General features: G+C 50.6%; 7 protein-coding genes and 1 long non-coding RNA gene across 11 annotated transcripts; 4 read left to right on the forward strand and 4 right to left on the reverse strand.

The window, feature by feature from the left end:
- Positions 1-2,973: 2,973 nt before the first annotated feature.
- On the forward strand, positions 2,974-5,544 carry SLC35A4 (solute carrier family 35 member A4). Its single transcript, XM_050963563.1, has 3 exons — positions 2,974-3,086; positions 4,765-4,863; positions 5,192-5,544. The coding sequence occupies exons 1-3, from the start codon at positions 2,991-2,993 to the stop codon at positions 5,387-5,389; spliced, it is 393 nt and encodes a 130-aa protein (XP_050819520.1). The 5' UTR covers positions 2,974-2,990; the 3' UTR covers positions 5,390-5,544.
- A 90-nt stretch (positions 5,545-5,634) lies between these two features.
- On the forward strand, positions 5,635-9,595 carry LOC127055963 (probable UDP-sugar transporter protein SLC35A4). Its single transcript, XM_050963562.1, has one exon. The coding sequence runs from the start codon at positions 6,042-6,044 to the stop codon at positions 7,017-7,019; it is 978 nt and encodes a 325-aa protein (XP_050819519.1). The 5' UTR covers positions 5,635-6,041; the 3' UTR covers positions 7,020-9,595.
- Positions 9,596-9,649: 54 nt separating this feature from the next.
- LOC127055960 (uncharacterized) lies at positions 9,650-55,990 on the reverse strand. Its single transcript, XM_050963555.1, has 17 exons — positions 55,852-55,990; positions 32,511-32,562; positions 30,954-31,039; positions 30,232-30,279; positions 29,226-29,372; positions 27,644-27,721; positions 25,779-25,861; positions 24,258-24,395; positions 23,430-23,543; positions 22,753-22,883; positions 19,682-19,899; positions 17,374-17,457; positions 16,730-16,850; positions 16,225-16,415; positions 13,772-13,921; positions 12,435-12,638; positions 9,650-11,492 (listed from the first exon to the last, which is right to left on the reverse strand). The coding sequence occupies exons 1-17, from the start codon at positions 55,894-55,896 to the stop codon at positions 11,310-11,312; spliced, it is 2,073 nt and encodes a 690-aa protein (XP_050819512.1). The 5' UTR covers positions 55,897-55,990; the 3' UTR covers positions 9,650-11,309.
- On the reverse strand, positions 40,938-46,484 carry LOC127055962 (toll-like receptor 2). The gene is made up of 2 exons (XM_050963561.1): positions 45,742-46,484; positions 40,938-44,207 (listed from the first exon to the last, which is right to left on the reverse strand). The coding sequence occupies exon 2, from the start codon at positions 44,195-44,197 to the stop codon at positions 42,848-42,850; it is 1,350 nt and encodes a 449-aa protein (XP_050819518.1). The 5' UTR covers positions 44,198-44,207; positions 45,742-46,484; the 3' UTR covers positions 40,938-42,847.
- On the reverse strand, positions 46,784-48,710 carry LOC127055966 (uncharacterized). The gene is made up of 2 exons (XR_007775677.1): positions 48,534-48,710; positions 46,784-47,536 (listed from the first exon to the last, which is right to left on the reverse strand). It is a non-coding gene; the product is annotated as an uncharacterized LOC127055966 (long non-coding RNA).
- TMCO6 (transmembrane and coiled-coil domains 6) lies at positions 48,703-61,467 on the forward strand. 4 transcript variants are annotated; one of them, XM_050963556.1, is made up of 12 exons: positions 48,703-48,846; positions 50,413-50,537; positions 50,838-50,947; positions 52,264-52,447; positions 54,394-54,498; positions 55,137-55,222; positions 56,096-56,212; positions 57,495-57,606; positions 57,726-57,906; positions 59,172-59,266; positions 60,564-60,731; positions 61,188-61,467. In XM_050963556.1, the coding sequence occupies exons 1-12, from the start codon at positions 48,762-48,764 to the stop codon at positions 61,356-61,358; spliced, it is 1,539 nt and encodes a 512-aa protein (XP_050819513.1). In that variant the 5' UTR covers positions 48,703-48,761; the 3' UTR covers positions 61,359-61,467. The 4 variants fall into 4 exon arrangements, with proteins under 4 accessions (XP_050819513.1, XP_050819517.1, XP_050819514.1 ...); XM_050963560.1 differs by lacking the exon at positions 60,564-60,731; XM_050963557.1 differs by lacking the exon at positions 56,096-56,212.
- Positions 61,468-61,841: 374 nt separating this feature from the next.
- NDUFA2 (NADH:ubiquinone oxidoreductase subunit A2) lies at positions 61,842-74,946 on the reverse strand. The gene is made up of 3 exons (XM_050963564.1): positions 74,807-74,946; positions 70,858-70,964; positions 61,842-62,050 (listed from the first exon to the last, which is right to left on the reverse strand). The coding sequence occupies exons 1-3, from the start codon at positions 74,911-74,913 to the stop codon at positions 61,959-61,961; spliced, it is 306 nt and encodes a 101-aa protein (XP_050819521.1). The 5' UTR covers positions 74,914-74,946; the 3' UTR covers positions 61,842-61,958.
- A 151-nt stretch (positions 74,947-75,097) lies between these two features.
- IK (IK cytokine) lies at positions 75,098-90,459 on the forward strand. The gene is made up of 20 exons (XM_050962483.1): positions 75,098-75,197; positions 76,581-76,647; positions 77,174-77,266; positions 77,732-77,791; positions 78,889-79,056; positions 79,141-79,255; positions 80,207-80,277; positions 80,387-80,433; positions 80,756-80,919; positions 81,085-81,193; positions 81,943-81,982; positions 82,529-82,754; positions 83,615-83,633; positions 84,357-84,434; positions 84,875-84,956; positions 85,284-85,341; positions 86,091-86,179; positions 86,423-86,531; positions 86,942-86,976; positions 90,172-90,459. Exons 1-20 carry the CDS (start codon positions 75,182-75,184, stop codon positions 90,197-90,199), a joined length of 1,674 nt encoding a protein of 557 aa, XP_050818440.1. The 5' UTR covers positions 75,098-75,181; the 3' UTR covers positions 90,200-90,459.
- Positions 90,460-107,640: the final 17,181 nt, after the last annotated feature.

Consider the following 107,640-nt stretch of genomic DNA (forward strand, 5'->3'; position numbering starts at 1 on the left):
TGGATGGATTATTGTGGGCAAAATGCTGTTGTCTCTAGCTTTCCCTGGTAGAAACACCTCCCCCATGGAGCAGAGCTCGCTCTACGGTGGTACAGGGATTGGGCTTCTTGGAAGAGGAACACTTGGTATTTAAGTGAAATATAAAGGGCTCCAATCAGCCCCACTCAGCCGCAAGCTCCTTCCTGTAAAAGCAGCAAAGAGTCCTGTGGCACCTTATAGACTAACAGACGTTAGTCTATAAGGTACAATAATCCATCCACCTACAGCTTTGTGTGGGAAGCTACTCCTCACCTTACGTTAGTCTATAAGGTGCCACAGGACTCTTTGCTGCTTTTACAGATCCTGACTAACACAGCTACCCCTCTGAAGCTCCTTCCTGTGCCCTAGGGGACAAAGTTCAAGGCTGGCTTTGATCATCACACAGTACCTCCTCATTCAACACAGCCCCCCTGTGCCTCACATTGAAGAGGGCTTCTAGCCTTAGAAGGGTCTCTCTGTCTAGCTAACTCTAAGGAGTCATCCCATTCCCAACCCCACTAAGAGGAAACATGGGCTTGTAGGTAAACCAGAGGGCAAGGAGTCAGGAGACCAGGGCTCTGTTCCAAGCAGTGCTGCCACCGACAATGAATCACTTTCTACTCTGTTTCCTTGGTTTACACATCTGTTGGGAGGCTTAATTGCTCAGTGCTGGTAAAGTGCTTGGAGATTCTCAGCTAGAAAGTGCTAGAAACAGGTAGAGGACTATTATTCAACATTTACAAAATGCCTGAGCTAGAGAGATGCCAATGGGATATTCTCCAGTGCTGTCTGGTGTTTCATACTGACCTCAGATTCCAAGGCCAGAAGGAACCATTGTGATAATCTAGTCTGACCTCCTGTGTAACACAGGCCAGAGAACTGTTCCCAAATAATTCCTAGAGCAGATCTTTTAGAAAATCATCCAAACATGATTTGAAATTTGTTACTGATGGAGAATCCCCCATGACTCGTGGTAAATTGTTCCAATGGTTAACTACCCTCACTGTCAAAATTTTACACCTTATTTCCAGTCAGAATTTGTCTAGTTTCAACTTCCAGCCACATTCCAGCAGGGGTACATGAGGTTGCCTCGTCCTTATAATGTTGAGGGTCTCAATGTTGTTCTCAAACATTCCCAGAAGGAAACAGCATTACCCTCATTTTACAGCTGGGTTGTGAGGCACAGAACAAGGACACACAGTCAGTCAGAAGCAAACTGTGAATAGAACCCAAAACTACTGACCCTCAGTGTCCTGCTTTAGCCATTGGATTACACTGCCTTCCTAATGCTATCAGAAGGTGCTGGAAACCCTTAGGATGGGATTATCAAAGGCATATTGAAGTGAGAGGTGTATTAAAATGGCCCCAGGTTAGAATCTAATCATAGAATTTAATCATAGACTATCAGGGTTAGAAGGGACCTCAGGAGGTCATCTCATCCAACCCCCTGCTCAAAGCAGGACCAATCCCCAAACAGTTTTTTACCCCAGTTCCCTAAATGGCCGCCTCAAGGATTGAACTCACAACCCTGGGTTTAGCAGGCCAAAAATGGAATGCGTAAATGAATATAAAGGAAGAGGTTTACTGTATTAGATTGGATACCAACTGAATTAACTGGTCAGTGTTAGTAAGCGCTTAGCAGATCTGCCTGGAGGATATCTGTGAGCACGCTAGTAGCCATAGGCACATGGGATCGCTATGTCCACTCTGCAGCTGTCAGTGTGCCTATGGTTTATCGTTGCATACTGGGCAGGTAGCCATGTTCATGTGAACAATCTGGTATCTGTGTGCATGGTGAGTCCAATATACACGTGCAATATTTCTGGAAATGTGTGATATCATTTGTACATGGCCTATGTGTGCATGCCCAGTGGCTGTGTATTTGAAGTATTAATGTGGACACAGGCTATGTGAATGTGGGATACTGATGGGTTAGGGTATGGGTGTGCCCATGCAGTATTTGTGAAAATTTGAGGTGCACATGTGTGAACCTAAAAAAAACAAGGAGTACTTGTGGCACCTTATAGACTAACAAACTTATTCGGGCATAAGGTTTTGTGGGCTAAAACCCACTTCATCAGATGAATGGAGTGGAAAACACAGGAGGAAGATATATATAGCAGTACATGAAAAGATGGGAGTTGCCTTACCAAGTGGGGGGGGGGGCAAGACAATTAAATTAAAGTGGGCTATTATCAACAGAATGAAATATCACTTTTGTACTGGTAATCAGGGTGGCTCATTTCATACAGTTAACAAGAAGGTGTGAGTAACAGTAGGGGCAAATTAGCATGGGGTAATTAGTTTTTTTTAGTTCTTGTAGTGACCTATCCAGTACAAGAAGGTATGTTTTGTGTGCACATGGTTGTGCTTGTGCAAGTAGGGCACGTTCCATGTGCAGGTGGGTATCCAAGTGCCTGCGAATAAGGAAAGGGGGCACATGAACATGGATCACCTATGTGTAGAGCCCTGTGCTTTTTGCAAATATGACATTAGAAATAAAACATAATGTATTAAACGACAAACCCACTCGTAATGGCAGTGCCTGCGTGCTCTTCACCACACACCGGACCCCCCCCGCCCCCCGCCACGTAGGTAAAACAAACTAACACGGACTCCCCCCATCCCCAAAGAACTGAGCTACAGTATTAGGCAGGCAGGACTCCGCCCACGGGCCGGGAGGGGACAGGCACGGAGCGGAATGATGCTGGCAGCAGGTGATGTGGCGATTGCGGGTCGGTGACGGGTGCGAGGGACGTGCCGGCCGGAACCTCTCCACGCAGCCTCTAGTGCCCACGCGCCACCCAGCGGTTGGGGGATGGGGTAGCGGCTCTGGTCTGTGGTTTCCGTCTGGGACAAGAAGCGTTTCCGCCCTGTTTAAAGATGGCGACTACTTTGCCTTCGTTCTTTTCCCTTGAGCTGGCAGCGTCACGTGATGCTTTGTGCCCAATACGCCTTTCCCGGCTGTCAATATGCGTGCTTGGGCTATACAGCGCCCGGGCTGGGGCTACTGTGTGGAGTGCGCATGTGCGAACGGAGGGCCAGGCCTGAAGATGGCGGATGATAAGGTGAGAGGGGCGCTGGGAGGCGTCGTGCCCGGCGGGCGCCCCTCGAGCCGGACAGGAGGCAGTGGTGCTGGTCCCGGTCCCGGCAGGAGCCAAGGGCTCGCTGCTGTAACCCAGGCCGGGCCCCGCCGCCTGCCCAGCCCCAGCCCGCGCGGGGGGAACGGGCCTCGCTGCGCCCCTGGCAGGCGCGTCGCCACCCCCGGCCGCTCTTCCCCCGCTGGGCCCGAGTTCTCCGGGGGGCGGAGAAAGCTGCCGGTGCCATAAAGCCTCCGGCTTGGAGAGCCCCGAGCCGCCGCGCCCCCTGCCGCGGCCGCGTGTTCGGCCTGGGCTGCAAACGGCGGGGGAACGTCGGGCCGAGGAGCCGGCCCGTGCTGAGCGTGCCCGGTGGCCGTAGCAGCGAGGGCAGTGCTCGGTAACTGCGTAACTGTACCTGAGCCTGCTGCGACTTATAAATCGGCTAACTCCACTGTTGGGCCGGATTCTTCCTAACTTCCCGCTACTGCCTCGGGGCGGGGTTAACCGGCCTCCCTCCAGCTCTCCCAGCCACGGGTCCGTTTCTGGCGTTGTATTTTGTAATGCGCTTTCCGCAGAGTGACACGATCTGGTTTTATGGGGGGCCTGACCTGTAGTGCATACACCCTATGAAGGTATTTTGTAGGTGACACAGATCAAGCCCTACCGTCTTTCTCTCGAAATTGCACTGCTGGAGGCTTGAAATTGAACATTTTTGTAGATTTCATTAGGCATATGATTGTAGAATGTCTGTCTGAAGTTGAAAATAATGGGCTTTTGACACTGGTTAAGCCCCTTCAGAATTGAAATGACTGAACTAAACTTCAATAACCATGGGATATTTTTAGGCAGTCTTAATTCCTTTCTGTACAGGCCTGGGAAGCCTTAGCTTCCTACCTCTAGTGTAAAAGATAGATCTACTTAAAATATGACTTTGTCAACATTAGTGCAGTCTGTTACACCAGTCTAGTCCGGGGATTGGCAACCTTTGGCTCACGGCTTGCTAGGGTAAGCCCCCAGGCGGGCCGATTTGTTTACCTGCCGCGTCCACAGGTTTGGCTGATTGTGGCTCCCACTGGCTGCAATTCTCTGCTCCAGGCCAATGGGGTCTGCGGGAAGGATGTGCTGGCAGCTGCTTCCCACTGCCCCCATTGTCCTGGAGCAGCAAACCGCAGCCAGTGAGAGCTGCGATCGGCCAAACCTGTGGATGCGGCAGGTAAACAAACCAGCCTGGCCTGTCAGGGGGCTTGGCCTGGCGAGCCGCATGTTAAAGGTTGCCAATTGCTGGTCTACTCACTTCCTGCTCCCTCTGTAGCATGGCCTAAACCAGTAGGTCTCAAACTTTTTTACTGGTGACCCCTTTCACACAGCAAGCCTCTGAGTGCGATGACCCCCTCCCCCAATAAATTAAACACACTTAAATATATTTAACACTATTAGAAATGCTGGAGGAAAAGTGGGGTTTGGGGTGGAGGTTGATAGCTTGTGGCCCCCCCCCATGTAATAACCTCATGACCCCCTGAGGGGTCCTGACCCCCAGTTTGAGAACCTCTGGCCTAAACGCTGTGCCAGAATAGTAGTTCCCTGAACAAAAATAATTTGACTTTTTGTCATGCGTTTACTGAACTGCATGTTTACAAGCAGTTGACTCTTTGTTTTAATTGTATAGGACTCGCGGCCAAAGCTGAAGGATCTTGCTTTTTTGAAGTCTCAGTTGGAAAACTTACAACAGCGAGTGGAAGACGAGGTGCAGGCTGGAGTGGGCCAGGTAAAGCTGAAGTTCTTTAACACTTTAGCCCTAGATTCATCTCCCAAGAAGTTGTGCGGTTCTGTGATCTTCCAGTAGAATGAGTGTATCCTGTTCCACTTAGAGTGCACACTGGTATCTCCAAGGAGTGCTCAGTTTCACTTGCTTACCTTGGCAAAATACTGAGGTTATATTTATTTCTTCTGTGTGATAACATTATGCAAGCCTGGCAACAGCAGTCTAGGGAAATCAGTGGAAGAAGATGATGTGTTCCAACTAAGTTTTATGCATCAGAGTACATTTTTGTCCAAGAGACTATTTCATCCCCTTCTCTCCTTTTTCTCTGCAGGATGGTTCTTTGCTGGCATCTCCATTTCTCAAAGGGTTTCTGGCAGGTTACATTGTAGCCAAACTCCGATCTTCTGCAGTCCTAGGATTTGTGTTTGGGACCTGCACTGGAATATATGCAGCTCAGACCTATGCAGTTCCCAATGTTGAAAAGACAATCCGAGACTATGTCAGCTCGCTGAGGAAAGGACCAGACTAGAGGAGAATCCTTTGGACAACAGTGCACTCCGGAAACAGCTCTTCTCATCTTAGACATCGTTGACATGATCTTAAGGGGCTCCCAGGACTGTGGCTACATATGTCATTCTGACCCATTGTAAAACATGTGTAATACCAGATCAGTGTGAAACATCAGCAGGTCTGATTACAAAATATTATTAATCAGAATACCCGGAAGGTAGCAACTGCTGCTTTCAGCTATCCAATGCTTGTCAACATTCAGATTTTGAAGCTCGCAACTGCCTTTCTCACTTTAACTTCTTACCCTGCATTTCCCCCCAGTAGACTGGAAGGGCGGCTGTGTCAGATCATCTCATGTGCTATTATTACACGGCTTCACGTATCGATTACCTTGCCCAGGAAATGTGCTTTGTCTGATTTCTAGGGAGACCTCCATTTCTTTCCCTGATGAAGAGCAAACATGTTCCTCTCCTTGCATTGAGCACATAATGAATAGTTCAGTGTCTTCCTAATTAGACTGTCTTTAAATATATGGTATTTGTTATCTCTCTCCAAGGTGACTTGATTTTTAGAAACATATCTACATACTGGAATGATCTTGCCTCTACTGAGGCTCTGACCGTGAAAGGACCAGGTGCTACCCTTTACCCTTTGCTGGAATCCACTACCTCATGGCAATAATTATTGCAAATGGTAGTGCTGCTGGCTCACTGCTCAGCTCTCCCACCAGGGGGCTCAAGAGAGTACTGTGGGCACTGATGCTAGTCATATCCGTTGCTATCTATGGCTCTCATGCTCCCCTTCTGACTCTGTGTAAAGTGGATGGAAAGATCCCATTCAGCGCCTCATCTGTTGTGGTTCTTACTGAACTGACCAAGCTGGTGCTCTCCTTCGTTTCCCTGCTGATCTGGGACCGGAGGCAGCTGGGAGTCTCCCTGTCATGGCGTCATGCTGCTCCCTTTGCCCTATCTGCGCTGCTCTATGCTGCCAACAATAACCTGGTGGTTCACATGCAGTTGTTCATGGATCCTAGCACCTACCAGGTCCTGAGTAACCTGAAGATTGGCAGTACTGCTCTCTTGTACAGCATGTTCCTGCACCAAAGACTCTCTCTGCACAAGTGGCTGGCCCTCTTCCTGCTAACAGCTGCTGGGGTGAGCTACACCTATGGAGGCCTCCAGGACCTGCAGCACTCCTCCAGCTCCCCTGAGATGCAGCTGCACGTCACCCTGATTGGCTTGCTGCTCATCTCTGTGTACTGCCTGATATCAGGCCTGTCTGCTGTCTATACTGAAGTCATCCTGAAAACCCAAGATCTGCCACTTACCCTCCAGAACCTGTTTCTTTACTTCTTTGGAGTCCTGCTGAACTTGATTGTCCATCTGTTGAGCAGCAATGGGGCTGGATTCCTGGACGGCTTCTCTTTTTGGGTGCTGGTAATCATGGTCAGCCAGGCCCTGAATGGCTTGATAATGTCTGTGGTCATGAAGCACAGCAGTAACATCACCAGACTCTTTGTTATCTCCTGCTCCATGCTTGTTAACGCCCTTCTATCCGTACTGCTCTTCAGCCTGCAGCTCACTGCCTTTTTCTTCCTCGCTGTCCTGCTGATCGGCTTGGCTGTTCACTTGTATTATGGAGTCAAATAGACTCCACCTTGCAGCTCTGTTGGAGACATCTGGTTTTGAGGCTATAGCTGGCATGTTCTGGGCTATTATGTGCGGGTAGTAACTGCTTGGTTTTTATCTCATTTTTATGTAACACATGCATTTAATCTGGCCTGGCTGCCCTCTTAGAAGGCAGATTCCCTTCAGAACCCATCACCTGAGGTCAGGGACAAGCATGTGTGAGGCAGCAGGACTGCAGCTGAAAGCTACTGGCTATCACAAGCAGACCTTGCCTGTAGCTAACGTGCGCTGTAAGGAATTGCACTATTGTTGTGCAGTGCAAAGAAGCGGGAGGGGATACATTCGTTGCATGGGCTCTGTATTCCGCATACAGGGACTTTGGCCTGCAAGGCGCTGACTCAGCAGCCCTTATTGGTGTCTGCAGCATCAGGCCCAGAGTATCCCTTTTGGGGGGAAGGGTCAGAGGGCTTCCTGGTGAAGACTAAGCCAGTGACAATAACAGCAGTTTAACGGCATCCTCTGTGGCAGTTCCCCATTTTCCCTTTTTGCTTGAGCGCCCGTCCTCAGGCCCTTTCTGGGAGGGCTCTGAGGGACTCTCATTACAGCTGAGCAGCACCATTTCCAGCTCTATTCAGGGACCACTTGTGTGATGTGAGCTGCTTTCTTCTCTCTCTGGCTGTGCCTGGTGCCTCCACAATGCTCTGAGCCCTGATCCAGCTGTTACAGATTCAAAGTGCCTTTTGGAAGGGGGATAGTCCCGGTTTTGTGCACATCCTGTGCAGTGAGCTGCATGCTGACTTCAAGGCAGAGCCTTGTTCTCATGCAGCGTGTGGCGCGTGTATTTCCCAGACCCCTTCCTACCTGCTGTTCTCATCTGTGTAACAAAGCACCAAAGAGCTGTCGACTCTTCTGTCAGAGGAAACGATACATGTAACTATTTCCCTGGAAAGTTCCAGTAATATGACCAGCTGCTGTTCAGCTGGGGGCCTGCGTGTGCATGGTTATCACTCTCAGTCCTTGCGCACGCACACTGGTACATGTGTGTCTCAAAATCTGGCTCTTCACCTGTAGTAGACTCCTAGTCCTAGATCCTCAAAGGCACCTAACTCCCATTGATTCCAGTGGGAGCTAGGTGCCTAAATACCTTTTGCAGAGCTAAGCCCTGGTCACCGAGGCCCCAGCTAGAGCCCATCAGGTGAATCTGTCATTAGCATGTACCCAATGCCCACAGCTAACTCCTGCTTTCCCTCTTTCAACTTTGGATTGAAGCAGAGATCTGTATCTTCAGCATGAAAGCAGCTACTGTTGAGTGTTAGCTGAGCTGTCAGCTGTGATGCGCTGCAGGAGTTGGGGTGGTGGCTTCAAGGCTAGAGGAGTTCTGTGTTGATTGGGAAAGAGGAAGAGGAAACTTCCAAAATAAAATGGTTGGAATCATTAAGATGCCCAGAATTGAAGACGGGGATGACTGCAGTGCTGGGGCAGGGCCTGGTTTGGCAGCCCTGCAGACTGACCCCTCTCTCTAGCCACAGAACAGTTGCAGGCCTGGCAGTCCCAGCTTCCCCAACACGTGCCAGTGACCCACCTTGAGGAACTCCATCTCTGTTCAGTCTCAATGGTCCAGTCTGTTTTTGGCATCTGCTCAAGCAGGTAGCCCAGCTGCCAGTTGTCAGCCTAGTGGTGGAGACCTGCCCCCTTGAAAATTGTCCCTGCCAAGCTCTGAGTTTTTCTATAAATGACTAAACCCTTTACAAGTGACTGACGGGATGGGAGGAAGGCAGCTCTCTGCTTTGTGCCAGCCAGTGCAGGAGCCTGAGCAATCGGCTTGGCAGGGGAGAGCTTTTTGCTCTGCCATTCCTGGTAGCAAACCTCAGTAGGGGTCTGCCTGTATTGGGCAAGGGGTTCAGCTGTGTCTAGAGTAGCATGTCTGAACAGGTGCTAATGCTTCCTCCCTAGCCTAGAAATGCAATAAAAGTGCACTCTGAGCGGCAGGGCTGACCCATGTGGTCTTGCACTGCTTTCCCCCTACACCTTTGTGCTGACCGTGATTTCCTCTCTAATGCATCTGCCCTTCAACATGCAGAAGCCACCATATGCACCTGCTGCCTCCCAGGACAGGGGTCTAACTACATTCCACACCCCTGCCAGCTCCAACTTGTCTGCCCTGGAGTGTTGTGCTTCCCAGCATGCAGTTGGGCAGATCCTGTGCTGGGCAGCCCAAACTCCCTACCTCAGGGAAGCTGTGCCTCATCTCATGAATTGAATTGTCCATTTCCCACTGTGTCAGTCCCAGGCTTGCAGTGCCAGGCTGGGGCAGGGCAGGAGGCAGCCATTCCTCCTACAGGCCTCTGATTGCCACTTGACCTGGAGTCCTCATGGGAGCAGTGCAGCTGCATGGGCCTGTTGCCCTGCTTGTCAGCTGAGGGAGCAGTGCATGTTTCTGAGAGCATAGTGACTATTTAGCCAGTATAAATTATGGGTTTGTATTTGGATTTGTACCAACTTAGGTTTGACAAGGTTCAATTCCTGTCACCCCCAGTGCGCCTAACAGCAGCGCCTACCCTGGTGCTGACTGTAGTATTAAAACCTGCACTTTCCCAGCCTTTGTGATTGTCTCATTCCTATCCTCTTGCTGGCTGGGAGACTGGTCGGACCAAACAGACCAATGCCCAGTCCCTAGTCTGACATCATTTTAATGTGAGTGTCTCTCTGGATTGGAGCAAAGGGCCCTTCCTTAGTGGAGCACAGCATCCTATTGGAACCTTTGAATACACTGTTTATTGAGAATCTCATTGGTTTATTTCCACTGGCAGCAGCCCGAGGGAATGAGAGACCTGCCCTGAGTTCCTGGTCCAGTTGTCTCATGCAGTTCATTTCCCACAGTATTTCAGTAGTGCTTGCCAGCCCTATGGGAGCACAATTCCACACACTGCTGACAGCCCCAGCCCCCTGGAAAGAGGCACTTGGGGCTTTGTTCAGCCTTTCTGCAGGGGTGCAGAGAGAACCCTTGCTCTGGACAGTTGGGGGATTCATTTACACTGCAGTTAAAACCTGTAGTGTGGTTGGGACCTGACGGGGGCAGAGCCTGGGGTGGTCGAGGCTTCAACCCACTTAGCTGTTGTCTACACGGCAGCCTTTCCCCAGGCTGTAACAGGGGCTCCTGCCTGAGGCTTGGCCCAGGCCAGCAGGGACTGGCTGGGCTGTGGTGGGTGCTCAGGCTAGGTCTGTTCCAGGGGAGTGGGTACACCTTTTGCAGCATCTTCAATGAACAGGATGGATGGCTGCTCTCAGGGCCTAGGCCAGGCAGGCTGTACATGCGTCAGGATCAGCAAGGGTAATGGGGCTAGTTTTCACACATGGGGGTGGGGGAGGTTGAGGCTCTATTAGAGCGTGGTGGCCTAAATGGTCTACTTTGGGAGCCTTCAGCTAGTCCCTTAACTCCTGATTGGAACACTTCCTGGAGTGGCTGGGTATGCGGCAGTGCTGAGGCCCCTGCTCTGATGAAAGGCTGCGGGAGCTGGGGGCTTAACAGCCCTGCATGCCAGCTCCTCCCTCAGATGCCTCATGCCAGGTCCCATGGGGGCGTATTGGCCTTATCTTCTGGCCCCTGCTGCAGGGAGACATTCCTCAGGTCGGGAGGAACAGGCCTGTGGCTGGACTCTGAGCATTGCACTGTGTGCGTTAATAGCTCCGGACAGCCCTTGGGCTGGAGCCAGGGCCAGGTTCCTTGCTGACATGTGCAGCTGCTTCCACTGCTGTGAGTGATTTCTGGGCATGTGAAGCTGGACCTCAGTGGTATCATCCCTAGCAATTGAGAGCAGCTGCCAAGTTCTGCACTGGGCTCCAAGCCCCTGTTACGCTTTGTCCCATTGCTGTGGAAGGGAGCTGGGGCCAGGGTTACAGTGCGCTTCCCACTGAGAGTCTACAAGCTGATGGGAGTTGTAGCTTTATAAACCTACATTTGCTGAAGCTCTGCACTCTCCCAGCCCTGTTGGGGGAGTAGGGGGAAGGTGCTGTATTGAGCTAGCCATGTGCTCACATATTGCCTGCTCAGTCCCCCATAACCTCCCAGGGCCAGTCTGCCATTGCACACAGACAATCCCCAATTCAGCAGGTGCTGGTAAAGAGCTCCCCAGCTGCTCAGAGACCTGCTAAAACACCAGAACACCTGCCTGGTGCTGTAAGAAAGGCTGGCCCAGGGGCTGCTCAAACTGCACCTTTTCCCTGGAATGACTGACAGGCATCGCCCCCTCTCCCTTCCCCCCAAAAATCTCCAGTGTTCACCACCCCCCTAGGCATGGCAGAGCTCACTGCTCAGGAGTGTGGGTCTGTCTGCGTGGCATGATCAGTGCAGCCCAGCTGGCTGTGTGCCCGGAGCTGCTGGTTCTGCGCAGACAGGGAGATGGCATCCTGGAGGGCCTCCTGCAACAGCTTCCGGTACCGTCGATCCAGTGCATCAGTCTGCTCCTCTGAGAGACCTCGATAGGCCCGAAACACCTGCAGAGACCAGTGTTTCCTTTTACCATGCAGTGCCCCAGCCCTGCCTCTCAACCAGAAACCAGTAAAGGTCAACAAGTGAGCTGTGCCAGGCCAGAGCCGTGGCTTGTGTGGGGCTGGGGGCAGGATCTGGGGTTGCAAACCTCTTCTTATTCCAATTTGGAGTAGCATTCAGTAGCTCAGCTTGGCCAGTGGATCACAATGACTCAGCCAGGGCAGGGGACTAACCCAACTGGGCAGGGCAGGCTCAGTGACTGGGGGAGGCTTTGCCTGTGTCCTTCCCTGTCGCTTTTGTGCTGTAGGGAACAGCACCAAGGGGGAGAAGATGTCACCCTTCTTCAGAAGAGCAAGTGTCACAGGAAGCACCCCCTGCTCCCCTGCATGGTAGCACTGCCAGCTGCCTTACCCTGCTCTGGCACTGAAGCTTTTGTGAGAGCGAGATGGGCAGGAAGAGAGAACTGTAAAGCTGGGGAATTTATTAGCAATGACAGCTCCTCAGTGCACAAACACTGGCTCCTGAGCCTCCTGTGAGGAAGGCCCGCAGGCACCTAGCTAGCTTATCAGCTTCCTCAGCAGGCTGCAAGAGAGTGTCAAGGTACATCCCAGGGCCATGTGAGATCTCCCTGCAGAGAGGGAATGCCTTGCTGTGGGGGAAAGGGAGCCAGCAGCCTGATGTCCACTGCTCCCATCACCCTGCCTCAACCCTGACCATGAAGGGCTACTCAGCAGAGCTCCATCACCCCTCAGCCCTTGGTGTGCTCTGCTGAGCCTGTCAACAAAGGGGCAGCTGGTGCCAACTTATTCTGTGATGGGAATGTATGTCCATTGGGAAACAGGTCGACCAACTCATTGTCCATGGAGCCTCAAACAGCCAGTGTGGGGACTGGCTTCCACTGGGCTGTCCTGGGCCATGCCTTGATCCCTCCCCAACACCCTTATTACCGGACACATGGAGAATGGCAGCTTAGCCCCGGTGACCTGTAGCACATGTTGTTTCTGAGCCTCCGCTTCCAGTCTGTGCTGCTGGTACAGTGCCTCCAGGTCCTTCTCCGCCTCGGCCCATTCCCTCTGCAGTGCTTCCAGCTGCAGGGCCAGCACTGCCTTCTCCTTGGGCCAGCACCACGCGTCTCGCTGGGCAGGAGGGAGCTGGGAGCGAGAGCTTTCAGGCAGGCTGTGGGGAGTCACCTTTGTCCCAGCAGAGGGGATGGGGGCCCTGACCAAACCATCAGGCTCAGTCAGAGCTGGCTTTGCTAGCTGGGCTCACACAGAGGGCTAAGAAGGGGCTGTCCTGCTGCCTGGCCATCCATCTCAGCATGCATAGCACCTGTGCACTGGACCTCTCTTCACAGAGCAGCCATGGGGAAGGCTCCTTCCCTGACATGCTTTTGCTTTGGTATCTTCCTGAGTCCAGTCCTGCCCACTCAGGAATGGACGGCACTGCCCTGTGCCCCAAGAGTCACCGCTGCCATCCAATTTGAACAGCCTGAGGAAGCAGGACGGGGAGGGTCTGGGCAGCTGTAAACCACCTCAGTGGCTCACCTGGACTAGCACCGCCTTTCAGCTGCCTGTTGGGACAGGACGGGATGGTCCAAACCTCAAGGGCGGTTCCCCACCAATTTCATCCTTCCTGGAAGCACTGCAAGGTCCCTTTTGCCCCATCTGCCCTCCCCAGTGCCTCATCCAATCTGCATGTTACCTCCCATGCCTAAAGCCCCCCATTTGCTCCCAGTGCCATAGGCCCAGCTGTCCCCCAGGTGCCTTCTTCCTGCCTCAGGGGCAAGGAGCCTGTGGGTTTTGTCTTGTAGTTTCCTTGTCTCAGAGCTGGCTGGAGGTTGCCCCCAAAGATGCCGCTAGAGCTGAGGGCATGAGCAAGGGCCAGGACCATCCCTGGGGTCGCTGCCACCACAGCCTCTCAGATAGGGCTTGATGTGCAGTGGGAGTACCCATATAAGATACTGCAGACTGGGGCAGCATTACCCTACCCTAGGGATCCCTGTCCTCAGCTGCCCCACCACTCTGTGGTGACCAGTCCCTGGCGGGCAGAGCCTCCCTGTGTCTGCAGCCTTGGAGCTTCTGATGTCACTGCAAAGTGCCCATTTTCCTCACTCTGCTTTGGCCCTGGATCCTGGCCTTGGCTGGCTGCAGCTCTGTGCCTTGCCATGGACACCTGCACCCAGCTTGCCATCTGGGACCATCGCTCTTGGGTCCCCTTATTGCCTCATCACCCTGTGTTCTGCTCTCAGCCTCGGCTCCCAGGTGAGGGTCCATTCCTCACTCACCTCCTGGTTCCCTGCTAGCTCCTCCTCCAGCTTCAGCTGTTCTTGCTGGATGAGCTGCTGGTGCTGCTCCCGCAGACGCTGCCTCCTGGCCTTGGCCACTGCAAACTGCAGCTCCAGGGCTGGGTGCTGCTGGGAGGCCCAGCTCCCCACCTGGCAGAGAGCAGACATGAGAAGGCACCCAGGAAGTGACTCTCCTACGCAGGCCATTCCCAGCCGCAGCGCTGGGGTGCAGAGAGGGAGCCAGGCGGGCAGCCTGGGGTCCCTTTGCATTGGCATTTGCATGCTTGGGAGCACGGGGAGGTTGCACCGAGTGTTATGCCTGAAGGGCCCTGTCCTAACACCAGGGAGAGACAAAGCAGGGAAGAAAGAGGAGCGAGGATGAGCCTGCATATCCTCCCCAATGAAACACCCTGGGGGTTTCTTGAATGGGTGACAGGGTGGGGACGAGGTGGGTGTAGGGTGGCTGAGCGAGGGCAGAGGGCTGCAGTATAGGGTACAGGACCTGCTATGGTCCTCTTCACTCCTGCACATGTGCACCATGGGGCAGACCATGCATAGCACAGGGCAGACACGATGTGGGATAGATGCAGCACAGGCTGGACACTCTGAGCCCTATATACCTCTCCAAGGCACAGCCCCCAGGAGCTTGCACCATCACCAGCCTGGGCTGAGGTAGGAAGCTCAGCTGGACTCAGGGCTGAGGAACAAGTTGTGACTCACCAGCTTTCACCCCCAACCCCATTCCCTCCTTGACTTCCTCTGTTCTCCAGTCATGGAGTAGAGATTTCCAAAGGCTTCTCCACCCTGCTCCAGCTCTCAGCCTCCCTGTGAGGAGCCATGCTGCCCTGGGGCTCCCCCAGCACAATAATGCGCCATCTGTGGGGAAGAGCTCAGCTCCCTGCCTGCCTGAAATGGTGTGAACTCATTGCCTGTAGAAGGGCTGCAGCCCAATTGCTCTCAGCAGAAGGTGCTGTAGGGACCAAGATAACTAGTGGGAGAAAAGGCTCTCAGCGTTACTGCAATCCCTGCCTCTCCCAGAAGGAGGTGTAAGAGCACTGGCTTTGCATATAGCTTCTCCTAGCTGGAGTGGCTGTGGGACACACGGAGAGTGGGGCCCAGCTGGGAAATCACAGTGTCCCAGCCCAGTATGGTAGTGCTGGCTGGGCTGGAGATGCAGTGCACTGAGAGCCCTCGTGGCACCAGAGGCTGGACTATGTGAAATGTAGTGAGAGCAGCTCTTGTAGAAAGGTCAATCCAAGCAGAACACCAGGGGGGTCGATTCCCTTCCAAGTCAGACAGAGAACAGTCCGCAATTCTGTGCCCAGCTGGGGCTCCCGGCAGTCTGGCTGAGGGCTGAGCAGGGAGCCAGGATGGCTATGCCTGCAGCCTGGACAGGCTCCAGCTCAGAACTACACAGTATTGGGGCTTTCGGATGATGCGGGAATCCTTCTGTTAGGGCCCTGATCTTGCTTGGGTGATTAAACACCACCTCCCTGAAATCTCCAGACATTTCCTTTGGCTATGTTGGTCCTTTTCGCTTTAGGTCAAAAGTAACACCATGGAAATCAGCAGTCTAACAGTGAGGTAAGTGAGAGGAAAATTGAACCCCTTGTGTCTAAATTGTTGTGTAGCATTTCTGTGTGCAGACAGACAGCTGCCACATTCCACCCCAGAGGTGGCTGCATTGCAGCAATGGTATATGTATTGTTTGTGAAATGCTTTGAGTTCCTGCTGGATGAAATCCAGTCTATAACAGAGGATAGTAGAGGGGCTGATATCAGTCAGGAAGAAGAATGGCTTCAGATAAACAATTTCTCCGCAAACACTTATAGGCTGTGAAGAGACAATGGCAGGATGGGAAAAAGCATTGGAGCCAGAAGATCTAAAGGACTGTGGCATGTTTGAAAAGCCAGCCCACCTCCTCCCCACTCTCTCTCAAGAGAGGGGCTGGCTGTAGGGGAATTGTTTAGGGGGCCAGACTGACCCCCAGGGCCCACACAGGAGTTCAGCTTGCCCAGTGATCATAGGGATGGGAGGGCTTTCGGTGAGAGACATGTGCAGACTGCCTGTTGTTTTTAAATCTTCTTTCTCTAGCACTTTGTTCCTGCTGTTAAAATCAATAATGTTTGGTTTTAAGCAGGCTGTCTGATTCCCATGTGCCCTGGCCACAGCCTCCTGGAGGGAAGAACTGCAGGTGCCTGAACCCCATTGGACCTGAAGGGTAAGCACAGTTATTACACAGGCTGCTGTAGCCCAGGGCCTACCCTGAGAGTAGAATTGCAGGATCCCACCCAGGAGAGGGGAAGGCCCAAGAGGGAGGTGCAGCTGCCCTGTGACCATGACATAAGTCACGTCTAGGGAAATCAAATCAGTGCAGACAGGGAGACCTTCTACTCCAGGCTGCCCTACGGTATCCGTGGACCTCTCTCCTAGCCCCAGTGCATCGCACTCACCGTGCCGGTCACACTAGCAGTGCCGGTTGGTTCCTGTGTTCTGCTGGCTCCACTTTGCAAAGGCTTCTCCCCTGTCACTGCTCCCATGCTCGGGGGGATTCGGCCAAACCACCTGAAGCTACTTGTGGCAGCTTCGCCTCCTTTGTCATTACAGAGGGGAACAAACTCTGCAGGAAAAGAGGGAGGGGGATCTGCAGGGGAGGGAATGCTGGGGAAAAAGAAGCAGAACCCCCAACACAGCCACACAGGCCCCTCTCCCAGCCCCCCTTTCTCTTATAAGGAGGCCCCAACCCAGAAGTTTCTCCACTGTGGGTCCCCTTAACAGCAAGCTGGACTTCAAGCAGTCTTGCTGATGCCCTCTCAGCTGGTGTGGGCTGAGGCTGACCTCGAGGAGGGGCCATTCTCTGGATATTTAACAACTTATCTGAGCCGTCAGATCATGTTAGCAACCAATGCACCCCCAGGTTAGGCAAGAACAGATCCAGCCCTGAAATTGCTCCCACACCTGGTACGTCTCCATCTGGCTTGGGGTTGCCTCTGTCCAGGAACTCTTGGCTTCTCAGCATATCTGTCAGCACCTGGTTTGTAAGCTGATCGTCCCTGCCCGGCCACAATGGAATTTGACCCTGTAGTGTGGGACACATCAGACAGGGCCCTGTTAAAACTAAATGAGGCCAGGATCCACTGTAACACTGGGGACCTCTGACAGAGCATTCTCCCTCACTTGCAGCCCCTCCAACACAGACTCTGCTTCCCAGCCCCAATCCTCAGTCCCCTGCAGCGATGAAGCACAGCCATCTCAAGCTCAGCCCAACCAGCAGCTGGCCAGCTGTGCAGGGCCCCAGCTGCCCAACCTCTGACTCAGTGCTGAGTGTGGGTTTCCCTTGACTGTGTGGCCCAGATTCTGAAGATGGTGCATAAAGTGCTGGGATGAGACCCAGAGCTGGCCCAGTAGGGAGCTGCACTGTTACTGTGTAAGCTAGCTCTCTGCTTGGCTTGGGGATGGATTCTGACTTTATCTGTATCACTTATGCCTGCTCCTATGACTCTGTGCTAGGGGGAGGGGATGTTCCTTGCCCTGTGTCACGTCCCTATGCCACTGCTCTGCACCTGGAGGGCAGTGATCAGCAGCTGGAATCCCAGATTCACCTTGGTTTCAGGATGATGGCTCCCGCTTCCTTCAAATGCCTCCGACATCTCTTTCTTTTTCTCCCAGCTCTGGTTCTTCAGCACCTGCAAAACAGGCCCGGGAGACCTAACTGTGCTGTGTGTTACAACCACAGGTACCATGCTGTCCATGGAGGGGGCAGCAAGCCAAGTCCTAGGTAAGGCCACCATCCACAGGGCCTCCAGTGTCTGCTGACTGCACAGCCCTGGAGCATTGGAGATCCTAACCCCTTCCGGGCGACAAACTCTCCCCAGTCTCTGGCTAACTCCTTCTGCCCTGAGGAAAAGCAAGGGACACCTGCAGACGCTTACACTCAGGTTTACAAGACAAGAGCTTTATTTCTGTTCAGACTTAGGCCCAGAGTGTTACAGCCATGTAACCCATGCCAACCCATCTGCATCCAGCACTGTGCATGCATACAGCTATGTAGCACACACACATAGCTAGGCATACACTGTGCTATCGGCAGAATGGTGCATCTACCTACGCTGCATCCATCCTTAGAACCTAGTAACCTAGACAGCCCAGAGTCCCACGCCCCTGGCCTGGCACATGGCTGTCTTCCCAGAAGTAGATCAGAACATTATTATGTTGCTGGCTGGATGGGTGATGTTCCTCCATCCCAGAATGCATTGCGTGCTGGTGCCCCTGCTGAAGCACTGCGGGACAGCTGCCCAGATTTTCCCTGTATGCACTGGTACAAGCCGGCGCAGTAGCTGAGGATCATAGAATCATAGAACTGGAAGGGACCTCGAGAGGTCGTCTCGTCCAGTCCCCTGCACACATGGCAGGACTAAGGATTATCTAGACCATCCCTGACAGGTGTTTAACCTGCTCTTTAAAATGTCCAGTGATGGAGATTCCACAACCTACCTAGGCAATTTATTCCAGTGCTTAACCACCCTGACAGTTAGGATGTTTTTCCTAATATCCAACCTAAACCTCCCTTGCTTCTTTATTTTAAGACCATTACTTCTTGCCCTATCCTCAGAAGTTAAGGAGAACAGTTGTTCTCCCTCCTTGTAACAACCTTTTATGTACTGGAAAACTGTTATCATGTCCCCTCTCAGTTTTCTCTTTTCCAGACTAAACAAACCCAATTTTTTCAATCTTCCCACATAGGTCACATTTTCCGGACCTTTAATCATTTTTGTTGCTCTCCTCTGGACTTTCCCAAATTTGTCCACATCTTTCCTGAAATGTGGTGCCCAGAACTGGACACAGTACTCCAGTTGGGGCCTAATCAGTGCAGAGTAGAGTGGAAGAATTACTTCTCCTGTCTTGCTTACATCACACCTGCTAATACATCCCAGAATGATGTTCACTTTTTTTGCAACAGTGTTACACAGTTGACTCATATTTAGCTTGTGATCCACTGTGACCCTCAGATCCCTTTCCACAGTACTCCTTCTTAGGCGGTCATTTCTCATTTTGTGTGTGCAGCTGATTGTTCCTAAGTGGAGTACTTAGCATTTGTCCTTATTGAATTTCATCCTTTTTACTTCAGACCATTTCTCCAGTTTGTCCAGATCATTTTGAAGTTTAATCCTATCCTCCAAAGCACTTGCAACCCCTCCCAGCTTGGTATAGTCCACTAACTTTATAAGTGTACTCTCAGTGCCATTATGTAAATCATTGGTTGTGTTGTGAAGAATGGCGTACAGCCCTGGGCTAGCCCGCCTGGGCACGAGTGTCCCAGCTGTGTACAACTAGATGTGCAGTGCATCCAAGGCTGGTGCAACCATTTAGGCAACCTAGGCAGTCACCTAGGGCGCTAGGATTTGGGATGGGCGCCATTTTCTTCAGCAGTGATCGCGGCGGCCTGATCTTCAGCCGTCCCAGTCGCCGCTGGCAGCTGGGGCAGGGGAGCGTGGGGAGGGCCGCCTGCAGCAAGTAAGCAGGGGGGGGCAGCACGCAGGGGCACTCTCCGCCCCAGCTCACGCCTGCCCCACCTCCTCCCTGAGCACACCATGGCTGCTTCACTTCTCCCGCCTCGCGGCGCCTAAGCTGATTGGCGCCGCAAGCCTGGGAGGCGGGAGAAGTGAAGCAGGGATGGCATGCTCGAGGTGCTCGTGCACAGAGCAGGGGTTAGCTGGGGCAGGGGGGGTGCCTCAGGGCAGAGGGTGGGGGTGGGGAGCTGCCGCAAGGGGGGACACCTCAGGACAGAGGGGGGAGCTGCCGCGAGGGCAGGCGCCTTAGGGTGGAGGGGCAGGGGTGGCGCAAGGTGGAAGTTTTGCCTAGGGCGTGAAACATCCTTAAACTGGCCCTGAGTGCATCTGCTTCTCCCACCTGCAGGTCCCTCAGCACTCTCCTCAGCTGGCTGATCACACTCTCCTGCACTGTGCGGCTGCTGCTGGAGAGGAGCTGGGCCCTCAGCTCTCGGATCTTTGCCCTCTGCCTCCAAGCTGCTTTGGCAGGATCCCAGTGGGTTGGTGAGACCTTCTTGGCTAGTCCCCTCACCTGCTCAGCCAGCGAGAGGGCTGACAGGATCTCTTCTCCAGAGGCATCTACAAGACCAGAGCATTCAGCCATGAGAGCTGCTGGAGCAGGAGTCAATGTCATACACTTAAAGACTACAGGGAGCAGAGGCCAGGGAGACAGGAAAGAGGGCAGTGGGAGGATGGAGGGGGGAGGGGAATTTGCTGGAATAATCAGTCCAGTTAGCCATGTCTGGGCACTGAATTACAGTAACAATCCCTGCAGACCAACATGAAGTCACTCTGCCCAGGCTGGCCATGCAGGGACTGGAGGCAACAGCCGGTGTGAGCTCTGGGGAGTCTTTCTGACGTGCATCTGACGAAGTGGGTATTCACCCACGAAAGCTCATGCTCCAAAACGTCTGTTAGTCTATAAGGTGCCACAGGATTCTTTGCTGCTTTTTCAGACACTGGCTCCCAACTAACAAGCTGGCACCATGCTCTGAGCAGCAGGGAACCTTCCTGACCTCCCAGTGGGAATGTCAGACCATGGCCAACTTCTGGGGAAAAGATCGGAGAGATCACAGGCCAAGGACTGGGGAATCTATCTGGGATCACTAAGAAATGGGGCCCAGGGACCAACATGGGACGGGACTCTCAGATGTTGGGGTCTGTGGTTGCTGCATGTGAATGCAAAAGTTCCCCTCACTCAGGACCCGGCATGATAACACATCAGGTGGACCCGGGACGGCAGGGACGAGCTGCCGTGGCACAGAGAGGTGCCCGGTGAGCAGATCGATGGGAAGCCCTGAAACAAACTCTCTGCCTTTACTTTGCAGAACGTCTTTCATCCTCGCTGCCTGGATGGGCCTCTGCAGCTACTCCATTACAGTGAAAGGGGGACAGCCATTGGGGGGCAGTGCTTCTGTCCTGCCAAGGGCTAAGATGAGCTCAGAGCTGCAGGGAGTCTGCTGCAGAGAAGAAGGCTCTCACACCCACAGGGGTGGGACTGCATGATGGGGCCCTCAAAGCCAGTGCTAGATGAGTGCAGGAAGGGCAGTGCAGAGACACAGGGAGGCCTGTGGAGGGAGGGCGAAAGGAAGTAACCCAGGCAAACCCCTGGGCATCTTTCAGTGCATGGCAGAGTCAGATGAACACATTGGCCTTTGGAGCTGCTGGCACTAATCCCCTCCACTCAGAGCAGCCCCAGGGCCAGGGATTAGCCCCACCCCACTCAGTGCAGCACTAGGCAGTGGCCCCTTCTGTCCAGAGCAGTGCAAGGGGATGGGGAGTGTTAATCTCATGCCCTTCTCTCCTTTCCTGACGGGCCTCTATCTGTAGGATCACAGAATAGGCCAGCATGGCTCCTTCTGGCTCCACCCAGAGCCAGGTGCTCGCTGTAAATGTGCTGCCTCTGGACTGGGCTGTACCCCCAGCTGCAGGCATGTCCTGGCTGTGCCCTCGGGGAGTCTGTCTGGCAGATGGGGCGATTCTGCTAACTGAATGTGGTTGTTCCAGGGTCTGCCCAGCAGGGGGCAGACTCAGCATTGGTGCATGGACCCCAGACACCAATCCCTGCCCTGGGGTGGAGTCAGGGCTGGCTCTAGGCACCAGCAAACCAAGCAGGTGCTTGGGGCTGCACATTTTCAAGTGTTGCATTCTGGCCATCTTTTTTTTTTTTTTTGCTCCCAGTGGCAAAAGCCTAGAGCCAGCCCTGGCAGCAGTAGCGCGTTGTGCGCAGGGAACGCCCTAGAGCCGCTGCGGTTCACGCCACGGGGGAGCAGTGCCGCACCTTGTGTCTGGGCTGAGTAGGCTCCTAGCGGGGGACACTTGGGCTGGGGGCTGCCCCACGGGGCACATGGAGCCGCCTGCAGGTGCCACAGGGAGGCCACCCCCGCAGCACCGCAGCCGGGGCTGGGCGAAGCAGCCCGAGCTGCCCAGGGACTGCGGCAAGGCGGCCAGAAGCAGCAGCAGCAGCGAGACCATAGAGGGCGAGGCGTTGCCGTGCGGGGCCTGTGTCCCACTCTCTGGGGCTCCACTCCCTCTGGGGCTACCCTGCCCCGGCTCCTCAGCCCCCTCCCGGGGCGGTCCCCCAGCTCTGCCTTCCTGGGTCCCGGCTGGTCCTGGAGGTGGGAGCCCTGGCTGGAGAGACCCTGGGCTAAGGCAAGGCCCGGGAGCCCTGCTGCTTACCCCGACTCGGCCAGCACTGGACCGGCTGGAGGCAAGGGGGGAGCAGGTGGAGTCAGCACTGGTGTGGGGGGGAGCCCACCACTGGGGGTGTAAGGGGGTGTGGGAAGAGAGAGCCCAGGGCTGGGGCAGCAGGAGGTGTGGGGTGCGGGAAGAGAGAGCCAAGGGCTGGGGCGGCGGCAGCGGCGGCTCTAGACATTTGGCCACCCCAAGCACGGCAGCATGCCGCAGGGGGCGCTCTGCCAGTCGCCGGTCCCGTGGCTCTGGTGGACCTCCAGCAGGGGTGCCTGTGGAGGGTCCACTGGTCCCACAGCTCACCGAAGCTGCAGGACCAGCGGACCCTCCGCAGGCAGGCCGCCGAAGGCACCCTGCCTGCCGCCCTCCTGGCGACTGGCAGAGCGTCCCCCGCGGCTTGCCGCCCCAAGCACACGCTTGGCATGCTGGGGCCTGGAGCCGTCCCTGGGCGGCGGGGAGAGGGGGAGAGTCCAGGGCTGGGATGGTAGAGGATGGGGGGAGTGACAGCCCAGGGCTGGGGTGGCAGGGGGTGCAGGTGGGGGAGAAGGAGCCCAGGGCCGGGGCAACAAGTAGGGTATGTGAGGGGAGAGAGAGCCCAGTGGTCAGGTGGCAGGGGGTGGAGGGGGTGAGAGCCCAGGGCTGGGGTGGGGGGCAGCCAAAAATTTTTTTGCTTGGGGCAGCAAAAAACCTAGAGCCAGCCCTGGGTGAAGTGGGTATGATGGGCAGAAGTGGGACAAGTACCTGGCAGGGTCAAACACAGCAGCAGGAACGTGAAGTTGTTTCCTTCTAGCACCCGCTTGAGAATCCAGAGGAGGAATCCTGCATCATCCGGGAGCTCACCAGGAGCCAGAGCTTGGAGCAGGGGTGAGAGACTGCAGAGAGACAGGACACTGGGTGTGAGAGCTCCACAGGTAGGAGGGCACAGAGACAATAGCACATCATTATAATCATTATTATTATTATTACTTAAGGTGGGAATCAAAGTATAAGGCCAAGGGCCCAGCACATGGCCCAGCCCCACCCAGCCTGGGCGCCTGTCTCCAGTGCTAGGTGCTGCTGACGAAAGGTGGGTGAAACTCTTGGCTGTTTGGGCACCATGGTCCCATAGGGGAATCCCTTCCTGCCTCCAGCTAGTGACTAGGCAGGCTCTGTACAGCACATGGCACGATGAGGGCCTGATCCTGGCCAGGGCTTTTGAGTGCTATGGCCATGCACATAAATAAAAGTGAAGCTGCAAGCCCTGGCTGCCATTGCTGCTGCTGATCATATACCAATCTGAGCCTATTTTCAAACGTATGGAACTATAGGTCTCATTATCCTGCAGCAGTGAGTTCCACAGGACCCCATTGCCCATGGACAAGCCATGGGCTGATGCCCTGGAGAAGCAGCTTGGAGCTGCATGTCCCCCCTGTACATACGGCTCCACACAGGGCCTGGCCCCTCGGGGGAACTCCAAAATCCTGACAGCCGAGCGTTGGTGCCTGCAGCCCTCCAGCTCCTGCTCCATGGTGAGGGTGAACAGGCTGGCGCACCTGGGGAAGGCAGGAAAGTGAGGGCACGCACAGGGGGCAGCTGCTCACCTTCCCAGGAACCAGGGGGCAACAGGCCGTGACAAGTGGAACGGCCCCTTCCCTGGCATGCTCCCAGGGTGTTGGGTTGTGGCTCAGCTGCTGACGCAGCAGGACCTAGTTGAGTCAGTCCTGCTGCTGTGACAGCACTTGAGCAAGTTACCACAATTTCCCCTCTAGGTACACATCTGGGGAGCTTGGCATGAAGACACTGCCTGGCTTGTGGCTGCTTCTGATGGAGATGCCTTGGAGCTTCTCTGTCCAGAGGGGTGCAGGATCTACTGCCCCAGGGCCGAATCCAACCTCCAGGGGCCAGAGGGCTAGTGCTCAGATCCTGTCAGCAGCTTCTCTACCTTCTCCCCTTCCTGGGCTTTGGGAAAGCCCCTTTGGTCCCATTTCCAGTCCCCTTCTTCTGCACACACGGCCCCTCAAGCCCTGGCTGGGGAGCCCTTGGGATCTGGCCCTGAGCTCTCAAAGATGGCAGCCAGCCAATCCACCTGTGCTCTGGGAATTCACCCAGATAAACAGGGCCAGGCCTACTTGGGAAGTGGATGGGAGATGGCCAAGGAGCGTGCAGGGTCCCTTACAGAAGATGTACAGTGTGCAGTAGCAGTCCCAGAGCCCTCCCCCCACCAGTACACACACCCTGGGCTGTCCTCCCCTAGCCTTGACCCTTACATGGCTTCATCCTGCTCCAGCTGGGACTGCTGCGAACACCCTTGGGACAGTGCTGGACTGTCCTCCAGCCCCCTCACATAGAAGCTGTAGGCAGCTGTAGAGTTGGACACAACAATTTCACTTGCTCCTTCCACCATCCTAGAAACAGAGAGCCAGGAGTAAGAGGCTCCAGGGGAAAGAGCACAGGGGGGGAACCAGCATGAGCCCAGCATGGGGCAGAGCAACCAAACCCTCTGGATCTCCTCCCCTGTCCCCCTCCTCCTTTGGCCCTTGCTCTGGAGGGACTAGCACCATCACCCCCAACCCCGGCCCACAGGATCAGCTCTCACCCCAGCCCAGGGGTGAGGCAGTCCCTATGCAGACTGAGAGGCTGGCCTGGGGGGATTCCCAGGTATCCCCATGGCTGCAATCACCCTGGGTCCTACCAGACCACGTGATGAGCAGAGCTCGGGGTCACAGGCTTGTGGAGTCAACACATTCTCCAACATCAGAGATGCTCTTCTCTCTTGCAGCCCATCACCCAGGCCTTTCCTCCCATTCTTTGCCCTGGCTTAGGAGGGAGCAGCCCACCCCATCCCCCTCACATCCCCCCAGGCTTGGGCGCCATTCCCAGAGCAGAGCAGCTGCTCATTGGCCTTTGGAGTACCTTGTCCCTCCACCGCAGGCAACTGGGGGTGGAGCCTAGCCTCTTCCCTCTGCAGCCTTAGTGCCTCAGTCGTATTGTAGTGGGAGACCTCCCCATACCTCCCTCCAGATGCCACCAGCCAAGCTGCTTTCTGCCTGCCCCGAGTCAGGCTTTGCTGGGTGGTACCATCAATGGGAGTGAGTGCAGAGCAGCACAATGCCGGCCCTACCAAGCAGCTGCCCCTGATTGCATGGTCATGGCATGTCCCCACTGCTGCCAGCAGCTGGGAACGGGCCTCTTCCAGCCAGCCCCTAGCCCATCCCCTCTCCACTGCAGGCTTGTCCCAGAGTAAATGAAGTGCTTTAGAAACAAAAGGATTCAAAGCCCCTGGGGGAGGAAGAGACAGTGGCTGGGTGCTGGGCAGGGTTCCTTCCAGCTCTGCAGTGCACCCCTACTTTCCTGCACTCCCATCCCCAGCTTTGCAGTGCACCTCCTGCTCTCCTGCACTCCCACACCCAGCTCTGCAGTGCATCCCAATCCTGAGCCACAGTCCCCCCACCCCTGTCCAGTCCTGGGCTCCTAACACCTCTGCCAAAGGTGCCCAGTCCTGGCCTGCTCCACACCTCGCTCTCCTGGTCCTGCCTTCCCACCTCCAATGCTCAGTCCTGAGCACTATTCCCTATTCTAGTCCTGACCACACACCCACATTCTGCTGTGGCGCCCCAAGCCCAAGCTCCACGTGCTCTGGCCAAGGGCAGTGTGTCACTTTCAGAGATGTCACTGAAACCATCCCCCCACTGTGACCTTAGCCCCTCTATTGCCCAGCTTGCTGCTGGGGACTGGAAGCTTCTTGCGCATGCCCTGGGAGGAGCAGGAATGAGGGATCAGGTACGTACAGACCCAGTGGAGGGACGTCCAGCACGTGCAGGGCTTGATTTCTGGGGCTGAGGAGGTCCCAGGCATTTCCGTCTGCACAAAGCTATAACAAGCAGCATTAGTACTGAGCAGGGGTCGCCCTGGGCATGGAGCAGAGCTGGCACTGGGCTGTCTGGGTAGGGAGTGCCCCATGGCGAGGGGGCAGGAGCCCAAGGGGTGGGGGGCTGGGAGAACACACCGTGGGCTGGGTGGTTTCACACAGGGCTCCTGAGCCATGGGGCTATTGTAACAATGAGGAATCCCTGCAATGGTCTAGCTCCATATGGGAAACACGGAGTCCTGATCGCAGACATTCCCCTAATGCAGGGAGCCAGCCACGTGGCTCCAGTGAGCCCTGGTGCAGAGGCCTTGGAGCAGCTCTATGCCTAGGGATCTCATCCTTGACAGACTATACGTGGTGATCTGTAAAGCAGCTGAATTGGGAGCCTCCCCATTCCCGGCGGGCTGGCTCTCCATGGGGCATGTGCAGGGATGTGAAAGGAAATTGACGGGAACTAGAGTTTGGTCAGCAATGGAAAGCTTGGCTCCTGCCCAGTGTCACAATGTCACTGAGGGCCTGGGGGCAGCACTGCCCGGGGGGCGGGGGTAACTGGGTGGGGCTGTGGCTGGGGACTGCATGTGTCTCCAGCAGGTGCACTGAAAACCTGTGGCATCCCAATAATGTGGGGTGGTCAGGGGGATAGTGGAAGAGCTGGACCCATCTGGGGCCTGACCCACATCTCCACTGAAGTTAGGAATTCACAGGACTTTGGATCAGGCCCTTGGAGGGGGGTGGGGTCTGTACTTTTATCAGAAGTCCTGGCTCTGCTTTTCTCTCATTAGAACAAACTTGGTAAAGCTGCCCCTGCCCTAACGTCACAGAGATCCTGCTATGTTTTTGCTGTGAGCCTTGATTGATAAAATAAGGATCCTGCCGGCCCTGGATTTCTTCCCTTCTGCTGGCTGTGAGAGTGGGAAATGAGATTGCTTCCCATGGGAAAACACCAGAAGCCTCCTTCCTCGCCCTCCCTTCCATTATGGCAGGGAATGATGGGCAGTTAACCAGCTGTCTGTCTGAGCTCCCAGCCTTGGACTGTGCTGTCCACGCAGATCTGATTGCAGGAGCAGGACTCTGCACAGAGGCTGGGTTTCACCCGCACAGATCCGATGGCAGGATCAATGTCATAGTTCCGTCCTCCAGGAGATGGGGGAGGAAGTTAATGCAGAAGCAGTCTGCCCACTCTCCTTTTCATAAAGGAACATTCCCGGGGGCCTCTCTGAATGGAAACATTTGTCATGCTTCTTTGGTATTGACATACCCAGGGATCCGTGCCAATTGTTCTGAAGGGAAAGTTGTTAGGCAGCTGGTTGTCCAGGCAGTAGCAGGGATAACAGTATTATTGCAAACCCAAAGAGCTAACCACGCCACAGCCCCATCCGGAGGCATGGCCCAGCCTCAGGTGCTGGCTCTAGGCACAGTAGGTTGCACCCCTCCATTCCTTTGCTTCTTTTCCTTTGTTTCCTCTTTCTGACGTTTAAATTCAAGGCACAAACCTGTCTTGAGGCAGCATCGGCAGGGGGCATTCAGACCCAGGAGAGCCAGGCAGGGGATGGTTCCTATGCACCAGGCTGGCACCTGCACCCACAGATTGGGGTTCAGAGCCTGCTGAGGGCAGCAGCTCCAGGGCCCCACCACAGGCAATGACAGATACTGCTCTAATGAGGGTTATAAAATCATTCCCCCGCCAAAGGCCCAGGCTAGAGGATGGGCAGCCAGCCTGGGGCACACACCAGCCCGGGGCACATGCCAGCCTGCCAGCAGTGGATCTCCCGCACTCCATCTTACCTGGACAAAGCTGACAGTTTGCAGTTGCTCCCTGCCATCCCCTGGGAGCTTGGGATCCTGGAAGACGGTTTCTATCACCTGAAGAGGGGGTGAAACTGCTCAGAGACCTGTGCTTTGCTCACCAGCTCCCTGGAATTTGTGGCCTGGGGGCTTCTTCTGAAGCTGGGATCTGTCCTGCCTTCAAATAGCTGGGGGAGCTCCCTTCAATTTCAGGGTCTGTCATGTCTGTTCATGGAAGGGCGGGATTGGGCCCTTTGGGTGAGCTGAGAGCTCAGGACCACCGCCTGCCACGTGAGCTGCAGCCTCCCCAGGCTGTCTCTCCCACCCCTGGGATGCCATAGCCAATGGATCCCTGGCTGCCAATTGACCCCTGGGACGCTGTGTCCAATGGCTGTTCAGATTTCAATGGGGGTGCAGGGGAAATTTAGTGGTGGCCAGGAGTCCCTTAGGCCCTGGAAGCCCTTGGATTTTTGTGAATGGTAAAATGTAAATGTCAGTCTACTTCAGGAGCCTTCGTTGTGGTTATTCACTGCCATTGGATTACACCCAAATTACCCACACCAATCCCCTTGCTTAGGTTGTTAGCAGGGTTTGACCCATCAGAGCTAGAAGCATGAGCCACTACAGCTCAAGCTAAAGGAGCAGCTCCTCCAGTTACAGTTTTAATAGGTTCTTATCCTCATGTGGAGCTGATGCTACGGGGGACCGGGACATGCTGAGCTAGGCGAGAGGCCAGACACTGTGCTAGGAGGTGACAGAGTGTAGATTGAGAAGTGCCTCATGTAGCAACAACCCCAATTGGTCTGGCAATGGAGGCCAGGCATGTCCCAGGGTCCCATTGACACGCATTCACTGGCTCTCCCAGGCGCTGACCCATTTTCCCTTCCCCTTTCTCGGATGATGCATGAGCTGCAGGTGCCTGTCTGGCTCCAGCACCCCCTGCCACCTTCACCTGCTGTGACCCTGTGGGAGCCACAGGCTGGCTGAGCTACCTGGCCACTCTGATCCTCCGGGGGAAGCTGGTGCTGGCTACACCACTGCCTCCATCTGTCTGTCTGCCACGTGACAGGAGATGGGAAGGCAACGGTGCTGAGCGGTTTCCAGGCAGCAGTGGCCAGAGCACTGCAGAGCCAGCACAGTTCCACGCTTGGAAGCGGGGAGCAGAGATGGTGCCTTCCCCATGGCAGAGCCGCCTCCTCACCCCCTGCACTTTCTGCCCCTCTCGCGGCTTTCTCCCCATATCAGAACTGCTCCCACCTCATTGGAGCAGGGAACCACTGGGGCACCCAGAGGGGGAGAACATCTCTCCCTGCCTTGCTGTGATGCCCAGATCTGCCCGGCCAAACTACCTAAATGGTGCCCCTGGCTGCCCTCTGACACCAGGACACCACACCCAGCACACATATGTATATTCCTGTTTGCCCAGTTCAGTGCCAAGCTCCAGGCAGCCTACAAGGGTTGGAAGGTTAATGACAGTGAGCGGAGTGGGCCATCCCAACCCAGAGCATCCAAAGGATTAAACCAGCCTGGTGAGATGGAGATAGGACCCAGCAATAACCCCTGGGTCACCGGCTACACTCACCTGCTGGATGATGCTGTGGTGCTGCCCAGTGCCCTGAGGCTGCGGCTTGGTGCCAGTGCAATGGGCCTCCCACAGCAGCAGGGACACGCTGTAACCAAGGGGCACCATGGCCAGCAGGGGTCTCACCAGCTCCAAAAACATATCGTCCTGAAGAGAAAGCAAGGGGAGCAACCCAGGACACAGCGACCCTAGGGGAGCTGTGGCAGATCTCGAACACTGCTCCAAGCCCTGCCCTCGGGCCTCCCCCCCCACCCCCAAACTCCCTAGTTCAGGCAGCCCCACAGCCTCCTTCCCCCACCCCCAGTGCTGGTGCTGGCCCCTGCTGAGGGCTTTGGGCCTGGGGCTGGTCGGGAGAGGTAGAGACCACATTGAAACGTGCTCAGCCATGTGAATATAAAGCCATTTAACAGCTGGGCTGGGACGCTTTCAGCACCCCAAGCCCTTTGTCAGTCGGGTCCTGGAGAGGCAGACTGGGAATGGCACAGCCCCTGAAGGAGGCCTGGGACCACAAAGGGGGCATCTGCTGGGAGCAGGGGAGGGGGATAGGAGACCCCTGTGCAGCGTGAGTAAGAGTGGGAATGCCAGGATGGAGCATCGCTGTGGGGGCAGGAGCAATGGTGAAATGCCCACAGGGACTAGACTCGAGATTAGTCCCAAGGATAGGGGAACCCCTGCTGCTTGGGCTATTTCCGAGTGCACTGGACCATGCTTCACATTATCCCTGGATCTCAAGGTTCCCTCAGAGGCCTAGGCTGATCAGGGGGATCATGACAAGACGCTTAGCAGCCATTCCTTACCGGTCGTGATTGCGGGGCCAGGATAATCCCAGGGGACATGGCCGAGCTCTGGTGAGACACATGGATCAGTTCTCAGGGCTTGGGGAGTCTAGGACTCAGTCTGGCTCCTGGATCAGCCTCTCGGTGCTGCCTGCCCCTGAGTCTAAGGAGAGGAGTGCAGGCCCCAGGCCTTTCCCCTTCCCAGCACAGACATGCAGAACCCACCGTACCTGCCCTGTGTCCAGACTAAAGATGCCATTGAATGTGAAGCAGCCCTCCTGGAAAGACAGCAGCTGGGTTAGCACTTAGCCCTTTCTGCCTCTCATCCAGCCCCAGCACCCAACGGCCCAGAGCTCTCCCGTCCCACGGGGACCTCTGGGGTGTATTTCATCCCCCCAGGCCAAGTGCAGGCGGAACAATAGCAGCTGAGCTCCAGGGGTTGGCAGCGTTGTACTGCACTGCAGGAAACAGTTCCACAGCTGTGGCCTTGGCACAATTCCTACCTGCCAGAGGCTGAGCAGGCAGTGAGCTGCTGCCCTTTGCTCCTGTGGGGCTGTGGGTGAGATGGACTCCGTCCGCGGGGAACTAAGTGAGAGGACTATGCAGGAGGGGCTGAGAGCTGTACCAAGCCAGGCCATGAGACAGTCCTGGGACTCAGCCCTCACCCCCCACCCCAGTGGGTCAGGATTCCCTCAAGTCCCAAAGGCTGATTTGTAAGAGGGCAGGTGTGCCCTGTGGGATGATTCTTGCTGCTTGAGGTGAGGCCTCTGTTGCTTCATCCTGTGCTTGGATGGAGGGGCCAGCCCAACACTGCCCCTGCATACAGCCATACTCCTCACACAGGCAGCTTCCAGGCCACAACCTGAGCACGGGCATGATGTGAGCATCCCCACCTTCCCGCCTCACTCCAGCTTGGGGTGAGGACCCTGCCCCGGACACTACCCAAACCTACCTGAATGTCCTTGTCTGCCTTATCTATGAAAATCAGCTGGCTGGAGTCTTCATTCACGACCCGGAAACTCTCCTGCTTCCCCAAGCCTGAAATGTCGAGCAAGGGGACAGGTCAGGGCTATTTACACACAGTTTGGGGGGCCAGGGGCACAAACACCGGATCAGGGACATGATCAAGAAATAAACTATGGGAGATTCTGCTCCCTGGGGCCTGATCCGCTCCAGTTGATCTGCAGGGGCCACTCCCCTGGAACCAGCTGTAGTGAGGCCTGGGATGTGCCATCCCACACAACACCTGCAGACTGGATCTCCTGGGCCTGGCAGCACCACCTGTGGCACCCATGGAAGGCCTAGACAGCAGGGACATGAAGCCACATGCCGGATGGGAAGAATGGGCCAGGAAACAGGAGCGAGAGCAGAGCCGGGTGACCTGACCCAACCTGCCATTCCCCAGGCACTGGGACTTTGGCCCACATGCGCCCATGGGTCTTTTACCTGCTGAGTCCAGGCTGCCCTCCATTCCCACCCCAATTCCCCTTCCCAGGGAGCACTGGCCTCCTCCTGGCCCCCCCGGGGATCCTCAGCAATTTGGGTTTAATCTCAGCCCATCCTCCCCTCGGGTGGTCCTGCAGCCAGGGAAGGGCCAGGGTGAGGAAGGTCACTGAGCCCTGCTGCTGCTGGCCCTGCCCAGCTGGTTCCCTGCAGTGGTGTAGACATGACCTGGCTTTACTGCTGGCTCAGGCACAGAGGGGAGGCCTGAACATTGGTTGCTAAAGGGAGTGAGATCATGGCTGACTGCAGCCTGCTGGGTGTAACCATCCCCGGGTTCCTGTTGCGGTCGGGGACTATCCTCTTGCAGGCCCCTGACAAAGGAACACTCCAGTCATCAGTTCCCCCTTGCTGTGAACTGACAAAACCACTTCCAAGTGCTGGCCTGAGCGTCCTGCCCCTCCCCCTTGGAGCCTGAGCCTAGCCAGCCCTTCACTCGGAGCCCCAAGCTGAGGAGAGGCAGGGTGCAGCCTCCCAGGTACCCTGCTGCCTTTGCTCTCGCCCCACTTTAGGCACCAGTTCTCAGAGAGCAAAGGTGTGTCTTCATTCTGCAGTGCCCCCCAGAGCCAGCTCACCCCCTTCTCCCCTGGCCCATCTCCTTCCTCTCCCTGTGCCCCCTTCATCATGCCCCTCTCCAGTTAACTCTGCATCTCCCTCTGGCTGCTCTTCGTGCCTGGCTGCCTTATTGCCATTCTCACCATGGGGCTCTGGCCAGGCCAGCTGGACACAGACCCCAGCTCCTTTCACAGCAGCAACGGATGCGCTTGGCTTTTGGGTCCAGCTCTGCAGAGAGATTTACCTGCCTCTCTCCCATTGATTTCAAGGACAGTTAGGTGCCTAATTGGGCCTACCAGGCTGGGCTGGATTTGAACCAGTCATCAGCTTCCCAGACCACTCCCCACTCCGACACAGGAGCCAATCCCCTGACAAAATTACACAAAGGGCCTGATGAATTGTAGGCACTCATGCCCTAGACCCCCCCTGCTGCTGGCTGCCCAGGGCACCATACCTGCTGCGTGTCGGAGTCCCACTGCTGCTCGCACACATGCCTCCTGCTTGGCCTGGAAGGAAGCACACCAGAGAGAGGTAAGGGCTTCTGCCCCAGGCCCAGCACTTCCAGGAGCAGACTGCTAGGGAACTGAAGGAGAAGCACAAGGGGAAGCCAGTTCCCTGGCTCCTGATGCACCAGCCAGCTCCAGAGAGCACCTGGCTCCCACTCACCACCAGCCCAAGGAGGAGCTGGAAGCAACAGGCCAGATGTCAAAGCTGGACAAAGGGGACAGTCACAGGACAATGTGCAATGAGGGAGCCGCCCCTCCCAGACCTCCCCACTCCAGGTCCCTCAGCTAACCCCAGCAGCACTCACCTGCCCAGCGTCCATAGCCGACACTCTACTGCACTCTCCAGCCGGTGAGCTCCTTTTCCATGGAAGGGAGATGAAGTTACCATGCATTTTTAATCTGTCTGGCCACCCTATCCTGATGCTCCTCAGGGGAGCAGAGGTAGGTGTAGGCTGGAGGTGGGGTGAGGGGTTTGCACCAGTTGAGCACAAGCTGCAGGTGTGGACAGAGCTGGGGAGAGCAGCGCCCCAGCCTCAAGGGCAGAGCTGGGGGTGTAGGCACAAGGGCAGTTCCTTCCATGCCTCCCCTGCAGCACTCAGACAGCTGAAGTCATCTGCTTGTATGGCTGCAGCACTGTCAAAAGCAGAGCAATCTTCTCCCACATTGGCTCCCAGAGGTGCCTCAAACCAGCCCTCTGGGGCAACTTCTAGGGCTGAGAGGGGACTTCAGACTTCACCGCTCATTTCAGTGCTTGGCCCCTGCTGTGACAGCCAACAGAGTAGGGCTGCCCAGAGGATTCAGGGGGCCTGGGGCAAAGCAATTTCAGGGGCCCCTTCCATAAGAAAAAGTTGCAATACTATAGAATACTATATTCTCGTGGGGGCCACTGAAGGGCCCAGGGCCTGGGGCAAATTGCCCCACCCCCCACCCCCATGTGGCCCTGCAACAGGAGGCCAGTAACAACAGGTATCTTTCCATTGGCACCCCCAACTCCTTTCACATTCCCCTGGCCCCACAGATTGACTTCTGGTCACTACTGAACTGGGCTGGATTCAAACTGATGGCTTAAATGTGCAAGTCTCTGGAGAAACCTCATCTCCTCCAAACCTTGTTAGTTAATGACCCGCCATTCTTTTTATTTTTACTGTTATTCATTTGCCTCACTAGAGTGTCCTGGGCCCCCAGCCCTGGATCAGTGCTCCAGCATGCTAGACCCTGTACAAACTGTACCAAAGAGATAGTCTTGCCTGGAAGAGTTTACAATCTAAACAAGAGACAGACTATCCTCTAGCAAAGCCCCTCCACACACCCTGAGCATCAGTTGCATTCCATCAGTTTGTTGCTCCTGGGAAAGCCCCCTGAAACACACACCTCCCTTGTCTGAGTGTTCTGGGGTCTCACAGCAACCATGTGACCTCACTTGAGTGCCCTTTGGTATAACACCAAAAATAAACCACAGATATTTGGCTCTGTAACAGCAGAGCACAGCCCAGAGCAGGGCCGATGGCTACAGACGCTGATGAGCATTAATAAATCAATGATCAGGAAACACTTCATTTTAAAATAATAGATGATCACCCGACATAGAATCATAGGACTGGAAGGGACCTTGAGAGGTCATCTAGCCCAGTCCTCCGCACTCATGGCTGGACCAATTATCTAGACCAGGGATGGGCAAACTACGGCCCGCAGGCCAGATCTGGACCCTTAGGGCTTTGGATCCAGCCTGTGGGATTGCCCCTTGCGGTGCTGTGGCCCCACGCTGTGCTCAGAAGCAGCTGGCGCCAGGTCTCTGTGACCCCCAGGCAGGGGGGAAGAGGGCTCTGTGCATTGCCCTGAGCCCCGCATACACCCCGCACCCCTTGTGCACCCCAACCCCCTGCCCTGAGCTCCCTGCTGCACCCTGCAGCCCTCCTCCATCCCAACCCCCTGCCCTGAGCTCCCTGCTGCACCTTGCACCCCTCCTGCACCCCCACCCCCTGCTCTGAGCCCCCTCCCACAGTCCACACCCCTCCTGCACCCCTGCTCTGAGTCCCCTCCTGCACCCCACACCCCTCCTGCACCCCAATCCTCTGCCCTGAGCTTCCTCATGCACCTCGTGCCCCTCCTCTGCCCCAATCCTTGCCCTAAGCCCCTTCCTGCACACCACACCCCTACGACACCCCACACTCCCTCCCGCACTGCAACCTCCTGCCCCAGCCCTGCATACAATTTCCGCACCCAGATGTGGCCCTCAGCCCAAAAAGTTTGCCCACCCCTGATCTAGACCATTCCTGACAGGTGTTTGTGTAACCTTAGGTTTAGGGTTCTTAAAAATCTCCAATGATGGAGATTCCACAATCTCCCTAGGCAATTTATTCCAGTGCTTAACCACACAGACAGTTAGGAAGTTTTTCCTAATGTCCAACCTAAACCTCCCTTGCTACAATTTAAGCCCATTGCATCGCCTTATCCTCAGAGGTTAAGAAAAACAATTTTTCTTCCTCCTTCTTGTACCTTTCACATAATTGAAAACTGTTATCATGTCAATCTCAGTCAAAGTGCATAAATTGTTAATATATAAGGCAACACCGCCTCCCTTTTCTCCCTGCCAATCATTTCTGAGCAAGCTGTACCCTTCTGTACCAATATTCCAGTCACGTGTATTATCCCACCAGGTCTCTATGATGCCAACTATGTCATAGTTGTGTTTATTTACTAGCATTTCGAGTGCTTCCTGCTTATTTCCCTTATTCCACATGCTAGACGGTGTCCTCCTTCTAGATGATATTACGGTATCCTCTCACACTGAGGATACCACTCCATTGGAAGGGAACCCCTGTTATTAGGAAGAGACAGGTAATAATAGTGGGGGATTCAAGCATTAGAAATATAGATAGTTGGGTTTGTGATGACCAGGAGAACTGCATAGTGCCCAGGAGATGACCAGGAGAAGCCTGCCAGGTGTGAAGATTGTGAACCTCTTGAGACATCAAAATAAACTTGTTTGCAGTGCTGGGGAGAAGCTGGTGGTTGTGGTACATGTAGGTACCAGTGAGATAGGGAAAGGTAGGAGAGAGGTCCTGGAGGCTAAATTCAGACTGGTGGGTAAGAGATTAAAGTCCAGGACCTCCACGGCAGCATTCTCTGAAATGCTTCCAGTTCCACACCTAGAGTCAGTTAGACAAGCAGACCTGCAGAGAGAGATTCAATAGGTGGATGAGATAATGGTGTTGGGAGGAGGAATTTAGTTTTATTAGGAACTGGGGAATCTTTTGTGAAAGGAGGAGCCCAGACAGGAAGGATGGGCTCCACCTAAACTAAAATGGAACCAGGTTGCTGGCCTGTTTTTAAATTAAGGGCTGGGGGGAAGCTGACAAGTGAGAAGAAGCACACGGTTCGGACAGAGACATCTCTTACAGGAGGGTTTATTAAAGGGGATACTCTATATCCTAGTAATGAGGAGAGGATAGAAGTAGATAAAGTACAGGAAGAAACTGAAGAGAAATAGTCAAATGAAAAAGAGTCCCAGTCAATTACATCACAGGAAGGCAGACAACTAAATACTGATACATTGTATAAGCACTTGTTTACAAACGCAAGAAGTCTAAATACTGAACTGGGTGAACTTTAGTGCCTGGTATTAATGAGGATATTGATATAACAGGCATCACAGAAACTTGGTGGAATGATGATAACCAATGGGACACCATAAAATTTACTGGAAAAATAGAGTAGTCATGCTGCTGAGGGAGTGGCACTATATGTGGAAGAAAGCATAAAGTCAAATAAAGTAAAAATCTTAAATGAATCAAACTGTACCACAGCATCTCTATGGGTATAAATTCCATGCTTCAATAAGAAGAATATAGCAGTAGGGATATACTATCGATCACCTGACCAGGATGGTGATAGTAACTGTGAAATACTCAGGGAGATTAGAGAGGCTACAAAAACAGAATACCCAATGATAATGGGGGATTTCAACTATCCCCATATTGACCTGGTAGATGTCACCTCAGGATGGGAAGCAGAGATAACATTTATAGACACCATTAATGACTGCTTCTTGGAGCAGCTAGTCCTGGATCCCACAAGGGGAGAGAACTTGAGTACTTGTGGCACTTTAGAGACTAACAAATTTATTTCAGCATAAGCTTTCATGGGCTACAGCTCACTTCTTCGGATAAAGTAAGCTGTAGCCCACGAAAGCTTATGCTGAAACAAGGGGAGAGGCAATTCTTGATTTAGTACTACATGGAGCACAGGATCTGGTCCAAGAACTGCTTGGTATTAGAGCGGGGGTTGGCAACCTTTCAGAAGTGCTGTGCCGAGTCTTCATTTATTCATTCTAATTTAAGGTTTCACGTGCCAGTAATACATTTTAACATTTTTAGAAAGTCTCTTTTTATAAGTCTATAATATATAACTAAACTTTTGTTGTATGTAAAGTAAATAAGGTTTCAAAATGTTTAAGAAGCTTCAATTAAAATTAAATTAGAATGCATAGACCCCTGGACTGGTGGTGAGGACCCGGGCAGTGTGAGTGCCGCTGAAAATCAGATTGCATGCCACCTTTGGCACCTGTGCCATAGGTTGCCTACCCCTGTATTAGAGACTATAATGTAATTAAATTTAACATCCTTGTAGGGAGGGAAATACCAAAGAAACCAATGACAGTAACTTTTAACTTCAAAAAGGAGAACTACACAAAAATGAGGAAACTAATTACATGGAAATTAAAAGGATCAGTCACAAGAGTGAAATGCCTTAAAAGCTGCATGGAAATTATTTAAAAACACCATAATAGAGGCTCAGACTAAATATATCCCCCTGCCCCCCAAATAAACAGTAAGAGGGCCAAAAAGATCCATCATGGCTAAAGAGCAGAGTAAAAGAAACAGTTAGAGACAAAAAGGCATCCTTTAAAAACTGGACGTCAAATCCTACCAAGAAAAATAGAAAGGAACATAACCACTGGCGAATCACATGTGAAACTATAATTAGGCAGGCCAACAAAACAAAACAAAACAAAAAGAATGTGACAAGCAACTAGCAAAAGACACAAAAACTAACAGCAATTTTTAAAAGTACATCAGAAACAGAAACTCTGCCAAACAATCAGTGGGGCTGATTAAGGTGCTAAAGGAGCACTCAAAGAAGACATAGCTATGCAAAGAAGCTAAATTAATTATTTGCATTAGTCTTCACCGCAGAGGATGTGAGGGAGAGTCCCACACCTGTGCCATTCTTTTTAGATGACAAATCTGAGGAATTGTCCCAGACTGAGGTATCTATAGAGGAGGTTTTGGAATAAATTGATAAATTAAACAATAAGAAGTACTAGGAGCAGATGGTCCCAAGAGGGAATTTAAATATGTAATTGGAGAACTATTACAAGTGGTATGTAGCCTATTGCTTAAATCAGTCTCTGTACCAGATGATTGGAGGATAGCTAATACCCATAACACCCATTTTTAAAAAAGGCTACAGAGGCAATTACAGGCCGGTAAGCCTAACTTCAGTACCAGCCAAACTGATTGAAGCTCTAATAATGAACAGAATTATACGACACATAGATGAACACCATATATTGGGGAAGAGTCAATACAGCTTTTGTAAAGGGAAATCATACCTCACCAATCTATTACAATTCTTTGAGGGAGTCAACAAACATAGACATAGGTGATCCAGCTGATATTGTGTATTTGGATGTTCAGAAAGCCTTTGTCAAGGTCCCGTACCAAACACTAGTAAGCAAAGTAAGGAGTCATGGGATAAGAGGGAAGGTCGTCTCATGGATCAGTAACTGGTTAAAAGACAGGAAACAAAGGGTAGGAATAAATTGTCAGTTTTCACAATGGAGAGTGATAATTAGTGGGGTTCCCCCAAGGATTTGTACGGGGACCAGTACTGTTCAATATATTCATAAATGATCTGGAAACAGGGGTAAATTGTGAGGTGGCAAAGTTTGAAAATGATGCAAAATTACTCAACGCAGCTGAGTCCAAAGCTGACTGTGAAGAGTTACTAAGGGATCTCACAAAACAGACTGACTGGGTAAAAAAATGGCAGATGAAATTCAATACTAAGTGCAAAGTAATCCACACTAGAAAAAAATAGTCCCAACTATACATAAAAAACAATGGGGTTTAAACTAGCTGTTATCACTCAAGAAAGAGATCTTGGAGTCATTGTGGCTAGTTCTTGAAACCATCTGCTCAATGTGCAGCGGCAGTTAAAAAAGCTAACAGAATGTTAGAAACCATTAAGAAAGTGATAGATAATAAGACAGAAAATAGCATAATGTCACTGTATAAATCCATGGTACGCTCACACCTTGAATATTGTGCGCAGTTCTGGTCACCTCATCTCAAAACAGATATATTAAATTGGAAAAAGTACAGAGAGGAGCAACAAAAATGTTTAGGAGTATAGAGCAGCTTCCATATGGGGAAAGATTAAAAAGACTGGGACTCTTCATCTTAGAAAAGAGAAAACTGGGGGGGAAGATATAGTAGAGGTCTATAAAATCATGACTGGTAGAGAATGTGAATGAGGAAATGTTATTTACTCCTTCTCATAACACAAGAACCAGGAGTCACCCAATGAAATTAATAGAAGCAAGTTTAAAACAAACATAAGGAAATACGTCTTCACAGAGTGCACAGTTAACCGGTGGAACTGGTTGACAGGGGAAGATGTAACGGACAAAAGTATAACTGGGTTAAAAAACCAAGTAGGTAAGTTCCTGGAGGATAGGTCAATCAATGGCTATTAGCCAGGATGGTCAGAGATGCAACCCAATGTTCTGGGTGTCCTTAAAGCTCTGACAGCCGGAAGCTGGGACTCAATGACATAGGATGGATCACTCAATGACATAGGATGGATCACTCAATAAATCACCCTGTTCTGTTGATTCCCCCTGAAGCATGTGACACCGGCCACTGTTGGAAGACAGGCTACTGGGTTAGCTGGGCCATTGGTCTAACCCAGTACTGCCATTCTTATGTTGCTGAAATGTATCCCAATGATTGTGAGGCTTTTAGCAGAGGATGCTGCAGCAATTCAGACACTGGAGCCTGTCAACCCAGTTAGAGCAGTCACTGGTGGTGTTATTACAGCCAGTTTCTAGGGCAGCAGTAAGAGACAAACAACTTCAATCCAGCACTCATTTATTATTCATGCTAGGTTTGGCATGTGACCTTCATGTACAGTGGGGCTATGGTAAAAAGGGACTATATAAAACTGGCACCTTCCCGCTCCACGGATCTGCTCCCTGGGCATCTCAGGCCCAGTCACTCAAGTCTCACTGCTATTTACCCTCTAAGAGCCACAGCAGCTTTGGGAGAGAGAGCAGAAGTCTATCCTTCTCGTGCATTATCAGCGACACTGCCAGCTCCATTCCATTTGCAAACTCTTCCCTCTCAGGGGCACTGTAAGCAGCAGAGGAATGGGGGGCTTTCAGACAGTCAGTGCAGCTGGATTCCATTCCAGAGAGCAGCCATCCACTTTCAGTCTGGACTGCTTTTATTTTAGGTTAATCAATAACAAGGAAGTACAAAGTAAAGTCCCATGAGAGAGCACCCCACCCCCCGGGTGTGCCCCTGTACCCCTCTGCGACACACTGCCCTGAGCTGTATGTGCCAGCCCAGATCCTCCAAGGTTCCAGATGCCTAGCTTCATCAATTTCTATGGGAGTTAGGCACCTAAACACTAATGGCTCCCTGTCTCTGTAGACAGCAGAGGCCTTGGAGGCAGTACACAAAAAGAAAGGCATAATAGTCAACTAAATAACCCATGCACTGACAGTTGGAAAAATAATTGCTTGACTTGTAAAGCGAGTCCATTGGGCCAAATTCTGCTGTCATTACTTGAGTGTAAAATGTGGAGTAAGTCAGTGTACCTGAGAGCAGAATCTACTTCCTTTATTATAGCTAACACTAATGCCTTGTCCCCACACAAGTTGTACCACTTTAACTATACTAACATAGTGAATGTGTATAACCCCTGTGACGGGTTGGATCACAGAAACCCTCTAGGGAACAGCCAACTGATGTGCCAAGACTACTTCTGCCCCTGCTTTTCCTGCCAGCCCAGGACCCCAGCACCCTGTCTTGCTGAGCCAGACACACCCATCTCCTCCAACACAGATCCAGGGTCTGAATTACTTGCCCCAAAGCTGCAGACTTGACTGAAAGCACCTAACAGAAGTGTTCTTGTCTTTAACACTCAGATGCCCAAGACCCAGTGGGGTCTAAACCCAAATAAATCCGTTTTACCCTACATAAAGTTTACACAGGGTGAACTCATAAATTGTTCGCCCTCTATAACACTGATAGAGAGATATGCACAGCTGTTTGCCCTCCCAGGTATTAATACATACTCTGGGTTAATTAATAAGTAAAAAGTGATTTTATTAAATACAGAAAGTAGGATTTCAGTGGTTCTAAGTAGTAACAGACAGAACAAAGTGAATTACCAAGCAAAATAAAATAAAACACGCAAGTCTATGTCTAATACAGTAAAAAACAGAATACAGATAAGATCTCACCCTCAAGATGTTTCAATACATTTCTTTCACAGACTGGACGCCTTCCTAGTCTGGGCACAATCCTTTCCCCTGGTGCAGCCCTTGTTCCAGCTCAGGTGGTAGCTAGGGGATTCCTCATCATGGCTGCTCCCTTCTCTCTGTTCCACCCACTTATATCTTTTGCATAAGGCGGGAATCCTTTGTCCCTCTGGGTTCCCCCCACCTTCTCAATGGAAAAGCACCAGGTTAAAGATGGATTCCAGTTCAGGTGACATGATCACATGTCACTGTAAGACTTCATTACCCACTTGCCAGCACACACATATACAGGAAGACTTACAGGTAAAACAGAGTCATCTTCAGTCAATTGTCCTGGTTAATGGGAGTCATCAAGATTCCAAACCACCATTAATGGCCCACACTTTGCATAATTACAATAGGCCCTGAGAGTTATATTTCATATTTTTGTTTCAGATACAAGAGTGGTATATTTCTACAAATAGGATGACCAAACTCAGTAGATTATAAGCTTTGTAAAGATACCTTACAAGAGACCTTTTGCATGAAGCGCATTCCAGTTACATTATCATATTTTCATAAAATCATATAGAGTGCAATGTTACAACCCCCGCAGTGGATGCAGTGATCCTGGTATAAAGGTGCTTATGTTGGTCCAGTTTATTCCAGTATGGGTCGGGGAATAAGCTACATCAGTATAAGCACATTTATACCCACTACAACTGTGTCCACTGTTGTAGTGGGTTGTAGAAGCTGTACCAGTATGATTATATTGGTAAAAAAACAAAACAAAACAAAACAAAAAATGCCTTTAAGCAATCTAGTAAATTCTATCTGGACACAATCTGTGTGTAGAGCTGGCCCAAGTGAATAGGGCAGAAGGGAGGACATTCAATCCTCCTGAAAACACTGGAGGCAGCTGGGAGACAGAGGAATTCAACTAACTTGTGGAGGTTACAAGCTAGAGAGTCTGCTTGAATAAAGAATTCAGTCTCCTCTTTCTTGCTTGCTCACTCTGCTCCAGGATCTGCAAGCCAACATGAATGGGGAACCCCATAACATCAGTGGGGCACTGTTACTTTTCTGATCACATCTGCCAGCGGCAGCTCCAGGCACCAGTGCTCCAAGCGTGTGACTGGGGCGGCAAGCCGCAGGGGACACCCTGCTGGTCCCTGCGAGGGCAGCAGTCAAGCAGCCTTTGGCGGCTTGCCAGCAGGAGGTTCACTGGTTCCGTGGATTTGGCGGCAATTCAGCAGCGGGTACGCTGAAGCCGTGGTACCGGTGGACCTCCTGCAGGCATGCAGCCAAATCCGCGGGACTGGGGACCTCCTGCAGGCAAGATGCCGAAGGCTGCGGACTGCCGTGCTTGGGGCGGCAAAAAAGCTAGAGCCACCCCTGACACCTGTACTTTAAAGCGATGCCAAAAATCTATCTGGTACCTCAGATGTCTGCAACCATCCAGCATATGATCCCCACAGAGCGGGGAGGGGGGGCAGTGCTCAGGGGTTCCCTCCTGAAGGAACGGCCTGAACTTGATGTCTCTGTCAATTTAATCCTGGGGAGCTGGCTAGAGATCTGCTCTTCCTAGCCCATTAGGCTGGGTGGCAGCCCCAGGACAGCCCGCTCCCTCAGGCAGCAGTGCTTTAGTGCAACTTGGTCATCAAGATCATATGCATTTGCAAGCAGTGATGTCCTTCAGCCCCTGTCCTGCCTTGTGAAGGGCAGAGCCTTTGCTGTGAAAGGCTAGCTACTGGCTTAGCCAGACCGTGCTTTACGTCTGGCAAAGCAAATGATCCCAGCCAAGCAGCTCAGTACAAGAAGTACAGCGACAGGAATTATCACAATGGCCTTGTTGCACTGCAGCACTGAAGCAGGCACATTCTTCACCAGCATGCCCTGGTAGTGAGATGGGGACTCACACGTGTAGTTCTGAGGCCAGTCGGGTATCAAGGACTCCATGCTCGCCAAGGCCTGGATCTCACTGGCACCTGCACATGAACAGTTGTAGAGATTCCGACCTGCCCTTAGGCTCTGCAGGTGTCTCAGAGACTGCAGCTCATCCCTTGGGAGGTGCGAGATCAGGTTTCCATCTAGACTGAGGACTTCTAAAGAAGGATAGTTCTTGGCTGAGGGGACAGCATGCAGCCTGTTGTTGGACAGGTAAAGTTTCTTCAGGAAGGGGAGTGCAAGATCTAGAGCATGAAGGTTATTGGAACTCACATCTAATACTTCAACATTGGGAGGCAGAGGAAGGGTGATATGATCTAAGCCTGTGGTGGACAAGTTGAGGATACGGAGGGATGGCTGCCACTGACATGAGGAGGAGGGGATAGCCAGGAGGTCATTCTGACTCAGGTCTAAGTGGACGAGCTTCTTCAGATGGTGCAGCATTTCACACATGGTGTGGAAAGAGCTCAGATTGTTGCGATGGAGTTTTAATACTTGGAGTTGTGGAAAAGCCCCCTGGCAAAATGAAGGCCTCATGCTCTGGTCCTGCAGGTGGTTTTCTGACACATCCAGATAGCGTAAGGTTCTGAAAACCTTGCCAATGCTGCATGGAATGTAGGTGACCTGAGACTGTGTCACAGTCAGATTCTGCAGGGTCTCCAGCCACCTACTCAGGTGGGTGAAGTCTTTGTCTCTGTTAGCCAGGGAGGCGGAGGTCACGTTATGAAAGCGTAATGAGGAGACCGGTAGAATCAACCTGTCCATCTGGAACCAGCTGGCATTTCCAAGGAAAGTGCAGCTTTCAAACTCGATATCTGTAATACGCATGTAGTAAGTGAGCTTCATGACAGCTGCCAAGAGAACCTCTGGCACAAGGAGATCTCCAAAGACAATCTTGGTCACCTGCAGCGTCTGTAGAATGTCGAGCACTGGTTGCTGTACTGTGTTTGATGCAAAACCTACATATTTCTCCAAGTTTCCTCCTCGAAGCTCAAAGACAAAGGCAGGTAAGCACTGAAAGAGGTTTCCCCCATTTTCCAGATCCAAAAGGGAGCAGGTGCAGTGACTTTGGGACTTATTGAAGGAGCAGTCACCCACTACCTCAGAGAGTTTCAGTCCTGTGAGCAGGATAACCACAAACAGCTGAGTGATGTCCATGATGAATAGCCTAGAAAACAGAAGAGCAAGAGTAAAGCCCAGGCCTTTGCTGTTACAGAGCTGGGGCTGTAGGAAGTAACATTCAATGAAGCCAATGGGAGGAAAGGGGTGGTCCCCATAGCCTTTGCTCCATGCAATACAAGCACCAGAACAAGGCTAGGATTATTCACAGCACATTGCTCCTCAGTCAAGTATTGGGCCCCAATAGAAGGGCACGTGAGCATTCCCCTTGCACAGCAAAATCTGGGGGAGAATGAGGGTGGAAGAGAGCTAGATGAAAGCGAGTCCAGATTTCGGTGAGAGCTACTGCCTTGGACTCAGGGATTGATCTGCTGCTTGCTGGTGCTGCTGGAAAGCCTCAATGCTGGGTATGTTTTAGTCAGCTCCTTCTACCAGTAATGGAGTGCTTGTTCAGTGAGTGCTGTTAGCTCAAGCCATCTCCAAGGCACTGGGATGAAGGTAGGTGGCCTCTCTTACTAGTCATGCGACCTGTCAGTGATGTGACACCACATGAAACCCTGGTCCCATTCAAATCCAGGGCAAATCATCCATTGGCTACAATGGAGCTTACAACATCAGTCTCATCTGGAAGCCAACAGAGCTAAGCTGAGGATCTGGCCCCCCGAGTTTTAGGAGATGTCACAGCCAAGGCCTGAGTTGGGTCTGAGCCACAAAGTTCAGGCCTGGATCCAACTTCAGATTTGCCCAAAGGCAGGAGAAGCTACTCAGCAAAATGGTGTCTCTAGTTACATTGTATCTTCATGAGGATTCTTGCCTAGATCTGGTTTAAGGGCCAGCAGTGATTCCTCATTCCCCCCTGCCCCAGTGAATGTGTAGCAGCCAGTGGAGGAGAGTCGGTATTTCACCTCAGACAAAGGCTGTTCCTCTTCACAGGCAGAGCTGTTCCTCACTCTGCCAGCAGCCCCATTTGGATGGGAATCTGCCCATCTCCCACCCCTCAACAATCCCCCCCAGCGAAGAAAGCTGCTTTGTCCCACCCAGTGATGAAGGACTTCTCAACGCTCAACTGCCAGTTTGAATCCTGTGCATCGGAGGCTGCGACATCCTAGGCTAGGGAATCTCCTCCTATGAAGTGCCCCGGCAAACCCAAGGGCACAGCAGGCGGAGATGTTAGAAATGGCAAATCACACAAGAGAAAGTATGGTCTAGTGGTCAGAGCACAGGACTGGGGGTCAGTGACTCCCTTCTTTTATTCAAAGCTCTGACGGTGACTCAATGTGCAATCTTGAGAAGGTTAGTTCACGTCTCAATACCTCAGTTTCCCTATCTCAAACTGGAGTTCTCTAACAACTACCAACCTCATGGGGAGCGGTGAGGGATCATTCGCTATAAACTGTGGGGTCTGGTTATTCTATGTGATTGAGTGACCCTGATCAGGACTGTTGATGGGCAGTCCAAAAAGTGCCAGCAGTTAAAGGGTTAAAGCTGGTAAAGAATGCTTTGTTTGTTTTGCAGAAGTGCATTTCTGGGTGCCCCTGCATGACTGGGGAAGTGATCACATTTCATCAGCATTATAGACTCACCTGCAATATTTTCCTGCGAAGGAAGCAGCTCGATTCCTTTAGCTTTCAGGGCGTCCTTAAGATGTCAGTGGTTTTCTCTTGTGAGCAGCTTGGGACCCTCCTTCACTCAAAACCCTTCACTAACCACTACTCACTGTCAGACAGAGTTTCCCAGTTGCTTCTTCTTTTTGCACAAATCTATTCTGTTTCCTGAAACAGAACTGCAGCTGGGAAATACTAATGGGCGTAAGGCATTTCATAATCCTACCCAAATCCTCCACGCCCAGAATGCTGTCTGGATCAGCAGTAGGTCTGCCCAAGCCACAGAAAGGGGGAGAACTGGGTTTCCTGTGCTCCAGTTCCCCAGAAAGCTAAGGAAATCTTGCTTTGGTTTCTTTATAGCATGCTGCTCCTCTGAAAAGTACCTCTGTCCAAACGGCATTGTACGCTTCTAGGTTTGTCTAACTCCAGATCCAGTCTGCTCCAGTCGCATGTAAATAGGTAGTTTTTCTAAGTGCTAGCCCTGCAAACTCTACCAAGGGGAACAAGGAGACAAGTGGGGCTCATATATGCATCATTGCCAACTAACCATGAGCCATCCGTGGTGAATTATAGGGGCCACCAAAACTGCACCTTGACTTAAATTACCTCGATTGGGTCAGGGTTTCCTGGTGATGATGTACCCAGGAGCATAGGCACTGACTCCATGGGTGCTCCAGGGCTGGAGCACCATGGGGAAAAATTAATGGATGCTTTGCACCCACCGGCAGCCAAGTTCCCCCCCCACCTCCTTCTCCCTTCCCCCCACGAGCGCACTGTATCCCTGCTCCTCCCCTTCCCTCCCAACGCTTCCGCCCCCTAAGCCATTAATCACACTGTTAGCAGAGTTTAAACTAGGGCTGTCAAGTGATTAAAAAAAATTATCGTGATTAATAGCACGATTAAAAAAATTAATCATCATTAATAGCACCATTAATAATAGAATACCATTCATTTAAATATTTTTGATGTCTTCTACATTTTCAAATATATTGATTTCAATTACAACACAGAATACAAAGTGTACAGTGCTCACTTTATATTTACTTTTGATTACAAGTATTTACACTGTTAAAAAACCCAAAAGAAACAGTATTTTTCAATTTACCTAATACAAGTACTGTAATGCAATCTCTTTATCATGAAAGTTGAACTTACAAATGTAGAATTATGTTAAAAAAAACTGCATTCAAAAATAAAACCATGTAAAATTTTAGAGCCTGCAAGTCCACTCAGTCCTACTTCTTGTTCAGCCACTCACTCAGACAAACAAGTTTGTTTACATTTGCAGGAGATAATCCTGCCCACTTCTTGTTTACAATGTCACCGGAAACTGAGAACAGGTGTTCCATGGCACTATTGTAACCAGCATCACAAGATATTTACAAGCCAGATGCACTAAAGATTCATATGTCCCTTGATGCTTCAACCACCATTCCAGAGGACATTTGTCCATGCTGATGACAGGTTCTGCTTGATAACAATCCAAACCAGTGCGGAATGATGCATTTTCATTTTCATTATATGAGTCAGATACCACCAGCAGAAGGTTGATTTTTTTTTTTTTGGTGGTTTGGGTTCTGTAGTTTCCGCATTGGAGTGTTGCTCTTTTAAGACTTTTGAAAGCATGCTCCACACCTCGTCCCTCTCAGCTTTTGGAAGGCACTTCAGATTCTTAAACCTTGGGTCCAGTGCTGTAGCTATCCTTAGAAATCTCACATTGATACCTTCTTGGACTCAGAAGCAATACAACATATTCAGCAGCGGTAGCCTCTCTCTGCCATAAGTGAAGGTACAAATCCCTGACTGATGTAATTGAATGACTCACGTATGATGAGAATATTTACTGGCAAATGCTAGAAATAACATGAAATAGCCATAGCACCATAAACATAGAGCAAACAGCTAGAGCCCTTCCCTAATGATCACCAGTGGTGAGGGCGAATTTACTTGAGAAAAGAGTTTAAAGGCATGAATCAAATCCCTCAGTGATAAAGCCCCATAGTCACTATTTGGACTAGAAACTCTTGGGAGGAGTGACACAAATAACACCAGGCTAGCAGGCAGCACCATAGACTGTGCGGTTCACCAAAGGAGCCCAGGAAAAAAAGCAGAAAGTGGAGTGCGGCACACAATTCCCTAACGTGTTCTCTGGTGAAGCCTCCTGATCTACATCCCCAGGGCTCCCTTGACCAACACAGTCAGGGCCCACCATGTCCAGGGGTCCTGTCTCCTGGCAGCCCCTTTTGTGTTTCAAGGAAAACACAGAGCAAAGGGTAGTTTAAAGAGCCTCTCCTGCCCATCCGGGTAGTTTATCCACAGTAAACATCCTCCATCTAGCTCACAGGTCAGATCTTTAGCATGATTATTGCTAGAGAGACTGTGTCTGACCAGTTGCTTCTTAGTGGCTCTTTAGTGAACAGGAGAGGTGGGGATGTTTGGCACCAGGTACAGGATGTCTCTTGAAATATCCTTTTTCCCAACTGATACACCCCAGGACACACCCAATGCCCCCAACCAGCTGGAGTCCCCCTCACTGTTACCCAACCCCAACACTAACACACCTGGGACCCCCAACTCCCAGGAGACTCATCACTGACAGGCAGGACCCCAAAACATCCTGGGGACCCCCCTCACTGACATTTGGGGTCCCCCAATTTCTGGAGACCCCCAGGGAACCCCCCTCACTGAAACATGCAAGCCCCCCAAGCCCCTGGGACCCCCCCGGGACCCCCCCTCACTGACATGCCAGGAACCCCCAGCCTCCCGGTTACCTCCTCACTGACTCCTTCCATCCCGCCGACCTCGCCCCCAGCACCCGCGCCCCAATCTCCACCGAGCCCGGGACGCTAGGCCTGCTGCGGACGCTCAGACCGCGGCCTCCCGTAGACGCAGCGCCGTGGCGGCTCGGGCCCGGCTCCCGGAAGCGCGCGGTCCCCGGCCGCCATCTTCCCCGCTGGAGCCGGCGGCGGCTTCCACCCGCCGCCTCGGCCGCGATCGGGATGTGGAGTCGGAGGAGCTGCCGGTACCGGCCCGATGCCAGCGGCCTGGAGGAGCTGCGGGCCCGCCGGCGGGAGCAGGAGTCAGGTCCGGGCCCGACAGAACTGCCGGGCCCAGGCCTGGGGAACCGGGCTGGGCCCTGCAGGAGCCAATTGGGAGGGGGGTGTTCTGGGGGTCCGGGCAGCTGGTTCGGTTCGGGGCAGTTGGCTCTGGATCCTTGTGTCTGAGGGGTCTTGGGAGGGGGATCTGGGCTGAGAGGAGTTGCTCCAATTCTGGGAAGGGGGTTCAGACCCCTGAGGACTCAGCTCACTGCCAGGGACTGAGACACAGAGACGCTCTTGGGTCTCAAGAACGAGGAGTATTTGTGGCACCTTAGAGACTAACACATTTATTTGAGCAAGTCTCTAAGGTGCCACAAGTACTCCTCGTTCTTTTTGCTGATACAGACTAACAGGCTACTACTCTGAAACCTGTCACTCTTGGGTCTAATGCTCTGATCCACAAGCTTAGGTCTGGAACAAGGGTCTTGGTCCCTGCAAAGGGGCCAAATCAGCTGTGATCTGAGACATGCTCCTGGGAAGGGGGGATGGGATGGGCCTTTGGGGAAGAGGTGTCCATTTAGGTAAGATCTAGTCTATTTGTTTCAATAATTGGGTCTGGGGAGGGGTCTTGTCCTCTTACTCCTCTCCCTCATTTCCCCTCATTTCCTCCTCTCCCTCATTTCCCCTTAGGCATCACAGGTGGTTTGTTACTGGATTCTCATTCTAGACCATCTTGATATTGCAGCTGGTGGAGTTGTTGACTCTCGTTGGCTTGTTCTGGGAATAGTGCAACAAAGCCTGCTTTCATGCTAGGTTTTGATTTGTCCATGGAATGGAAGCTGTCATGGCTCCACTTCCTACATTATCACATGACTCCCTCTGTCCCTGTCTCTGGTGGGGGCAGCAGCTCCTTCTCTTCAGAGTCCCAAAAGATTCAGTTCTTGGCCTTCTCCTGCTTCCTTGTCTACCTTCTCTAGCTCAACTTTGACACTGATGATACTCAGCTATATTTCCTCATAGACCTTTGTTGAATTCTCTCATGTCTTGACCAGGTAAACTGGTGGCTTCATCTCAGCATCTTTCACCTGGATGTCTCAAAGTCAGAAGATGCCTCCGCTGCATTTTCAAACACACCTCCATCTCCTCTGTTTTCCTTTTTGTTTCAGATCTTCCCCAAACTATTTTTTCCACTTACGCCTAGTGGCCTTTTACTACCCCTATAACACTCTCCATGTATTTCACTGCCTCAGCTCCACCTCTGCTTCAACTCGTCATCCAGGTTATCACCACCTCTTTCTTTCACTTGCAGCTCCCAAATCTATGGCCAACGTAAGACCTACCTCTCCAAACTCCATTGTGCGCAGATTATTTATTAGTAATAAATCTGTGTAAAATCACCTATGCCATTGTCTAGATGTTTTTCCCATAAATTCCCATAATTTATGGGAAAAAACATCTAGACACTGGCATAGGTGATTTTACAGTCACAGAAGGAGACAAACAGCAGCTTCTCCTCACCCCAAAAAAGAGCAGTGTTTTGGGTGGGGTGAAAACTTGTCTTGAGCTGGAAAGCCGTGTTGTTGTCAGTAATCAGAGGTTGGTTTGTTTGCAGCTCTGAGGAAGGCCCGCAGGCAGCAGCAGTTGGTCAGTAAGAGAATTCTGCGAGAAGAAAGCCTGGTGAATGGAGATGGGCAGGCTGGAGTGGAGATAGCATCAGAACCTCTCTCAGAGCAGGAGGTGAAGGGTTTATACCATTTGTCCCTGGTTCTAGGTATTCTCTGCGATGTCTTTCACTGGCCCTAGCCTTTGTTAATAATAATGATGATACGAAGTTTATATAGCTGGTTGGATTCCAAAGTGTCTTACAAACTGCTAGATAAGCTTTAGTTGTAGCACCTAGGTGCCAGGGTTAATATCAATACCCTTTGGAAAAGTGCCATGGCATCTTGAATGACCACAAGTGATCATGCCTTTAGGCTTATGATTTTTACCCTGGAGCTGTGCTTGACATCCACTCAGCTGTTTGTTTTCCACCAGATTTTGCAGCTGCTGAGGGATGTCCAGAGGGGAACAGAGGAGAGGAAGAAATTGTTGAGTCGCCTTCGACAGGGACTGCAGCACAAAGAGACGCAGCAGAAATTTGTCAGGTTAGCCAGTCTGTGCTTCCATGCTATGCCCAGCCCCAGGCATGGCTAGTCTGTGCTCATAAAGGCTCCAGCTAGCAATGGGCCTCTCTGGTAGTGGCCATTGCAAGGACATGGCTGTGGATCCACTTAGGGTTTGTCTCTGCTTACATTTTATAGTGCTGCAACTTGCTGGCTCGGGGGTGAAAAATCACCCCCCTGAGCGCAGGAAGTCTGAGCGCTTTAAAGCGCTAGTGTAGACAGGCTCTGAGCGCTGGGAGCTAATCCCCTCATGGAGGTGGATTACCAGGAGTGCTAGGAGAGCGCATGACCACACTCGCACTTCAAAATGCTGCCCAGGGAGCGTTCCCACGGCACTACTTTGAAGTTTCCATTGTAGACATACCTTAGATGGAGATGGGCCCACGTATCCTCTGTAGCAGGGATAGGTGTGGCTATTTCTGTGATGTGGGAAATTTTGCTGTGGTTGGGAGTGTGGCTCACATATCTGCATTAGAAAATGTCTCCATCCCTTTCTTTTCTTTGACCAGTTCCTTTTCCCACTGAGAGAAAAGCTCGTGTTATGTGGAACAGCGCCCTAGATAGCCTGGCCTGTATGCCTTTGTGCTCTGCTGGGTTGCGGATGAGACTGAGCTAGGAGAGTCCCATTGGAACAGAGGGGGTTTTGGGGGAAAGCTGGACGTAGCCACTCTAGACTGACAAAAGGAGGCTGAGAGCTTGCAGGACTTGACTCTACCTGATTTTGATCAGGGAAATATATTGCAAAGGATTCCTACAAGGCTCTTTACTGTGCTTGAGAGAGCTGTGTGCTGTACTCTCCTTTCTGCATGGTTTGCTTGAGACTTCATTCTGCTCATGTTCTTATAGGCAGAGCTGTCTGGCTTTGCAGTTTCCTTCTGGCTGGTCAGGGACAGCTTTGTTAGGCTCTCTGCCATGCCACATAGTGGTGGCAAAGTGACTTCAGAAGGCAGCAAATTTGGCTGCTCAAAGACAGGAAACGGGAGGTGGGGAGGAAAAAGAGAAAATATTGTAAAAGAAATGGGACAAAGTCAATATCCAAATACTGGGCCAAATCCAGCCCTGTGTAATTGCAGTGAAGTCAGAGCTGTGAGAGCAGGAATTAACCTGGCCCTTTCAAGTGGTCTGAGGAATGGTAGGCCAGCCCATGAACTGGGCAGGTTTTTAGTGCCTGGTCCCTGAGAGACAACTTGCCCTCCCGACCCCTGGAACATCAGGGTGGGAGGAGTGTATGTGTTTCTTTCTGCTGCCCCTCCCCGCCCCGCTTCCCCAAAACATAATGTCCTGATTTGCTTTTACAGGTTGGAGGGCAGCATGCGGGTCCTAATCGGGCTTTTCACCAGCAGCTTGGCCAACGTACAGATGGAGGCAGCTCGCTGTTTGCACGAACTCTCACACTCCAGTGACCCTGCTGTGGCTGAGGCGTGTTTGCCAGCAACCTCCTATCTCCTGACTTATCTCTCAGGACACAGCGTAGAATTCACAGTAAGATGTGGGCCTGTGTTTCTCCATTGTTCTTGCATCTGCTGGGCTTTCATTAGTGGTTGGACTTCTGAGATTGAGTGGGCAAAATGTAGCCCATTGGCCAGATGCAGCCCACAAAGGTCTCCAATAGAGCCCTGCAGTTGCCCTCTTCTTCAGGACAGAGCTCCATCTTGTGGAGACTACAGGTGCCCTTCAACGCTTCAGTCAATGGCCTGGCTTCCTGGTTGAAGGTAGAACAGTGGCCCTGTAGGCTCTGTGGGATGCATCTCTACAATGGATAAAAGAGAACTGCTTGACACAATGTATTTAGGCTTTCAAAAGGTTTTTGACAAAGCCCTTCATAAGAGGCTACTAAAGAAGCTAAATAATCAGGGGTAAAAGGCAAAGTATCGCCTTGGATCAAAAATGGGTTAAATTACAGGAAATGAAGAGTAGGAATAAATGGTCAGTTTTCATGATGGCAAAGTTGACAGCCAAGTGCCTCATGGTTCCATGTTAGGTCTGATGTGGTTTAATATATTTATTAATGCACTGGAAAGGGAGGTGAACAGTGATGTTGCAAAATTTGCAGGTGACACAAAGCTATTGAGGTTAGTCAAGTCCCGATAAGACTGTGCAGGACTTAACCAAGCTAAGTGATTGGCAACACAAAGCAGGTGAAGAGCAGTGTGGATAAAGGCAAAGTAATGCACGTTGGAAGGAGAAATGTATACTCCTCACACATCTCACAGGGGTCTAAATTAACTATCAGCTCAGCAAAAGGACAGACAGTGCAATGAAGACAGCTAGTGAATGTGTAGCTGCAGTGCAAAAAGCAAGCAGGATGTTACAATGTAGAAGGAGTGGGATAGAGAATAATCCAGAAAATAATCAAATGTTGTTATAGAAATGGATGGTATAGCCTTAGCTGGAGACTGTATGCAGAACTGGCCCCCCATTTCGGAAAGTATGTAGCAGAATAAGGGGGGCTCAGAGAAGGGCAATGAGAATGCTTATGTGCTAGAAAAACTCTCCTGTGAAGAGAGATTGGAATTACTAGGATTGTTACTTTTGAGAGGAGACAAATAAGAGGCAACAAGATAAAAATCTATAAAAGAATGAATGATTTAAAGAAGAGAGATTGGGGACTTCTGTTCTCCCTGTCTCATAACACAAGAACAAGGGGACACTTAATGAAACCGAATTAAAGGTGGCAAATTCCAAACTGAGAAAGGAAATACTTCTTCACTCAGTGTGTGATCAGACTGCAACTCACTGCCACGGGATTTCATTGTGGCCAGGAAACCAATAAGATTCAAAGACGGTTTGGACAGTCATATGGCTAACAAGAATATCCGAAGTTAATGGAAACAAAGTCTTGGAACGGATAAAAAACCCACTAGTTCTTCAGGGTTTAAGTCAGTCTCTAGCTATTGTGGGTTGAAGTGAGACCTTCATATGGGACAGATTATCCCCCATCTACCTCCCTATTTGCCCTTTCCTCTGAATCAAGTCTGAAGCATCTGGCACTGGGTACTGTCAGTGATAGGAGGCTGGATTAAATGGACCGTGAGTCTGACCCATCTGGCAGTCCCTGTGTTCCTGTATTGCAGAGGAGGGTAGCTACACCTTGCTCCAGCAAGTATGTCCTATGTTGCTGGTATGACCTTCAGATGGACTACATTTGTGTGCCTGTGTCTAGCTAGCCAGGAGCTTCCTGCACAAGCAGGGAAAGCTGTGTTAGGTAAAGCGACTCGGTTAGCATTAGATCCTCTGGCTCTGCTAGTCCTGGAAATCACATCTCTCTTGCCGTTAGTGCAGCATCCATGCATCTCAAGGTGCTATTTGTTACTCTCGAGTGGCAGTATCTCGCTAATGCCAGTAGTGGACACTCTCATCTGGTTGGATTGGCCGGGCACTTGTGGCACATAGGGAACGTAACTGTGGTCCCCTATGTCTGTGTTTAGGAACTGTGTTTGTACACGCTGGGGAACTTGGCAGTGGAGAGTGACGCAGTGAGGAAGCAGCTTTTACCTCAAGGCATTATTCCAGCCCTGGCATCCTGTATCCAGGTGAGTGACCCAGCTAGCCTATCTCCGGCTCTTCCTACAAGCCTTGCCAAGCAGGAGGGGGTATTTCCTTGCATTCTTGAACTAGTGGCTTAGTGTACTCACTAAGAGCTTATATGAATGGCACAGCATCGCTTCCTGTCACAGGGCAGGCCGTGTGCAGAGGGCTCTCTGCAGAGAGCTGAGCCCAGTTGCGGGTGCAGCTGGGCATACGCTGTGTGCACTGCTGTATACAGTTTTAATTTCCTGGGGTAACATTCTGATGGTGGCTGACGTGGTTTTTGTGCTCTTCCCTGGCTAGATCGCTCTGTCCCTTAATCACAAGCAATCACAGGCAAGTCTGCCTTGTGAGCTTTCTGGGGGTCCTGGAGACTCAGAGGAATGGCTTGGCCATCACATTTACATATTTCAAACTAACTCCCTCTGCATGGAGCCGCGGTGAGACCAAGTTCAGCCTCTCTGCTTTACGTTGAGTTATTTTGTAAGCACTGTCCTTCCCTCTTTCACCGCTGACTCCTGCTGGGTTTGTTTTAAAAAAAACAACGAGGACTCCTCGTTGTTTTTGTGGATAGACTAACAAGGCTACCCCTCTGATACTTGGGTATGTTCTAGTGGCTCAGCCTTATGCTCTTTGATTTCAGTCCCCTCACGTGGCAGTGCAGGAAGGCCTGGGCTACGTCCTGTCGCAGCTCCTGCAGGCCAGGGAAGCTCCCACCAAGATCATACCGTAAGCATCACCCTCTCACCCTCTGTCTGGACAGGGCACGTGGCTGAGCACAGCATTTGCATGCCAGGGTCAGTTAGCATCCTCCTGGCACGTGTTATCTCTGTGACATTATATGTCGGAGCAGAACCCTGGCAAGGACACTGAGGTTTTGTACAGATTAGGGCACTTTTCCCTGACCCCTCAGCTTAATCAGCTTTCAGTAGCCATAAGAGGCTGCATGAAACCGAGGGGGCCAACAGAGAAATACTCTGGACACTTATTGATCTTAGTACTGCTGAAAGGAGTTGGCTCGACATCCCTGGAGACTGAGGCCATCTACCCCCATGTATTCTAGCACGGGCAGCATCAGTGCAAGCCATCTTCACAGCAACCTACTGAGGTTCCTCTACCTTGCCTGGGAAGGACTGTGTCTAGGAATGAGGCGAGTTGAGGCTCCGAGGCCTCTCTGCAGAGCCTGCTAATGAGGGGGTCAATTAGTGCCAGCTGTGAGGTCGTCGATGCTGGATGCTTGACCCCCCCCCACCCCCGGAACTGGACCGACTCCTTTCATGTTATTAGAGTTCTGGCCTCATTGACAAACAGGAATATCCTGGTACATATTTACCAACAGATCTCACATCTCCCCTTACCTGATGGAACCTGCCCAGTTCTCTGAGCATTGCTTTGGTGGGCATGTTTTCTGGGTCTGTCCTTACATTTGGAGCTTTGGAAGTGCACTGAGGGTGTTAAACCCAAACAGCTCTGGGGAGAGTGGTACAGTTACCCTCAGCAGACAGCCCGGGCTTTTGCCCCACATATGGCAGTGTTGCTTGTACTCTTGCTTAATCCCTCCTTAAAATCCATGTTTCTCTTAACTCTCCTTTCTGGCCCCAGCTTGGTTCTGGACTCGGTTCTCCCCCAGCACATGCTTCGATTGGTTAGCTCCAACCCGGAGCTGGGAATGGGAGTCGCTGTGGAGTTTGCTTGGTGTCTTCATTACATTGTGTGTAGGTAAATGCATTTACTAATTACTGTCTAGCTCCCCAAAGCTGCCTGGGGCTTTCCAGACCCATGGAAGAAGGCAGGATCCCGACCCCTGGTGTCTGGGAACAGAAAGAGCTGCTTCTTAGTATCCTTAGCCAGTTGCTTTAGCTCAGATGCTACCTCACTCTGTGTAACCCTCTCTCAGTCCCTTGGGGAGACCTTGGAAGGAGAGCTAAGTGTTATTGGGGATTGTCCCTTGTGTGTGGATGGCTCTATCCACAGTAGTTGGGACCCATCAGTTCTCAACCCGTTACTGGCCTCAGTTTGTGAGATTGCTGAGGACAGGTTGGCAGTGACCCTGGGGGGGGGTTCACCCAGTGTGGGGTGTGGGTCACCTGCCAGCTTTCTCTTAGTATATCTCACTTAATCATTTCCCTGCCATTGTGGGGGCCTTGGGCACTGGTGCACCTTAGTCCCTTCTGTTCTCTACCAGTGGCACATAATAGTCAAGTCTCCTGGGGGCTAATTTCGGCTGCTGGGTTTAGTGTGTGGGTGCCGGGGGTGGCCTGTGGTATTCAGGAGTCAGACTAGACAGTCTGGTGTTCCCTGCTGGCCTTGTACTCTATGGCACACCCAGTCTCGTGTTTTTGACATTGAACTACAGACTGTTCCTATTCCAGTGATTCTGCAGCTCTATGAGCTTCCTGGCCTCCACCTGTCTGCCCTCATGGCCCAGGCCCACCAGGTGCATGTAACCTTGAAGCTGTTGCTTTTGTAATCTGTTGCCTGCGATTAGCTTGAGTTCAGGCTCTTGCCCTGTCCTCCTCCTGACCTTCCTGGCTGCAATCGGCGATCTTGGGTTGCACTGTCACATGATAGCTTGCCACACTTGGCGAATTCCATCTTGCAAAGGGAGGCGCGTTGTGAGGCATGGATACCCCCAGCCAGCTTGCCACACTTAGCGAATTCCATCTTGCAAAGGGAAGCGTGTTGTGAGGCATGGATACCCCCAGACAGCTATAATCCTCTGTTTCCACATGCTTTTCCCTTTCTGAAATGTTCCCCTTTTACGCTGAAATGTTCCAGAGTTAGCTGCTGCCCTCAGGGGACCTGCTTTATAGAAGCAGAGCAAAACTCTTTCTGTCAATGTCACCTTGAGAGAGAGTGAAACAATGCTACCCCCAATCTTTTAGCTGAGGCTCCAGCCAAAGCAACTGGTGCATGGACATGAGCAGGGTGAGGGGTGCTGGCTGGTTTTGGGTTTGCTCCTTGAATTCACTGTTCCTGTAACGTTCCTTTCCGTTCACAGCCATGTCAACAACTCGCTGTTAATCTCCCAGGGGATCGTGTCAACCCTGGTACTGCTCTTGCTGGAACTGGCTTCCATGATATCAAAAGCAGCTACTGAGGGCCTGGAGTTGGTAAGAAGAGGCTATAGAGGGCCTTGGCTGCTCAGCAGTGCCATGCTCCAGACCTCTGCTGTCTGAAGCATTACTGTGCATGAAGGGGAATGCCCCATGTTACTGTTCTACTGTTTCAGCTTATCTGTCCTGTGCTGCGGTGTCTCAGCAACCTGCTTGCGGAGGATGAGACAGAGGGCTGCAAAGTGCAGATCCAGGATGAGCGCCTCTTGGTGGCTTTGTTTCTCTTCATGCAGTACTTCCTCCAGCAGCACCCATTCCTAGTGCAGGAGTGTCTCTGGCTTCTCAACAACCTCACAGGTGACTTTCCTATGCACCCCGGCTGGGCATAGCACCTAATGGGAATTCTCCTAGAACGTGCTACAGGACTGAGTGACTAACATAGCTGATGGGTGGGGTTTCTGGGACTTGCCTCAAATCAAAGTCAGGGAGACTCACATTTTTTGTAGATTGCCTCTGAGAAGGGACAAAACGCCAAAGAGACGTTGAAACAGAACCTATGGTGCTGCTACGGCTCATCATCAGGCTCGGATTAGAGTCATGCAGGAAGGGTACACCAGAGTCTTAATTTGGGAGACATAAGATAATACCCATAGGCAGAACAGAAAACACAGATGTTATCTTAATACCCACTTCATCATCCCAGTGCTCCCCAGTTCTTGAGTTCCTCTCCTTTACAACTCACAAGTTCATCCATCTCTGCCATGTTCTGGGTGGCGTGCTTGATATGAGACTGCATGGCGCTCCCTTCCAACATAGATGAACCTGATAATAACATGGCTTTTGTAAAGGAAAATCATGCCTCACCATTCTATTAGAATTCTTTGAGGAAGTCAACAAGCATGTGAACAAGAGTGATCCGGGTGACAGTGTCTACTTGGACCTTCTGAAAGCGTTGAGAAGGTCCCACACCATAGGCTCTTAGGCGAAGTAAGCAGTCATGGGATAAAAGGGAAGATCCTCTCATGGATCAATAACTGTTAAAAGATAGGAAACAAAGGGTAGGAATAAATGGTCAGTTTTCACAGTGGAGAGGGGTAAACTGCAGGCTCCATTAAGGATTATACTGGGACCAGTGCTGTTCAACATATTCATAAATGATCTAGAAATGGGGGTAAACAGTGAGGTGGCAAAGTTTGAAAATGATACAAAATTACTCAAAATAGCTAAGTCCAAAGCTGACTGCTGTTCTGTTTATTCGTTCTGAAACACCTGGCATTGGCCACTGTTGGAAGACAGGATACTGGGCTAGGTGGACCATTGGTCTGACCCCAGATGGCCATTCTTATGTAGAGTCTCTCCTTATATATAGCAGCAAACCCTCCACTTCTCTACCTCCGTCAGTGCATGCTCCTACACCAGGGCTTCTCAAACAGGTGTCACCGCTCGTGTAGGGAAAGCCTCTGGCGGGCCGGGCTGGTGTGTTTACCTGCCTCGTCTGCAGGTCTGACTGATCGCTGCTCCGGGCCAGTGGAAGCTGCTGGTAGCGGAGGCACCTCGTCTAGAAGGCCCTTTCTCAGTAATGTTTGGGTTTCCTTAATACCTTTGTCTCCTGATCTTCCTAGCTGATGAGCCCATCTTCTGCTCTGCCGTGCTCACACTGGACCTGCTCCCAGCCCTCCTGCAGCTCTTGTCCTGTTCCCGGATGGTGACCCTACTGGTAGGGAATCTCTCACTACATGGGATATTATGTTCTCTAGAGCAGCCAGTTTTCTGGGCCTCTGGTGACAGGTAGGAGCCACTGGAAGGGATTGTGCTCCTGTGGTTGGGCCCTGTACATGGGAGGTCCATGTGCATATCGGAGGTTTTATCAGCCCACAATGAGGGTGAGGTAAGTACCCAACGCCTCACCTGGTTAATTTACCTCTGTCCTATTTGGTTCTTTTTAAAGACAGTCCCCTCCCTCATTCCTTATTAGACTCTGTATTCATGCCTGCTTATGGAGGCTCTGACTGCATCCTGCCTGGGAGGGTTTGGAGCCCACTGAAATGCTCTTCCCCATCCCAACGTGTGTGTCATCATGGGAGGAGTTGGCAGAATATGAGGGGAGTTGCCTGCCCAGGTTCTAGTCTCCTAATATGCCAGTGGATAATAAGCCATTGCAGCAGAGAGGCAAGTGCCTTCTCGCTCTGAGGGAAAGGGTCCAGCTGAGAGCAGCCCCTGAACTTCCTCTGGTAAGAAAGCTAGTGTAGACCAACTGAAAGATGCTTCAAAATCGAAGCAGTGAAAGAGGAAGACACCCTAATGCAGTGCCGTCGGGATCCAGTGCTGCCAGCACTCGGGCTTGGAGGCAGCCAGTTCAAGACAAGTACATGTAAAGGGATTTTTAAGGAAGCACTTTCAAAGCTTCTTGGATGCCAACAGGAGCTGCTGCATACTCTGCCTTTCCAGCACACTCAGTGAGGGAAAGGCCTGTGCTTAAACAGAGAAAACCTGAACTAGTAGCTAGCTATTTGCCCTGCTCTAGTGTGTTCTGCTGGCAGGAGACTGCCATGGCTCCCCACCAAGCCTGCAGGGAGCTAACCCTAAGGCCTTTGTGCAACCCAGCCTGGCAAGCAGCTCCAGCACAGAGTGACTCTGGGCACAGGGATGCCTGCCAGTGTACCAAGTCCCATGCTAAGCACAAGTTGCAGACTCTGCATGGCCTCAGCAGGGTTGTCACCTGCTCAGAAAGCTCATCTTGCCCTGCCCTAAAGCCATGCAGAGTGGAGTTCTAGCATGCTAATCTCCTCCTTCAAAGGTTTGCTGTACCACAGGGCAGGGCTTCTCTCCATGTCCTCCCAGGAGGTGGAGTTACCCAGACTGCACCATCCTGCAGCAGGGAAACACACAGGACTGAGATAGATAGTTGGTGCTAGTCAATAAAAAATTTGTGACCAACCTCAGTAACATCAGTTCCCCTTGTGTCAGTTACTGAGCCATGCAGCTTGGGATACTCATGTCAGCTCCCTCTCTAGGCTCTCACTGTGCTGTGTAACATCGCTGAGAAGGGCCCTGCCTACTGCCACCAGCTGCATCAGAAGGCTGTGCTGCCCTCGCTACTCAGCACCCTTGCTCTTTCCGATGCCCAGGTGGTGGGCCAGAGTCTAGAGCTGCTACATCTCCTCTTCCTGCACCTGCCAGAGGTAGGGCTCAGTTCAGGCCTCCGGTTTCCCTGCTTTGTGCAGTGGCCAGGAAACTACGGTGGCAAACTAACAGCTACCACCTAACGTGAGCAGGGAAATTAAGAGGTTATGCTGTGGAAAGATGCCTCAAGGCCTCTCTGTATCCAAAGAGCAGGAAGAGCACAGTCCATGGGAACTTTGCTGTGTCTCAACCCAGCACTGCAGGGACTGATCACCTCAGGCCCCAGGGTTCTAAAATGGTTTCAGCTTATCCCCATTAAGTCAACTATTAGTCTGAGCATTTCACCTAGGTCATAGGGGAGGAGCTGCATTAGAAATTAATCCTTCAGCCCCTTTCCCAAGGATCAGGCATGATGGGTTCTATGATAGAGACCACGGAGAACTAGATCCACTGGGCTGCTCAGCCACCTTCATTAGCCCGGGCCTAGCTCTAATCTGCTGTCTGTCCTGGAACAGGCTGCTGACGACTTTCTCAGCCAAGCAGGACTGCAGGCCCTAGAACAGCACCAGGACAACCCCCAACTCCAGGAGCGAGTGAGGGCACTCAGCAAGACATACCTCCAGCCAGCTGCAGCCTCTCTGATCTTCTGTGCCGGTGCCTCAGCTGCTGTACTGCCCTCCTCCTAGACCACGCTGCATCCACTCTTGCTTCCCTTCCTATTTGCACTAATTCTATCCCATGGACTTTATACATTGAGAAGTTATTTTGGAATTTAATAAACTGTTTTACATTGTGCCCTCTGCTGTCATAGCGTGAAGCCAAGCCCTAATAGGACAGTGCCAGCTGATTTTACTGCCCCCCAGCTGTCTGGAAAGTCTATGGGATGGTTCCCTAAAGAATGGCAGCCATAACAAGCCCACAGACTGCCAGAGGTTAGCTCACCCTTCTCCATAAAGGTACCCTCCCTCCAGCACAGCAAGCTGCTCACATGACTGCTCAGGCAAGGAACAGAGATAGGTCTCAATTGGATAGAAGGGAAGGGGCTAAATCCTGGACAAGAGGTGAGTGTACCTCAGTGGATTTGCTCCCTCTTCAGTGCCCCCACCCTATGCAGGAGGATGAGGCGCTACCTCCCAGCTTAGCATCTCATTTAGAACAGACTCTTAGAGCACTTTTTCCGACATGCTTTTATATGCGATTAATAAGTTACAATTACAGATATACAGCTTCTCCAGTAAACCCATTCAGGCAAGGGCTTCAGCATATGCAGGTTCAGTTCTTTGTCTTCATGTTTTGCTGTGAACAACATTCTCCAGGGCCTTGGCCACTTGATCCACATTGAGATTGTTCAGTGGCACACAACTCTCTCTGCCGAACTCTAGGGTGGGGGGGGAGAGAGAGAGAGAAAATTAGATGAAGAGGCCACTTTGTCCCCTTCCCCCAGGAGAGGCAGTGCTGGATTTATTCCCTAGTGCCTTGGCCGGTCTCATAAGTGTAGGTTCTTCTTCGAGTGCTTGCTCATATCGATTCCCATTAGGTGTGCGCACGCCGCGTGTACGTTTGTCGGAAGATTTTTACCCTAGCAACACTCGGTGGGTCAGCTGGGTCACCCCCTGAAGTGGCGCCGTTATGGCACCGGATATATGCCCCTGCCGACCCAACAGCCCCTCAGTTCCTTCTTACCGCCTGTGACGGTCGTTGGAACTGTGGAGCACGGCTTTGCTGATTTCCACATCCCTAGCTCACTCGTCGTTCTTTACTGTTAATTGTGTTAATAGTTCGAGTTTTTACAGTCGTAGTTAGTGTATATAGTTGAGAGGGGGGATCGGGGATTAGCTCCTTTCCTCCACCCCAGTGCCAGGCTCATGCCCAGGTCACCCGGATTCAAACCGTGCTCGGCCTGCCAAAAGCCGATGCCAATAGAGGATCCCCACGACTGCTGCCTCAAGTGCCTAGGGGAATCCTGCCTTCCTGAAAAGTGCCGCATCTGTAAGTCATTTACACCGAGGATGAAGAAGGAGCGGGACTTTCGACTGAAACAGCTCCTCATGGAGGCGGCACTTAGCCCTGCAACGTCGGTACCGAGCACTCAACAGCCTGCATCTGTAAGGAGCGCTCCTTCAGCTCCGGATCGCTCCCGTACCGCGAAGGAGCCACGGCACCAACCCTCACCGGCACTGATGTCTGCTCAGCACTGCTCCCCATCCCCGCGGCCCAGGAAGCAACACAATGCTCTGGCTGCTTCGGCACCACCTGCACCACAGAAGGAGGGCCTGTCGACGACGGATCGCCCGGCACTGTCATCTGCCGCAGCATCACCGAGTGCAGCACCACTGAGTGCGGCACCGTTGATTCCGGTCCCACAAGGGCCGTTGAGTCTGGTGTCCGAAAGCTCCCCGGCTCACACCGTGGTTGAGCTCGCTCTCCCATCCATGCTGGAGACCTTCTCCATGGCACGGGAGTTGATCGCGATGACAGAGACTGTGCTGCCTCAACCCCCGGCACCGCCGGTGCAGGTCATCCAATCTATTGGCAAGTTTGCCTTGCTGAGGCCGCCCTCCGTGGGAGTCGCCGAGAGGCATCGTTCAAGATCTCAGTCCCAACGCCGATCCTGGTCCCAGCACTGCTCTCCATCGCGGTACCAGTCGCACTCACGGCACCGCTCGGCCTCCCGTTCGCCTGCCAGATACTCATGGTACTGATCCGACTCCTGGCACCGTTCCTGGCACCGCGCATTTCGCAGCTGCTCCAGGCGAAGGGACTCGAGATCCCGGTCGACCTCCCAGCACTGCTTCGGTCGTAGGTCCCGATCTCCCTCGCGGTACCGTTACAGCTCCTGGTACCGCTCCCCGGTGCCGTCCTGGGAAAGACCAACCCGAGACATGGCTCCCTCTCAGGGTCTATCAGCACCACCTTGGCCGTCAAGACACACCTCGGTGTCATCACAGGCTGGTGGCATTTCCTATCCACAGGATCGTGACTCGGATATCCCCAGCCATATGTTTCCTGACAGCCAGAGCCACGAGCAAGGACCCCATCAGTGGTCTTTCTGGACACCGTGGGCATACCACCAAGACCAAGGTGTTCCCTCAGTTGCACCACAGTCTGCCCCGTCAGAACACGGCACCAGAGGCAACCGTAAGCCACCTCCCCTCATGGGTACAGATGGGGCTTCAGTACCACCTGCAGACACCCAGGTCCCACCTGAGTCTGACGCCACTCCTCAAGAACAGGAGCCCCCACAGGACCCTCTTGTCCCTGGCCTCTCCTCTTCCTCCTCGCCAGACGAGGCTGTGGCAGGAACATCTTCCTCCTGCCCTCCCCCAATTGACCTAAGGGCACATCAAGACCTCTTGAGACGAGTGGTGCAGAATATGAATCTGCAGGTGGAGGAGGTCCCTGAAATAGAGGACCCTGTAGTGGACATCCTGTCTGCAGATGCACCTACTAGAGTGGCCTGCCGTTTATCTGCACTATTCAAGCAAACGTGGACACCATTTGGCAATCCCCAGCCTCGACCCCCCCCCCCCCCACAGCCAGGGGAGTAGAGAGAAAATACATGGTACCCTCCAAGGGGTATGAATATCTCTACATACACCCACCTCCTTGCTCCCTAGTAGTTCAATCGGTAAACAAGAGGGAGCGTCATGGCCAGCAAGCTCCTGCTCCCAAGTCCAAGGAGGCTAGGCGCACGGACCTCCTAGGCCGCAAAATATATTCGGCTGGGGGCCTTCAACTTAGCGTGGCAAACCAGCAAGTCCTCCTAAGTAGGTATAACACGTGGACATCCTTGGGGAAGTTTACGGAGCTTCTTCCCCAGGAGTCCTGCCAGGAATTTGCAGCTCTGCTTGAGGAGGGTAAGAAGGTGGTGAGAACCTCCCTCCAAGGTTCTGTGGATGCAGCGGACTCTGCGGCCAGGACTCTGGCATCAGGAGTGACGATGAGGCGTAACTCCTGGCTCCAGGTATCAGGCCTTCCTCCTGAATTACAACAAACTATTCAGGACTTGTCTGAGAAGAGCCCCTGGCCTTCAAAGGGCAAGACTGATCCCAGATTACAAAGTCTGAAGGACAATCGCGTAATAATGCTCTCGTTGGGGATGCACACACCAGTGACCCAACGCAGGACCTTCCGGCCCCAGCCTCACCGTACCTACCCCCCGCCTAGGCCACGACAGGACTTCAGCAGAAGGCTTGGCCGAGGGAATGGACAGAGGCAGTCTGGCTCCCAAGGGGGGCAAAATCAGGCCCCCCCAAAACACCGGCAGGGCCCAAACAGAATTTTTGATGGGATGCCCAGGGATGGCCCACCAGTTGTTTTCCCAGATCCTTCTCCTCCCTTTTACAACCGCCTCTCCCATTTCCTCCCTGCGTGCTCCCACCTAACTTTGGATGGTTGGGTCCTGCGCACGGTGGCGTTGGGATACCACCTTCAGTTTGTTTCAACCCCATCTTCCCACCCTCTCTCCTTGTCCCTCTTCAGGGACCCCTCTCACGAGCAATTCTTCTTACAAGAGGTCCAGTCACTCCTAACCATTGGAGCCATAGAGGAGGTACCAAAAGACCTGAAGGGCAAGGGGTTTTATTCCCAATACCTCCTAATTCCAAAGGCAAAGGGAGCTCTACGACCGATCCTAGACCTGCGAGGACTCAAAAAATTCATGATAAAGTTGAAGTTCCACATGGTATCCCTGGGGACCATTATCCCATCTTTGGATCCCGGAGACTGGTATGCCGCCCTCGATATGAAGGACGCGTATTTCCACATTGCAATTTACCCACCACACAGACGGTACCTCCGTTTTGTGATCAACCATCAACATTTTCAGTTCACGGTCCTTCCATATGGCCTTTCTGCGGTTCCACGAGAATTCACAAAATGCACAGCCGTAGTCGCTGCCTCCCTCCAGCGTCGTCGGGTGCACATTTACCCTTATCTCAACAATTAGCTCATTCGAGGGAACTCCGAGTCACAAGTGAGATATCACCTGTACATCATCAAAGACCTCTTCAGGAGCCTAGGCCTGATGATCAACATAGAGAAGTCTACTCTGATACTCACACAGAGAATAGACTTCATCGAGGTGATTCTGGACTCCACTCTGGCCAGAGCCTGCCTGCCGCAGCCTCATTTTCAGGCAATGGCTACAATTATTCAAGGCCTCCAAACTTTCCCCACAACATCGGCTCATGCTTGTCTCAGCCTACTCGGTCACGTGGCCACCTGCACCTTCATGACCAAACACGCCAGGCTACGCCTCCAGCCATTTAAAACATGGCTTGCCTCAGTATACTGGCCAGGCTGGGACAGCCTGGACTCGATACTCACTGTTCCCCCGAATGTTTTAGGCTCTCTAACCTGGTGGCTGACTCCCACCCTAGTTTGTGCAGGGATGCCATTCCACCCACCACAACCTTCGATGGCCCTAACCACGGACACATCATCTCTGGGTTGGGGTGCCCACCTTGAGGCCCTCTGCACTCAAGGCCTCTGGTCAGCTCAAGAACTAACCTTACACATCAATGTGCGGGAGCTGAGGGCAGTTCGTCTAGCATGCCAGGTGTTTCGAGAGCATCTCCAAGGCTGTTGTTTTGTCCATGAACACTGATACAAAATAACCATGTTTTACATAAACAAGCAGGGCGGAGCACGCTCCTCCCTTCTTTGTCAGGAAGTCATTCAGTTCTAGGACTTTGGCATAGCCCACTCGATCAATCTGGTAGCGTCCTTTCTCCCAGGAGTTCAGAACACTCTGGCGGATCACCTCAGCAGATCCTTCCTGTCTCACGAGTGGTCGATTTGTCCGGACGTCATCCATTCTGTTTTCCGGAAGTGGGGTTTTCCCCACATAGACCTCTTTGCCTCTCACGAGAACAGGAAATGCCATGTGTTCTGATCCTTCCAGGGGCACTCCCTGGGCTCCCTCTCAGACGCATTCCTGATACTGTGGACGAACCGTCTACGCCTTTCCACCATTCCTGCTGGTTCACAGGGTCCTCCTCCAGCTCCGCAGGGACAGTGCCCACCTGATCATGATCGCTCCGCCGTGGCCGTGGCAGCACTGGTACACCATGTTGTTCGACCACTCAGTGGCAGACCCAATTCTCCTACCACTCTGGCTGGATCTCATAACTCAGGACTTCGGCAGACTTCACCATCCAGACCTACAGTCTCTTCACCTCACAGCATGATTGCTGCGTGGTTAAGCGGGTCCAAGTTACGCTGCTCTGTCTCGGTCCAACAGGTACTCTTGGGCAGTAGGAAGCCTTCCACTAGGTTGACATATCTGGCCAAGTGGAAGCGTTTCTCCTACTGGTGTGCTCAATGTAACACTGTCCCCATGCAGGTACCAGTTCCTATTGTCCTGGACTACCTCTGGTCCCTGAAAGAACATGGCCTAGCAGTCTCTTCCATAAAAGTGCATCTGGCAGCCATCTCCGCCTTCAACCAAGGGGAGAACGGGCGATCAGTCTTCTCTCACCCCAGGTTTCGAGGTTCCTCAAGGGCTTGGAACATTTGTACCCGCAGGTTAGACGCCCTACCCCTACCTGGGACCTCAGTCTGGTTCTAGCCAAGCTTATGGGTGCTCCTTTCGAACCGCTAGCCACCTGCTTGCTGCTGTACCTCTCCCGGAAGACAGCCTTCCTTGTCGCTATTACTTTGGCAAGGCGAGTATCCGAGCTTCGGGCCCTGACAGCAGACCCCCGTATATGGTGTTTCATAAGGACAGTGTACAGCTGTGACCACATCCAGCCTTCCTCCCTAAGGTGGTGTTTGTCTTTCACGTCAATCAAGACATCTTCCTTCCGGTCTTCTTCCCGAAGCCGCACTCGTCGCGTTGGGAACAACAGCTGCACTCCCTAGACGGCCGCAGGGCTCTCGCCTTTTATATCGAAAGAACAAAACCCTTTCGAAAGTCGCCTCAGCTCTTTGTAGCAGTGGCAGACCGGACGAAGGGCCTGCCGGTTTCCTCCCAGCGAATTTCATCTTGGGTGATGTCCTGCATCCGTGCCTGCTATGATTTGGCTCGCGTTCCAGCTAGCCACCCCACTGCCCATTCTACTCGGGCTCAAGCTTCATCTGCCGTCTTCCTGGCCCATGTTCCCATCCAGGAGATATGTCAGGCAACTACTTGGTGATCAATTCACACCTTTGCGTCACATTATGCATTGGTGCAACAGTCCAGAAATGACGCGGCATTTGGCTCAGCAGTTTTACATTCTGCAACATCTCACTCCGACCCCACTGCCTAGGTAAGGCTTGGGAGTCACGTAATTGGAATCGATATGAGCAAACATTCAAAGAAGAAAAGACGGTTACTTACCTTTGTAACTGTTGTTCTTCAAGATGTGTTGCTCATATCCATTCCAAACCCGCCCTCCTTCCGCTCTGTCGGAGTAGCTGGCAAGAAGGAACTGAGGGGCCGTTGGGTTGGCAGGGGTATATATCCGGCGCCATGGAGGCGCCACTCCAGGGGGTGACCCAGCCGACCCACCAAGTGTTGCTAGGGTAAAAATCTTCCGACAAACATGCACGCGGCGCGCGCACACCTAATTGGAATGGATATGAGCAACACATCTCAAAGAAGAACAGTTACAAAGGTGAGTGACCATCTTTTTTGACAAGCTGGTCAACTGACTCCCTATTATTTGACCATGGTCAAATATTCCAACAGGAATACCTGATGTAGTGACAGCTGACTATTGTGACTGCATGATGGAGCCATTCCTTCATTTTTTAAACTTAATTTCATTGTGTTTTGCATTTATCTGAGTTAAAATAACTCAGTTAAGTACATTGGTTTTTGTAGTTAGGCATAAGTGGCTAAGACAAAGCCTACTGCAGACCATAGAACAGTAACAAAAGAGTAAGACTAACGAATTAGGGCTCTAAAATATTTGACCAGTGATTTTTAGATGGGTCAGATACCCAACTCGAGTGTTCTATAGCATGGGACTTCCACCCTTTCCCTTAGATTATCCCATAACCTCTCTGTAAAGAGCCTTTCCCAGACTCAGCTTAAGTGTTCCCCTTTCTGTTTCTTAGTTATAACCCTCGTCTTTCTCCTTGATGCTCACACTCATCAACATTTGCAGATTTTTTTCCCTCCCTTCTAGTTTTTGCCCATCTGAACTCTGCCTGTTTAACCCACTTTCCTCGTAAATCAGCCCCACCCCCACAAATGGCTATGCAGATTGTCTCACTGGCTAGCCCCCAGAAGCAAGGAAGAGACAGCCTTCTACCCCAAGCTGTGAGGGACACTTGAATTGAAGGCAGAGCAGACTTGCGTTTTCATTTTTAGCTGCAGCCTGTTCATCGCAGGGTCCTGACTAAGGCTTGAGGAAAAGCTGTTTGAAAAGATTGGTTACTGCACTGCCATTTGGCACTGCAGCTCTCCTTCTCGGTTCTCAAGGAGCCTCCATCATAATGGAGTTCTGCATGCTAACTAAACCGCAAAGAATCCTGTGGCACCTTATAGACTAACAGACGTATTGGAGCATGAGCTTTCGTGGGTGGATACCCACTTCGTCGGATGCCCACGCAAGCTCATGCTCCAATACGTCTGTTAGTCTATAGGGTGCCACAGGACGCTTTGCTGCTTTTACAGATCCAGACTAACACGGCTACCCCTCTGATACTTGACACCATGCTAACTAAATGTCGCAAATCAGAAAAGCAGCGTTTCCTGTAGTAGTCTTCAGAATCTCCCCATTCTCATGGTTTAGTAAGAGATTAAGTCTGTGTAATTAACTGGCCTTCTTTATGCTTCTGATTCCACCACTAAGTTTGTTTTTTTTTTATGAACTCCAACCAGAGTTCAAGGCTAATCCTCAGTGGGTCAGTTTAAGCTTGAAAGTGCTATAGCTGGTTTGCGCCATATGAGATTTCCAATTTGGTTCAAGAGCTGTAGTTGTGAGCCTCGCTAGCGTTTTGCAACTATAGTGTAGCACGTATAATATAGCTACAAAGGGGAAAGCTACACAGCAAAACCCAAACCCCTGTGGCAGCTAGTCTCAAAGCCTGGCTCGTCTGATTCAAGTTTGCACCACAGGGCTAAAAAATAGCAGCAAGGAAGTTCTTACTCAGGCTGGAGACTGGGCTTGGAGACTCTCTCCACTTCACTGGATTTCAGAGTTCAAGTTCCTGCCCATAGCATGAGCCCAAGGCACAAATTTTCTGTTGCAAGCATTCAGCCTGCAGTTAAGCATGTTTGTGTCTGTGTAACAACTCTGTGCATTTAAAGCAACAGACCACTCTTCCAGTTTAGCTACACGGAGAGAAGTCTGTCTATTGTGAGTGTGCAGCACATTTTACTCATTTAAATACTTTTTTTTTTTTAAGAAAAAAACTGTTCATTTCACAGGCTACCGTGACATTTAAGGCTTCACAGAGACACTTCTACATCAGACAGAGCATTCTAGTGTTAACAGGGTCACAATTTTATTTTTTTTTTACTAATTTTTTTTAAACTTACTTTCTGATAGAGCCCTGTTTAGACAGTATGTCCTGAATGCTTTTAAAAACATTCCTTTAAGAAGTGGAAAGTTTTTCCTGTTTGCTTAGTGTTTATAAGGGTCTGTCTAACTAGGGATCATTACTATAGACTAGGGAAACAATGAAACCGATTACACAAACAAGTATAACTGAAAAAAAAAAAGTAAATAGAAACCTAGCAAAAAATATCCAGCTTTGTTACAGGAATTTTAGATGGGGTAACAACAGTGGGTACAAGGATTTTAGGTGGACTTGTAATTTTCAAATTGACTATCCCTTTAAAGAACCACACCACAAAGTTCATTTAGCCCCAGTGTGCAGATGCATAGACACATACACACACCATTCAGAATCCCTGTTTAAGCAGCTGAACTGATAGGGAAGAGCACCGCTGCAAGTACCCTGATTTCTGAACTTCCTAACGAGTTAATGTATCAGACTCCCATTAGGCAGTTTTTAGCCTTTATTTTGTACAGTGCCTTTTTTTTTTTTTTTTTTTGCTCTTTCCCAAACCAAGCCGGTCCTAGCCTCATCTCTCCACATATGGAAACGCCTCCTTGATGTGTAATTTGCACTGCTCCTTCCTGGCTTGTGAGCGGTTTATTGCTGAATTTCTAGTTTCATACAGACCCCAGTGTTCTTGTCAAACTCGGAACTAAGGACATTGACTAGGGCTCCTTCCCAACTCACCGTATCGAGCCCAGAGCTTAGGCAGCACACCAGAGCACTCTCGAATCAGGATGGGGAAGTCCGGGTTTGCCTTCTTCAGAGTCACGTAGTGCTGTTCAATGAAGTCTCTGTCAAAAACAGAGCTCATTAAAGCTCTGTGTCATTTCCAAGTACAGTTATGTCAAACTAAAGAAAATAAGTAGTTTTATCTACTGGGATCTCTGAAGTGTTATATGCACCTGGCCCTTCCAAAGCATCCACAGCCTCTGGAAGCAGGCAGTAGGGAGGACCACAGTCTATGGAAGGGTACAATAATGAACATCTTGTCTGTACACCAGTTTCACCCCAGCTCTGCTCCCTGTGGACCTCACCAGGGCTACGTGAAGCGTAGGACAAGCGTGACAGAGAAATAAGACATGTCGAAAAACAACAGTAATACCAGTCGTGTTCTTAAACAGGATCCCCATTCTACTTTATGCTTGAATCAAGTCACAAACAGCCCTTTGACCTCAGCCTGAGTGAACAGTCCCCTATCACAACAGTGCCTGGAGAACTCCCTCTGGCATATACAGTGGGACTCAAGCAGGAAGGTGTGGAAATAGCTCAGAGAAGCAATTTGTACATACCTCCCTCTTGCAAGGTGGAAGCTGTGAAAGGGGAGACTCAAAACAACACAGCCTTTCACGGAAATTTAAACATTTACCGACACATCAGTCCATGCGGTCCAGGAGCGTCTTTTAATCACTGACCCATATTACTATCAGAGCACCTACAGGACACTGTGTCCACCCAGGGCACCTAGACAGGCCTCTCACCTACATTCACACCAACCCCCATCTCCATGACATCGCCCTCCCTGTCCTAAGTGAGCATGCCATTATTACTGCAGTTATTAGGAGTTTTGGAGGTTTATAGGCTTTAGGCATGTTAATAACAGGAAAAAAAATCTAGTTACTCTCACTTAGCTGAGCTAGTGTCAGTCGGTCAATAAACAGCTCCCTAGACACAATCCCTACCCTATAGACAAGCATAGAAAAATAGGCCTTACAATATATAAAGGAGTGAATAAGTCTAGGGATGTGAGCTCAATTCCCGGCCCCTGATCTATGCATGCATCACCCCCACAATTCATAGGGGTGCTGTCCAAATTGCACACAGCTCAGAACCATCTTTCCAGTAAAATCCAATCAAGTGATGCTTTGCAGTAACAAGTAATCACTATCCGTTTATTTGGGATGTGATGTCCACTCTGGCTCACTCAGCCAGCCTTTGGGAAAGTTGAACAACTGTACTATTACAAGTCAAATGTAAAAACTCAACTTGTGTGTCATCCCCAGAGTGACTATACTGCAACTCATCAGCAATGCCCCTGGAGGAGGAAATTGCCGTATGGCCAGGTTGTTCCATAACTGCCCGCTTTGGGGTACCTGCATCTCACTCTGCAATCTCCAGTACTAGCCACTGCCAGAAAAGAGATCGTGGACTAGCCAGAACACGCACTTGGTTTGATATAGTTATATTTAGAATCCTGTTTTTGATTATTGGCAGAGAGAAGTCGTTTACCACCATGGGGGGTTTCTGTGCAATGCTGAGGCTGAGGCAGACTGAAGGTCGAGAGGAAACCTGTAGATTACAAGTACTGCCCAATCAGTCTCTGCCACCCTCACCATCTCAATTACCTTCCCTGTCAGGGTATCGTGTGGGGTGACCATACTTCCCGTTTTGGACAGGACAGTCCCTTTTTTAAGCCCTGTCCTGGCTGTCCCAACTTTTCTGGCAAAAGTGGACATTTGTCCCGTTTGCTCTTGCCAGCTAATCAAGTTGGAAAGAGCAAAAGGGACAAACGCACATTTTGTCAAAGTGGAGAGCTAACGAGGGTGAACGGAGATGCCAGGCCCATGGAGGGGAGGGGGGGGAAGCAGGGCTCAGGTGAGAGGCAGACAGGGCTCAAGCAAGCAATTCATGCCAGCCCCATGCGGGGAAGAGGGGCAGGGCTTGGGTCAACCCAATGCAGGGGAGGCAGAAGTCCTTGGGCTAGCCCCATGGAGTGTCTCGTTTTCCCTTTGGGAAATATGGTCACCTAGGCAAAACCCAACTGCAGCTGATCAGGGACGATCAGGTCCCGGTTTTCAGGTTGGCTCCAGACATCTCACCGGACGTGCGGCTTCCCATTGCCTCCCTGCTGCCATGTGCTCCCCTGTCTATCTTGATCCGCCCGGTGTCTCCTGGTTTATGACTGTAATATCTGTGGGGCAAGGGCCCCTCTCTTTGAGAGGGCCATGCAGCACCGGGCACACTGGGGTCCTGCTCCCTGCCAGTGTAGCGTGAAAAACTGCTATCCATCTTAATTTGCTACCAGTAGCAGGTACTGCTATTAAACTGCTATCTGACAATCTGCTACTGGAACAGGGGTAGCAAATTCTAACCAGCAGCAGTTACTGATAAGTAAAGTTGTTCTTACTTTCTGACTTGTCCCAATTTGCTAAAACTTGACAGCTATGTGAGATGGAAGCATAAAGTCTTCGGCTTCCAAACAACCCTGCCTGGTGTACATATGTATTAGTTACCTCTTAACTGAAGGAGGTCATTTAAACATCATTTATTTTGCAGCTTCATTTACTGTGCTAGCAAAACATAGCAGTGCAATACTAGAAACACAGGTTTCAGAGGGGGTAGCCGTGTTGTTGTTTTTGCTGATACAGACTGAGGAGTCCTTGTGGCACCTTAGAGACTAGCAAATTTATTTGGGCATAAGCTTTCATGGGCTATAACCCACTTCATCAGATGCATGGACTTAAAAATACAGTAGGCAGATATATACAGCACATGAAAAAAGGGAGTTGCTTTACCAAGTGGGGGGTCTGTGCTAACAAGGTCAATTCAATCAGGGTCGATATGGCCTATTCCCAACAGTTGACAAGAAGGTGTGAGTATCAACAGAGGGAAAATTACTTTTTGTAGTAACCCAGCCACCCCCGTCTTTATTAGGACCTAAGTTGATGGTGACAAGTTTGCAAATTAATTCCAACTCTGCAGTTTCTCACTGAAGTCTAGTTTTGAAGGTTTTTTTTTTGTTGGGGAATGGCCACTTTTAAGTCTGTTATTGAGTGTCCAGGGAGATTGAAACACAGATGTCACTGCTAAAACTACTAGCGAGTACTTACTTATACATATTTTCAATGAGTATTATAAAAATATAAATTAAATAGCTCAATGACCTACATCTGCACAATAACAAAGGTAAATGATGAAGCACTAAGAATAATTCAGGGAATCCCAGCAGCAGATAAGACAAATTTGTGAATTGCTATGAGACTTCATGCAATCAGATACACTGATAATGGATTCTTGTTTCTGAGGGGGTACATGTAAAATATTTCACTGAATCAAGTCTCCTGCAGCACCTCAGTAGGTTACATCAGACCAAGAGGAGCTGCTGTGACTAGGTACTGGGATGCCTGTGCCTTTAAGAACCCAGCCCTGGGAAGCCCATGCTGAGATGTACTGTCCTGTGGGAGAGGAAATGAAAAGTCCCTCTGCTCCTCCTCCGCATTTTTTGGGAACACTGTTGTAAAATCCAGTAACTATTACTCCCTCTGCCCCTGCTCCCCACCCCATTTTGCCCTTCAGCCTTTACCTTAACCCTACCTCCAACTGCTTGAACCCCGCGACCAGTCAATTTCCACCCCCTGCTCACCCCTGCTCCGATTTGCCCCCGCAGAACCTGGGGCCAAGTGAGGGCAGGGTGAAGGGCAATGGCCTCAGCAGACGTTACTAAGCACGCTCAGTTCGTGCGCTCTCAGTAGGAAATCAGGGCAGAGCCGTTTTTCACACTACACCGACGCGAGGGCGATGGTGACGGTAACTAGCAGATCCCCAGTGTCCCAGCGGGAGGGAGGCGCCGCAGCCTGTCCAAGGATCTCGGCCCCCGCCCGGTCCCCCCGCCCAGCGCTCCCGAGGTGCTCCGCACCTGGTGCCCTGGCTGCCCGGCGAGCGCTGACACAGGTGGATCCGAAGCTCCCTGAGGCTCCGGCCCAGGCCGCTCCCGACACTCCGCACAACCGCGGCCGCCGCCATCTTCCCAGTGTACCGCCCCCTTCCCAGCCAATCCATAGCCGGCAGGAAGGGGAGGCCCGAAGCATGATACGGGACTCAGCCAATCAAAACACACTTCAAACCTCATCAGCCAATCCGCAGGCGGCTGTTCGGGCAGGCTGGGGGCGGGGTTTCAGTTGCGGTCCGCTCTGCTCCCTGCGCGGGGCATTGTGGATCGATCGCGCGCGGGGCATTGTGGGAAGCAGAGGGTCTCCGTCGTTCCCGTGGTGTCGTCGGTCGTGCGGGGAAGATGCCGGAGCGAGACAGTGAGTGATGGGCCCGAGAGGCGGGGGAGGGGCACTGTCCGGTCCGCCCTCCCCTCTTGGGGCGGCCCCCGGCGGTCTCTGGAGTGCAGGGTCCCGTCCCCGCCCCAGCGCGGCTCCCGAGCTCTCGCCCCGCCAGGGAAGTCGCTCGGAGACTGTTCAAAACTAGCTGCTCGCGGTGCGGCCGGGCCGGCGCTGGAGCCGCCTGCGAGCGCCCAGCTACGGGGAGCCCCGCGCACCTGGGGGGAGCGTGTGTGTGTGGTGGGGGTCGCCGTCCGGATGCTGCAGGGTGTTTGCGTTGGGTAGGCGCAGAAACAGCTCTTCCCCGCTTCCCGTGGTGCTCGCAGGGCCCGCGAAACAGTTTTGCATCCTGAGCACAACTATTAGGTCGATCTAACCCCTAGTGTAGCCACAGCTAGGGTGATGGAAGGAGTCATCCTTCGACATAGCTACCATCTCTGGAGAGAAAGAATAACCATGTCAGTGGAGATACCCCTTCCATCCATGTAGGAAGTGTCTACCCTACAGCTGCACAACCCTACAGTGCTGCTGTAGCTGCTTTAGTATAGACACTCTCACAGTTAAGGAGATGATAGACAATGGCAAATGCTTCTCCTGTGTTTATTTCCTGTTGGGCTAGCTGAAGGACCACAGAATCTTCACTTCAGAATAGGGCTGGCTTTCCTTTGGTGTTTTTTTAGGTGCTGGGTAAAAGTCCATATCCTGGGTAAAAGTCCATAATCCAAGAATTTTACTCCTTCACTGGGCCTTTGTGGCTTTGTTGTTTAACATAACTTCTCTCCATTGCCTTGTGAGAGATGATGTTATTTATTAATGAGGGATGCTCCTTTTGTAGTTCTGACTTCTCTAACCATCCGTGAGACAGGTAATGACAAATAATATTCCTGTATACAAGTGCCTTCCCACCTCAAAGTGACTGAGAGTGATTCCAGAGCATTAGTATTCCAACTCATCTTAAACTGATGCCCGGTTATAAGGATCAAAGGGTCTTAACAGAGCACTGTTCAGTAACTGACTAGGCTAAGTATTCAGGGGGATAGCCGCTAGTCTGTATCAGTAAAAACAATGAGGAGTCCTTATGGCACCTTAGAGACTAACATATTTATTTGGGCATAAGCTTTAAATCACTTCATCAGATGACTAGGCTAAAAATGTCAGTTGTGTATTGATGTGCTTTGTGAAGGGAGGAGCTGTCACACAGGTATTTTATTGGGAGGAGTGTGTGTGTTTTTCTGTTCATTGCTCACTCAAATCTGATTTTGAGTCGTCTGTCATCTAAGATGCAGGGGCTGGTATAGATTTGGGCTTGGCAGCACAGCGTACAGATAGATAGGCTCTAACTAGCTCTCTTTTTCCTTCTCCAAGGTGAACCGTTCTCCAATCCTCTGGCCCCAGATGGCCATGAGGTGGATGATTCCCACTCCTTCAATCAGTGAGTATAAAAGCTTTTGCTCTCTGTTTCCTTCAAATGGAAAGGTAGTGGGCACAATATGGTGTACTGTGGGGAGGAAGGATTTAGATATTGTTTCTGTGCTGCAGTCAATCTCTTGGCACCAGTTAATAGATTTCAAGGCCAGAAAGGGACCGTTATGCTCATCTAGTGTGACATGCTGCATAATGCAGATAATAGATTTCTCCAGTGTGCCCAAGCCCAATCACTTGTAGCTGAACTAGGGCATATCTTTTAGAAAGACATCTAATCTTGATTGAAAACTCCAAGTGATGGAGAACGTACCATGTCCCTGGGTAAGTTATCCTCACTGTTTAAAAATGTGCATCTTATTTCCAGTTTTAATGTTATGAAACTCAGGTGAATATGGGCAATCCAGTGCAGGCTGCAATGTCACAATGTGGCCAAGCACATGCAGGGAAAAATAAAGACAAAACTGCTCTCAGCAGGAGTGTGTGATGGTCTCGTTATCATTGTTACAATGAAACATGATTCTTCCGCTTCCTAGGTCCAAGCTGACCAATGAAGACTTCCGAAAGCTTCTTATGACCCCGCGGGCTGCGCCAACATCTGCGCCCCCCTCCAAATCTCGCCATCATGAGTAAGTAGATTTCATTAACATTTCACTGCTCTTTGACCAAATGTGAACTCATCTGTCTCAATCAGCTATTGTACATCTTATTCTCTCTTCCCAGCACTCCAGTACTGACTGACTAACTTGCTCTGTATGTTGTATATGCATTAGGGGAAACTATTAAAATCAGGAACACCATGAATGAGAGCATGGATGCAACAGACTTATTAAAACATGCATGGGAACCCCAAAGTTTGTCTTTGGTTCTCATGTTGAGCCCTTTCACTTTCTCCCTCCCTGTTGGTACAACTGAATTGGGTGTCCTTTCGGGCAGAAATATAACTACTTGCTCCAAATATACCTAGCTTTGGACATGTAAGTTTTAGACCTCTCAAGCCAGGTCCCTGTGTGACTGTCGCCTCTAGTCCCTCCTGCTCCTGTTTTGTAAGGGTCTGCCATTTGTGATGTCTGTGGTTTTTCTCTTCTCTCCAGGATGCCCCGGGAGTACAACGAAGATGAAGATCCAGCTGCTCGGAGGAGGAAGAAGAAGAGGTAAGTGGGGAATGTGATGTAGCAGAAGCCACTTTCACCTGTCAGCGAGCTGCTGCCCTTTGTTTAGAATGCAGAAAGGGACCCTAAGTGGCCTGGAATATCAGTGGGCTCTGGACTAATGGCAAAGGAACCAAATGATGTTAGAAGCACTCTGATAGGGAGGTTGTCACTTTTCACAACCAACAAAGTGATTGCACCAGGGGAGCAGTAGGATGGTGCCACAGATTGCTTAGCTTGCCCCTAGGAGGATGCTAGGGGAGAGCACCTGACATGGCTCCCCTCTGTGTGGGTGAGTTAGGACAATATGGGGGTATTCGCCCATTCAGCATTTTCTTTCAAGTATTGAACTCATTATGGTGCATTTACACCGTCTGACTGTGTGCAGAGTGGGTTCTTCACTTTCAAAGCTACTTTGTTCCTCAGCATTATCTTGCTATTATAATGTTATTTTGTTTACCATTTTCCATACAAACTGTATGTAGAGGTAAAAATACAAACAAATGCTGTAGAGGTAAAAATATGAAGAGTGGTAAGTGAGGAAGAAAAGTTGTTTTGTCTTCCACGGAGATGGGAGGACATAGGACTGTTGGAGCTGAGAATTACAGGAAGACTGTCCTGGACAAGTGTTGCTGCTGAGGAGAAACTATTGCACCCTATAGTGAAGAGATTCTGGAAAGGGACAGATGAGGCCAGTGCCCGATGAACAGAAAAAGTGAAAAGAGCAGTAGATAGAGACAAGGTCTAGGAGAGTCTGCAGCAAGTCCATTAGGGGTTTTTAAATCAAGCATCTTCAAATCCATTGGGAGCCACTGGAGGTGTCTTTGGATGAGGTTACATGGCTGAAGGAAGGCAGCAGTATTTTCTACATGCTGGAGTCTGGAAAGTTGGGACTTTAGGGGGCCATGGAGAAGGGAGCTGTGCCAGATGAGGCAGAGCAGCTAAAAGCATGGCTGAGAATTGAAGTGGAGGTGGAGTGGAGGCAGTGGCTCACACAGGGCAGCGCTGTGGGAATGGGAACAGACTGGTGGTATCGCCTCGTCAGTATTTTATAAACACAATCCAGTAGCTCAAACGCTCCTCCCTTCCTCTGCCCCCAGCTATTATGCGAAGCTGCGGCAGCAGGAGATTGAACGAGAGAGGGAGCTGGCTGAGAAATACAGGGATCGAGCCAAGGAGAGAAGAGACGGCGTCAACAAAGACTACGAGGAAACGGAGCTTATTAGCACGACTGCTAACTACAGGGCAGTGGGACCCACTGCAGAAGCGTAAGTTAGCCTGTGTCCAGGCATTGTCAGGGAGCTCCAGCCCAGAGCAGAGCTTGTGTAACATGCTCCCTTGTTATTGCACAGGGATAAGTCAGCGGCTGAGAAGAGGCGACAGCTGATCCAGGAATCCAAGTTTTTGGGTGGTGACATGGAGCACACTCACTTGGTGAAGGGTCTGGATTTTGCACTGCTGCAGAAAGTGAGTGCAGATAATACATCAATAGGTTTTCCTTCTGAGTAGCAGTGTACTTTTCTGCGAGCTAAGCCATTGACTTCCACCCAGAACCGTCCCTTCGATACAACAAATTGGGGTGAATGCCCCATGCTTTGGGGGGCCCCACTGGAGGGGAGGCAGGCAAGTGGTGTGAGGAGGCAAATAGGGTGAGGGGCAGGGGGGGTGGGGTGAGGCAAGGAGGAGCCCTCCTATCAGAACCTCCTTCTGCTCCCAGCACCTCTTGCCTGCCATTGGGCTCCGCCAATCAGCGCTTCCCCCTCCCTCCCAGCGCCTACCGCCTGCTGCAGATCAGATGTTTCGCAGCATCAGGAGGCGCTGGGGGAGAGAAGTGAGGGGACAACGTGGTTGAGGGAGGAGGCAGAACTGGGTGGGGATGAGATGGGGCAGGAAGGGGTGAGAATGGGAAGAGGCGGGGTGAGGGTGGAGCCTTGAGGGAAGGGGTGGAGTAGGGGCAGAGCCGGGGGTGAGCACCCCCCAGGAGACAGTCGCTGAGTTTCTAGTGTCCCGGACCCCACACCCCCTAGGGATGGGCCCGCCTCCACCCCTCAGCGCAGTAAATGAATATTACCCCTAGTCTGCATGAGGAGACCAAGTCACAAACTACTCAATTCTACATAATGATGCAGTGGCTGAACCAGGACTAGAACCCAGGAGTTCTCTCGCGCGATCCCTTGCTCCAGTCTAGCTAGTAGAGCACACAGGGAAATAGCACGGTCAAGTTCTACTCTGCACCTGTTCAGCCAGTTTCTTGGTTGGAGTCATCCTGCGTAAGGCTGGGGCAGAGCACTGGCTGGTCCACTGAAGGTATTGGAGCTCAGGGAAAAGGGCTGGATGCCTCTCTTCTGGTTACAATGAGCCAGGGGCTAGTATTTTGACAGCGTTTTCCCTTTCCGTCTGTCTTGTCGTTCTGATCAGGTGCGTGCTGAGATTGCCAGCAAAGAGAAGGAAGAGGAGGAACTGATGGAGAAACCCCAGAAGGAAACCAAGTGAGTGTGAGAAGGCTGAACCCTCCTTTGAGCACAGTGTAGCCAGCTCCACAGGGGCTGGAGCAGGAATGGAAATGGCCGTTCTTCTAATACTTTGTTTTCTTTTCAGAAAAGATGAAGATCCTGAAAATAAAATAGAATTCAAGACTCGTTTGGGTATGAATGTGTCCATGTGGCCACTTGGGTGTATTACGCTGGTTATGCAGAGAATAGGAAGGGGCTTGGTGCATGGCTGAGGATCATGCCCTGGGTTTGGTGGAGAGGAAGCCTAGCAAATTGATTGGGGAGTTTTGGAGGACTCAGTGGATTGGTGAGGAGCTGGCAGATTGGTTGGGGCTCTCAGGAGAGAGAGTGTGAATGAGATTCTGCAGCCTCTGAGCGCAGGGGTCGTTTAGCTCTTGCAGTCAATAGACGTTTGAGTGTTTTGGTTTCCTCTTCTCCTGAGCCACTTTGTTTTACACGTCCCTCTCTTCCCCAGGTCGGAATATCTACCGCATACTGTTCAAGACAAAGGCATATGAGCGGAACGAGCTGTATCTGCCGGGGCGGATGGCCTATGTAGTGGATCTGGATGATGAGTACGCAGACACAGATATCCCAACCACCCTGATCCGGAGCAAAGCTGACTGCCCCACCATGGAGGTAACTGCCTATGCCGTCCTGGTCTTCTTACCGCACTGTCTGACAGCACTGGCTGTAGCTCGACAGGGGCATAGCTGGTCAGAGTCCTGCCTCACGGAGGGGCTGCAATTCTCAGCGGTTCTCTTTCTGGAGAATCATTCCTTCTCTCGGCGCTTTCTCTTCCAGGCACAGACCACACTAACCACAAACGACATTGTCATCAGCAAGCTGACTCAGATCCTCTCCTACCTGAGGCAGGGGACCCGCAACAAGAAGCTCAAGAAGAAGGACAAAGGTAGCCCTGAGGGGAGGAAACATCAAGGAGACAGTGTCTGACAGAAACAGGAAGGGGTCTTAGGAACTGGCTGCACAGATAGAGCCAGTGTGGGGAATATGCAGGGCAGAGCACAGACTGGGTGGGTAATGGAGGGGGCTGAGATGGTCAGCGGAGCCCCTTCTCTGGTGGGATACAATGTCGTAGCTAGAAAAGTTACTGGCTGGGCTTTGGTCAGCCACAAACGGGGGCTTGATCTCAGTGAAATTACATGGAGTGAAGGGAGCTGTGTGTATTGTAGCAGGGCTGGATTTCCATCGCCTTGTGGGATGGAATCGGGGTGGGGCTCCTGTGGCCCATGAGGGGATGGATTTGGGAGGACGGTTCTTAGGAATGAAGTGGTGGATCCTGGCAGATCCTGGCTAGTCCAAAAGTGCAGGCTCTAAATGGGGGTTGCATTGTGCTTTTCTTGGTTTCATCTCCTTTTGAGCTGAAGAGAAACTGGTTATTTCCCATCCCTAGCTATGCAAGGAGGAAGGGAAAGCTGTCTGGAGGCAGCTCAGCCTGCAGAGGACCGTATAGATAGCTAGGGTCCTGCTGGAGGCTAGTATAGGAGGCTCTAGGAGCATCTTGGAGCCCTGCTCAGAAGCTCTGTGGTGATTGCACGAGCCCCTCTTGTGTGCACTTCGGTAGGTTGGGCAGGGCACGGGACGCAGAAAAAGCAGGACAGAAGTGTGCTGACTTCGCTGACTGCTGCCTTCTGCCTGCAGGAAAGCTGGATGAGAAGAAACCCCCTGAGGCTGATATGAAGTAAGTAACCTCCTGTGGGATGAGGGACTATCCTCTGGGCTTTCTCTTGACTGCTCACACTAAGGGATTTGGGAATCAGGAAGTTGCTTGGTGCTTCTAGGGGTAGCTGTTGGGTCCGTTTGGGGAATTAGGGGGAGCCTAGGGGCTCTGTTTGGCCCATTACTTTTTTAAACTGGGCTTTAGAATGGAGATTCTCCCCCCCAGACTGGCCCCCGTTCCCTTTAGGGAGAGAGATGAAGAGGCCCAGACAAGGGAGAGGAGATGCTTTGGCTGAAATTTGAAATGACTGGAGCATCTGCACCTCCCTGGGGCACAAAGGGAGGCCAGTACAGACAGCAGGAGCTACAGAGCAAAAGACTTATTTTCAGTGGAGAAAAAATGTGTGCTAGATGAGCATAGGGATGCCGCTGGCTGGGACTTCTCTGATGCTGTAGTCTTCTCTGGATTCATGCTGCTTGTTACTGGTTAGCCTCCAGCTCTGACGGGCTGATCTCTTGGCCTTTGCTGAGACACCAGTGGTAACTGTAACGTCCATTTCACCTGCAGTATCTTTGAAGATATTGGTGACTATGTGCCATCCGCGGCAAAGGTGCCACGGGAGAAGGAGCGAGAGAGGTACCGGGAACGGGAGCGAGACCGGGAGAGGGAGAGAGACCGGGAGAGGGAGCGAGAGAGAGAGAGAGAACGGGAACGGGAGCGAGAGAGAGAGCGGGAACGGGAAGAGGAGAAGAAGAGACACAGCTACTTTGAAAAACCCAAAGCTGATGACGAGGTGAGTTAAAGAAGGTCCCCTCAAATGGGCTAGGGTTATCATGGAGCAGAGGGGATTTTATACTGCGCGTCTCTGTTCCAAAGCGGGGGTATGGCATAGGAAAGTCATAGCAACACCTACATCTTCTGCTGGCTCCTCATGCTGCAATGAGAATACACCCTCCCAGGAGAAGAGGGAGCCCTGGGTATTCTGCTGTCCATTTACCCATGCCGAGCGGGAACAGATCCAGCGTCTTGTCCAGAATCTGTTCTGTGATGGAGAATTCCTGAGGGAGGGGTGGGAGATGTTAGCTCCAGGTCAGTAGTAAGGCTCTTTCAAAGTTATAGTAGTGTGTGGGCTGGATGCACTGTGGGAAATCCATACTGACTGCACTCTGGTCAGCCCCGGTGGATCTGAGTTCAGAATCAGACCCTGCAGCTTTGAATTGCCCCAGCGCCTAAGAGGAGGTTGCCTGCTCTTTGGGGCAGGAATGTGGCTGGGGCATCTACTGCCCTACAAGCTCACAGTGGGATCGGAGTGCTAACTGGAGAGGGATGTTACTGCTGCTGCACCTGTAGCTTTTTGCCTTTCGGTGTGTGACCATCCTCCGCTGTCTCCAGAGTGATCTCTGATGTGGGCAGAGTCTTGCTGATCAGCTGATTGATGGGAAGGCTGGACACCTCTATTCTCCTGCAGTTGCCTTGGAAAACAGGACTGAAAGGAGCTTTTTACTCTGTCACACACTGAGGGCTCAATCCTGCATTCCTTGGGCCGCTTGGGAGCAGGATTGGGCCCTCAGATCCAGGGTTCAGGAGCACTGTCATTTTCAGTTGTGTTCTGGCCCACCATAGTAACATTCTCTTCTTTCCTTCCCTTTTCAGCCCCTGGATATTGACAAAGGTGAGTTGCTGTGTTTGTGTGGCATGAGGCAGATGGGACTGAATTCCAGCCTGTAGCAGAGACCTCCTAACCCTACTGGCTGCATGGCGAGCAAAGCTCCTGGCACTGCCAGTCCAGGCCAATAGGGTTCTGCTTTAGCTCTTGAAGCCTCTAATGTTGCTATAAAATAGTAGGGGCCTATCTGGCTCCAGGGGATTGGAAATAGGATAAAAAGCCATTCATCCTAGGGCACTGGTGTGCATCCATTTGGAGCTGGCAGTGCCTGAAATTCATTCCCACTGGGGCATGGCTGGCCAGGTGGGCCTCAGTTTTAGCCCCTGGTTGAACGGAGACCCCATCCCGCTGGCACTAGTCTGCAGGTCTCAGCAGGAAGGCCAGGGCCTCAATGGCCCCAGCCTGGACTGAACTTTACCCTACAGGCTGTTAATCTGGGTCGGGTTTCTTTCCCCCTTTGTGGGTCTCATCCCCATTAGTCCCCAGGCCCTGTCCCTGGTGGATGATCTCTGGGTCATGCACTTTATTCCATTAGCGACCAGAAGGGGGCAGTGCCTCTCCCAGATGCTGTTAAGAAGCGGCTTTGATCATGGTGACTATATGGGGGTTATGTCTTGCTCTCATGTGAGAGGTCTCCAGCCAGCCCTGTGTATGTTGCAGACAGGGAGCTGTACCCCAGCTTGGTGTCCTGGTTAGGGTGAAGTCTAACAGCATTTCTCTTGCGCCCAGGGCCAGGCTCAGCCAAGGAGCTGATTAAATCCATCAATGAGAAGTTTGCTGGAGCAGCTGGCTGGGAGGGAGCAGAATCATATCCTTTATGCTCACACATCAACCACCCTGCCTCTGGGGGCTTCTCTCACTGGCAGCCTGCTGGTGTGTCTGGGCATCTGTGCTGCAGGAGGGCTCCTTTTCCCCCAGCATGTCCCTCCTTCCGCAGGGGTTGTCTGTCTCACACACACACTTTGCTGTTGGGAGAGGAGAACTAGGTGGGAAAAGCCACCTGAACACTGTGTCCCTTGTGGTATGTTGTGTCCCTTGTGGTATGTTGTGTCCACGAGCCGTCGCCTGGTGCATCCCACCAGAGAAGGGTCTCCGCTGACCATCTCAGCCCCCTCCATTTCCCACCCGGTCTATGCCTTGCCCTGCATAGTCCCCACACTGGCTCCATCTGTGCCGCTAGTTCCTATGCCCCCTCCCTGCTTCTGTCAGACACTGTCTCCTTGCTGCATTTTCTTTAACATATGACACATTAAAGAAGCCTGAAGATAAGAAGCAGTTGGGCGATTTCTTTGGGATGTCGAACAGCTACGCTGAGTGTTACCCTGCCACGTAAGGGCTCTCCGCTCACTGGGGGAGGGAGGTCACTGTGCAGCTGCTTCCCAGGCAGCTGGGGGTTTTGGTCAGAGCTGAGGAGCCCAGACAGGCACTTGCCTGGCCCTGCTTGGAGAGTGCCCTGCAGGCTGGCTGTGAGCGCTCAGCTTGCTGGAGGGAGCAGATGCTGTCTTCTGGCCCAGGGAGCTGCCCAGCTAGAGTTAGTCAGATGTACATAGAGTCCTGCATTGCCAGAACAGAGAGTACTTGAGTACCTTTGGTTGAACTGTGTGTGCTGCAAGGTCTCAGCCAGTGCCCCAGCTGACTCTCCCCCTCCCCTTTCAGCATGGACGACATGGCTGTGGACAGTGATGAAGAGGTGGACTACAGCAAAATGGATCAGGTATTCCTGGCCAGCTCATGAGGCTGATGTAAAAGAGAGGCTCAAAAGAGCCACGGGACAGAATCTGTGCAGGGTTGCTCTGGACATGGACTCCTGGCTCCACAATATAACTGTTTCTCAGATAGATGAAAGTGCTTGTTCTCTCTGCCCTGCAGCTGGATCTTTCTAACCTGTTTGCTATGGGGGAGAGGAGGGTGAAAATTACCTGCCATCTGGTGCTCAGTGAATGACCAGGGGAGGGATTCTAGTTGGATTGTGGCTGCTTGGCTCCCTGGCCCTTCACTCCTCTTAGCTTTGCTCACTGGCCAAGCCTGGAGCCAGGCCTTTGCATTCTGTCTGCCTTCAGGACTTCCTGTTTCAAAGGAGGTGGGTGAGCAGGGGCTAGCCAGCAAAGAAAGATAAATTAGAGAATCCATCTAAAGACTTGCCTTTCTGCTGCCTCTGAGAGCTGGGGGGAGGAAAACCCCATGGATGCAGTGACTAGCATCTCGTACCAGCTCTCTGGTTCTGGGCAGACTCATGGAAGCGTCTCCCATGTGGAGATATTACCTTCTCAGTGATGGTATCCAGGAGCTCCCAGAATTGTGCATCCCCACAAAGTGGGGGAGATCAGACTGCTCTCTGCACAAGCCTGGCTTAGTTTGGAATAAGATCCCCAAGGCTGTTCGTCTCCCCGGGCCTGTGATCTGCATGGGAAGTATCATCCAGCTTCCTTTGATGAGCACCTAAGCCCCTTTTTCCTGCTGCAGGGTAACAAGAAGGGGCCTCTGGGCCGCTGGGACTTTGACACACAGGAGGAGTACAGCGAGTACATGAACAACAAAGAGGCTCTGCCCAAGTAAGTCTGGTGCTCCCCCAGAAGTTGGGTGGAGAGAGCAGAGTGGGTGATGGGGCACAGCCGCTGCCTAGGACCCTTGGAGAGGATGGTCCCTTGGCAGTAACCCTCAGGAGATTCCTACCTGGCCCAATGGATATGAAATCCTAATCTAGCCCAATAATACAGGCAGCCTGGCTGGTCTGCAGCCACCTGCCCAGTTGTCCTCCACACTTGAGCTCTCCTCTGTTCACCTCTTCACCCCAGAGCGGCTTTCCAGTACGGAATCAAGATGTCAGAGGGCCGTAAAACACGCCGTTTCAAGGAGACCAATGACAAGGCCGAGCTGGACCGGCAGTGGAAGAAGATCAGTGCGGTGAGTGTCTGGGGGCAGGACACAGCAGTTTCCCTGCTGGGGGTGCTGTTTGTCTAGGACTTGAACAGTCAGCACCCAGAGGAAGGATCCCTTGGGTTCTGGGATTGGTTGAGCTGTCTCTGGTGTTGTCCAGGAGAGGAGACCAGACTTCATTCCTCTGGCCTCACCCACCTCCTCTTCCCACTAGTACAAATTGGTTTGGTTGAACAGAATTGTCCCTGAGCGGATCTTGCAGCTCGGAAGCCCTGGCTCCTACTCCACCCTTACCAGGCCAAAGAACCTGCAAACCAGCTCCCTCCCCTATGGAGTCTTCACCTTTCACTGTGGGTAGGGAGAGCCCCCTGCCACAGGATCTCTGGGCAGCTTGTGTTGCTCTCATGTTGCAACATGGTCCTGTGCTTTCTCTGCAGATCATTGAGAAAAGGAAGAAGTTGGAGGCTGATGGGTGAGTGGAATCTCCTCCTCATTAATGTTACTTCGCTGCAGGAGAGTGCTGCAGCGCCCACACTGGGCCTTGCCAACCTTTGTCCTGAGCACAGAGGGCAGCAGGACTGGATGGAGCAGGGGCTGAGGCTCTGCCATCCCCAGTCTTCATCTCTGAGAGACTACCAACCAGGGAGCCAGCTACTTTATTCCCGTGTCCCGCAGGCCTCTCCCCAGCACAAGGCTCTGTGTACTGAAGAAATCCATTCCAATTGATAGCATTAAACTCTCCAATCCTTTCCAGCCCAATTCTCCCTTGCAGCTCACTCCCCCTCCACCAGCACTTGCCCAGACGGCTCAGCCCCCACAGCCCTCAGGAGAAAGTTGCCATCATGGACACATCCTCTGGGACGTGGATCAAGACCCCATCTTTCAATTGTTAATCTCCTGGGCTGGGTTGTCTCCTCCACCCCCAGAGGTATGTTCTTCTTAAATGCCCTGAGCACAAGCATGCTGAACCAGCCTAGGAATCTGAGAGGCTCTGAGCTAGCAGGATCCGAAACGGAGGAGAGGTTATCTCCCCAGATCCTTCTATGCCGTCATTGTCTCTCTAGTGCCTGACCCAGCCTGGCGTGAAGGGCTCTCTGAGGCCGTACTGCTAAGTCCCTCCACTCTTCACATAGCCCCGGGGAGCTCCAAAGAGAAGATATGTTTGGGCTCAAGTCTGCACCAGGGTTAAACTGAGGGACAGCTTGGGCTCACGGTTCTGATGTGGGCTTATGACAGCCAGAGCACCCCTCAGTACACTGCTATTCCCTGCATTGCAAGCTCCAATCCTCCGGCTTGTATTTGCCTTTGAGAACCAAGCAAGACACACAGTGTCTCTTCAGTAGTGCTGCCTTGCTTTGGAAGGCAGAATGCCTGCCAAATTAAAAAACACAGTAAAAGAACTAAAGAAGAGCCACCATGGCTTAATAGCCATGTAAAAGAAGCATTGAGAGAGAAAAGGCATCTTTTAAAAAGTGGAAGTCAAATCCTAGTGAGGTAAATAGAAAGGAGAATAAACACTGCCAAATTAAGTATAAAAATGTAATAAGAAATGCCAAAAAGGAGTTTGAAGAACAGCTAGTTAAAACACATTTTGTTATTACCTTTTGAGTTTTTAAGTACATCAGAAGCAGGAAGCCTGCTAAACAACCAGTGGGGCCCCTGGACGATCGAGGTACAAAAGGAGCGCTTAAAGATAATAAAGTCATTGCGGAAAAACTAAATGGATTCTTTGCTTCAGTCTTCACGACTGAGGTGGTTAAGGAGATTCCCAAACCTGAGTCGTTCTCTGTAGGTGACAAATCTGAAGAATTGTTAGAGATTGAAGTGTCACTAGGGGAGGTTTTGGAATTAATTGATAAACTTAACAGTAACAAGTCACCGTGACCAGCTGGCATTTACCGAAGAGTTCAGAAAGAACTCAAATGTGAAATTGTGAAACTATTAACTATGGTTTGTAACCTGTCCTTTAAATCAGCTTCTGTACCCAATGACTGGAAGATAGTTAATGTAACGCCAATATTTAAAAAGGGCAGTAGAGGCGATCCTGGCAATTACAGACCAGTAAGTCTAATATTAGTACCAGGCAAATTAGTCAAAACAAAAGAATAAAATTGTCGGACACACAGAAGAACATGACTTTTGCCCAACAAGTTAACATGGTTTCTGTAAAGGAAAATCATGTCTTACTAATCTATTAGAGTTCTTTGAAGGGGTCAACAAACATGTGGACAAGGGGGATCCAGTGGACATAGTGTACTTAATTTCCAGAAATCCTTTGACAAGGTCCCTCACCAAAGGCTCTTACGTAAATTAAGTTGTCATGGAATAAGAGGGAAGATCTTTTCACGGGTTAAGAACTGGTTAAAACATAGGGAACAAAGGGTAAGAATAAATGGGAAATTTTCAGAATGGAGAGGGGTAACTAGTGGTGTTCCCCAAGGGTCAGTCCTAGGACCAATCCTATTAAACTTATTCATAAATGATCTGAAGAAAGGGTTAAACAGTGAGGTGGCAAAGTTTGTAGATGATATTAAACTGCTCAAGATAGTTAAGACCAAAGCAGACTGTGAAGAACTTAAGATCTCACAGAACTAAGTGATTAGTAAATGAAATTTAATGTGGATAAATGTAAAGTAATGCACATTGGGAAAAATAACCCCAACTATACATATAATATGATGGGGGCTAATTTAGCTACAACTAATCAGGAAAGAGATCTTGGAGTCCTCGTGGATAGTTCTCTGAAGACGTCCACACAGTGTGCAGTGGCAATCAAAAAAGCAAACAGGATATTAGGAATCATTAAAAAAGGGATAGAGAATAAGATAGAATATCTTATTGCCCTTATATAAATCGATAGTGTGCCCACATCTTGAATATGGCGTACAGATTTAGTTTCCTCATCTCGAAAAAGAGATATTGGCATTAGAAAAAGTTCAGAAAAGGGCACCTAAAATGATTTAGGGGTTTGGAACGGGTCCCATTTGAGGAGAGATTAAAGAGGCTAGGGCTTTTCAACTTGGAAAAGAGGAGACTAAGGGGGGATAGGATGAGTGGTGTGGAGAAAGTGAATAAAGAAAAGTTATTTACTTGTTCCCATAATATAAGAACTAGGGGCCACCAAATGAACTTAATGGGCAGCAGGTTTAAAACAAAAGGAAGTTCTTCACACAGCGCACAGTCAACCTGTGGAACTCCTTGCCTGAGAAGGTTATGAAGGCTAGGACTGTAACAGGGTTTAAAAGAGAACTAGGTAAATTCATGGAGGTGAAGTCCATTAATGGCTATTAGCCAGGATGGGTAAGGAATGGTGTCCCTAGCCTCTGTTTGTCAGAGGGTGGAGATGGATGGCAGGAGAGAGATCAGTTGATCATTGCCTCTTAAGTTCACTCCCTCTGGGGCACCTAGCATTGACCACTGTCAGTAGACAGGATACTGGCGTGGATGGACCTTTGGTCTGACCCAGTATGGCTGTTCTTATGGAAGTAGGTGCTTCAGCCTGGGCGTGGGGGTGCTCTCCCAAACTGGTGCACCTTATGGGAATACATGGGTAGCGTTCATTCTCCATAAGGAAACAGGTTGAGGGGAAGCCTCAGATTAGAGCCCTAGGGCCGCACTGCCATGCTGATTGATGTCTGACAGCTGGCTCATCTTTCTCTGGTTTCAGGGTGGAGGTGAAGAGACCAAAGTACTGATGTCCCAGCCAAGTTCCTGTGTCTCATCCTAGGAGCCTCTGGGGCTTTGATTTCTGGACACTTCATTTCTATTAAAATTCTGCAGCTCTGATTCCTGTCGCAGGCTCTGGCACAAAGCTGCTCTGCTCTCAGGAAAGAACAGGGCTTGTGGCACAGGGGAGGTGCTGTGCATCTAGACTGTGCCCCTTCTTCCAGAGTCTGTGCTGCTGCATCATGTGATTTGTAATCCTTGTCGATGCAATAAAATTGCGCTAACTCTGTGTGTGTCACTTTGGGCTTGGCCTGTTGGGTTGCAGCTGGAATAGATAGGATGTGCGGGGGCTGCCTGTGGAATGTTTGAAAGGCTTCTGCTTCCTTTTTCTCTCTCCTGTGGACAATCACTGTGCATCACCTCTTTCCAACAGAAGGAGGCAGCGTATGGCTAAAGGGGCTTATCCCCTCCTGGGGGCTGGCTCTTGAGGCAAATGCTGCTTTTGCTATGGTGTCCAAAGAGTCAATGCAGCGGTGGCTGTATTTAATCTTAGCTTGGCTGGGCCGCTGATGGTCTACTGCTGGGGTAGGCAACCTGTGGCACGCGTGCCAAAGGCACCACAGGAGCTGATTTTCAGTGGCACTCACACTGCCTGGGTCCTGGCCACTGGTCCAGGGGTCTCCACATTTTAATTTAATTTTAAATGAAGCTTCTTAAACATTTTAAAAAACTTATTTACTTTACATACAACAATAGTTTAGTTATATATTATAGACTTATAGAAAGAGAGACCTTCTAAAAATGTTAAAATGTGTTACTGGCACGTGAAACCTTAAATCAGAGTGAATAAATGAAGACTTGGCACAGCACTACTGAAAGGTTGCTGACCCCTGGGCTACAGTTACATTCTGAGCAGTCAATTGTCCATCACTAGGACAGAGAAAATCCCAGTGCCCTCTATGTTCAATGGAAGGAAGAGAAATGCTGCCCTTACCGGGTCACAAAAAGCAGGTGAGCTTGGCAGGGAAGAGAGAGATCCCAAAACTTCAGGGACTCCTTAGAAAAGAGAGTTAGAAAAACATGAATGACCCCCACCAAAAATGGGATCTAGAACCATTCCCTGGGGTGTTTCTCAGCCTTCTGCTGCTATTTTCACTAGGGTCACAGCACACTGGGCTACTGAGCTGTTGGTTGTCACTAGCAAGGTGTAGATCCAAATGAAGACTAAATAATGGCACTCCTAGTGCCATGCCCTAGATCCCAGCTGAGGAGGTGTTAACTGCTGTTACGTTCATCTGCTCTCCTGCTCCCCATTTCCTCCAGCTGTGGACTTGCAGACTTTTGCACCCTTGCAAATTGCTGAATCTTCCACTGAAGGAGAGAGGCTCTGTGGGCACAGGGCCTCCACCCCATGGTTTGTACCCAGAAGAGATCAGGCTGCACCCAAGTTCTCAGGTGCTCAGTTGATTCATGTGTTCCTCTCCCTCTCCAGTGTTTTCCTTAATCTCAGGCCAGTCCTAAATCAGTGCAAACCACCCTAAATCTTCCCAGCAGGAGGTAGAGGAGGAGCCACGGGGAGTTTGAGTCCTGGGCTGTAGCTGGATTGTGGGTGCTTACTCTACCCCACCCCCTTTTCTAAGGCTGAAGAGGGTTTGGGCTCCAGTCACTGAGAGTTCAGTCTTTGGCAAAGACCCTTGGTGCCCCTTATTAATCATCAGTCTTCACTCTCCTGTGGGGGGGAAAGTTGCACCCCTGGCCAGGTCCCCACACTCCCATACAAATGGCCAGATGTGTCGCTAGGCCTGAAGCCCCAGACAGGCTGGGATGTCAGAAACCGAATGAGTGAAGTGCTGATCTAGGAGCACTAGGAGGGGAACTGAAGCACAGAGCATACGCGGCAAAAACTAGCATCTGTCTTCAAAGCTCAGCTTTCAGTGGCTTGTTTAGCATCACCTGGGAATCAGGGCCAGAACACAGGCCTGTAGGGTGTAATAACCTTAGTCCCAGATTTGGACCTTAGCGTCCAAAATATGGGGGTTAGCATGAAAACCTCCAAGCTTAGTTACCAGCTTGGACCTGGTACCTGCTGCCACCACCCAAAAAATTAGAGTGTTTTGGGGCACTCTGGTCCCTCTGAAAAACCTTCCCTGGGGACCCCAAGACCCAAATCCCTTGAGTCTCACAACAAAGGGAAATAATCCTTTTTCCCTTCCCCCCTCCAGGTGCTCCTGGAGAGATACACAGACACCAGCTCTGTGAATCCAAACAGAGTGAATCTCCCTCTCTGTTCCCAATCCTGGAAACAAAAAGTACTTTCCTATTCCCCCAGAGGGAATGCAACATCAGGCTAGCAATCCAACACACAGATCTCCCCGATTCCTTCCTCCCACCAATTCCCTGGTGAGTACAGACTCAATTTCCCTGAAGTAAAGAAAAACTCCAACAGGTCTTAAAAGAAAGCTTTATATAAAAAGAAAGAAAAATAAGTACAAATGTTCTCTCTGTATTAAGATGATACAACACAGGGTCAATTGCTTAAAAGAATATTGAATAAACAGCCTTATTCAAAAAGAATACAAATCAAAGCACTCCAGCACTTATATTCATGCAAATACCAAAGAAAAGAAACCATAGAACTTACTATCTGATCTTTTTGTCCTTACACTTAGAAACAGAAGACTAGAAAGTAGAACTACTTCTCCAAAGCTCAGAGAAAACAGGCAGGCAGAAAACAAAAGACCTTAGACACTCAATTCCCTCCACCCAAAGTTGAAAAAATCCGGTTTCCTGATTGGTCCTCTGGTCAGGTGCTTCAGGTGAAAGAGACATTAACCCTTAGCTATCTGTTTATGACACGCCCCCCAAATTGCAGACAGTGGGGAAGCTCACTGGCGGCGATTTCCTTCTAGAACTTGAAAATAAACAGATTAATACAACACATACACCTTTACATATACTCCTAAGTATATAACTAACAGACTTCTACATTTTAAGAACACTTTTTAACTACTGAATTCTGGGAAACTCTCACGGGAGAGTGCATCAGCAACTTTATTAGAAGCTCCTGTGATGTGTTGAATTTCAAAATCAAAATCTTGGAGAGCTAAACTCCAACGAAGAAGTTTCTTGTTGTTCCCCTTGGCAGTATGAAGCCACTTTAGTGCAGCATGGTCAGTTTGTAGTTGGAACCGCCGTCCCCAAACATATGGGCGTAGCTTTTCCAGGGCGTACACAATGGCATAGCATTCCTTTTCACTGACTGACCAGTGACTTTCCCTCTCAGACAGTTTCTTGCTGAGAAACACGACAGGATGGACGTTGTGATCTGTTGCTTCCTGCATGAGCACTGCTCCTATACCACGCTCAGATGCATCTGTGGTTACTAGGAATGGCTTGTCAAAATCCGGGGCCCTGAGCACAGGGTCCGACATGAGCGTTGCCTTAAGTTGGGTAAAGGCCTTTTGACACTCATCAGTCCACTTAACTGCATTTGGCTGGGTCTTTTTGGTCAGGTCGGTCAGTGGGGCAGCGATTTGGCTGTAGTGTGGTACAAATCGCCTGTAGTATCCGGCCAAGCCTAAGAAGGATTGGACCTGCTTCTTGGACCGTGGGACAGGCCACTTTTGGATAGCATCTACCTTGGCCTGTAGGGGGTTTATGGTTCCTCGACCCACCTGGTGCCCCAGGTAAGTCACTCTGTTTTGGCCTATTTGACACTTTTTGGCCTTAACAGTTAGTCCTGCCTGCCTGATGCGCTCAAAGACCTTTTCCAGGTGTAGTAGGTGTTCGGGCCAGGAGTCTGAAAAAATGGCCACATCATCGAGGTAGGCAACTGCAAATTCTCCCAGTCCAGCTAGTAGACCATCTACCAGCCTCTGGAAGGTGGCGGGTGCATTTCGAAGGCCGAAAGGAAGGACATTGAATTCATACACCCCCGCATGGGTGACGAATGCTGACCTCTCCTTGGCAGGTTCATCTAGCGGTACTTGCCAGTACCCCTTGGTTAAGTCTATTGTAGAGATGAACTGGGCACGTCCCAACTTTTCCAATAGCTCATCGGTACGTGGCATTGGATAGTTGTCCGGACGAGTTACAGCATTTAGCTTACGGTAGTCCACGCAAAAGCGTATTTCCCCATCTGGTTTGGGTACCAGAACCACTGGAGATGCCCATGCACTGGTAGATGAGCGGATTATACCCATCTGTAGCATGTTTTCGATCTCCCGTTCTATAGCAGCTTGGGCATGAGGAGACACTCGGTAGGGTGGGGTTCTGATTGGGTGAGCATTACCTGTATCAATGGAGTGGTATGCCCGTTCAGTCCTTCCTGGGGTGGCTGAGAACAATGGGGCGAAGCTAGTGCAGAGCTCCTTGATTTGCTGCCGCTGCAGACGTTCCAGAGTGGTTGAGAGGTTCACCTCTTCCACGCCACCGTCTTTTTTCCCGTCGTAGTAGACACCGTCAGGCCACTCAGCATCCTCTCCCTGGACTGTAAACTGACAAACCTGTAAGTCTCTGGAATAGAAAGGCTTGAGAGAATTAACATGGTACACTTTAGGCTTTAGTGAGGAATTGGGAAATGCTATGAGGTAGTTTACAGCTCCCAGGCGCTCTTGGACCGTGAATGGCCCTTCCCATGAGGCTTCCATCTTATGGGCCTGTTGCGCCTTCAAGACCATAACCTGGTCTCCTACCTTGAAGGACCGATCTCTGGCATGTCTGTCATACCAGGCCTTTTTCTCTTCTTGAGCATCCTGTAGGTTCTCTTTAGCAAGGGCTAAAGAGTGTCGGAGGGTGCTTTGTAGGTTGCTTACAAAGTCCAGCATGTTAGTTCCTGGAGAAGGCGTAAACCCCTCCCATTGCTGCTTCACCAACTGTAATGGCCCCTTAACCTCGTGACCATACACAAGTTCAAATGGTGAAAACCCTAAACTGGGATGTGGTACAGCCCTGTAGGCAAACAGCAACTGCTGCAACACTAGGTCCCAATTATTGGAGAATTCGTTGATGAATTTCCGTATCATGGCCCCCAAAGTTCCATTGAACCTTTCCACCAGGCCATTGGTTTGATGGTGGTATGGGGTGGCAACCAAGTGATTCACCCCATGAGTTTCCCACAGTTTTTTCATGGTCCCTGCCAGGAAATTAGACCCTGAATCTGTAAGGATGTCGCAGGGCCAACCTACCCTGGCAAAGATGTCTGTTAGGGCCAGGCACACAGTGTTAGCCCTGGTGTTGCCTAGAGCTACTGCTTCTGGCCATCGGGTAGCAAAGTCCACTAAAGTCAGTACGTACTGCTTTCCTCTGGGTGTCTTTTTTGGGAAAGGACCAAGAATATCCACAGCTACTCGCTGAAATGGGACCTCAATTATGGGGAGTGGCTGGAGAGGGGCCTTGACCTGGTCTTGAGGCTTTCCCACTCTTTGGCATACCTCACAAGACCGGACATACTTGGCAACGTCCTTGCCCATCCCCTCCCAGTGGAAGGACTTCCCCAACCGGTCCTTGGTTCTGTTCACCCCAGCATGGCCACTGGGATGATCATGGGCTAAGCTTAGGAGCTTCCCCCGGTACTTAGTTGGAACCACCAACTGTTTTTGCGGCTGCCATTCTTCCCGGTGTCCACCAGAAAGAATTTCCTTGTATAAAAGTCCTTGGTCTATAACAAACCGGGATCGATTAGAAGAGCTGAGAGGCGGTGGGGTGCTCCGTGCCGCCGCCCAAGCTTTCTGAAGGCTGTCATCTGCTTCCTGCTCAGTCTGGAACTGTTCCCTTGAGGCTGGGGTCACCAGTTCTTCCTCAGACTGTGGACTTGGGCTTGGTCCCTCTGGAAGCGCTGTAGGTGATGGGGTTGTTTCCGTTGCTGGTGAACCGCTCTCCGCTGGTGCACCTGAGGGCATTTCAGGCTCTGGCTGAGCCTTTTGGGTATGGCTGTCTTTTGCTTCTGCCAGTTCTGGCTCGCTGGCGCCCTCTGGCGTTGAGTTTGAAGATGTGGTTGCACTTGCTGGTGCTGGTTGCTGTTCCAGTTCCGGGCCTGGGACTGGAGATGCTGTGGCTGTTTTAGTGGGAGGCATGGAATCCGGGTCCACTACCTCTGTCTGGGTCTCTGGTAACACAGACGGGGCCTCTGTGGACGGTTCAGGAACAGGAATGGGTCTGGAAGCTTGCCTGGTTTGGCTACGTGTAACCATTCCCACTCTCTTGGCCCGCCTCACCTGGTTGGCCAAGTCTTCCCCCAGTAGCATGGGGATAGGATAATTGTCATAGACTGCAAAAGTCCACATTCCTGACCAGCCTTTGTACTGGACAGGCAGTTGAGCTGTAGGCAAGTCTACAGCTTGTGACATGAAGGGGTAAATTGTAACTTTGGCCTTTGGGTTGATGAATTTGGGGTCAACGAAGGATTGGTGGATAGCTGACACTTGTGCCCCCGTGTCTCTCCACGCAGTAACCTTCTTTCCGCCCACTCTCAAATTTTCCCTTCGCTCCAAGGGTATTTGAGAGGCATCCGGGCCTGGGGATCTTTGGTGTGATGGTGGTGTAATGAATTGCACTCGCATGGTGTTCTTGGGACACTTGGCCTTGATATGTCCCAGTTCATTACACTTAAAGCATCTTCCATCTGATGGGTCACTGGGCCGAGGTGAGTTACTGGAGACTGGTGAGGTTGAAGGGTAGGGTATCTGTGGCTTTACTTGGGTGGTATGTGGGGTCTTTGGCTGTCCTCGGTTGTAGGGTTTATGGTCTGTGTGCCCCCTGGGGTAATCGTTCCCCTTGACAGTAGCTTTCTTGCTTTCTGCCAGTTCCATCCATTTGGCTCCAATCTCCCCCGCCTCAGCGATATTCTTGGGGTTTCCATCTTGTATGTACCGTGTGATGTCTTCAGGAACACCATCCAAGAACTGCTCCATTTGTATGAGGAGGTTCAGTTCTTCCAAGGTTTGAATGTTGTTTCCTGTTAGCCAGGCCTCATAGTTTTTTGCAATGTAGTAGGCGTGTTTGGGAAATGACACCTCTGGTTTCCACTTTTGGGTTCTGAAGCGCCGACGGGCATGATCTGGGGTTATCCCCATCCTGTATCTGGCCTTGGTTAGGAAAAGTTTATAGTCATTCATTTGGTGCTTAGGCATTTCAGCTGCCACCTCTGCTAAAGGTCCACTGAGCTGTGACCTCAATTCTACCATGTACTGGTCTTCGGGAATGCTGTACCCAAGACAGGCTCTTTCAAAATTTTCCAAGAAGGCCTCGGTGTCATCACCTGCCTTGTAGGTGGGAAATTTTCTGTGCTGTGGAGCAATATTTGGTGCCGGGTTGTTAGGGTTGGCTGGCACAGGCAGCCCAGCTTTTGCCAACTCCAGTTCATGTTTTCTCTGTTTTTCCTTCTCTTCATTCTCTTTTTGTTGTTTTTTCCATTTCTCGGTGGTGGGCCGCCTCCTCTTCTTCTTGCTTCCTTCTGTGGGCCAACTCATCTTCTGCTTGTTTTCTTCGGTAGGCCATCTCTTTTTCTTTTAGTTTTCTTTTGTGTGCTGCCTCTTTGATCTGTTCTTTTTTTTCTTTCATTTCCATCTCTTTTTGTTTTATTTCCAGTTGTCGCCTGTGTTCAGCTTCTTTGATTTGTTTTTCGGCGTCAATTTTTGCCTTAGAAGTCATGGTTCCTGTTTTCTTGTGTTGGGGTGCCCTCCGGTGGTTATCTTCTGAACTGCAGGTTCTCTGTTGCCTCCTGAAGTCTGCCTAGCAACAGTGCCTTTAGTTAATTTTCCTTTTCTCTCTCTAGCTAATGTTCAATGAAGGGAAACCAGAAAAACCACTTTATTTGCATGCATATAAGTGCCGGTACTTGCCTCCTAATGGGAGGGCTATTGCATGACAAAAGACCCTTAACATGCAAGCCACAAACTGCGAGAGAGAGCAGAAAAAAAAATTCTCTCTGGTTCCCTTTTAAAACCAACTGCTTCTCTCTGCTAAAAAGCCCTTAGCAGAGAAAAGAAAAATATAATATTTTTACTGGCTTCTGGGTTCTGTCTATATCCCACCAGCTGCCACCATGTAATAACCTTAGTCCCAGATTTGGACCTTAGCGTCCAAAATATGGGGGTTAGCATGAAAACCTCCAAGCTTAGTTACCAGCTTGGACCTGGTACCTGCTGCCACCACCCAAAAAATTAGAGTGTTTTGGGGCACTCTGGTCCCCCTGAAAAACCTTTCCTGGGGACCCCAAGACCCAAATCCCTTGAGTCTCACAACAAAGGGAAATAATCCTTTTTCCCTTCCCCCCTCCAGGTGCTCCTGGAGAGATACACAGACACCAGCTCTGTGAATCCAAACAGAGTGAATCTCCCTCTCTGTTCCCAATCCTGGAAACAAAAAGTACTTTCCTATTCCCCCAGAGGGAATGCAAAGTCAGGCTAGCAATCCAACACACAAATCTCCCCTTGATTTCTTCCTCCCACCAATTCCCTGGTGAGTACAGACTCAATTTCCCTGAAGTAAAGAAAAACTCCAACAGGTCTTAAAAGAAAGCTTTATATAAAAAGAAAGAAAAATAAGTACAAATGTTCTCTCTGTATTAGATGATACAACACAGGGTCAATTGCTTAAAAGAATATTGAATAAACAGCCTTATTCCAAAAGAATACAAATCAAAGCACTCCAGCACTTATATTCATGCAAATACCAAAGAAAAGAAACCATATAACTTACTATCTGATCTCTTTGTCCTTACACTTGGAAACAGAAGACTAGAAAGTAGAACTACTTCTCCAAAGCTCAGAGAAAGCAGGCAGGCAGAAAACAAAAGACCTTAGACACTCAATTCCCTCCACCCAAAGTTGAAAAAATCCGGTTTCCTGATTGGTCCTCTGGTCAGGTGCTTCAGGTGAAAGAGACATTAACCCTTAGCTATCTGTTTATGACACGCCCCCCAAATTGCAGACAGTGGGGAAGCTCACTGGCGGCGATTTCCTTCTAGAACTTGAAAATAAACAGATTAATACAACACATACACCTTGAATGACTATAAACTTTTTCTAACCAAGGCCAGATACAGGATGGGGATAACCCCAGATCATGCCCGTCGGCGCTTCAGAACCCAAAAGTGAAAACCAGAGGTGTCATTTCCCAAACACGCCTACTACATTGCAAAAAACTATGAGGCCTGGCTAACAGAAAACAACATTCAAACCTTAAAAGAACTAAACCTCCTCATACAAATGAAGCAGTTCTTGGATGGTGTTCCTGAAGACATCACGCGGTACATACAAAATGGAAACCCCAAGAATATCGCTGAGGCGGGGGAGATTGGAGCCAAATGGATGGAACTGGCAGAAAGCAAGAAAGCTACTGTCAAGGGGAACGATTACCCCAGGGGGCACTGTAATAACCTTAGTCCCAGATCTGGACCTTAGCGTCCAAAATATGGGGGTTAGCATGAAAACCTCCAAGCTTAGCTACCAGCTTGGACCTGGTACTTGCTGCCACCACCCAAAAAATTAGAGTGTTTTGGGCCACTCTGGTCCCCCTGAAAAACTTCCCTGGGGACCCCAAGACCCAAATCCCTTGAGTCTCACAACAAAGGGAAATAATCCTTTTTCCCTTCCCCCCTCCAGGTGCTCCTGGAGAGATACACAGACACAAGCTCTGTGAAACTACACAGAGTGATCCCCCTCTCTGTTCCCAATCCTGGAAACAAAAAGAACTTTCCTATTCCCCCAGAGGGAATGCAAAGTCAGGCTAACAATCCAACACACAAATCTCCCCTTGATTTCTTCCTCCCACCAATTCCCTGGTGAGTACAGACTCAATTTCCCTGAAGTAAAGAAAAACTCCAACAGGTCTTAAAAGAAAGCTTTATATAAAAAGAAAGAAAAATAAGTACAAATGTTCTCTCTGTATTAAGATGATACAACACAGGGTCAATTGCTTAAAAGAATATTGAATAAACAGCCTTATTCAAAAAGGATACAAATCAAAGCACTCCAGCACTTATATTCATGCAAATACCAAAGAAAAGAAACCATATAACTTACTATCTGATCTCTTTGTCCTTACACTTAGAAACAGAAGACTAGAAAGTAGAACTACTTCTCCAAAGCTCAGAGAAAGCAGGCAGCCAGAAAACAAAGACTCAGACACTCAATTCCCTCCACCCAAAGTTGAAAAAATCCGGTTTCCTGATTGGTCCTCTGGTCAGGTGCTTCAGGTGAAAGAGACATTAACCCTTAGCTATCTGTTTATGACACGCCCCCCAAATTGCAGACAGTGGGGAAGCTCACTGGCGGCGATTTCCTTCTAGAACTTGAAAATAAACAGATTAATACAACACATACACCTTTACATATACTCCTAAGTATATAACTAACAGACTTCTACATTTTAAGAACACTTTTTAACTACTGAATTCTGGGAAACTCTCACGGGAGAGTGCATCAGCTACTTTGTTAGAAGCTTCTGTGATGTGTTGAATTTCAAAATCAAAATTTTGGAGAGCTAAACTTCAACGAAGAAGTTTCTTGTTGTTTCCCTTGGCAGTATGAAGCCACTTTAGTGCAGCATGGTCAGTTTGTAGTTGGAACCGCCGTCCCCAAACATATGGGCGTAGCTTTTCCAGGGCGTACACAATGGCATAGCATTCCTTTTCACTGACTGACCAGTGACTTTCCCTCTCAGACAGTTTCTTGCTGAGAAACACGACAGGATGGAAGTTGTGATCTGTTGCTTTCTGCATGAGCACTGCTCCTATACCACGCTCAGAAGCATCTGTTGTTACTAGGAATGGCTTGTCAAAGTCCGGGGCCCTGAGCACAGGGTCAGACATGAGCGTTGCCTTAAGTTGGGTAAAGGCCTTTTGACACTCATCAGTCCACTTAACGGCATTTGGCTGGGTCTTTTTGGTCAGGTCGGTCAATGGGGCAGCGATTTGGCTGTAGTGGGGTACAAATCGCCTGTAGTATCCGGCCAAGCCTAAGAAGGATTGGACCTGCTTCTTTGACTTTGGGACAGGCCACTTTTGGATAGCATCCACCTTGGCCTGTAGGGGGTTTATGGTTCCTCGACCCACCTGGTGCCCCAGGTAAGTCACTCTGTTTTGGCCTATTTGACACTTTTTGGCCTTAACAGTTAGTCCTGCCTGCCTGATGCGCTCAAAGACCTTTTCCAGGTGTAGTAGGTGTTCGGGCCAGGAGTCTGAAAAAATGGCCACATCATCGAGGTAGGCAACTGCAAATTCTCCCAGTCCAGCTAGTAGACCATCTACCAGCCTCTGGAAGGTGGCGGGTGCATTGGGTTAATGTCTCTTTCACCTGAAGCACCTGACCAGAGGACCAATCAGGAAACCGGATTTTTTCAACTTTGGGTGGAGGGAATTGAGTCTCTAAGGTCTTTTGTTTTCTGCCTCTTTGATCTGTTCTTCTCTTTCTTTCATCTCCATCTCTTTTTGTTTTATTTCCAGTTGTCGCCTGTGTTCAGCTTCTTTGATTTGTTTTTCAGCGTCAATTTTTGCCTTAGAAGTCATGGTTCCTGTTTTCTTGTGTTGGGGTGCCCTCCAGTGGTTATCTTCTGAACTGCAGGTTCTCTGTTGCCTCCTGAAGTCTGCCTAGCAACAGTGCCTTTAGTTAATTTTCCTTTTCTCTCTCTAGCTAATGTTCAATGAAGGGAAACCAGAAAAACCACTTTATTTGCATGCATATAAGTGCCGGTACTTGCCTCCTAATGGGAGGGCTATTGCATGACAAAAGACCCTTAACATGCAAGCCACAAACTGCGAGAGAGAGCAGAAAAAAAAAATTCTCTCTGGTTCCCTTTTAAAACCAACTGCTTCTCTCTGCTAAAAAGCCCTTAGCAGAGAAAAGAAAAATATAATATTCCTACTGGCTTCTGGATTCTGTCTATCTCCCACCAGCTGCACACCATGTAATAACCTTAGTCCCAGATTTGGACCTTAGCGTCCAAAATATGGGGGTTAGCATGAAAACCTCCAAGCTTAGTTACCAGCTTGGACCTGGTACCTGCTGCCACCACCCAAAAAATTAGAGTGTTTTGGGGCACTCTGGTCCCCCTGAAAAACCTTTCCTGGGGACCCCAAGACCCAAATCCCTTGAGTCTCACAACAAAGGGAAATAATCCTTTTTCCCTTCCCCCCTCCAGGTGCTCCTGGAGAGATACACAGACACCAGCTCTGTGAATCCAAACAGAGTGAATCTCCCTCTCTGTTCCCAATCCTGGAAACAAAAAGTACTTTCCTATTCCCCCAGAGGGAATGCAACATCAGGCTAGCAATCCAACACACAGATCTCCCCGATTCCTTCCTCCCACCAATTCCCTGGTGAGTACAGACTCAATTTCCCTGAAGTAAAGAAAAACTCCAACAGGTCTTAAAAGAAAGCTTTATATAAAAAGAAAGAAAAATAAGTACAAATGTTCTCTCTGTATTAAGATGATACAACACAGGGTCAATTGCTTAAAAGAATATTGAATAAACAGCCTTATTCAAAAAGAATACAAATCAAAGCACTCCAGCACTTATATTCATGCAAATACCAAAGAAAAGAAACCATAGAACTTACTATCTGATCTTTTTGTCCTTACACTTAGAAACAGAAGACTAGAAAGTAGAACTACTTCTCCAAAGCTCAGAGAAAACAGGCAGGCAGAAAACAAAAGACCTTAGACACTCAATTCCCTCCACCCAAAGTTGAAAAAATCCGGTTTCCTGATTGGTCCTCTGGTCAGGTGCTTCAGGTGAAAGAGACATTAACCCTTAGCTATCTGTTTATGACATAGGGTCAGTGGCATAGCCAGGTTCTAACATCAGGGGGAGAAAACACATAAAAAAGGTGCCATCTGACATATCAAATTACTAATTACATACTATGTTATACATATTTATTTTGTACTTAAAAACACAAGAATGATCCAGCCACAGAAGGGTTTGCACAGCTGGCATTTCACAGGAGAACTTTAGATTATACTTAGATATACTTTAGATTCTAGAAAGAAAATGACAGATTACAGTAGTTTATAATTGTCATAGGTTTAAAAAAAAATGCCACTTTTTCCAGTTACTAATTTCATTTTAAAATCAATCAATGAAATGCACTTTATTTACAATAGATCGTAATACTAAAGTCACCAAAAAGGAATGAAAAATACAAGTTTTGTAAGAATTGGTGAGCAAAGATCTCATAGCTATTCGGGGTTGGACAAAGCAGTAATTTCCCTTAAAGTAGCTTTATTCATGGGGGTTTTTAAACAAAAGACACCTCTTATGACACAGGTTGGCAGTCTAACATTTTTGAAACACTGAGTACTGAAAATTAGGGGTTTCAACCAAATTATGCTGCGCGCGCACACACACGCTCTCTCTCAATTTGTGCAAGCGTTTGCCGAGGCTGAGTCCCAGCACCCATAGGCTTGGCAATTCATAGCTCTGGTACCTTTGGGCTTGCTGCATCAGTTATGAAAGAAAAAAAATTGCTTGAGCCCTGGCACCTTTCATTTCGAATTAAACACTGATCTAGTGACATTTATTATTCTTTTTAGAGCCTCACCTTGTAGAGACCTGTGAATATGTGAGAATCTCAGCTATCATTAACAACAACAAATACAAGATACTAATCCTCATGGGAGAGTGACAAAGCTGGAAAACAGGACCCCTAAAAGCTCAAAAACCAGAAAGCAAATAAAAAGAATCCCAATTGTATTATATTTTAAAATCTCATGACTTTTAAGCCAATCTTGGGATATTTGGGGGCTTGCCTCGTAATTTTTTGAGTGCTTGGCATTAGCACTAGTAAGGGAATCATCTGCTTTCAAGGCCATCCAGGATATATCCCTATGAAAAATCAAGGACAAAGGCTATTGTTGGGAGACCTGGCACCATAAGATGTTGTGTGGTAAGTCACAGACACTGCTCAGAAACCAGGAAAGGTGAAATCCTGCCCCTTCCCTTATTGAAGTCAAGGGCAAACCCCGCATTGATCAGCACAGACAGAGACAGGCTCCCCACCAAGCGCTGGAGCTGGTCAAACGCTTGATGGTCAGCAGCATCCTAATGCACCACCTTGGTGCAGGGCATAAGGCCCCACCAGCTCTTTTGATACTGAAGAAATTTTGCTTAGAAATAATGGCCGTAAAAGCCAAGTTCTGCATTCTGGCTGCATATACACATGCACCTGGCACTGACTTAAAATGTTTAGTAAAAAGCAGTATAGTGAGCATGTGCTGATTTATTTTAAGGAGGTGCAAGGCTCCAGAAACGTGCTCACATGTATGTATCTGTGGTAACACACAATGAAGCACAGTGCAAACCCACTGAAGAGGTGGAAAGGTACAACAAAAACAAACAGAGTATGGACACTGAAATGTAAACATAAGACTTAGCATACAAAACTCACCCATGATTTACTGATTATATCCTGTCATATGATGGGCCCTAGGCTAGTTAAAAAATAACAGCTTTATTTGAAAGCAGTCCAGGAAAGAAAGAGAGGAGTCTGATGCCAAAGCATCTATTATCCTATATCAAAGATCTGCATAATAAAATATGTTTGGGAGGCAATGGGAGCGGCTATTAGATAACCATATATGCAAAATGATGTATTACTTTTACTTGATGTCAGACTGCCTATGCTCTATAGAGACTGAAATGCAGGGGATGTAAATAATCATATATCTTCTGAGAGAAGAGGGGGTAGATCCAAGACTGAAACAGATTTAAATTTTTTAATTATAGCTAATGTTAAAATTATATAAAATATAGGTTAAGAAAAGAGTGTCTGTACAGCTGAGTATAGTGCTTAAATTATGTGAAAGTACAAAGGTTGGTTTAAAAGTCATACAGTACATATAGTACATACTCAGCAATAACTCACATTTAGATGAACATTTAAAGATACAGTTTAGTTATTAGCAATACTAGATAAAGAACTATTACAACTACCCCAAGGATAATTCCTAACGAATTACCATCCTCCTATTCAGGATCCTGGCTCCTAGGCCCATGCAGCATCCCAATGTTGGTATTCCTTTGACTTAGCAGATTTACTATTCTGCCTAATGCATACTTGGTACATTTTTTTCATGCAGTGGCTTTTAAATGACTCTGTGTTCAGAGGAATTAGGAGATGGGCTGGCTGGGCTGGGTGTGAAGAGCATTTGGGGCAATCAAGGTTTAGATGGATAAACTGGGCACAGCCTGAAAGCGCCATCAACTGGTTTGCCCAGGAAAATCACATTCAGACAACCTGAAGAAACTCATTTTCACTTCTTTAGAGCCTTCCAGGGCAGGGCCGCAAATATGAATGAATTACACTTCTGTGCAACCCTATTACTCCCACTTTAAAAATGGGTAACCTGAAGGTCAGACAGGTCAAGTGACTTGCTCAAGGTCAAATTGTGAATTTATGTCAGTGCTAGACATAAAACCCAAATCTCCTGATTATAAATCCTGTGCTTCCCTGTATCAAATCCACATAACCCACCCATTCACATGTTGACAGATATGAAGAACCAAAGTTGCTTCTCACATTGACAGATCATGAACTTTCAGCTGGTAAATGGAACATCAAAGTCAATCCATCAGGAAAAGTTTTTTTATGGGTACTCAAGCACATAAGGATTAGAATAATAATTTATTAGCTCCTTAGTTTTGGAGGATTTTAAAAGTGCACTTGAGTCCCTTATCTTCCACCACTTTCCCTTGAATATTTAGTTAAACTGATCCACATGGGGCTGGCGGGGCTGCAGGAAGCTCACTGCCCATGGTTGGGAGTTTGGTAGAGAATGGTGTATTTTGCATGCTGGTAAATAAGGAGCAGTGCTGTATTCGAGTCCTGTGCTGAATGCGTGTATGTTATGCCCCATTCTCAGGCCTCCTGAGAGAAGACATCTGGCACCAAGCGGGCTCAAACCTTTGGTGGGATCCCGGAAAAGGGTGTGTTTAAGCTCTGGGGCATCCTGAGGGTCAACACAGGTTCTGGGTCAAACTGTGGGGCACACCCCTTAGGGGTCACAGAGGAATGTTCGGGGGCGCAGTGGGCCGGTAAAGCCTCCATGGGGGGGGCAGGAGGGAGCACCATGCAGCCCTGGCCTGCCCCAGTCACAGACCCAGCTCCCAGCCCCGTGCATGACTCCATCCCCAGCTTTGGCCCCTGGGACGGATGAAAAGGTGGGGAGGAGCAGGGGTGGACTGTGGGCAGGGCTGTGGGTGGAAGAGGCAGGACAAGGAGCTCACCTCCCCGAGGGGAAGTTTCACCCACTGCCCAGGCCTCTGAGTTCCTGCCTCTTCCACCCGCAGCCCTGCCCACAGTCTACTGCTGCTCTTCCTCAGGCCCCATCCACACCCACCGCTGACTTGCCACTCACCTTTTCATCCCCCCTCCTCCGAGGGCTCCCCCTCTGGTAACCTCCTCCCCCGCTTGTCTCCTCACCCCCCACCCCCATTTCCCTGCCCACCAGGAGACCCCCACAACCACCTGCTGTGCAGCTGGCTTGCTGCTCGCCTCCTCACCCTGCTGCTGCCCCTCCCTCCATGACACCCTCTCCCCTTTTCACCTTAAAACACTAATAACGTTCCCCAAGGGACGTGAACAGGCAATGGGCGTAGCGCAATTGCCAGATAGAGTCTCCTCTGCCTGGCAGAGAGTTCAGTGTATGCTGTATAGAGAGAGATGAAAAGCCAGGCTACCTGTGCCAACCTGAAGTCTAATCTTGCCTTTTGAGAACGTGCTTGTCCTTGACAGCCTGCACTAAGGCAGTAGTTTAATTACCTTTTTAGAATCTGCCAGACTCGTTTACTTACATTGGGTTTGAATAAAACAACTAGATCAAGAAATAAATTCACTGGTTATGGCAGCTCCTCCTTGAGCCAGATCAGCAATTCCTTCTTCTGGGTGCAGAGACTAACTGAAGGATCGTCATTTGGAAACTGTTTTTAACCCCAATAACACATTTTCCTACAATATAAAAGCCAGCTGAACATGGCTAAAGGCTTCCTGGGCGTTGGCAAACGCTTGTTAAATCGCTTCATTACCACTTTAACTTTAACACCTAGGTCTCTGGAAGGCTTTTTCAGGGTTTAAAAGTCAGGGATCCCCTTCCTTTCCCTTCCCTCACCCCCGACCCCCCACAGGGGGGTGAGGAGAGATGCAGCCAGCAGCTGCAAGGGGGAAAGGGTTGGGGTGGAGGAGATGAGAGGAGAGGAGGAAGGTTCACGCCAGACAGCAGCAGCAAGCCGTGGGAGCCTGGGAGAAGGGTCAGATCAGGGACTGGAAAAGGTGGGGGCACCATGGCCCAGGTGTCAGGAGGCAGGGACAGCTGTGCTAGGAGAGGCAGGGCGGGTGCAAGGATGTTTCATGACCTAGGTGAAACTTCCACCTTGCGCCCTCCGCCCCCAAGCCCTGTGGCAATCCTACACCCTAAGGTGCCCCCCCGGGGGCTGCTCCCCCCCCACCCTGAGGCACCCCCCCCCCCGCGG

Source organism: Gopherus flavomarginatus, chromosome 7, assembly GCF_025201925.1.
Source record: "Gopherus flavomarginatus isolate rGopFla2 chromosome 7, rGopFla2.mat.asm, whole genome shotgun sequence".
Taxonomy (NCBI): Eukaryota; Metazoa; Chordata; order Testudines; family Testudinidae; genus Gopherus; species Gopherus flavomarginatus.

Coding starts and splice junctions, on each gene's coding strand:
- SLC35A4 (XM_050963563.1), top strand. CDS start 2,991: ATGCGTGCTTGGGCTATACAGCGCCCGGGCTGGGGCTACTGTGTGGAG. Junction 3,087..4,764: donor TGAAGATGGCGGATGATAAG/GTGAGAGGGGCG, acceptor TTAATTGTATAG/GACTCGCGGCCAAAGCTGAA. Junction 4,864..5,191: donor TGCAGGCTGGAGTGGGCCAG/GTAAAGCTGAAG, acceptor TTTTCTCTGCAG/GATGGTTCTTTGCTGGCATC.
- LOC127055962 (XM_050963561.1), bottom strand. CDS start 44,197: ATGGACATCACTCAGCTGTTTGTGGTTATCCTGCTCACAGGACTGAAA.
- LOC127055963 (XM_050963562.1), top strand. CDS start 6,042: ATGGCAATAATTATTGCAAATGGTAGTGCTGCTGGCTCACTGCTCAGC.
- NDUFA2 (XM_050963564.1), bottom strand. CDS start 74,913: ATGGCGGCGGCCGCGGTTGTGCGGAGTGTCGGGAGCGGCCTGGGCCGG. Junction 70,965..74,806: donor CCGGGCAGCCAGGGCACCAG/GTGCGGAGCACC, acceptor TGTTTTTGACAG/AGACTTCATTGAACAGCACT. Junction 62,051..70,857: donor TAAGCTCTGGGCTCGATACG/GTGAGTTGGGAA, acceptor CCCCCACCCTAG/AGTTCGGCAGAGAGAGTTGT.
- LOC127055960 (XM_050963555.1), bottom strand. CDS start 55,896: ATGCCCACCAAAGCAATGCTCAGAGAACTGGGCAGGTTCCATCAG. Junction 25,862..27,643: donor AAACTGTCAGCTTTGTCCAG/GTAAGATGGAGT, acceptor TGCTTGTTATAG/CTTTGTGCAGACGGAAATGC. Junction 12,639..13,771: donor AGCTAGCAGGGAACCAGGAG/GTGAGTGAGGAA, acceptor TCTCGCTCCCAG/CTCCCTCCTGCCCAGCGAGA.
- TMCO6 (XM_050963556.1), top strand. CDS start 48,762: ATGTGGAGTCGGAGGAGCTGCCGGTACCGGCCCGATGCCAGCGGCCTG. Junction 54,499..55,136: donor CCCTGGCATCCTGTATCCAG/GTGAGTGACCCA, acceptor CTTTGATTTCAG/TCCCCTCACGTGGCAGTGCA. Junction 60,732..61,187: donor TCTTCCTGCACCTGCCAGAG/GTAGGGCTCAGT, acceptor GTCCTGGAACAG/GCTGCTGACGACTTTCTCAG.
- IK (XM_050962483.1), top strand. Junction 79,256..80,206: donor ATTTTGCACTGCTGCAGAAA/GTGAGTGCAGAT, acceptor CGTTCTGATCAG/GTGCGTGCTGAGATTGCCAG. Junction 81,983..82,528: donor CCCCCTGAGGCTGATATGAA/GTAAGTAACCTC, acceptor TTTCACCTGCAG/TATCTTTGAAGATATTGGTG.